Genomic DNA, 144,179 nt, shown 5'->3' with positions numbered 1-144,179 from the left:
TGGGTCCCGACGAGCGGTCCATCCTGGGTCTTGACTCTGGACAGCCAGTACTTCATCCATGGTCATCGGACCGGACCCCCTCCACAAGGGAGGGCGGGAAATAGGAGAAAAAAGAAAAGAAGCGGCAGATCAACTGGTCTAAAAAGGAGGTCTATTTAAAGGCTAGAGCATACAAATGAGTTTTAAGGTGAGACTTAAATGCTTCTACTGAGGTAGCATCTCGACCTGTTACCGGTAGGGCATTCCAGTTGAGTTCTTGCTATATGTTTTGCTTTGAAAAATGTTACTGTGAGGAAGTTGCAAACAGCACCTTCAACGCATCGCAACATACAAGCTCTGGAATTGTGTCTAATAGCACGTCACAGTCTTCATATGAAAGGTCTTGAGCATTAAAATGCTTAATGAAATGGATCATAGCAGAATTCTCATGTTGGCGGGTGTGCAACAGAAGACAACTCAAATATTTGGCTCAACACACCCATGTTTTTAGTTGTGTTATGCACTGTGTAGTTACATGTATATGGCTGTGGAGAGACGGAGCCGACAGCGGGATAGGACAGACGGCGGCCAGGAGGCGGGGGCATGCGGCGGAGAGGAGAGGCGGCGCCCACTCGGAGCGACGCGGCAGCCAGCCGAGTCAGGTGCGTAAGCGACACACCTGCTCTCAATCTTTACATCTTCTGCTGCAGTATAAAAGGGGAGAAGGAGGAACTTGCTAGAAATTGGCGCGACCGACTGGCAAGACGACATGTTTATTGAAAGAATAAACCAGAGTCAAACTTGTTACGATGCGTCCTGTATCGAGTGTCACTGCAACCCACACGAGGACGGCTGGAGACCCGTCACAATGGCATATAGTTTTTCTGTGTTTCACTGTTTGAAACATGTGTCCACTGTTGTTTTACCTCTGTGACCTGGCATAATCTCAGCATCAAGGGTTGGAATTGGGGGATTAAATCACCAAAAATTGATTCCAGAGCGCGGCCGCCGCTGCTGCTCAAAGCTCCCCTCACCTTCCAGGGGGTGAACAAGGGGATTGGACAGATGCAGAGGACACATTTCAGCACACCTAGTGTGTATGTGAGACAATCATTGGTACTTTAACTTTTTAACTTTTCTTGACCAATCAGTAGTCTCAGTTGCTATGGCTCGAATCTGCCTCAAATTTAATTTCCGTCTTTGCTTCTAGGTATTGCTCTCTGGTCCTCTAACCCAATTAATGCAATGCTTATTGCATGTAGAAAGGCCTCTTCCTGTTAGCTGGCACATGCCTCTTCTTCAGAAGGGAATGCAAGAGCACAGATAAAATTTCATTAGCTGCATAATTATTTCCTTTGAAATGGATCATAACAGAGTTATCATCTTGGCAGGTGTGCAACAGAGGACAACTCAAATATTTGTCTCAAGACACCCATGTTTTTATTTAAGTTATGCACTGTGTAACATTTATATAGCATATAGTGTTTCTGTTTGAAACATGTGTCCACTGTTTTTTTTTTTACCACTGTGACCTGGCATAATGTGCAAGCTATTTCATGCATGCATGCTGTTTTTAAGCCCATCCAGTATGAAATACGTGGTATGACTAATGGCTATTTGCCACTTGCATGGACGACAGCAAATGTGCTGTAAAGAGTGCAAACATCCTCTTTCCAAATGGCTTACGAAGTGGAGGGATTTGGAACAAAGTCTCTGGCAACAGCTCTGAATTCTCACTCACTCAAGCCTGAGAAATAACACGGTGCAGCGTGATTACGCCTCTCGCATTGTCACAAAGTGCCATAAAAACAAGAAGCAGAGGACACATGGAGCTTCAGGCAAAAATATGCACGCTGCGATATTGTTTCCTTCACTGATCAAAGATGTTTAGTTCGGGTCGGGTATATTATTGTTTACAATGCTAAACATGTCTTGGAGTGGGCTTGTGACACTATCCAAATTTTAGTCAGCTCCTTTGGTGACAAACCCATTTAGGATCACGGAAAGAAATGTAAATGTGCATTTCAAAAGACAAGAGAGTGAGTGGATCTTCATACAAAGTCATACAAAATTTCAATTTTTTTTTTTAGGGTCCACAATGTACTATGAACTGCTCACAGGACTATGAACAAAACAAAACATTATCAGAAGATGTTTTTACATTGTAGATTGTCACTGAACACATCAAAACAATGAATGAATACGTGGAGTGATGTACTGTGGAATAACTGAAAACATGTTTCATATTCTAGTTTCTTCAAAATAGCCACCCTTTGCTCTGATTACTGCTTTGCACACTCTTGGCAAATTTCTCGATGAGCTTCAAGCACACCTGTGAAGTGAAAACTCATGACCGTCTTGGGACAAAATGCATTCTACTCTTTTACCACCACATAGTGGAATTTTTACCAACAGACTTTAAAATTCAAAGCTGCCCACTAAATTTCAAAACTGCCATAAAATCATGGCTCAGCTCAACCTCTACCTGATCTGAACCAAAATTGATCCCCAGCAAATTTTCGAAGCATCAAACAGGTTCATATGTGATTATATTGTATATGTATTTTCTCATTCTGTTTTGCACAGTCTTGGAGTCAACATGTGCATAGTCACGTACATAGTGTATATATATTGACTCCATTAATTCCTGTTTTTGCGCACACTGGTTTGTTTTTAGTTTCTCATTAGTTTCACCTGCCTCATTTGTTTGAACTCACGCACTTGTTGTTAATCATGTCACTATTTGAGCCTGTAGTTGCCAGGTAGTCGACCTGGCGACATTACTCTAATGACAACATTAATCTCTTGCAATGCACATGTTGGATCTCTTCTGTTCATTCGGTCCATGCCATAGTTTTCGTCACCTTAAGTGTTTTTGTTTCATGTTCATAGTTCTGCCTTTGTATTAGTTTTGTTCCCTGAATTAAGTTTTGTGCCTCCACTGTGAAATCCTTTTGTTTGTAGCTTTTGAGTTAAAATTAAAATCATGTTTTTATCTTTAAGCTGTCAGGCTTGGACTTGGTCTTGGGTTGTTTTCCCAAGGTGCGAAGCGAATGGAGTGGAAAAGGCGTGAAGGTAGGTACATATTTAATTTATTTACTCATAAACTAAAAACAGGAACAAACAAAAAGCGCTCACAATTTAGGTACAAAACTTGGGCTATGAAACAAAAGACTTGCACAAAGGCTATAAAATATAAACATAAAACAAAACACTTGTGCTACGGCATGAGTGACAAAAACTTATGTGGACAAAATGAACAGCATAGCAAGGCATGAAGCAGATGATCGAGGTCATGAAGGAGGTGATGTTGCCAGACTGACTACCTGGTAACTGTGGCTTAAATAATGAACATGATAAGTAAAAACAGGTGTGGGACAAGACAAGTGAACTGATTGGTCGTCATGGTAACAAAACAGGGAGTGAAAAAAAAGGAACTTAGAGTCCGCAGGTCAAAAGCACCTGGTATTCCTAGGCAGTCTCCCATCCAAGTACTAACCAGACCAGACACTGCTAAGCTTTGAGAACAGATGAGATTGGGGATGCTCATGGTAGTATGGCCATTCAAAACTCATGATCAGACATGACAGGTGAAAACTAAATCAGTTGGCATGGTAACAAGACAAACAAGGAAATGCAAAACAGAACTACATGTCCAAAAACTAAACATAGCATGACCAAAACAAAACATGAACCATAGGCGTGACACAAGCCATGTCTGGTCTAGTCTGTTTGCATTCCAGGAAAAGAACCCTCGACGCAAACTGCGAAAGCCACGCAAGTTGCACCAAAATCCACGTTCTTACAATTTATAACATTTTTTACGTATGTTTTTAATGTACATGTTGCCGTTTACATATCTTTTATAATTGAATGTATCAAATGTGATGAATATTTAATGGACCACAAGGGAAACAAGCCTTTTGGCTTTTTGTGCCATCCATTTGCCTTTTTAAAGCATTACATGGATTCAATTCTTTAAGATGCCAATAAACTTCTCAATCAATCAATCAATCAAAAACCATTTCAGGTGACTACCTCTTGAAGCTCATCGAGAGAATGCCAAGAGTGTGCGAAAAAGTAATCAGAGCAAAGAGTGTCTATTTTGAAGAAACTAGAATACAAAACACGTTTTCAGTTATTTCACCTTTCACATGTGTTCATTCATAGTTTTGATGCCTTCAGTGACGATCTAAAATGTAAACAGTCATGGAAGTAAAGAAAACCCATTGAATGAGAAGGTGTGTCCAAATTATATATATATATATTTTTATATATTTCTTCAATCGATTCATACATTTTCTACCGCTCATTCCCTTTGGGACCGCGGGGGGTGCTGATGCCTATCCCAGCTACAATCGAGCGGAAGGCGGTGTACACCCTGGACAAGTCGCCACCTCATCACAGGGCCAACACAGATAGACAGACAACATTCACACTCACATTCACACAGTAGGGCCGAATTTAGTGTTGCCAATCAACCTATCCCCAGGTGCATGTCTTTGGAGGTGGGAGGAAGCCGGAGTACCCGGAGGGAACCCACGCAGTCACAGGGAGGACATGCAAACTCCACACAGAAAGATCCCGAGGCCGGGATTGAACCCAGGACTACTGAGGACATTCGTATTGTGAGGCAGATGCACTAACCCCTCCTCCACCATGCTGCTCATTTATCTTCAAGTTATCACCAATATTTTTTACCATCCAAAAATAAACTTCCCAATTCACCTGTCACACCTCCACATTCTGCGAGTAAAGGCCTACTGAAACCCACTACAACCGACCACGCAGTCTGATAGTTTATACATCAATGATGAAATATTAACATTGCAACACATGCCAATACGGCCTTTTTAGTTTACTAAATTACAATTTTAAATTTCCCGCGGAGTTTCTTGTTGAAAACGTCGCGGAATGATGAAGCGTGCGCGTGACATCCCGGGTTGCAGGGGACATAGTAGCGCAGCACCATTTGCGGCTAAAAGTCGTCTCTTTTCATCGCATAATTACACAGTATGTTGGACATCTGTGTTGCTGAATATTTTGCTATTTGTTCAATTAATAATGGAGAAGTCAAAGTAGAAAGATGGAGGTGGTTAGCTTTAGCCTTTAGCCACACAAACACACGGTGTTTCCTTGTTTAAAATTCCCGGAGGTGAAGCTTTACTATGGATCAGAGCGGTCAAGCGAACATGGGTCCCGACCACTTGTCAACCGGCAGGTTACGGTGAGAAAATTGTGGTAAAAAGTCGCCTCTTACCGGAGATCAGCTGAGCTTGCGCCGTCCATGCAGCTGCCGTCGACTTCCCTCAGACACTGGCGTCAAGACACCCGAGGACACACACCTCCGACTACGAGTGCTATTTAATCTCAGTAAAACACAAGCAAATACAATAGGCAGATAAGGGAGTTCCCAGAATTATCCTAGTAAATGTGTCTAAAAACATCTGAATCTGTCCCAATGCAATCGCCTTTTTTTTTTAACTTTATTTATTTATATATATATTTTTTTTTATAGTCCTTCGCTATCAATATCATCATCCACAAATCTTTCATCCTCGCTCAAATTAATGGAGAAATTGTCGTTTTCTCGGTCCGAATAGCTCTTGGTGCTGGAGGCTCCCATTGTAATCAATGTGAGGACGTGATGAGCCCTCACCTATGTGACGTCATCGACTGCGACTTCCGGTACAGGTAAGGCTTTTTTTTAGCGACCAAAAGTCGCGAACTTTATCGTGGATGTTCTCTACTAAATCCTTTCAGCAAAAATCTGGCAATATCGCAAAATGATCAAGTATGACACACAGAATGGACCTGCTATCCCCGTTTAAATAAGAAAATCTAATTTCAGTAGGCCTTTAATTCAGAGCTGCATAAAAAAAGGCAGTTTTTAGCATGTCACTACATGTTGCACATCTGTGTTATTCGGTACCTCCCAAGATTAGATGAAAATAGCACTTCCTAATCCTACCTTTTTTTTTGTTTTGTTTTCTCATAGCCACCTGCATTCCTCCCTTTCTGCCCAACACCACATACGACGTCAGCAAATATTGTAAGATATGCACTGTAATAGTAACCGTACAAGCAGGTACCGTGGTGTAAAAAGGTAGTGGTCATTTCACATAATTTACGGTAGATCAGGCCGACAGGAATCAGTTGAGAAAAGCTCCCTAGGAACACTATGTCAAACTGAGGAGCATTGAGAGAGAAAAAGTGGTTGAGATGTCAGAGCATATCAAAGTACAGTATATAGCACACAATTGTATGTTATTAATTATTTGAATGACTGGCGAACATGTGGAAAAGTGTGAGATTTTTAGGGTAACTATTGGAAATGTGTTTCTGTCACTAAGTCGATATCAGTTAAAGAGGAAGGAAGGTTGCTTGGCTGCTTGTTGTTCATGCCTAATTAAATTAGTAAACAAACTAGTGTGTTTGCTTTTAACTGCAAATTGTCTCTCCGGCATTGACATTCGAGCATAAATCTCTAATGAAAGAAAGTAGTGCTTGAAAGGTAACTCACAATTATTATACTTCAAATGTTTATAGAACATAATGATACAATGCCTTTTTACTGTCACTATACACAGGTAGAATGAGATTAAAAGCAACTCCAGTATCAGTGAATCAATCCACAAGATATTCAAAACGTAGGAAGAAAAGAAAAAGAAAAATAGTGCAAATGGAGGTAAGGTGCCCAGTCCGGTCCTGAGAACGATTTATGGTCAATGTGTTGTTTACAGCAGTGGTCCCCATTGGTACCGGGCTGCAGAAGATTTTTTTATTCATTTTTATTCAAAAAAAAAAAAAACAATTTAATTTTTATTAAATCAACATAACAAACACAATATACACTTACAATTAGTGCACCAACCACAAAAACCTCCCTTTTTCATGACAAAAACGGGGAAAAACATAAAAAAAGTCCACCCCCCCGGGCTGGAGGAAAAATGATTAGGCGTTGACCGGTCCGCGGATACAAAAAGGTTGGGGAGCTCTGGTTTACAGGAAATAAATATTATACTATATACATATGAAGAGTTCATATGCAAAAGCAGATAAATCCATTTTGACCGATTCTGTATATTAACGATTTTCTGCCTGCTGGTGTTGCCGCTACATGTACAAGCATACAATGGTTTATTTAATATCAACATAAGCAAGTCATGAAAGCCTAAACTTTTAAGAAATGCTGATGTAATGAATGGCTTTCAAGTAAGAGTGTTTGATGTGGTTTTACGTCAAAAGCAGATATATCCAAATTATGATATGTCGCAAAAACAGATATCTCCAAAATCGTTTTCTTTGCGGTCGTTATTTCGCATAATATTCAAGATAAAGATAGAGAGAAAAACAGAACATTAAATTTATCGAAAGCCACATTTCAAGGTAACAACTGTTCACATTTATTTACTTCATTATTTAACAGTTTCGATCCCTTGGTGCGTATAAATCTAGCTGTCCCTGCGAACATTGTTTTTTCGTACTTGCTAACCGGACATGCTTTTTTGGAACTGTGACCTCACATATTTACCTTGTGCTTTTCAGCACAAAATGAAAAAACAAAAAAACAGTGTTGCAATGAAGACAATGTTTTATTAATAAAACAACTACAAATGCTCAACCTGGTTTGCCTATCAAAAACACTCCTGTGCAGATAACAGCTCACTCATCATCGCTATCGCCATTAGCTCCATGCTCGACAACATCGTTTAACGCAGCGGTGTAAAACTCAAGGACACGCGTGCTAGCGCCAACATCAAATAACTTCAACACGTCAGTTTTTTTCGCTGTCTTAACAGTGTTGACAGGAGAAGCTTCCAAATGATTCATGCGTGGATAACAACACTGAGTGAGTCCGTGCGCGCCGCCATTTTGTTTGTCACGTGATCCCGTACTGCAGCGCTGGTTGGGCAAACGGATATATCGGCTTTTGTGGTAGATGATCCATGGCGCTTATCGGCTCTTGCAATAAATCGCTGATCTAAATGACGTTAAAAGCGGCATTTGTCCGCATTTGCAAACAAATTGATTTTGGTATACCACAATAGAAGTGGCGGACTATATATTACCGAGGCTGGGCTAAACTTTATCAAAATGGCGTTTATCAGTTTTTGCGTATGAACTCTTCATATATACAGAAGCATTCAGATTGTGGGTGGAAAGAAAAAATAGCACATCTTTTGAACTCCATTTCTTCATGTATGTTAAACAGAAGGAAACTTGTTAAGTGATGTGCAATACCACAGATTATCTAGGTTGGTATCGGTGATACCGATCAGATACCGACACATTTTGAAAATATACATAATGTTTAAAAAGTAGTCTATTTTGAATGTTGCTGCTCTTGGGGAATTTTCTTTAAGCGGTATGGAATAACAGGGAATTTTTTGTTATTTTTTGCAAATATTATCTCATTTGGAATTTGATGCCTGCACCATGTTTAAAAACAGCTGGCACAAGTGGCAAAAAAGATTGAGAAAGTTGAAGAGCGCTCATCAAACATTTATTTGGAACATCCCACCGGTGAAAAGGCTAATTGGGAACAGGTGGGTGCCATGATTGGGTATAAAAGCAGCTTCCATAAAATGCTCAGTCATTCACAAACAAGGATGGGGTGAAGGTCACCACTTTGTCAACAAATGTGTGAGCAAATTGTCCAACAGTTTAAGAACATTTCTCAACCAGCTATTGCAAGGAACTTGGGGATTTCCCCATCTACGGTCAATAATATCATCAAAAGGTTCAGAGAATCCACCCATCCATCCATTCATTTACTACCGCTTTTTCCCTTTTGGGGTCGCTGGGGCCTATCTCAGCTACAATCGGGCGGAAGGCGGGGTTCACCCTGGACAAGTCACCGTCTCATCGTATTACGGATCTTCGATCCCTCAGGCATCAAAAATAGACATCACTGTGTAAAGGATATCACCACAAGGGCTCAGGAACACTTCAGAAAACCACTTTCAATAACTACTTTTGTTCGCTACATCTGTAAGTGCGAGTTAAAACTCTACTATGCAAAGCCAGAGCCATTTATCAACAACACCCAGAAACGCCACCGGCTTAACTGGGCCCGAGCTCATCTAAAATGGACTGATGCAAATTGCACAATCTGAAATATAAAATACAATAAACCCTGGACTGTTGAACAACTTAAGCTGTACATCAAGCAAGAATGGGAGAGAATTCCACCTGAAAAGCTTCAAAATTTGGTCTCCTCAGTTCCCAAACATTTACTGAGTGTTGTTAAAAGGAAAGGCCATGTGGGGGAGAATAGCTCGGTTGGTAGAGTGGCCGTGCCAGCAATTTGAGGGTTTTAGGTTCGATCCCCGCTTCCGCCATCCTTGTCACTGCCGTTGTGTCCTTGGGCAAGACACTTAACCCACCAGCTCCCAGTGCCAACCACACTGGTTTAAATGTAGCTTAAACATTGTTTCACTATGTAAAAAGCACTTTGAGTCACTAGAGAAAAGCGCTATATAAATATAATTCACTTCACATGTAACGCAGTGGGAAAAATGTCCCTCTGACAATTTTTTTGCAATGTGTTGCTGCCATTAAATTCTAAGTTAATGATTATTTGCAAAATTAAATCAGGTTTCTCAGTTCGAACATTAAATATCTTGTCTTTGCAGTCCAATCAATTGACTATAAATTGAGAAGGATTTGCTAATCATTGTATTCTGTTTTTATTTACAAATTACACAATGTGCCAAATTCACTGGTTTAGAGTTGTGTATATTGTTAACATGTAGCAAATAACATTACAAAAACGGTGCTCAATCCTGTGTCTGTGGCTTTATCTTGATATCATTCTTGCCATGTACTTGGTAGCGATATTTTCAGTCATTGAGAAATCATTTTAATTCCAGCTGTGTACGACATGCAGCAGTTGCATTCACCACTAATGATGCTGGATTACTCGGTCGACAGGCGGCTTAGTTGGATTGCTCTGAATAAGGTGATCATCTCGTACAAGCAGGTGCATCTTCAAGTCCACAGTTTGCTAATAGAGCTTAGAGGATCATCAGTGAGGAACAGTATGCATTGCATCCACTAAAGTCTTGCCATGCCATGCATAAATCAGTAGAGTACAGTAGAAAGGTCAAACAAAACTTAATGGAGGAGATATTTGGGTTGAATGAAAATATTAAATGTTGGCCCCCTTTTGTTTGGCAGAATGGGTCATTTTCCTCCTGTGTTGACAATAGTTTCCCAAAGTGTGTTTCACAATTTCGGTTTCATCACTGCTGCTCCCTTGAAGGATGGACACTAGAACAGTGGTTCTTAACCTGGGTTCAATCGAACCCTAGGGCATACTTGACAACCCCCCCGGATTTTCCCGGAGACTCCCGAAATTCAGTGCCTCTCCGGAAAACCTCCCAGGAAAAATTTTCTCCCGAAAATCTCCCGAAGTTCAGACGGAGCTGGAGGCCACGCCCACTCCAGCTCCATGAGAACCTGACTCAATGTTGTGACCCTCTTAAACAGGACAATACTGCCATCTACTGTACATAGAATAGAATGTACCCCAAAAGGGAATAAGCGGTAGAAAATGGATGGATATATTCTACATTTAAGTGCAGTCAAGGAACATGCATTAGGGAGTCTGTTTTGAATCCCACAGTAAAGAGACGTAACTTCATCACGTCGCCTGGTTATTGACTCCAACCCAATATATTACACCGTCGACGAGCAAAATTAAGAAATACGCTTGCAAGTTCCAGATCGATTGGAAACAAGAATTTCAGTTTATCCAGGAGAGTTCCAAGGGAAAGGGGTATGTTGCCTGTAAATTTTGTAGAACAGACTTCTCCATTGAATACGGTGAACCGATTTCAGCCATGAACGGTCAGTCAGCGAAGCACTAAGCGTCCGCAGCGCAGCATCGTTCACAACCCAGTATTATGGCCACCCTCGCAAAATGGAGACACGATGGTGTATCTTATGCTGAGACAAAGATGGCTATGCCGATAGCTGCAAGTAACATCCCATTTTCATTTGCGGCTGTCTACAACAAATCCGTGAAGGATGTTCCTGAATTCGGAGATCGCTCGCCAATACGCAAATGGCAGAACAAAGGTTACTCAAATAGTGAAAGGTAAGTGTTGTTGTTTTTTTTAGTACCCAGTAAGCACAGTACAGTTTGTAGAACAACTGTGTCCTTGGGCAAGACACTTCACCCTTGCTCCTGATGGGTCGTGGTGAGCGCCTTGAATGGCAGCTCCCGCCATCAGTGTGTGAATGTGTGTGTGAATGGGTGAATGTGGAAATACTGTCAAAGCGCTTTGGGCTCCTTAAAAAGGGGTAGAAAAGCGCTATACAAGTACATCCCATTTTTACAATTGATTACCATTTATTTGATAGGTGCCGTCGCAAATTAAACTATTTATTTTATTTATATATATAATAAAATAAATATATATAGCTAGAATTCACTTAAAGTCAAGTATTTCATACATATATATAGATGTATATATATTTAAATATATATACATCTATATATATATATGAAATACTCGAATCATACGCCACCCCTCTTAACCACGCCTCCGCCCCACCCCCGACCGCGCCCCCCCACCTCCCGAAATCGGAGGTCTCAAGGTTGGCAACTATGCCCTCGGGCAGTGGTTCTCAAATGGGGGTACTTGAAGGTATGCCAAGGGGTACGTGAGAATTTTTTTAAAATATTGTAAAAACAGCAACAATTCAAAAATCCTTTATAAATATATTTATTGAATAATTCTTCAACAAAATATGAATGTATGTTCATAAACCGAAAAGAAATGCAACAATGCAATATTCAGTGTTGACAGCTAGATTTTTTTGTGGACATGTTCCATAAATATTGATGTTAAAGATTTATTTTTTTGTGAAGAAATATTTAGAATTAAGTTCATGTATCCAGATGGATCTCTATTACAATCCCCAAAGACGGCTCTTTAAGTTGATTATTACTTCTATGTGTAGAAATATTTATTTATAATTGAATCACTTGTTTATTTTTCAACAAGTTTTTAGTTATTTTTATATCATTATTTCCAAATAGTTCAAGAAAGACCACTACCAATGAGCAATATTTTTGCACTGTTATACAATTTAATTAATCAGAAACTGATGCTATAGTGCTGTATTTTACTTCTTTATCTCTTTTTTTCAACCAAAAATGCTTTGCTCTGATTAGGGGGCACTTGAATTAAAACATTTTTCACAGGGGGTACATCACTGAAAAAAGGTTGAGAACCACTGCCCTAGGGGTTCGGTGAGTCGGCCTCAGGGGTTCGGCAGAGCCTCCGCCGCAGCGATCAAGACACACCAGACTCATGAATTGATTAACGTGGACCCCGACTTAATTAAACAAGTTGAAAAACTTATTCGGTGTTATCATTTAATGGTCAATTTTACGGAATATGTAGTGTACTGTGCAATCTACTAATAAAAGCCTCATTCAATCAATCGTGTAAATAAAAACTTCTCCCTATCGGCATATCTGTACTGCAAAGTTTAAATTTGAATGACAATAAAAAGGAAGTCTAAGTATTGTGGATTCCCCAAACAATGTTCCCTCTAATTTTCCATCTGATTTGCAAGTGTGTAATTTGTTGTGACTTCATGCACTGTGTTAGTTTTGTTCTTTGAACAAGGTGATGTTCATGCACGGTTCATTTTGTGCAGTAGTAAAAAAAACATAACTTTGTCTTGAATTTAAAAAAACAACAATTGTATTTTTCACTAAAGAAGGGTTCGGTGAACGTGCATATGAAACTGGTGGGGTTCGGTACCTCCAACAAGGTTAAGGACCACTGCACTAGAATAAGACTGCAGAAGTGTCTTTTTTCATTGTGTACGTGCAGTGATTTAAAGTGCCTGCACCTGAAATCCAAGAGTCTGTAGCTTAAAGGGGAACCTTATCACAATTTCAAAAGGGTTAAAAACAATAAAAAATCAATGTGCGGACCAAACGATCAGGACTTTCGCATCTTGTGACACTGGAGCAACTTAAACCCGTCGATTGGCAAGTGTTTTTTTCGCACTAAATGTGGGTGGAAGGAAACGTAATATAGTTGCAAATGCATCCGCAGGTTATCCATACATCTCTGTGCCATGTCTGCTTTAGCACCGCCGGTAAATAGCATGTTAGCATCGATTAGCGTAGCATGTTAGCATCGATTAGCTGGCAGTCACGCCGCAACGAAATATGTCTGATTAGCACATAAGTCAACATCAACAAAACTCCCCTTTGTGATTTCGTTGACTTTGTCGTTGCAAATGCATCTGCAGGTTATCCATACATCTCTGTGCCATGTCTGTCATCGCCGGTAAAATGTGGAGACACTTTGGCACATTCAGACACTTTCGCATCTTCGGGCCAGGTGTGCAACTTGAATCCCTCCCTGTTAGTGTTGTTACACCCTCCGACAACACACCGACGAGGCATGATGTCTCCGAGGTTAAAAAAAATAGTCGAAAAAACGGAAAATAACAGAGATGAAACCCGGTGTTTGTAATATGTTGAAAATGAAAATGGCGGCTGTATTACCTCAGAGACGTCACGTTCTGACGTCATCACCACATGAGCGATAAACAGAAAGGCGTTTAATTCGCCAAAATTCACCCATTTAGAGGTCGGAAATCGGTTAAAAAAATATATGGTCTTTTTTCTGCACCATCAAGGTATATATTGACGCCTACATAGGTCTGGTGATAATGTTCCCCTTAAATGTATCGCAGCCCTCTTATGTCCTTGCATCAGCTTTTTTTCCCCCTATCGCCTCCTGTATTTGTGAAAAAGCTTCTTCCTGGCACCATCAAAAGATGGGAAAACATTTTGAATCCTGCCTGTCAAAATTCAAATGGATCCTTGCGGAGAAGTGTCATTCATTACTTCTCAATCAATAGTTGGCTCGTCTGTCCTTCTATTGATTATCAACCATAAGGGAGGCAAAGAAGGGCAACAGCGTGGCTCTTTGTCTCCATGCTGCAAGACGACTGTTGGGAAAGTAACTCCTGACAATTAAAATCTCAATACATCTGATAGAGTTTACTTGATTTGAAACTCAGCTGTTATGTAAAACGATTCACTAAAAGTGAAGAAATGGTCCATTTGATCAGATGCTAGACATTCTCTTGTCATTTTTGGTGACTCTTTAAAGAAGTGATTTATCCACTTCATACAATACAAGTGTATTATGTTCTTCTAGCAGAGTTAGTGGGGGCAGGCGGACTGTGCGATGCCAGGTGTGACGCATCTGAACCTGGGGAACAAGCTTTATCAGTATCATGCAGTTTAATGAACCAAAACTTCGAAAAGCTGTGCACTACAAAACGAGCTCATTGTAGTCATTAAAGGGGAACATTATCACAATTTCAGAAGGGTTAAAACCAATAAAAATCAGTTCCCAGTGGCTTATTTTATTTTTCGAAGTTTTAAAAAAAAAATTACCCATCATGGAATATCCCAACAAAAAGGCTTTAAAGTGCCTGATTTTCGCTATCTTTAAATCCATCGTCCATTTTCCGGTGACGTCATTTACTGATGCCAACATGGCGGATAGCACAGCAAGATATAGCGACATTAGCTCGGATTCAGATTCGGATATCAGCGGTTTAAGCGATTCAACAGATTACGCATGTATTGAAACGGATGGTTGGCGTATGGAGGCAGATAGCGAAAACGAAATTGAAGAAGAAACTGAAGTTATTGAGCGAATAGCTATTGAAACTATTCGGCGATCGCCTTCTAACCAACGATTGATTGTCGCAGGGTGTCCATACATCTCTGTGCCATGTCTGTCGTAGCATCGCCAGTAAAATGTGCAGGAGCAACTTAAATCCGTTGATTGGTAAGTGTTTGTTTGGCATTAAATGTGGGTGTAGGGAAAGGCTGGATGCAAATATAGCTACAAATGTACATACAGCTAGCCTAAATAGCATATTAGCATCGATTAGCTCGCAGTCATGCCGCAACCAAATATGTCTGATTAGCACATAAGTTAATAACATCAACAAAACTCACCTTTGTGCTTTTGTTGACTTTATCATTGGAAATGCATCTTCTTTGAGTGTCGCAGTATATCCATACATCTCTGTGCCATGTCTGTCGTAGCATCGCCAGTAAAATGTGCAGGAGCAACTTAAATCCGTTGATTGGTAAGTGTTTGTTTGGCATTAAATGTGGGTGTAGGGAAAGGCTGGATGCAAATATAGCTACAAATGTACATACAGCTAGCCTAAATAGCATATTAGCATCGATTAGCTCGCAGTCATGCCGCAACCAAATATGTCTGATTAGCACATAAGTTAATAACATCAACAAAACTCACCTTTGTGCTTTTGTTGACTTTATCATTGGAAATGCATCTTCTTTGAGTGTCGCAGTATATCCATACATCTCTGTGCCATGTCTGTCGTAGAATCGCCGGTAAAATGTGCAGACCAAACGATTAGCATACCGTGCTAATCGATGCACGCTCCACGTAAATCAACTTGAATCCGTCCCTGATCGTGTTGTTACACCCTCCGACAACACACCGACGAGGCATGATGTCTCCAAGGTACGGAAAACAGTCGAAAAACGGAAAATAACAGAGCTGATTTGACTCGACGTTTGAAATGTGTTTGGGAAAATGGCGGATTGACTACTTAGGTCATCGCTCCGAGAGCGAACAATAGAAAGGCGTTTAAATCGCCAAAATTCACCCATTTAGAGTTCGGAAATCGGTTAAAAAAATATATGGTCTTTTTTCTGCAACATCAAGGTATATATTGACGCTTACATAGATCTGGTGATAATGTTCCCCTTAAATCCTGACTTCCTAATCTTGATGAAAAAAAAAAAATCTGCACAATGTTATTCAGTTAATGTTGCCGATCAATTTGAAGGTATTAACATTTACTGAGTTTGTTTAATTTTATTTTTTAGTAATAAACGGTTCCAGCTGGTAAACTTTTTTCGAATTTAAATAAGGATTTATTTTTAAATATTTTCTGTAACAAAAAAAATGTTCATAAAGTTATTCTTTGTTGTAAGTTGTGCTTTATTTCTTTCGTTTTTTGTTCTCTTTAATGTTAATAAGGATACAATGTTATGCAGAGGTATACTTATAACACATTTATGAACAAATTGTACTATTTGTAGTTTTGACAGAGAGTGTTTTCTATGGAGTATCTATGGAGTTGATATCAGTAGAAAAACTGCATTTAGTTCAGATAATAATGAGTCATATTTTGGAATAGTGGATCCATTATTTAAATTTGTTTTACCTATTAAATTACCCTAAAATATGAATTATTTTATCTTTGTGGAAAATATTGGACACAATGTGTTGTCAAGCTTGTGAGATGTGATGTAAGTGTTAGCCACCGTGACACTATTGTTCATTTTCTAAATGTTTTTATCTTATTTTTTATGAATGGCTGTGATGATAATATAAATGAGAGATTTCTAATCGCTGCTATACTGGAATTCTTATTAATACTGATACTGTTGTTGATATTCATTTTTGTTTGACTACTTTTGGATTGTTTTGTGTCATGTCTGTGTGTCTTCTCAAATGGCCTGTTGATTGCTTTTTCTGAAAGTTGCTGGGCCGGGTTTGGTTTTGGAATTGGATTTGTATTATTACGGTATTATTGTGTACTATTTTATTGGATTGATTAACAAATACCCCGCTTTGAAGCATTCATGGCTTTTCATTAGTTTTTGTCATTTTTATTATTGCTGGGTTGAATATGACGTCACGTCTGCTTGGCCTCGTCGTGGCATAATGCATTTGGACGGCAAACAGGCTTGAGCATAGCAATTAATCAAGTGGAAGACGCGTTACTAAGTGAAGAGTTTGAGCTGAAAATGCTGCTTTTGCTGTGCTCTTCCAAGCGTTCAAATTGAGAGATACGAAAGAGCTTTTATCGAGTCTCGAAATAAGTGGTTCATAAAGGGAATAAAGTCAGGGAAATTACGAAAACTCGTCGAGGCAAATGGCTCTCAAATATGTCACGTTCATCTTCCGAAGTACAGTCGGACCATGCTCGCGTCTGCGGTTTGTTCAAACATTTGATCTGTTTGAGAAACTTTCCGCCATCTGACTTGTCCTCTGTGGATCCGGGGGCACGCGACCTGGCGACCCTCCACCGTGTTCTCCCTCCGTCCTCCCTTCATGTTTGGACTTTTTTGTGTGAGGGTGTGTTAGTATTATTACCTTACAATGGCATTCTTTTTGTATTGTTTTAGTCCTCAGTAAACATCACCGTAGAGTTATTGAGTCTGTTTTAGCTGTTCGGAAAACTAGGTTCTGCAGCTAGTGGGTCCATGACAGTGATATCTGTTGCGTTTGATCATTTGTTTTACTGCCTTGTGACAGACACCGTTCAAAAACAATTAAGTTCCAAGTATTTAAGTGTAAATAACTACTTTCACAAAGTATATATATCTGTGGCTTATAGTTTGGTGTGGCTAATATATGGAAAAATATGTTTTTCTTCAAAACTGTAGTCATACTTGGCAACCTTGAGATCTCAGAATTAGGGAGATATTCAAAGGGCCAGTTGGGGAAGTCTGGGGCGTGCATATATATATATATATATATATATATATATATATATATATATATATATATATATATATATATATATATATATATATATATATATACACATATATATATATATATATATATATATATATATGTATATATATATATATATATAATAAATACTTTGGCCTCAAAATTTCCAAGAATGCCTGGGCATCCTCCGACTCAGTCATTCTGTGTATGGCCACGGCCGCAGATATAGGAGCCGCCGATGTACTGTAGGTGTCACTGCTCCGACTCGATCCACCAGCAATTGCAGGATCTGGCTTTGCTGGGCCACCTGAAGTCGGACCGCCTCCATTTGGTGTTGGCTGGTCGCTGCCACCTCCGCTAAAACCTGCCCCTGTCGGACATGGTCATCTTCGGTAATCAGTCCGTTGGGTGTCAGATGTGGAAGTGCCTTTAGGTGGGTTCTTCTGATTACCAGTAATCGTACCAAGAGTCCGGCAGTCAGGGTTCAACCAACTCTTTATCATGTCCACACACCACGATGTCACTCGGCTTTGCAGCCTTTCTTCTCATCTGTTGCTCGTCTCTCCTATCCACTGTTCGGCTCTCCAGCGTCTGTGTGTCTTTCTCCACCAACCAACCCCTTCCCCTGACCCCAGCCGCTACTGATAAGGACAACAGGTGATTAGATGATCAGTCCCAGCTAGGCAATTTAATCACCTGTCAGCTGTGTTTCGAAGCCAGTCCTGGCACACCCCGCTCCTGCAGCAAGTGCGCCGACCACGCCCCCCTCCACAGGCGGATTTTGATGAAACTTTCAGGAAATGTTCAAAATGGGTTAAAGTACAAGTGATACAATTTTGAGTCTGATCCAGACCATATCTACTATGTTAACTTATTATGTTATGAGACTGAACTTCTCTGTGATTGTGTAAGCTAGCGTTCCCGCCTGCGCTCACAGAGACAAAGAGAGCGGATGACAGACAAGAGGTTTCATTCATTTTTGCTTAAGCACAACCCCTCCTGCAGTCAGTTTGGAAGCGACAGACAAACAAAACTAACACGCACAGACTTGCCAAATTCAAGTATTCTTGTTTGTCTGTCTGTTTGTTAGTTAGTAAAAGTCCCTCAAAAAGTTATGGCCGTATTTTGATGAAACTTTTAAACCAAATGTCCAAAATAGGATGAGGAAGAAGTAATTCCACTTTGGTAGTACTCTGGATCACAGTCACCATGTTTTACCCTGTAGTGCAGCCATATTGGGCTATAGTCGTCTCTGTGCGTTGCTCACCTATTATGCGTGGCTTAGCATTACAGACAGTTGCTAACTTTGCTCAATGCTATATTTGGTGTTTATTTCATGATGGCTTGGCAAAGATCTGAACTCTCAGAGTTTATTATTTATAGCGTTATTTTGTTTTGGTGAAAAATAGAGCTGATATTTTACCTATCTGGTAATATACACTATTTTACATATTGGAAGTAACTTGGCCAAAACTGAAATTAAGTATGTAAAATATGTATTAATTTCAAGTTTAGAAATGACCACTTAACATTAATTGAGAAATTAAAACCATCATTGAGGCGGAGTTCAGGGTTATAGGTTAAAGACAGCTTAATGGCAAATGCCAACCAAAAGGTCGCTTAACTTGTTGCATTTTAACCTCACAGATGATTGCTCATCACTGTGAATTAAGTCTTCTTGACAAAGAAGGGAGCAACGTGGACGAGGGCAGAGCCTGGGGACAAAAACTTTCTGCTCATTCTGTCAACTCCCATAGCCTGTTGCAGAATGAATATGCTAACAAGCTGTCATAACATTGGCGAGGCATCATCAAGAAATTTGGATCACATAGGCATGATCCAGAATTGTCAGTGTTGTGTTGGAGGTGTGACCAGCCTGTATATTGTTATGGCTGCTAAGTAACCTTTCAGACAAACTCTTGACATTCCTCTTTCTATATTTGTGAATATGTGAATCCAATAATTTCATTGCCCTTAAAGAGGAACTGCGCTTTCTTTGGAATTTTGCCACAATCCTTATGAGAGACCAGAAAACAAAGGGTTTTTATTTTTTTTGCATTTCGACTTAAAATAATTGGCTCGTTCTAGGTGGCTAGCAATGCAGAAAATGGGATCAATCTATTCTGCCTCTAAATCACTCGAAAAATGCATCTAAAAACCGTCAACAATACCTAATCTAGGTTCCGTAACCTTTGTAACAACCAAGCTGTAGAAACATTGTTATTGTAAGAGTGAAATCTGAGGAACTGTTTTGCTAACGTAGTAACCCATTGCCATGCTACGGCATCAACCGTAAAGTAGCTATTACAAGAGGTGATCTAATGAATTTTGAGTTTTTAATGCACAACACAATGCGATAGGACATCAATCTGTACTGACCTAAAACATGAACAATATCAGGGCATTCAATCGATCGCAACTGGACTGTTTGCCTCTCATCTGAGTAGGCTTCATCAGTTTGTGTTCAAAGACTTAGATTGGTCGGATCAATCAATCAATGTTTATTTGTATAGCCCCAAATCACAAATGTGTCAAAGGACTGCACAAATCATTACGACTACAACATCCTCGGAAGAACCCACAAAAGGGCAAGGAAAACTCACACCCAGTGGGCAGGGAGAATTCACATCCAGTGGGACGCCAGTGACAATGCTGACTATGAGAAACCTTGGAGAGGACCTCAGATGTGGGCAACCCCCCCCCTCTAAGGGACCGAAAGCAATAGATGTCGAGCGGGTCCAACATGATACTGTGAAAGTTCAATCCATAGTGGCTCCAACACAGCCGCGAGAGTTCAGTTCAAGCGGATCCAAGACAGCAGCGAGAGTCCCGTCCACAGGAGACCACCTCAAGCTAGAGTATACAGATGAGTTTTAAGGTGAGACTTAAATGCTTCTACTGAGGTAGCATCTCGAACTGTTACCGGGAGGGCATTCCAGAGTACTGGAGCCCGAACGGAAAACGCTCTATAGCCCGCAGACTTTTTTTGAGCTCTAGGAATCACTAATAAGCCGGAGTCTTTTGAACGCAGATTTCTTGCCGGGACATATGGTACAATACAATCGGCAAGATAGGCTGGCGTTAGACCGTGTAGTATTTTATACGTAATTAGTAAAACCTTAAAGTCACATCTTAAGTGCACAGGAAGCCAGTGCAGGTGAGCCAGTACAGGCGTAATATGATCAAACTTTCTTGTTCTTGTCAAAAGTCTAGCAGCCGCATTTTGTACCAACTGTAATCTTTTAATGCTAGACATGGGGAGGCCCGAAAATAATACGTTACAATAATCGAGACGAGACGTAACAAACGCATGGATAATGATATCGGCGTCTTTAGTGGACAAAATGGAGCGAATTTTAGCGATATTACGGAGATGAAAGAAGGCCGTTTTAGTAACGCTTTTAATGTGTGACTCAAAGGAGAGAGTTGGGTCGAAAATAATACCCAGATTTTTTACCGAGTCACCTTGTTTTATTATTTGGTTGTCAAATGTTAAAGTTGTATTATTAAATAGAGGTCGGTGTCTATCAGGACCGATAATCAGCATTTCCGTTTTTTGGGCGTTAAGTTGCAAAAAGTTAGCGGACATCCATTGTTTAATTTCATTAAGACACGCTTCCAACTGACTACAGTCCGGCGTGTTGGTCAGCTTTAGGGGCATGTAGAGTTGGGTGTCATCAGCATAGCAGTGAAAGCTAATACTGTATTTGCGTATGACGTCACCCAGCGGCAGCATGTAGATGCTGAAGAGTACAGGGCCAAGGACCGAACCCTGGGGAACTCCACACGTTACCTTAACATAGTCCGAGGTCACACTGTTATGGGAGACGCACTGCATCCTATCAGTAAGATAAGAGTTAAACCAAGACAGGGCTGAGTCCGACATAACAATTCGTGTTTTGATACGCTCTAATAAAATATTATGATCGACAGTATCGAAAGCAGCGCTAAGATCGAGGAGCAGCAACATAGATGACGCATCAGAGTCCATCGTTAGCAATAGATCATTAGTCAATTTTGCGAGGGCTGTCTCAGTCGAGTGATTTGCCCTGAAACCGGATTGAAAGGTTTCACATAGATTGTTAAACGCTAAGTGTTCATTTAGCTGCTCTGCAACAATTTTTTCGAGGATTTTCGAAATAAAGGGAAGGTGAGACACCGGTCGGTAGTTTACCATGAGGTCAGGATCGAGGTTAGGTATTTTAAGGAGAGGATGAATAACCGCTTTTTTGAATGCTAGGGGAACCGTGCCCGAGGAAAGTGATACGTTTATAATATTTAGCACTGATGGACCTAATAATAAAAAAAGCTCCTTGATAAGTTTCCCAGGAAGTGGGTCAAGTAAACATGTTGTTTGTTTTATTCCATTTACACGTTGTAACAATTCTTCTGATGTTATTTCATCAAAACGAGAGAAACTATTTTGGATATTTGCAGTATCCGCCGTATATACAGTCATATCTGTGTTACTATAGCCCAGTTGTAGCTGGGACGCATTGTCTTTAATCTCCTTTCTAATAAGTTCAATTTTCTTATTAAAGAACTTCATAAAGTCATCTGCCGAATGGGTGGAGCTACTGGAAGGAGTCCCTTGTTGGGTTAGCGATGCTACTGTACTAAACAAAAATTTTGGATCGTTTTTATTAATGCGGATGAGATTTGAGTAATAATTAGTTTTAGCTAAGGTAAGCATGCGTTTATAAGTTATTAAACTATCACTCCATGCTTGATGGTGCACCTCAAGTTTAGTCGTGCGCCATTTGCGTTCCAGCTTTCTACATAATAATTTCTGAGCTCTAGTTTCTTCAGTAAACCATGGCGTACGCCTTTTTGGAGCCTTTTTTAACTTCAGCGGTGCTATACTATCAATGGTTTCGCGCAGGGCGTTGTTAAAGTTGTTAGTGAGGTTATCAATAGAGCCCACATACTTTGGGAACGGTGCCATTACCGAGGGCAGTAGGTCAGCAAGAGTCGTCGTTGTGGCAGCATTAATGTTGCGGCTGCTAAAGCAGTTATTATTATTATTAGCTTGCCGAACATGAGTCTGAACTTCGAATTTTATAAGGTAATGATCGGACATTACTTTAGTATACGGGAGTATCATAACTTTGGAAACGGTGATACCTCTGACAAGCACTAGGTCTATTGTATTACCGCTGCGATGCGTCGGTTCATTTATTATTTGTGTAAGACCACAGCTATCAATTATAGTCTGGAGCGCCACGCACGGTGGGTCCAATGGGGTATTCATATGGATATTAAAGTCCCCCATTATAATTATATTATCGGCGTGCGTCATTAGATCAGCAACAAATTCTGAGAATTCACTAATAAAGTCCGAATAGGGCCCTGGGGGGCGGTAGATAACGGCCAGGCACAGAGGCAGAGGTGTGGCAGACTTCATAGAAAGCACCTCAAACGATTTATATTTATTATTTAAGTTTGGACTAAAGTTAAAGTTTTCGTTGTATATTAGTGCGACTCCCCCCTCCCCTTTTAAGGGGACGGGCAATACGCGCATTCGTATAGTTAGGAGGGGATGCCTCATTTATCGCAAAAAAGTCGTCTGGTTTAAGCCAGGTTTCGCTAAGACCGATGACGTTAAGGTTGTTGTCTCTAATGACCTCATTAACTAATAACGTTTTGGGAGACAAAGATCTGATGTTTAGAAAGCCCATATTATAGGTAGTGGGCTGTTTTAAGGAGTTTTTGATAAAATTATCCGTAGTAGCAATATTAATAATGTTGCGTTTATTATGCACAGTGTACTTAAAATAATTACGACCATATCTAGGAATTGATACGACGGGAATTTTCAGATTGTCTACTTGGCGCTGCGATAAACTGAACGCATCATAATTTGCCACCTCAGTAGAACTTATGTCTAACTCTGACGTAGTCATAGTCATAGCAGAAAAAACATTTTGTGAGTTGTGTATTATTCTACGAAAATTGCTATGTGTACAGGGATCATCCAGCCTGGCGCTGGCTAGTTCTAACTTAACTGACTCCATACCCAGGCTAGCAGGCTCTGTAATTGCCTCTGACCGGGCTTGCTCTAGTGCAGTTAGTCAAATGTGGCTCAATACGAAATCTATGTTCCGAGACAAGAGGATAGCGCCTTCCTGGTTAGGGTGAAGACCGTCTCTCCTCAGCAAGCCAGGTTTGCCCCAGAAAGAGGGCCAATTATCAATAAACGTAAATCCCTGTTGTCTACAGAAGCTATCCAGCCACTTGTTAAGAGAGACTAATCTGCTATATCTCTCATCATTGCCTCTCCCAGGCAGGGGGCCAGAGACAATTACTCGATGCCTGGACATCTTTCTGGCGAGATTACAAGCCCTGGCTATGTTTCTCTTTGTAATCTCTGATTGTCTCATCCTAACGTCATTGGAGCCAACGTGTATTACTATATTCGCATAACTAGTGGTGCGGTTAGCCTGTCGTACGTGTTTACTAGACCTGTTGCGAGTTAGCTCCCTAAGATTAGCTTCAATGTCAGGTGCTCTGCCCCCGGGAATACACTTAATTGTGGCTGGTTTGCTAAGCTTTATGTTTCGGGTGATGGAGTCCCCTATGACTAAAGTGTGGTGCCCGGTAGACTGGGGTGTAGGACTAGCTAAAGGGCTAAATCTATTATGCGTCTCAACCGGTACACCGTAGCTTGTAGGCCGCTTAGGGCTGCTACAAGCTGGGCTAGTTAGCTCGCTACAGCTAACGCTAGCAGATGTGTCCGCAACATCTAAAGTTACGAAATTACACTGCTCTAACTGGCGGACACGGCTCTCTAGCAAAGCCAACCTATCCATGAGTAAAGTGCACGAAGCGCAGGAAGCCATACTCACAGAAACTTTCCGTCGCCGAGTGGAGTGCCAGCTGTCTTCGGGAAGTGGTGGTCACGGTGGCGGGGGAGTAGCTTCCTTCAGACCGGCGCTGCCTTTCTCCGCTAGCCTCGTTAGCTTAGCAGCTAGCTAGCTGAGGGCAGAGTGGTGAGACAGAGATCGGGTGATTTGCAAGTTAAATTGAACTATTAAATATGTTCGAGAAGTTGTAAATAAAGCTGCAAAACAGTTAAAATCACACAGATAGAACGATACTTAGCTTTTTTGCAACAAGAGCAGTCAGCGAGCAGTCATTCACGTTGACCCGGAACCGAAAGTTCTTGAAGGTCATTGATCTAGTCAAGAGGCTGGTGCCAAAACTCCAAATGTTTATACTCAAAAACCAGGAGGGTGTTCAAGGGCAAGGATGGTTTTGCCCTATTGTAGTGAGAAAAACAACTGTTTTGATGCGAACGAGCAATCCTACTGTCAATGTCTACGATAGTCGTTAAAGTATGAATTTTCCTCATGATCATTGAGGTATTGTGTGGCAGAATGATCACAGTGGATCGACGACTACCAGTTCAAAATCGTCGGATTCCCCCACGTAAGTATTCCATTTAGTTGTAAACAAATGGCATTCTTGTCACCTTCTGTGATCAGAATGTTTGTAACTCCTATTATTTGTTGGAGGCTTAATTTCAGAGTCTTTTTGGAAAGGACAGTGTTGTATGTGGGTGACTGGTGGTGTCACAGACCACCTCCTCTGATCAGTGATAGTTTTTCAACCTTAACATAAATGGCTTCCCTCACTCCTCTTTCGTACCATCCATCCTCCCTGTTCAGAATCTGTACATTTTTGTTCTCAAAGGAGTCGAAGAGTTTGCCCACCTAGGGTGTGCCATGCATCGGCTTAGTGGCTGTTTTGTTTCACTACGATAGGACGAAACCATCCTTGCCCAGGCTCACCCTCCTGGTTTTTGGACTATAAACATTCGGGATTTTGAAACATTCGGGATTTTGGGGACGAACTGATGACGCCTACTCTGATGAGAGGTGAAAAGTATTTCAAGACAAACCAAGCTGTCCAGTTGCGATAGATTGAAAGCCCTGAATTATAATGAATTGACTTACGTGGAACCCGAATTAAACAAGTTGAAAAACGTATTTGGGTGTTACTATTTAGTGGTCAATCGTACGGAATATGTACTGAACTGTGCAATCTACTAATAAAAGTTTCAATCAATCAGTCAATCAACCCTGAGATGAACAATCATATTTGTCATGATCTGTGGCCCGGATCATGTTTTTGTTCAGTTCTGTTATTTTTGGACTGCCTTAGTTCATGTTTTGTGTACCTCTGGGTTTTTTTTGGTTTCTATGGGGATTAATTTAGTTTACCTGCCTTTGGTTAGTGGTCGGGACGCTCACCTGCAGTCATCCACTAATCAGAGAGCTATTTACTCACTTCTCTCACCACACTCGTCCTGGCTTCTTTGTTTGTTTCATGCTCTCGTCACTAAGTTTTGCTTGTCTACTAGCCTATGCTAAGTTTAGCTTCAAGTGTTTCTTTTGACTTGTTTTTTGTTCTTGGTGGTGCTTTGATTTTTTTTGGGAGAAAAAATCATGTTCCTACCTGCAAGTCCTGTCCTGAGTCATTTGTTTGCATCCCAGGGGAACATACCACGCAGTAAGCTGCAACCCCGTCGTAACAATTTTACAGTATCTATAAAGTATTAGCCCACATTTCATGTTTTGTTTGTACACAGTCTGCTCGACAGCGTATGTCCTGTAGCTGTATGGTGATTTTGCTGCATGTATCATGATCAATATTATCGTGGCTCACTAGATGTGCAGTTTTCTCGCTTGGTCAGGCTATTTATTTCGTCAGAACTTGGCTCAAAATTCCGCATATGCAGCGTGGCAAAGACACGCCGACCTCACTCTCTCGGCTTCCGTCTGCTTCAACAATTCACCCTATGTTCGTGCTCGCTTCTGTAAGCAGCAGTTCATCCTACACATATTCAGCTTTAAAAAGTCAAGGTTGTCGAATTACCAGGTCTGCAATGATTAGAACACACACCCTTTTGTTTCTGGATGTAGGAACACCCATTTGTTGCCGGAAGTCGGAATTTGTTTTGCTAGGGCAGGGGTCGGGAACCTTTAACACTGAATACAACTAAATGCGTGCATTTTTAAGTAAGACCAACATTTTTAGAATATAATAAGTCTCTTATTATTTTTAATAACATTCTTATTCTAAAGGTGTGATAGAAAACGGATGGTTGGATTAAAATGCGTGAAAATGTTTTATAATTTGAACGTTATTTTTAACACTGTGATTACCAGCTGAATTATTAATTACTTATCGTGTTAAGAAATGTCAGCTAAGATTTGTCTGAGAGCCAGATGCAGTCATTAAAAGAGCCACATCTGGCTCTACAGCCATAGGTTCCCTACCCCTGTGCTAGGGAAACGGAAATAAATGGTCCAAGAAAAGAAAGTTCCAGTATTGCTTTCAAAGAGCAAAATTCAGTAAATATTGCACAATTTACAATGAAATGTGTATTTTCCTACATTATATATATACCGTATTTCCTTGAATTACCGCAGGGGATATAGTATGCGCCTGCCTTGAATTACTGCCTGTTCAATCTCGCTTCCCAAATTAATTAGCGCATGCTTAGTATTACCGCCTGGTCAAACTTGTGATGTCACGAGTGACACTTCCCCTATCATCATTTTCGAAATGGAAGCGGCTGATTTCAATTCGGGTAATATGAAATTGCATAAAGGGAAGAAGATTAAGAGCTATTCAGTAGGATTTAAGGTCCAAGCTTACATCACACTCAAATTTTGACTGTATACCTGTGGTAAGTGCCGAAGTGAGAAGAGGTTTTAAAATAATTAGCGCATGCTTACTTTTACCGCATGCCTTTGGGAAGCGCAGGAGTGAGAAGAGGTTTTAAATTAATTAGCGCCCCGGCGGCAATTCAAGGAAATACGGTAGTTGCAGTGTGTATATAAAACATTGATGTGGTTAGAATGTCCGCCCTGAGATCGGCAGGTCGTTAGTTCAAACCCCGGCTGAGTCATACCAAAGACTAGAAATACGGGACCCATTACCTCCCTTCTTGGCACTCAGCATCAAAGGTTGAAATTAGGGGTTGAATCACCAAAATGATTCCCGAGCGCCGCCACCACTGCAGCTCACTGCTCCCCTCACCTCCCGGGGGGTGAAACAAGGGGATGGGTCAAATGCAGAGGGTACTTTCTCCACACATAGTGTGTGTGTGTGACTATCAGTGGTACTTTAACTTTTTGATGGAGGGTTTTGAAGTTTTTTAGAGGGCTTTGAAGGCTACAATGGTGAGTACCATTAGCAGCCTCTTGCAAGCCTTTTTTTATTCAAAAAAAAGAAGACGTGTGATCTTGTCTCTCAAAAGGATTGTGAACAATTTGCAAAATTCTAAAAAAAAAAAAAAAGGGCAGTTCCTCTTTAAAAGCAAGACAGGTAAATGGTCTGATTATTGCCGGGTTTCAATCAGGTACCACACATCTGCTTGACTGGGGAAGCATGAAGAGAGGGACTTTAGGGGCTAGATGCAGCAGTAATTCAGGCAGTACATGGAACCTAATGAAGGAATGAATTCTATCTTCAGCTTCTACTCCCCTATTAATGGCATATTTGGTTGTTCCATAGAGCTGCACTGCCCTCTAGAAGGTCTAGAAGGTACTGTTGAGTATATTTGCTTCTCACACCCTCTGTTGTAATGTCACATTTAAGAACTAATGCAAGGAAAAATCTCAGTGTGCTCCGAGTGGTGATCATTACTTATCTGTCTGAAGCAATGCAATATTTTTTCATTCTTACAGCACAGTATAGGATACAGCTCTTGGATGTCTGTGTGATTGTGCAAGTGTAGTTGTCTGGAAAAGACAAAATGGAAAATGTCATTTCAGATCAACAGGAATGTTAAGATCAGTACGTTCAACTACTGTCCCAGGGGCCAAATCCGGCCTGGGGACGACAAATTCTATTAAAAACAGAAATAAGACAAAGACACAACAACAACAAAAACAGTCACCTTATATACGCGGATTTTACAGACACACAAGTGAATGCAAGGCATTCACTTGCCTTGCATAGTGAATGCAAGGCCATTCAACAGCCATACAGGTCACACTGAGGGTGGTGGTATAAACACCTTTAACACTGTTACTAATATGCGCCACACTGTCAACCCAATTTAAACAAGAATGACAAACACATTTTGGGAGAACATCCACACCGTAACACAACATTAACACAACAGAACAAATACCCATAACCCCTTGCAACACTAACTCTTCCGGGATGCTACAATATACACCCCCCCACCCGAATTTGGAGATTTCAAAGTTGGCAAGTATGCCGTAACCTAGCAAGTTTAAAGAAATATTAAAACATGTAAAAGTCAGATAGAGGGTTCATTTCCAGCTTATGTTTATTATAACAAACAATCAACATTTGTTATCGTCCTGTTTATTTGGTGGAAAGTTGTACATTAAGTTGAGATATATATTTGTATATGTGGTATTACTGTAGCAAATTCTGTGGGGATAGCTTGCCCTGTAGCTTACCTACATTTAATCGAAAGTAACTTGTAGCTTAGCTAACTACATTTTCCAAGTAGCTTGCCTATTATGTATTATATATTAGTGTACATCTTTACCTTTTTTGCTAACCTATTGCAAATACAGTAATTTTTAGAGAACTTACTGTCACCAAGTTTTGAGCAAATCAATGACTTGCGGTTGAATTGACCCTGGATCTTCTGGCCATTTGTGGCTTTGGCCCTTGCTATGCCAACAATCAGATTTTTCTTTTCCACTCTGTGTGCTAATGTCTCCGCTGCCCTGAACTTAGTGTTCCTAGCTTTCAGAAGAGCTCTCACCTCAGCCGTGACAGCCAGGGCTTCGGGTAGAAGGTTAGCGTCCTGGTGGAAATGACGTCATCAACACATTTAGAGATGAAGCTGCATATGTGACGGGTAGAAGATGAAGTGGAGCCATTTAAATGAGACCGCACACAAAATAGCGCTTTGTTCTTTAAAACATAATCTATGTAAAATTTTTACCAAAGAACCACTTTTACATGTTCTGTAGATCACATGGAATTGTATTAAATGGAGAAAAAAAGCATAATATGGCCCCGTTAAAGCATCACAATTAGCTCAGAGACAATTCTTATTTCAAAAACACTCCAAAGTTGGGAAACACCTAAATGGGAACTGCACTTTAGAAATGTTGCCTATAGTTCACAATCATAATGACGACAAATGCTTTTCGTGTCATACTCAGTAGTTCCAGGTCCTATATGGCTGTCAAAGTGTCCCAACATGTCGGATTATATCCACAGCCACCTTCTGTCCAGGTGAGAGGCATCATTTATGACATACTTGCCAACCCTCCTGATTTTCCCGGGAGAGTCCCGAATTTCAGTGCCCCTCCCGAAAATCTCCCGGGGCAACCATCCTCCCGAATTACTCCTGATTTCCACCCGCACAACAATATTGGGGGCGGGCCTTTAGCGTCCTCTGCAACCTGTCTCGTCCACTTTTCGTCCACACAAACAGCGTGCCGGTCCAGTCACATACTGTAATATATGCAGCTTTTACACACACACAAGTGAATGCGAGGCATACTTTGGTCAACAGCCATACAGGTGGCCGTATAAACAACTTTAACACTGTTACAAATATGCGGCCCACTGTGAACCCACACCAAACAAGAATGACACATTTCGGGAGAACCGCTGCACCGTAACACAACATAAACACAACAGAACAAATACCCAGAACCCCTTGCAGCACTAACTTCTCCGGGACGCTAAATATACACCCCTGCTACCACCAACCCCCAATCTCCCAAATCCAGAGGTTTCAAGGTTGGCAAGTATGATTTATGATGTTCAATAAGCTTACAGGAAGCAGGGAAACGAGGAAAAAGCTGATCAGTTGATGATGTAATCATCGGCACACAGGAAGTGATCCCGACGCCTATAAATAGTTTTTTCTGCGTTAGCGCTTACAATAACAATATCACTAATACTTGGTTAATATTCAAGCCATGAAATGGAAATTGTGTAATGTTGGCACTTTTTGAATGGTTATTTATAGGATTTTATGGGCGTAATACTGGAGCTCACATTGACTCCACTGTAAGCAGACTTTTATTTACGTTTATTTAATATTTGCAATGTAATAAAAAAAAAATATCCGCCATGTTTTACATAATGTTTGTGAACGTGCAGTTTCCCTTTAAGTTAATATATAACTGCCGTATTTCCTTGAATTGCCGCCGGGGCGCTAATTAACTCAAAACCTCTTCTCACTCCTGCGCTTACCAAAGGCATGCGGTAAAAGTAAGCATGCGCTAATTATTTTAAAACCTCTTCTCACTCCGGCACTTACCACAGGTATACAGTCAAAATTTGAGTGTGATGTAAGCCTGGACCTTAAATCCTACTGAATAACTCTTAATCTTCGTCCCTTTATGCGATTTCAAATTACCGGTATTGAAATCAGCCTCCTCCATTTTGAAAATGATGACAGGGGAAGTGTCACTACTGACGTCACAAGTTTGACCAGGCGGTAATACTAAGCGTGCGCCAATTATTTTGCGAAGCGAGTTTGACCCGGCAGTAATTCAAGGCAGTCGCATACTATATGCCCTGCGGCAATTCAAGGAAATACGGTATGTTTATTATTTATTGCTGGCTGCTACCAAGCTCTCAGTAATCTTTTTTTTTTAATGCCAAGCATGTGTTTAAATTTTAATGACAACTTAAATAAACACCTTCAACCTAATCAGATTCCAACAGATATGTTTAAGTTCAAACGTCCTTGATGCTCACTTGAAAGTTTCTCTTGCATGGTGAAATATAGAGCGCTTCCGACACTAGATCACTACGATCGTATGCAGTTGTACACTCTGGAGGGGTGAAGCAGAAGTTGCATATTTTCCTTGCATTTCGTAGTTTTATATAAGCATAAAATAAATAAAATGACAGAACATTGACTTTACAACTCAAACTGCCTCTCGTGTATCACTTGCTTTTGAAATTGCCGTGTCTGCCAAATGCAGTCCAGACGCCAACAAAACCACCCTTTTCTGAAACCATTTTAAAATGAAATGACTGACATGACAGCTCTTATGCTATGTTATGATTGTAAAGTCCCGTCGCTGGTGTGTACAGTTACTCACAACATTACTGAAATATATGGTGTTTGAACACCCAAATTGGATCTGATCATTTGCAAATGAGAGTGTGGAAGTCTGTGTTTGAGATCCGAGGAACAAATCTGATTTGCCTGTAGTCTAAACAAAGCCTCGGTGCAACGTGCAGAATAATCAAATTAAGTAGCTGTACAAGAGGAATGAGAAAAGAGAGAATCAGCTGCTGCCGTCGACATGTTTGTAAGGACTGATGAGGAAACATTATTGAGAATGAAATTAATCTATTAAGATATTGAGTATAAATATTGACTCTGAGATTACTTTGAAACAACACAGGGTTTGTATCAACTTCTATGAACCAGATTCATTAGAAGTACGAACAAATAGATTTTACTAGTGTATTAACATACAATTTAATATGATTTTCTTGTAACTGAAGGGCCTCTCTAATGCTGACAACATTTGGCACTTATTTCATTGATCATGACATAAAAATAGACAGTAATAAATTCAAGCTTGTTTTGTAGTGAGTTTTGTACCCCCTGTGGACATTGTTTTCAATTCAAGTACCCCCTAATCAGAGCAAAACATTTTTGGTTGAAAAAAAGAGATAAAGAAGTAAAACACAGCAATATGTCATCAGTTTCTGATTTATTAAATTGTATAACAGTGCAAAATATTGCTAATTTCTAGTGGTCTTTCTTTTTCTATTTGGAAAAAAAGATATAAAATTAACTAAAAACGTGTTGAAAAATAAACAAGTGATTCAATTCTAAATAAAGATTTCTACACATGGAAGTAATCATCAACTTAAAGCGTCCTCTTTGGGGATTGTAATAGAGATCCATCTGGATTCATCAACTTTATTCTAAACATTCTGTGAAGATTTGGCGGCATGGTGATGCTGTAAGGTAAGATACAAGATTTATTTGACAAAAGAAGCTAGGAACAAAAATACTGCAGCTAAGCAGAAAAGGCAAACAAAGGGAGCTAGCGTGAGAGCTAGAGAAAACGAATAGAAACAACTAAAACTTGGCACAAAGGCACACAAAGGGAAAACAAAACCATTAGCATGAGAGCTAGAAGAGAACAGAGGCGTAGCGTATAAGCTAGCGAGAATAAACATACCAAATAGTCTTCAACTGTTGCGTGTGAGCAAATTAGAGTCCGACAAAGAGTGAACAGAAAGGTTGGCTTATAAAGGATGGTGATTAGTGGAACAGCTGTGTGTCTAGAAACCACAGCGGGTGAAAATAATATGTTGCTATGGAAACAGACAAAAAACAGGGAACTAAGGAGTCGCACTACAAAATGTGATACAGAAAAGAATCAAAACTACAACATAGAACGAACCGAGCAGCTGATCGCAACACATTCTTTCTCAAAAAAATAAATCTTTAACATCAATATTTATGGAACATGTCCACAAAAAAATCTAGCTGTCAACACTGAAGGGAACATTTATAATTCATCTAAAATACTGTAATTCATCTAAAATACTGTAATTTGTGTTAAAAAAAGGGGCAGATAAATATAAGAATATAATTCTTCCATCTGCTCCTTTCTGATCATGAAAATGTATAAGAAAGAAAAACAAAAAAAAACAATGACAGTGTCAATTGTACGTGGCTTGTAAATATGCATTTTCATGAAAGGAATAAAAATAAATGATGATGAAAAAATGATGATGATGATGAATATTGCATTGTTGCATTTCATGTCACAGTTTAGGAACTTACATTCATATTTTTTTGTCACAGTTTAGGAACTTACATTCATATTTTTTTGAAGTATTTTTCAATAAATATATTTACAAAGGATTTTTGAATTGTTGCTATTTTTAGAATATTTTTCTTAAAAATCTCACGTACTCCTTGGCAGACCTTCAAGTACCCCCTGGGGAACGCGTACCCCCAATTGAGAACCACTGCACTAGTGTATTAACATGAAATTGAATATGGTTTTCTTGTAATTGAAGGGCCTCTCTAATGCTGACAACATTGGCACTTATTTCATTGATCATGACATAAAAATAGACTTTCTCGTGAGTTTTGGATCACCCATCTTTATCTCCAAAATGCGGGCGGGCCTATATCAGCCTGCTGACGTCACCCACAGAAGTTTGGAGGGTATATCATCTTGTGTAGTATGTTTTGGTAGCATCTTCATGATGAATTACGATAGTTTCACTCAGAATTTAAATGATTTATAAAATATGTCTACCACATGCATAGCTGCAGGTTGTAGCAACACAACTAAAGACGGGGTCAGCCTGCATACATTTCCAAATGATGGGAATATTAGGAAAGTATGGATGTCCCCGGTCAAATTGACAAAATGGGTTAACTCAAGCTAGAGGATTGTAATATGCAGCAAACATTTTAATGCAAGTTAGTTTGGATGGAAGTAATTTAAAACATTCAAGCCGAATGCGATCCTGAAAATCAGGAACACCCTCGAGTGGACAAAGTCTGAGTCAGGACAAGCGTAAAAACAGAAAGAAAAGCGCGCTAAAAACAAGCGAATTAGAAGGTAAGCCGCAAGGACTTTGCATCCTTTTCCACTGATGTTTTTACCAGGATGCTTGAGGAAGTTCTCCAACACAGATCTGAATCAGAAATGTCTTCCAAAGAAGCCAAATTTGTCCAAAGCAGTGTACAATTCCATCCATCCATCTTTTTCCGCTTATCCGAGGTCGGGTCGCGGGGGTAGCACCCTAAGCAGGGAAGCCCAGACTTCCCTCTCCCCAGCCACTTCGTCTAGCTCTTCCCGGGGGATCCCGAGGCGTTCCCAGGCCAGTTGGGAGACATAGTCTTCCCGACGTGTCCTGGGTCTTTCCCGTGGCCTCCTACCGGTTGGACGTGCCCTAAACACCTCCCTCGGGAGGTGTTCGGGTGGCATCCTGACCAGATGCCCGAACCACCACATCTGGCTCCTCTCGACGTGGAGGAGCAGCGGCTTTACTTTGAGTTCCTCCCGGATGACAGAGCTGCTCACCCTATCTCTAAGGGAGCGCCCCGTCACATGGCGGAGGAAACTCATTTCGGCCACTTGTAACTTGTACCCGTGATCTTATCCTTTCGGTCATGACCCAAAGCTCATGACCATAGGTGAGGATGGGAACGTAAATCGACCGGTAAATTGAGAGCTTTGCCTTCCGGCTCAGCTCCTTCTTCACCACAACGGATCGGTACAACGTTCGCATTACTGAAGACGTCGCACCGATCCGCCTGTCGATTTCACGATCCACTCTTCCCCCAGTCGTGAACAAGACTCCTAGGTACTTGAACTCCTCCACTTGGGGCAGGGTCTCCTCCCCAACCCGGAGATGGCACTCCACCCTTTTCCGGGAGAGAACCATGGACTCGGATTCGGAGGTGCTGATTCTCATTCTGGCCGCTTCACACTCGGCTGCGAACCGGTCTAGTGAGAGTTGAAGATCCCGGCCAGATCAAGCCATCAGGACCACATCATCTGCAAAAAGCAGAGACCTAATCCCGCGGCCAACAAACCGGAACCCCTCAACGCCTTGACTGCGCCTAGAAATTCTGTCCATAAAAGTTATGAACAGAATCGGTGACAAAGGGCAGCCTTGGCGGAGTCCAACCATCACTGGAAACGTGTCCGACTTACTGCCGGCAATGCGGACCAAGCTCTGGCACTGATCGTACCGGGAGTGGACTGCCACAATAAGACAAGTCCACATGTAGACTGGTTGGGCAAACTCCCATGCTGAGAGTATCGAGCTGGTCCACAGTTCCACGACCAGGACGAAAACCACACTGTTCCTCCTGAATCCGGGGTTCGACTATCCGGCGTAGCCTCCTCTCCAGTACACCTGAATTAACCTTACCGGGAAGGCTGAGGACTGTGATCCCACGGTAGTTGGAACACACCCTCCATATTTCCAGATTGTGTTTATATTAATTTTTTTGCTCATAATGTTAACCATATCACTTTTGAAGTCCAAGGCGACAAAAACATGCAATTAGGTAATCGAAATAATATTTATACATGTCTTTATCCGTAATGTCATTGCGGAGAAATGTGCTGTAGTTCTGTAGATGACGTCAAACCAAAAGGGGGCGACATATCTAGTTTTATGATGGAAATGGGGGTTTCCAAGTACACTTGGTTATTAACCAATTACTCAAAAACTAATTGATATTAAGGTAAATGACATCCAGGTTCCTTTTCAGGAGCAATAAGTAAACAGCACTCTGAGGACAAAAATGTACAGACCCTGGACAGGGAGGACAGACAGTACGAAAAAGAAGTGTGGGTAGCCATCTATGTCAAGGTTGGAAAACCATCCCTGAACAGAGGAGGTGGTGTGCGACACCACTTATCTCCCACATACAACACGTTCCTTTCAACCATTTAACCGCATTTCAGCCTCCAGCAAATAACAGGATTTAGAAAACATTCTGGCCACAGATGCTTCTTTGTGCCATTTGTTTACAACTGAATGGAATGCTAACATGGGTGATTCCGACTATTCTGGAATGGGAGTGGTCAATCTACAGTGATCGCTCTTCCACACAATATTTCAATGCTAAAGAGGAGAAATTACACTTCAAGTACTGTCAGTGGCATTGACAGTAGGAATGCTCGTTTGCATCTCAACAGTTGTTCGTCTCACTATGATAGGGCGAAACCATTCTTGCCCAGGTGTTGGAGTAGACGTGGGCAAATTCAGGCCCATATATTTTTTTAACCAATTTCCGAACTCTAAATGGGTGAATTGTGGCGAATGAAACGTCTTTCTGTTTATCGCTCTGGAGGCGATGACGTCAGAATGACATCGCCGAGGTAATACAGCCGCCATTTTCATTTTCAACACATTGTAAACATTGGGTCCCAGCTCTGTTATTTTCCGTTTTTTTGACTATTTTTTGGAACCTTGGAGACATCATGCCTCGTCGGTGTGTTGTCGGAGGGTGTAACAACACTAACAGGGAGGGATTCAAGTTGCACCACTGGCCCGAAGATGCGAAAGTGTCTGCCGCCAGACCCCCATTGAATGTGCCAGAGTGTCTCCACATTTTACCGGCGATGACAGACATGGCACAGAGATGTATGGATAACCTGCAGATGCATTTGCAACGATAAAGTCAACGAAATCACAAAGGTGAGTTTTGTTGATGTTGACTTATGTGCTAATCAGACATATTGGGTTGCGGCGTGACAGCCAGCTAATCGATGCTAACATGCTACGCTAATCGACGCTAACATGCTATTTACCGGCGGTGCTAAAGCAGACATGGCACAGAGATGTATGGATAACCCGCAGATGCATTTGCAACGATAAAGTCACAGAAATCACAAAGCTGAGTTTTGTTGATGTTGACTGCCAGCTAATCGATGCTAACATGCTACGCTAATCAATGCTAACATGCTATTTACCGGCAGTGCTAAAGCAGACATGGCACAGAGATGTATGGATAACCTGCAGATGCATTTTCAACTATATTACGTTTCCTTCCACCCACATTTAATTCGAAAAAAATACTTACCAATCGACGGATTTAAGTTGCTCCAGTGTCACAAGATGCGAAAGTCCTGATCGTTTGGTCCGCACATTTTACCGGCGATGCTAACGCAGCTATTTGGCCATGCTATGGCTATGAATAGCGTCAATAGCTATTCGCTCAATAGCTTCAGTTTCTTCTTCAATACTTTCATACTCCAACCATCCATTTCAATACATGCGTAATCTGCTGAATCGCTTAAGCCGCTGAAATCCAAGTCTGAATCCGAGCTAATGTCGCTATATCTTGTTGTGCTATTCGCCATTGTTTGTTTACATTGGCAGCACTGTATGACGTCACAGGGAAATGGATAGTCGCATCGCAAATAGTGAAAATCAAGCACTTTAAAGCTTTTTTTAGGGATATTCGGAGACCGGTAAAATTTTGAAAAAAACTTCAAAAAATACAACATGCCACTGGGAACTGATTTATATTGTTTTTAACCATTTTGAAATTGTGATAATATTCCCCTTTAAGCTTTTCAATCTGGCCCGCCGGACATTCCCCAATTTTTTTTTTACATATTTAAGATGGAAACTGTAGCTGCCATTATGATGTCCAGTGATGTTTTCTAATGACCCTAAGTCTTCAATGATAAAAAGGATTTCAATGGTTGGAATCTGCGCTTATGGATGATATACGGGTTACCATGGTAATCTAATTAGATACTATGGTAATCTACGTCACAGCAGCTAAGACGAGGCACCAAGCTGTGTGGGCGGAAAGCGTTTCCACAGACGCGGAAGGAGCTTTTCACAACAAAGTTCTAAAGCTTAGTAATATATCAGATGTATCAGATTGTAGGTGGGTTTATTTTGTACCCTTCATTCATATTTCACTGTTTGTTGAATTTTTGTTGCGTTTCACTTGATTGTAAAATATGTCAATCGAAAGGGGGTGTGACACTCATATTTGTCAATTTTCAGTGTGTTTTGTCAATATTCAGTGTTTTATCGTTCATAGAAAAATGGAAAATTCCATTCAGTTTTTTAAGGCTGTCAGTCATAACGTTTTTAGCATTCAATCAGACATTATTGTGAAGTTTTGTATTAGTGTCCCTAAAAATAGATATACCGGCCCCCAGACACATTTTTTTCTCTAAATGTGGCCCCCGAGTTAAAATAATTGCCCAGGCCTCCAGCCGCGAGACTATGTCTGACCAATCTAAGTCTATGAGCACGAACTGATAAAGCCTGCTTGGATGAGAGGGGAAACGTATTCTAAGATAAACCAAACAGTCCAGTTGCGATCGATTCAATGCCTTGAGATTACAATGTCCTGGATGAAAAAGAACACATTAGGTTATATGAAACTGATTTTTTTTTTTTTCAAACCACCCTAAGTCATCCAGCATTTATGTTATTACTGCAACTATAGCTGAGTCATGCTCAATGAAGTATTTAATAGAGTGCCTTTTTTTTCTTAGCGCAGGTGTGAAACAACCTTCTGGATATAAACATTAACATTCAAGCTGTGAGCCTTGTTAAGAGTATGATCACATGGAATAAAACTAAAGACACTGGAGTCAACTCTGTTCTAAAGTGCCAGTAGTTGATCCATTTAGTGAGTATCTGTTTTAATAGGAATGCTAATGAGCGTACGAGCAATGCTGGAGTATTGATTTTGTGATTCCAAAAGTGCGAAAGCAATCAGATCGTGTCCTTTCGCCTGTCAGTCACAAAGTGGGCCAAAATGAGATTTTTTTAAGATCAAATTTTTTCAGCTGACTGTTCACACAACAAGTAATGTGTTTTTGTTTTTTTAATCAGACTCTAGTGTAAACGTGCACGGGCCCCAATGTGGCCTCGACGTTGACCAGGAGGAATTCGCTACTACTAAAAAATAAAGTAAAAGTCGCAACACCTTGAAAATGTGTGTAATATAATGTATCAAAGAATGTATCTAGTGTAATGTATTTGGGACGGTCTTAATCTTATTATGGCTGTTAAGTAAGAGAGTAGGGCAGACATGGACATTAACGTTGATCTACGGAAGCTTTATTTTCCAATGTGCTAATGTAAGAAAATGTGCCACAGCGTCAATTCCGGTCTTTCATCAATCGCTATTTTTTTTGGAATCAAAATATATATTCATAAAACCCCGTTTCCATATGAATTGGGAAATTGTGTTATATGTAAATATAAACGGAATGCAATGATTTGCAAATCCTTTTCAACCCATATTCAGTTGAATGCACGACAAAGACAAGATATTTGATGTTGAAACTCATAAACTTAATTTTTTTTTGCAAATAATGATTAACTTAGAATTTCATGGCTGCAACTTGTGCCAAAGTAGTTGGGAAAGGGCATGTTCACCACTGTGTTACATCACCTTTACTTTTAACAACACTCAATAAACGTTTGGGAACTGAGGAAACTAATTGTTGAAGCTTTGAAAGTGGAATTATTTCCCATTTTTGTTTTATGTAGAGCTTTAGTCGTTCAACAGTCCGGGGGTCTCTGTTGTCGTATTTTACGCTTCACAATGCACCACACATTTTCGATAGGAGACAGGTCTGGACAGCAGGCGGTCCGGAAAGTACCCGCACTCTTTTTTTACGAAGGCACGCTGTTGTAACACGTGCTGAATGTGGCTTGGTATTGTCTTGCTGAAATAAGCAGGGGCGTCCATGAAAAAGACGGCGCTTAGATGGCAGCATATGTTGTTCCAAAACCTGTATGTATCTTTCAGCATTAATGGTGCCTTCACAGATGTGTAAGTTACCCATGCCTTGGGCACTAATGCACCCTCATACCATCCCAGATGCTGACTTTTGAACTTTGCGTCGATAACAGTCGGGGTGGTTCGCTTCCCCTTTGGTCCGGATGACACGATGTCTAATATTTCCAAAAATAATTTGAAATTTGGACTCCTTAGACCACAGAACACTTTTCCACTTTGCATCAGTCCATCTTAGATGATCTCGGGCCCAGAGAAGCCGGCGGTGTTTCTGGAAGTTGTTGATAAATGGCTTTCGCTTTGCATGGTAGAGCTTTAACTTGCACTTACAGATGTAGCGACATTTATTGACAGTGGTTTTTTGAAGTGTTTCTGAGCCCCCTGGTGATATCCTTTAGAGATTGATGTCGGTTTTTGATACACTGCCGTCTGAGTGATCGAAGGTCACAGTCATTTAATTTTGCTTACCGGCCATGTAGCTTACATGGAGTGATTTCTCCAGATTCTCTGAACCTTTTGATGATATTATGGACTGTAGATGTTGAAATCCCTAAATTTTTTGCAATTGCACTTTGAGAAACGTTGTTCTTAAACTGTTTGACTATTTGCTCACGCTGTTGTGGACAAAGGGGTGTACCTCGTCCCATCCTTTCTTGTGAAAGACTGAGCATTTTTTGGGAAACTGTTTTTATACCCAATCATGGCACCCACTTGTTCCCAATTAGCCATTTAGACCTGTGGGATGTTAGAAAATAAGTGTTTAATGAGCATTCCTCAACTTTATCAGTATTTATTGCCACCTTTCCCAACTTCTTTGTCACATGTTGCTGACATCAAATTCTGAAGTTAATGATTATTTGCAAAAAGAAAAAAGTTTATCAGTTTGAACATCAAATATGTTGTCTTTGTAGAATAGTCAACTGAATACGGGTTGAAAAGGATTTGCAAATCATTGTATTCCGTTTTTATTTACATCTAACACAATTTCCCAACTCATATGGAAACGGGGTTTGCATATTACATATAGCCTATTATTTGCACACTATTGACACGTGATGCACCGGAAACACAGTCGTCTTGAATAAGAACCGAAACCGGGTGTTGTGATGAAATATGCATTTCCGCTAGTGACTGCGTCTTTCAAATGATGTAGCTTGCCCAAAACTGACGAAAAAATCTGATTCAGGTAATATAAGGGTCGAATTGTGTTTAGACTGAAGTGACATTTTAAAAGATCAGATTCCAATCGGATTCACGTCTACCTCCTGATTTAGCCGGAACCCAATGCCAAAAGATAAGATAAGAAGAATTTTGGTGCGTTTAGACTGGCTAAAAAAAAAATCAGATCTGTGTCACATGGGGGGGAAAAAAAATCAAATTTGGTGTGCTGTGTAAACGGAGCCACATAGTACCTTTTCTTATACAGCAGGGGTCTCAAACTCAATTTACCTGGAGGCCACTGGATGCAGAAACTGGGTGAGGCTGGGCCGCTGGAAAAGATTTCTTAAAAAAATGTAATATGCACTTTTTAATTACTTCACCTTCTTTGAATGGCTTTCCCGCCCTAGCAACATACTGTCCAACTCTCGCGGTCTTTCCGGGAAACACCCGAATATCAGTGCCCCTACCGATAATTTCCCGGGGCAATCATTCTCCCGGTTTTCACCCGAACAACAACAATTAGGGCATGCTGAGATGGCACTGCCTTTAGCGTCCTCTATAACCTGCCGTCTCGTCTGCCTCTCCAGCGTGCCGGCCCAGTCACATTTTCGACATCTTCGACACTGGGGGGCGTTGTATATTGTAGCCCGGAAGAGTTAAAGCTACATGGGATTCTGGGTATTTGTTCTGTTGTAGTTATTTTGTGTTACAGTGCGGATGTTCTCCCAAAATGTGTTTTTCATTCTTGTTTGCTGCGGGTTCACAGTGTGGCGCATATTTGTAACAGTGTGGAAGTTGTTTATACGGCCACCCTTAGTGTGACCTGTGTGGCTGTTGATCAACTATGTCTTGCAGTCGCTTATTGTGTCTACTGCAGCCATTTACAACATGTGGCTAGGCTGGAACGCAGTTTGTACAGGTTGTAGCGGGCTTTCAAGGCAGTGCCTCCACGGTACCACCATAATAATGTTGTATGGGTAAAATTCGGGAGAATAATTACCCCTGGTGGGGCACTGAAAATTGGGAGTCTCCTGGGAAAATCTAAGGTATACAAATATAACGTTGTAAAGCGCCATTCGTATTAACCTCGTGGGCCGCACCAACATTAACTTTTCATACTAAGGTGCGGGCCGCAAAATAACGTCTCGCGGGCCAATTGGCGTGTTTGAGACTGCTATACAGTATACCTGCCCCTCTCTTGTAGAATGTCACTGGGAGTGAGCTTTTAACACTGATGAATTCTGCCATTTGACACCATAATGGGAACAATTCTATCCTAACTTCTATCGTAAGCACTGGAAGGAAGACAAAGTTGGTTGGTGGATACACTTGTTTTGAATGCTCATTTGTCTATGTTGGCCAGTGGGGTATTGTAGGTAGGAAGTTCAACAAACTCAGAGTGCAAACCTGAATCTTGGGTTGAATTACCCTAAGATGGGAAGGTCTTGGGTGCTGGGTCCCAAAACAGCTGATCTGAATTAGTTAAATCAATCCTGATCATTTTCACTCAAATTTAAGATCAAAATAATACAAAACATTTGTAACTACAACAAGGAAATCCAGGACTACAAGACTGACAAACAGTTTCTACCCACAGGCCATCAGGCTTGTGAATGCTAACTTGTGAATGCTAGCCCCCCCCCATTTTTACTTTGTCCTTTTGAACAAAAGACAGGTACCTTGACCACCCCCGAACTGTTAACCATCACTGTAGACACTTTTCACCTTTGATCACTAAAGACACTTTAACTGCTGCTGTGACCCAAAGTTACTTTCTTATTTATACTGTTGACTTTCAATCAGAATGTGCAATAATGTTATGTTACTTATTGTGCCTTGTATATACATTTTTATTTTTTATTTTTAGCTAGGTACCGTGTGACTTGTTGAAGGGTGGACTAGCAAAGTAAGATTTTCATTGTACGGCAAACTGTCTGTTTAACTGTGCATATGACAATAAACAATCTTGAATATTGAACTAGTAACAGAATAAGAAGTCTTTCTTTACCCAGCTTCTGCCTCTCTGTTGGACTCAGTACTGCATGTGACTTTTAAGTCCCCTGCTTCCTTCAGAGGTCAACTTCAGATTCTGTGCTTTTTAGAAAACATCCATTTCCTAACTTCGCCCTTGATAAACATACAAAGCTGCTGACATAGATGAAACCGTCCAGAATCCAACTATTTGACAAATCCCGGAAAATGCTTGCTTTTAATTCTTACTATCCATGCCAATTTGATGCGTGAATGTGGAGTGAATGAATGATGGGTTGTCAAGTTCTCCTTGAAGCGCTTTGGACGTCTAGAAAAATTTTACGTAATTCTAATCCATTATTATGACTATGAATTTCCAAAGGATTGTCAATAAACATCCATCCATCCATTTTCTACCGCTTATTCCCTTTTGGGGTTGCAGGGGGCGCTGGCGTTTATCTCAGCTACAATCGGGCCGAAGGCGGGGTACACCCTGGACAAGTCGCCACCTCATCGCAGGGCCAACACATATAAACAGACAGCATTCACACTCACATTCAAACACTAGGGCCAATTTAGTGTTCCTCCCACTTCCAAAGACATGCACCTGGGGATAGGTTGTCAATAAACAGTGACATCATTTTTTTTTAGGAGACAAATTATTGCATGGTCAGTAGGTAGGGTTTTATAGGCTCTCAACTCTTATTTGGTCAGTGGTTGGTACTGTCATTTGCTCTGGGTTCTTATCCCCAAACATAGCCTGCTCCCAACTGGGTTAGCTCTAGTGCATTAATTACCGTGGTGACATATCCTGCTCAGAAACCAACACCTTTGTAGTACTGCATATCCGGAGTTAATCCTCAAGAGGATCCTGGATAATCCTGCTTCGTAGTAAAGTTGACCCCTCAGCAGTTTTCTTATCAAGTGCAGACCTTGACATTGTTATGATAGGTGATGATAAAAAACTAATTATGCACAAGCAGTGAATAAACATTCACAGGCAATTTACACGGGCATAATCTGAAGATAGTTGGGAAGAATATCTACCTTCATTAAAGGCCTACTGAAACCCACTACTACCGACCACGCAGTCTGATAGTTTATATATCAATGATGAAATATTAACATTGCAACACATGCCAGTACGGCCGGTTTAGTTGACTAAATTGCAATTTGAAATTTCCCGCGGAGTTTCTTGTTGAAAACGTCGCGGAATGATGACGCGTGCGCGTGACGTCACAGACTGTCAGGAAATATTAGCTCAGCACCAGTTACGGCTAAAAGTTGTCTCTTTTCATCGCATAATTACACAGTAATTTGGACATCTGTGTTGCTGAATCTTTTGCAATTTGTTCAATTAATAATGGAGACTATAATGAACAATGCTGTTGGTGGAAAGCGGTGGATTGCAGCTGTCTTTAGCACCGAGACACAGCCGGTGTTTCTTTGTTTTTAACACAGAGCGGTCAAGCGAACATGTTTCTCTACGTCAACCTGCATGTTTTTGGATGGGAAAATTGTGATATATATCTTACCGGAGACATCATTGGATTATTCATCGTCCTGCAGTAGCTGTTTAAAAGGCAGCTGTGAGCTGGGCTCCTCGGCTTCTCTCTGAGACACTGCGTGTTCACCACAGCCATCCGACCTCGAGCTATGTCTTTACAATCTCACTAAAACACTATTAAAACAATAAGCAGATAAGGGATCTTCCAGAATTATCCTAGTAAATGTGTCTAATTACATCTTAAAGGCTTACACTGCCGCCGCCCGGAGCCGTCGCTTTTTATTTTATTTTATTTTATTTTTTCTAGTCCTTCGCTATCAATATCATCATCCACAAATATTTCATCCTCGCTCAAATTAATGGGGAAATTGTCGTTTTCTCGGTCCGAATAGCTCTTGCTGCTGAAGGCTCCCATTAAAATTAATCTGAAGACGTGAGGAGCCCTCACCCTTGTGACGTCATCGTCTGCGACTTCCGGTAAAGGCGAGGCTTTTTTATCAGCACCAAAAGTTGCGAACTTTATCGTGGATGTTCTCTACTAAATCCTTTCAGCAGAAATATGGCAATATCGCGAAATGATCAAGTATGACAGATAGAATGGACCTGCTATCCCCGTTTAAATAAGAAAATCTCATTTTATTAGGCCTTTAAAGGCTCTTTACTTGAACACATTTAAAATCAAAACATAATCACCAGGAATAGACTTAAAATGTTTATAATACACTTTTGCTCGAATCTGGAAAGACTAGCGTTAAAAATTTAAATATATTACAACATATTCAGTTGTTTTTGCAGGTCATTGACAAAAATGGATAGCTTTTTATGATCCAGAATGTAAAGGGGTTTATTGTGGACAATCAGAATGATCAATTTGACTGAAAACCAACGCCCTGCACAGCCTCTGTGAGCTACAATGGTGAAATGGGCGCTCTGGAAACTGTAGCTATGTTTTATACAAAGAGGTTCTCTTGTGGGAATGTCACAGGGGATAGGTGAGCGCTCGGAAAAAAAAAACAATCCATGTGTTTGTGGAAGTAGAGGGGATGAATGAGCATTCAGGACTGGGAAGAAAAGTCAAATACAATAGGTTAATTGAGGCCACGTCTACTGTTTCATACATGTAGGGGTCTTGTCAAACCCCTGCAGATGTTTGTATTACTTTACACACTGCACTTTAATGTTTTGTGAAGATATGCACTGCATAATTAAATCAGATTTTCACCTTACTGCTGAGGTTTGCTTTTTTGGCGTCTGCTAAACTTTATTGTTATTTGTTCATCTAATATTGCACGTTATCTGTATTTCTAAAAAGACACAGTGATTGTGAGTGACAAAAACAAAGCAAAAATTGCAAAATATGTCATTGAATGTATTGCTGCTGTTGTGAGGGCAAGAGGCAGGAGAATGAAGAACATAACCAAAAAACTATCAACCTTATTTAGCCAAATCTATATTTTGAGAAACACCCTCATTATACTGCAGTGCAGTTCAAATTCACCGCAAACTGCACAATAATAAACATGTTTATGATTTAATAATTCCTCAAAAAGTCCTCATCAAACCTATTTATCATCTCACTGGCGGGAGATAATATTGTATAGCAAAGGTGTAACTGTACTTATGTATGTATTCGTGTTTTGATTTTTTCGGTGTGAAGTTTTCAGTTTGGTACACACCATACCAAATTCCTTTGCAGTACACAATCATTAGTAAAAGACATGCAATGTTTCTAACTCATGGAGGGATGTGCGATATGGCTTAAAATCTCTATTGCAATCTATATTGTAGCCCACTGTGATAACGATATGTATCACAAAAATATTATTAGTGTTGGGGTGTCGCATGGCTGCAGTTGTGTGACCTCAAGTATGCAAAAATCCAGGAGAGCAGAAAGCCGGTAAGATGATTTTAATTTCATCAAAGTAAAAGATATAAACAGAAAGCAGTCTTGCATGGAGATGTTCCCAACATGGTTTTAACTTCGAGCACTGAGGAGTGCTCGAGTGAAACATAAATAGACCTGTTGATTGACCGCAGCTGAGGACCGCTGCCAATCAACGGCGAGTGTGACAAAAACAGTGCTCAGCGGAGTAAACAGGAAGTATGACAAAATAAGAGCACTGAACAGGAAACAAAGTACAAAACACGAAAAACTATCAGAAAGTAAGTGACAGATCGTTACAGGACCTCCCCCTCAAGGAACAGATACCAGATGTTCCCTGGAAAAGAAAAATGGAAAAAAATGTCCACAAAGTAAGGGAGGATGGAAGGAGGACTTGGTGGAAGGTCGCCAAACCTCGTGTCCCCGCAGCCAGCGAGGGAAAGTCAGGTGGCGACGGCGCGTAGAGCGCCGCTGGAACTGGCGGGGCGGGCGGCCACGGAACAGCCACATCATTGGCCGAAAAAGAGACGAGTGCATCCCGCGAGGAGGACGCCCAGGGCACGGCCACATCCGCGGCCGACGTGGAGGCGGGCGCGCTGAAGCAGGCCCGGAGACAGCAGACAAAGCGGCGGGGGCTGCAGCCAAAACAGATACCTCTGCAGGAGGCGGCTGAGGAGCCGATGTTGGTGCCGGCGTGAAAGCGGCAGACGTCATCAACGGCGTGGAAGCGGCAGACGTCATCAACGGCGTGGAAGCGGCAGACGTCATCAACGGCGTGGAAGCGGCAGACGTCATCAACGGCGTGGAAGCGGCAGACGTCATCGGCGGCGTGGAAGCGGCAGACGTCATCGGCGGCGTGGAAGCGGCAGACGTCATCGGCGGCGTGGAAGCGGCAGACGTCATCGGCGGCGTGGAAGCGGCAGACGTCATCGGCGGCGTGGAAGCGGCAGACGTCATCGGCGGCGTGGAAGCGGCAGACGTCATCGGCGGCGTGGAAGCGGCAGACGTCATCGGCGGCGTGGAAGCGGCAGACGTCATCGGCGGCGTGAAAGCGGCAGACGTCATCGGCGGCGTGAAAGCGGCAGACGTCATCGGCGGCGTGAAAGCGGCAGACGTCATCGGCGGCGTGAAAGCGGCAGACGTCATCGGCGGCGTGAAAGCGGCAGATGACGCCGGGCGAGGAGCAGCAAATGCTGGCCGAGGAATAGCGGATGCCGGCGGTGACGAAGCCCGGCGTGGTGGTGCTCTTGGCGGCGTTGGGGCTCGGCGTGGAGCCGGCGTTGGGGCTCGGCGTGGAGCCGGCGTTGGGGCTCGGCGTGGAGCCGGCGTTGGGGCTCGGCGTGGAGCCGGCGTTGGGGCTCGGCGTGGAGCCGGCGTTGGGGCTCGGCGTGGAGCCGGCGTTGGGGCTAGGCGAAAGCCCGCCAGGGACGTAGATGTCTCCGTGGAAGGAGACGCTGGCGGGGATGACAGCGGTGTGTGCCCGGCTGCACCGCAGTGTATAGTGGGCCCCCCTCCACTAGGTGGCTGCCAGACACCGTTCACACATGCGGGAAAACGTGCCTGCTCGTCGGAGTCCCCCGGTGCGAAAACCAGGGACGGGCGGGAGGGGACCAGGAGGAGGGACGAAGACACGTCCCGTGCCAAGTCCCAGCAGGAGGACAAAAGCGACCTCACTGTGGGCTCCACTGGAGCTCTCGGCGAACCAAAAAAGAGAGCGGGAGCTGGCAAAAAGAGCAGCCGGGGAGCAGCCGCTGGAAGCTGCGTAGGAGCAGGGAGAAGCAGCTCAGCAGACGACGGGAAGGATGGCGGCGGCGGACGTGCCGGTCGGAGAGCCGCAGTCGGCGACGGAGCCGCAGGAGCCGCGAGACGTGAAGGAGGAGGCGGGCGCGCCGGTCGGTGAGCCGTAGCCGGCAGCGTTGCCGAGAGGAAGGATGGCGGCGGAGGACGCGCCGGTCGGAGAGCCGTAGCCGGTAGCGTTGCCGCGGGAGCCGCGAGGCATGCAGGAAGTGGCGGACGTGCTGGTCGGAGAGCCGTAGCCAGCCGTTGAGCCGAGAGGAAAGATGGCGGCGGGGGACGCGCCGGTCGGAGAGCCGAAGCCGGTGGCGTTGCCGCGGGGAGAGGGTCCGCGTCTGTAGGCTGGGACCGCACAAACCTGGCCTTCAAGTCCTCCAGGAATTGTGCGGTCCAGAACGTCGGCTGAGGATTGCCGACAGGGATTCTCGCGAGGTCACAATTTTCTGGCTCGAAGTTACTGTTGGGGTGTCGCATGGCTGCAGTTGTGTGACCTCAAGTATGCAAAAATCCAGGAGAGCAGAAAGCCGGTAAGATGATTTTAATTTCATCAAAGTAAAAGATATAAACAGAAAGCAGTCTTGCATGGAGATGTTCCCAACATGGTTTTAACTTCGAGCACTGAGGAGTGCTCGAGTGAAACATAAATAGACCTGTTGATTGACCGCAGCTGAGGACCGCTGCCAATCAACGGCGAGTGTGACAAAAACAGTGCTCAGCGGAGTAAACAGGAAGTATGACAAAATAAGAGCACTGAACAGGAAACAAAGTACAAAACACGAAAAACTATCAGAAAGTAAGTGACAGATCGTTACAATTAGGTATGTTAATGATTATACAACTACAAACCCCGTTTCCATATGAGTTGGGAAATTGTGTCAGATGTAAATATAAACGGAATACAATGATTTGCAAATCCTTTTCAACCCATATTCAATTGAATGCACTACAAAGACAAGATATTTGATGTTCAAACTCATAAACTTTGTTTTTTTTTGCAAATATTAATTAATTTAGAATTTCATGGCTGCAACACGTGCCAAAGTAGTTGGGAAAGGGCATGTTCACCACTGTGTTACATCACCTTTTCTTTTAACACTCAAACGTTTGGGAACTGAGGAAAATAATTGTTGAAGATTTGAAAGTGGAATTCTTTCCCATTCTTGTTTTATGTAGAGCTTCAGTCGTTCAACAGTCCGGGGTCTCCGCTGTCGTATTTTACGCTTCATAATGCACCACACATTTTTGATGGGAGACAGGTCTGGACTGCAGAAGGGCCAGGAATGAACCCGCACTCTTTTTTTACGAAACCACGCTGTTGTAACACTTGTCTTAATGAAATAAGCATGGGCGTCCATGATAACATTGCTTGGATGACAACATATGTTGCTCCAAAACCTGTATGGACCTTTCAGCAATAATGTTGCCTTCACAGCTGTGTAAGTTACCCATGCCTTGGGCACTAAAACACCCCCATACCGTCACAGATGCTGGCTTTTGAACTTTGCGCCTATAACAATCCGGATGGTTATTTTCCTCCTTGTTGTAGAGTACACCACGTCCTCTGTTTCCAAATATAATTTGAAATGTGGACTCGTCAGTCCACAAAACACCTTTCCACTTTGCATCAGTCCATCTTAGGTGAGGTCGGGCCCAGCCAAGCCGGCGGCGTTTCAGTATATTGTTGATAAATGGGTTTGGCTTTGCATAGTAGAGCTTTAACTTGCACTTACAGATGTAGCGAACAACTATAGTTACTGACAGTGGTTTTATGAAGTGTTCCTGAGCCCATGTGGTGATATCCTTTACACACTGATGTCGGTTTTTGATGCAGTACCGCCTGAGGAATCAAAAGCCCGTAATGTAATCGCTTACGTGCAGTGATTTCTCCAGATTCTCTGAACTTTTTGATGCTTTTACGGACCGTAGATGGTAAAATCCCTAAATTCCTTGCAATAGCTCGTTGAGAAATGTTGTTCTAAAACTGTTCGACAATTTGCTTACAAAGTGGTGACCCTCACCCCATCCTTTTTTTTTAATTACTTAGCATTTCATGGAAGCTGCTTTTATACCCAATCATGGCACCCAACTGTTCCCAATTAGCCTGCACACCTGTTGGATGTTCCTTATAAGTGTTTGATGAGCATTCCTCAACTTTATTAGCAGTTATTGCCACCTTTCCCAACTTCTTTGTCACATATTGCTGGCATCAAATTCTAAAGTTAATGATCATTTGCCAACAAAAAAAAACTTTATCAGTTTGAACATCAGATATGTTGTCTTTGTAGCATATTCAACTGAATATGGGTTGAAAATGATTTGCAAATCATTGTATTCCGTTTATATTTACATCTAACACAATTTCCCAACTCATATGGAAACGGGGTTTGTATATTTGGGATCTGCATAAACTCTGAAAAATTGCGCGCGTCCGCTTTTGTAGTCCGTTTCGACACCGTAGTCGGTAAGCTTCTTCTTTTTCCTCTATTTTCTTGTTATGGTACATTCATCCTCCGATGTTGCCATTTCTAATATAAAGTAGTGTAAAATTCTTACTTATATCTGTCAGTAAACTAGCCATGAACCGCTAAAACATACCGGTGTGGTGAGTTTATATTATTGACCCAAGAAACTTTAGTTATTAGAGAGTCAGAGGTTTAGCTCCATCTTTTGACACTTCTTCCACTACCGTCCTTGCACGCTACACCGTAAATAAGACCGCCCACAAATCGGCGCATCCGGAAGCGACTGTCAGAAAGCGGCTTAAATATGATCTGTAAAACATAATCTATGCAACATTTTGGCCAAAGAACCCCCAGTACATGTTATGTAGACCACAAAGAAGCATTTTCAATTTAGAAAAAAAAAAATCATAACATGATTCCTTTAATGCGCCCTATAATCCAGTGCGCTTTATATATGAAAAATTATCGAACATGAACCATTCATCAGCAGTGCGCCTTATAATCCGGTGCGCTCAATGGTCCGGAAAATACGGTAGATTGGTAACACAGTATTGTGTTAGCTAACAAAGGCACCCACCCAAAGACAGACATACTCTGACTTTGTACCTGACCTCGCTTACTCAAAAGTAAGCTAATTGTATATTATATTATATAGTTTGATATGATTTATAGTTTTTTGTGCATGTCTGGCTCACACATAAATGACAAAAAAGACTGTTATGAATGTACACTAATTAAAATGAAGGATTTTGTTTTTAAGCCGGAGCCTTTCACTGTTGTTCACAAAGAGAATTCTATGGCCACATAACCAGAGCGGGGTTTGAATACGGGCTTATGCAGAAATATTTACTGACCTATTTTAATTGCCCTTTGAGTCATATTTCTGTTTCTACTCAGACACTCTCCAGTTTGTTCATTTCACACGCATAGTATGACCACGGCCAATTGTCTGAGCTAAGAATTAAGTATGTATTGCATTAAACACAGGCAATAAGCCCAAAACTAAGTCCTTCAGATGTCCCACGAATTGATTAAAGGCCTAATGAAATGAGATTTTCTTATTTAAACGGGGATAGCAGGTCCATTGTATCCGTCATACTTGATCATTTCGCGATATTGCCATATTTTTGCTGAAAAGATTTAGTAGAGAACATCCACAAAGAAGTTCGCAACTTTTGGTCACTAACAGAAAAGCCCTGCCTTTACCGGAAGTCGCAGACGATGACGTCACCCGTTGATGACGTCACCCGTTGATGGCTCCTCACCTCCTCACATCCTCAGATTGTTTATAATGGGAGCCTTCAACAAAAAGAGCTATTCGGACCGAGAAAACGACAATTTCCCCATGAATTTGAGAGAGGATGAAAGATTTGTGTTTGAAGATATTGATAGCGACGGACTAGAAAAAAAAAAAAAAAATTCTGGGAAATCCCTTATCTTTCTATTGTGTTGCTAGTGTTTTAGTGAGTTTAACAGTACCTGATTGTCGGAGGTGTGTGTTCACGGGTGTCTTGACACCGGTGTCTCAGGGAAGTCGACGGCAGCTTTATGGACGGCGCAAGCTCAGCTGATCTCCGGTAAGAAGCGCCTTTTTACCACAATTTTCTCACCAAAACCTGCTGGTTGACATTCGGTCGGGATCCATGTTCGCTTGACCAATATGATCTATAGTAAAATTCCCGGAGGTGAATTTTAAACAAGGAATCACCGTGTGTTTGTGTGGCTAAAGGCTAAAGCTTCCCAACTCCATCTTTCTACTTTGACTTCTCCAATATTAATTGAACAAATTGCAAAAGATTCAGCAACACAGATCTCCAAAATACTGTGTAATTATGCGGTTAAAGCAGACGACTTTTAGCTGTGTGTGTGCTCATATTTCCTAATAGTCCGTGACGACACGCGTACGCGTCATCATTACGCAACGTTTTCAAGAAGAAACTCCCGGGATATTTTAAAATTGCAATTTAGTAAACTAAAAAGGCCGTTTTGGCATGTGTTGCAATGTTAATATTTCATCATTGATATATAAACTATCAGACTGCGTGGTGGGTAGTAGTGGGTTTCAGTAGGCCTTTAACGTGGACCCCGACTTAAACAAGTTGAGATTATTATTCGGGTGTTACCATTTAGTGGTCAATTGTACAGAATATGTACTGTACTGTGCAATCTACTAATACAAGTTTCAATCAATCAATCAATCAAAACCCTCTCTTGTGTTCCCTGAAAAAGCAAATGACATTATTTTCACTTTTTGTTCTTTTTTTAAAGAAGTATCCCATTGTCACAAATGAAACAAACTTTCCCACAGGATGACGTCGTAATATTTGGCGGAACGGCAGTTTCCCGTAATCACTGTACGTTCTCCAACTCAAATGGCATCGTGTGCACAGCGCCATCTGGGAGACGGCAAAGTAACAACTGATGGAAAGACAAAATGAGACCAGGCCCTCGCTTCCAAAATGCGGCAAACCCAGAGAGTGAAAATCATCTTATCAGGATGATAAGAGACAAATAAAAGGGAGGCTGTCGAGAAATTATGGCCTTGGTATTCAGCCTGTGTCTTGTCAGTGAAAAAACAAAAAGCAACTCAAGTGGAGGCTCAGAGGAAGAGACAGAATGAGAAAGAGGGAGCTCGGGATTAGTTTAGCCTGCTCTTCTACATGCCGTTTTGCGACAAAAACAAATGAAAAAAAATGGTGATTTTAGATCAGCTTTGCAGGAGTCGAGGACAATTCAGACCTCGGTGTGCAGAGGCATGCTTGTCAGGTCCAGAAAGAGGAGACTTCATAGAGGAGTTGTGATTGTTTATAGACTGCAGCTATACATGCCAAAAAGTAATCCCTCCCCCCAAAAAAATTTAAAGGAAAAGCAAAAAGGGGGATAATACGCAGAAGTAGGCGTGAAGAGGAAGACAGAGCAGACAAAGAGGGAACATAAATCAAACAAAAGGCAAGACAGATTGGCAGTAGAACAAACATTTATCCGGGGAGATAGCATATTTGACAACTTAAGTGGTTGCTCAAAATCGAGCCAAAACATGCAGCAGAACTCATGGACGTAATGCAGTGATTTCCAACCACTGTGCCGCGGCACACTACTGTGCCGTAAGTTACGATCTGGTGTGCGGTGGGAGACGATCTAACTTCACCGATTTGGGGTAAAAAACGTTTTTTTTTTGCAAACCAGTAATTGTAGTCTGCAAATGATGTGTTGTTGTTGATTGTTGTTGTCCAGAATAACCGTGTAATAATCTCCCATATCAGTAGGTGGCAGCCAGTAGCTAATTGCTTTGTAGATGTTGGAAACAGCAGGAGGCTGTGTGAAGGTAAAAAAGGTATCCATCCATCCATCCATCATCTTCCGCTTATCCGAGGTCGGGTCGCGGGGGCAGCAGCCTAAGCAGGGAAGCCCAGACTTCCCTCTCTCCAGCCACTTCATCTAGCTCTTCCCGGGGGATCCCGAGGCGTTCTCAGGCCAGCCGGGAGACATAGTCTTCCCAACGTATCCTGGGTCCTCCCCGTGGCCTCCTACCAGCTGGACGTGTCCTAAACACCTCCCTAGGGAGGCGTTCGGGTGGCATCCTGACCAGATGCCCGAACCACCTCATCTGGCTCCTCTCGATGTGGAGGAGCAGCGGCTTTACGTTGAGCTCCTCCCGGATGGCAGACCTTCTCACCCTATCTCTAAGGGAGAGACCCGCCACCCGGCGGAGGAAACTCATTTCGGCCGCTTGTACCCGTGATCTTATCCTTTCAGTCATGACCCAAAGCTCATGACCATAGGTGAGGATGGGAACGTAGATCGACCGGTAAATTGAGAGCTTTGCCTTCTGGCTCAGCTCCTTCTTCACCACAACGGATCGGTACAACGTCCGCATTACTGAAGACGCCGCACCGATCCGCCTGTCGATCTCACGAAAAAAAGTTAAAAAAGGTATTTACTGCTTAAACAAAAAAATAAAAGGTTAGTGCCCCTAAGAAAAGGCATTGAAGCTTAGGGAAGGCTAAAACTGAACAACAAACTAAACAAAACCAGAATGCTGGACGACAGCAAAGACTTACTGCGGCCACAAAGTACATCCGTACATGACAATCAACAAGGTCCCCACAAAGAAGGATAATCCATCCATTTTTCTACCGGTTATTCTCTTTGGGGTCACGGGGGGCGCTGGAGCCTATCTCAACTACAATCGAGCGGAAGGCGGTGTACAACCTGGACAAGTTGCCACCTCATCACAGACTGAAATATTCTTGATTGCTAAAATAAAGTAGATGCGGGAAATATCGCTCGAAGGAAGACATGAAACCGCTGCAGGAAAATGCCCAAAAGATAGGAGCGCAAGACAAGAAGTCAATCAATCAATCAATCAATGTTTACTTATATAGCCCTAAATCACTAGTGTCTCAAAGGGCTGCACAAACCACTACGACATCCTCGGTAGGCCCACATAAGGGCAAGGAGAACTCACACCCAGTGGGACGTCGGTGACAATGATGACTATGAGAACCTTAGAGAGGAGGAAAGCAATGGATGTCGAGCGGGTCTAACATGATATTGTGAAAGTTCAATCCACAATGGATCCAACACAGTCGCGAGAGTCCAGTCCAAAACGGATCCAACACAGCAGCGAGAGTCCCGTTCACAGCGGAGCCAGCAGGAAACCATCCCAAGCGGAGGCGGATCAGCAGCGCAGAGATGTCCCCAGCCGATACACAGGCAAGCAGTACATGGCCACCGGATCAAACCGGACCCCCTCCACAAGGGAGAGTGGGACATAGAAGAAAAAGAAAAGAAACGGCGGATCAACTGGTCTAAAAAGGGAGTCTATTTAAAGGCTAGAGTATACAAATGAGTTTTAAGGTGAGACTTAAATGCTTCTACTGAGGTGGCATCGCGAACTGTTACCGGGAGGGAAGTAAAAGACTACACACAGGAAAACCGCGAAAAATATAAAATAAGTCAGGGTGTGATGTGACAGGTGGTGACAGTGCACCTACTTTGAGACAAGAGCTATATGGTGATACACACTTGCTTATGCTTTAAAGTCACATCAGACAATTGCGACGACGACTTTTTACTGTCAACTGAGTTTTGTTTTTTAGTGATTTCTGTTGGTGGTGTGCCTCTGCATTTTTCCAAAGCAAAAAATGTGCCTTGGCTCAAAAAAGGTTGAAAATCACTGACGTAATGGAACAGAGGGGGGTGGGGGTGAATATGTCCCCTGCACTTTTTCCAAAAGGCACTTTTTGTCCCTTGGTCTTTTTAATGTCAAATATAATGTAACATTATTGAATGGAGACAAGTCAAACACTTCTAACACACAAAAACGTCGTTCATACTGAAGCATGTCGTTTTAGACCGCCTACAAGCTCAGTGATTGGCGTTTTGGTTCTGCCTTCTAGACAACTTGACAATGATTGACACCAGTATACCATTTCCTTAAGTTTTTGAAAAGTTCTAACCAACGTAACGAAAAAATGTGCTTGAAAGTCCGGATGAATGGTGCTGTTGGGACTTTGATGGGGAGTACAACCTCACTGCAAGCTGACAGCAGGAACTCTTAAAGGCCTACTGAAATGAGATTTTCTTATTTAAACGCGGATAGCAGGTCCATTCTATGTGTCATACTTGATCATTTTGCGATATTTCCATATTTTTGCTAAAAGGATTTAGTAGAGAACATCCACGATAAAGTTCGCAACTTTTGGTCGCTAACAGAAAAGCCCTGCTTCTACCGGAAGTCGCAGACGATGACGTCACCCGTTCGGGCTCCTCACATACTCACATCGGACCGAGAAAACGACAATTTCCCCATTAAATTGAGCGAGGATGAAAGATTCGTGTTTGAGGATATTAATAGCGACGGACTAGAAAAAAAAAAAAGTTAAAAAAAGTTTTTTAAAAAAAACAACGCGATTGCATTGGGACGGATCCAGACGTTTTTAGACACATTTACTAGGATAATTCTGGGAAATCCCTTATCTTTCTATTGTGTTGCTAGTGTTTTAATGAGTTTAACAGTACCTGATAGTCGGAGGTGTGTTCACGGGTGTCTTGACGCCAATGTCTCAGGGGAGTCGATGGCAGCTATATGGACGGCACAAGCTCAGCTGATCTCCGGTAAGAAGCGACTTTTTACCACAATTTTCTCACCGAAACCTGCTGGTTGACATTCGGTCGGGATCTATGTTGGCTTGACCGCGCTCTGATCCATAGTAAAGGAATCACCGTGTGTTTGTGTGGCGAAAGGCTAAAGCTTCCCAACTCCATCTTTCTACTTTGACTTCTCCAATATTAATTGAACAAATTGCAAAAGATTCAGCAAAACAGATATCCAAAAAAACTGTGTAATTATGCCGTTAAAGCAGACGACTTTGTGCAGCGCTCATATTTCGTGTCCACGTTTTCAAGAAGAAACTCCCGGGAAATTTAAAATTGCAATTTAGTAAACTAAAAAGGGCGTATTGGCATGTGTTGCAATGTTAATATTTCATCATTGATATATAAACTATCAGACTGCGTGGTCGGTAGTAGTGGGTTTCATTAGGTCTTTAAGTGACACTAGCTGCGTTTCTATTACCCTTAGAAATTATTCCCGAGCGCAGCCACAGCTGCTGCTCATTGCTCCCCTCACCTCCCAGGGGGTGGAACAAGGGGATGTGTATGACTATCAGTGGTTCTTTAACTTTACTTTAACTTGAGAAATGTGCAAAACTTAAATACCGCAAATAAAAATACTGGTAGGCGAAACATATTTCGAAAAGCCTATCAAATGTCGCAAAAATATTTTTGCGCTCTCATGAGGTGTTTTTTTAGACGTTTCGATATTGAAGTTTCTGCGGTCCCTTCTGAGGCTTCTCATTCTGCCCATTGGGTTGAGTTTTTCCCTGCCCTGATGTGGGATCTGAGCCGAGGATGTTGTTGTGGCTTGTGCAGCCCTTTGAGACACTTGTGATTTAGGGCTATATGAATAAACTTTGATTCATATAAAGACGTTGGCTTTAAGCCAGAGTCGTTTTCACTGAGGGCCACATCGCAGTTATGTTTGACCCCAGAAGGCCACTTTTAACAGTGAATACTATTATTACTCAATCATTTTATTAGTAGTTCTTTTTTCAACTAAAATGTATAAATAAATATGGTATCTTGCAATAATTTTACCTCAAAATGTAGTGTATATTACTGTAAATGGGAAAAACAGTACTGCTGTTTTTAATGGTAAAAAAAGGCAGCTCAGTTGCCGGAACTTTACTGTAAAATTTACATTAGTGTTTTTTACTTACAGTAAAAAACACTGCAATTTTACAGTAACATTTTGGCACCTGAGCTGCCAGTTTGTTTGGTTTTTACCGCAAATCAGCAACTGTAGATTTTATGGTGTATTACTGTAAATGCCAAAACAGCACACCAGATACATTACAGTGAAAATAAGTACTCTTTTTTTACATTTAGAGAAAACTGCAGTAAAAACCACAATACATGTCACAACTTTACCATTGAATCTATTGCTATGTTTACATTGCACAATGTGATGGATAACTTGCTTTGAAATCTGTAGCAGCTCGCATGGCTGCGGTTGTCGTGATCCCAAGATGCAGGAACCAGGAAAGTGAAGATCAGGTAAGATGATTTTAATTCACTCAAAACAGAGAAGGAAGCAGTTGTGCATGTAAAATTCCAAACATAAAGCAGTCTTTGAGCACTGAGGAGCGCGTAGGTCTGCAGGTGAGTAGAAAACAGCGCTCAGTGGGACAAGCAGGAAATGAAAACAAAATAAGAGCACAAAGGAAAACAAGGAAGCACAAACAGAAATGAAAGTGACACATCGTCACATAAATCATTATTATTTGTATTTATTTCTATTTTAAAATGGTCTGAATGTTTGTTTTGCATACACAAAGTTAACATAATCTGCAGTTACATGGAGTACATTTTTTTTTCTCCCAAAATAGAAAGAAATAATACATTTAGTAAGACAAGTGACAGTAATTTGATACATATTATTTCCAGGCTTTCGAGGGCCAAATAAAATAAAGTGGCAGGCAACATCTGGCCGCCGGGGCTTTGAATTTGAATTTGACACCACTTTGTCTTCTATTGACATCCCGAAAACTGCGGTGGCTGAAATATCTTCCTCAATGTGGAGTCTCGCGGGATAAGCTTTTACCAGAACTCTGGCTCATGACGCAAAACATCCTTTAATGGAAAGACCTACATGTTTAGAAATATCGCTGTTATTTTGCGAAAAGCTGCAATGGAAACGCAGCTAGTGACAGATTGTCTGCGAAACTGCATAAGCATCAGCAGCACCGTTCACCTGATCACTACTGCATCAGTACCTCTGCTATGATGCTACATATGCTGATTGCACACACCGTTTCATATAATAATCCATTATATGTCCCGCATTTTATATGTACTCTCTGATGATAACCTGTAGAAAACATTAAATGCATTTGATCACGATTGTAATTATCAATAATGAGAGACATCCTATCCATCCTATCTTGCTCATTGTATTGTACCATATGTCCCGGCAAGAAATCTGCGTTCTAAGAACTCAGGCTTAGTAGTGATTCCCAGAGCCCCAAAAAAAGTCTGCGGGCTATAGAGCGTTTTTCTATTCGGGCTCCAGTACTCTGGAATGCCGTCTCGGTAACAGTTAGAGATACTACCTCAGTAGAAGCATTTAAGTCTCATCTTAAGACTCATTTGTATATGCTAACCTTTAAATATACCTCCCTTTTAGACCAGTTGATATGCCGTCTCTTTTCTGCTCTGCCCCCCTTTCCTCAATCAATCAATCAATCAATGTTTATTTATATAGCACTAAATCACAAATGTCTCAAAGGACCGTACAAACCACTACGACTACGACATCCTCGGAAGAACCCACATAAAGGCAAGGAAAACTCACACCCAGTGGGGCGCCAGTGACAATGATGACTATGAGAATCTTGGAGAGGACCTCAAATTTGGGCAGTTCAATTAATCAGTTCAAAGCGGATCCAAGACAGCAGCGAGAGTCCCGTCCACAGGAAACCATCCCAAGCGGACTCGGATCAGCATCGTAGAGATGCCCACAACCGATACACGGGCGAGTGGTCCATCCTGGGTCCCGACGAGCGGTCCATCCTGGGTCCCGACTCTGGACAGCCAGTACTTCATCCATGATCATCGGACCGGACCCCCTCCACAAGGGATTGGGGGACAGAGGAGAGAAAAGAAAAGAAGCGGCAGATCAACTGGTCCAAAAAGGAGATCTATTTAAAGGCTAGAGTATACAAATTAGTTTTAAGGTGAGACTTAAATGCTTCTACTGAGGTAGCATCTCGAACTGTTACCGAGAGGGCATTCCAGAGTACTGGAGCCCGAACGGAAAACGCTCTATAGCCCACATACTTTTTTTGGGCTTTAGGAATCACTAATTCCTCCGTGGAGAAGTTATTAGGTAACCACATATGTTGTGCTAGCTGTTCAAAGTCGGGACTCGTGGTGGACCGCTCATCTGTGCATCAGTTGGAGACATCTCTGTGCTGCTGACTTGTCTCCATTCAAGATGATCTACTGCTGGCCCCACTATGATCTGGACTCACACTATTAACTAAATCCACTGGACGTCCATTGCACGGGCCATCCAGCGCGGGATCTCCACATCTGCTGTCCTCTCCAAGGTTTCTCATTGTATCTCATTGGGTTGAGTTATTTCTTGCCCTGCTGTGGAATTCGAGCAGAGGATGTCGTTGTGGCTTGTGCAGCCCTTTGGGACTCTTGTGATCAAGGGCTATATAAATCAACTTTGATTCATTGATTGAGACAACACGAGCAGCACGGTGGAACAGGGGTTAGTACGTGTCTCTCAGAATAAGAAGGCCCTAGGTATGGTCCCCGGGCTCGGGGTCTTTCTGTGTGGAGTTTGCATGTTCTCCCCGTGACTGCGTCGGTTCCCTTTCGGGTACTCCGGCTTCCTCCCACTTCCAAAGACATGCACCTGGGGATAGGTTGATTGGCAACACTAAATTGGCCCTAGTGTGTGAATGTGATTGTGAATGGCCTTGCTTGAGATGGTGACTTGTCCAGGGTGTACCTGGATTTCCCCCCAAATGTAGCTGAGATATGCTCCAGCACCCCCTGTGACCCCGAGAGAGACAAGCAGTAGAAAATGGATGGATGGACAGACAATGCTCCTTTTAGTCGACAAGGCTTGTAAAAATGATATGTATATAGAACGATACACAAGCTGTTATGAAGTTGTAGAAATGTGCATCACGTATCAATTATCTTTTTGATTCCAACTTTTACAGAATTTTCTTCTTATCGACTCATGGCAGAAGTGATTTGTAATTAATGGTGGTGTAGCAACTAATCTGTATCACTGAATCTTGACGAGACCGATCAATAGCGATGCCTGTGGTGTATTCTGTGGGCTCGCTCTCGCTCACTGCAGCACAGCCCGTCATTACATTTAGAGAAATAAAAAGAGGCCCTTTTTTTAAAAATGTGCACGGATTAGAAACCACTATCAAAATGTACAGTGAAAAATTGATAGCTTCATTGTGTGTGCATTGAAGCTATCAACTAATATTTGACAAATACCAAGGTCAAATATTGGTTGCCCATCAGAAGCTCTGAAAGGCTGAAATCATAGGTATCCCAACACCATATGAAAAATATTAACTAACCTTGAGCAACACATTGAAGTTCCAGAACAACAAAAGCTTTCATTGAGGTAGAACTATCCATCCATTCATCTTCAACCGCTTATCCAGAATTGGGTCGCGGGGACAACAGCTCCAGCAGAGACCCCAAGACTTCCCTTTCCAGAGCAACATTAGCAACTTCCTCCTGGGGGATCCGGAAGCATTCCCAGGCCAGAGAGGAGATGTAATCCCCCCATCTAGTCCCTCATCTGCCGCGGGGTTTCCTCCCAGTGGGACGTGAAATGAGTACGTGCCTAGGGAGACACTTGTGAGGCATCCCCACGAGATGCCCGAACCACCTAAGCTGGTTCCTTTCCAAGCGAAAGAGCAGCGGCTCTACTCCGAGTCTCTCTTGGGTGACTGAACTTCTCACCCTATCTCTAAGGGAGATGCCAGCCACCCCTCTGGCGAAACTCATTTCGGCCGCTTGTATCCACGATCTTACTCTTTCGGTCATGATCCACATTTCATGACCATAGGTGAGAGTAGGAATGTAGATACTTTGGTACACCGAGAGCTTTGCCTTCTGGCTCAGCTCTCGTTTCGTCACAACAATGGGGCAGAGAGACTGCAATACTTCCCCAGCTGCTCCGATTCTCCGGCTAATTTCCTTCTCCATCTTTCCGTCACTCGTGAACAAGATCCCGAGATACTTAAACTCCTCCACCTGGGACAGAGTCTCGTTCTCTACCTGGACTGTACAAACCATCGGTTTTCTGCTGAGAACCATGGCCTCAGATTTGGAGATGCTGATCCTCATTCCAGCCGCTGAACACTTGGCTGCAAACCGATCCAGTGACAGCTGTAGGTCACAAACTGAAGGTGCCATCAGGACCACATCATCTGCAAAAAGCAGTGACACAGCCTTTAACCCCCGAGACGTGTACCCTCTCCGCGATGGTCACGACTCTGCCCAGAAATCCTGTCCATGAAAACAGGATAGATGACAGAGCGCAGCCCTGGTGGACACCAACCCCCTACTGGAAATGGATACGACTTACATCTGAGCACCCAGACACAACTCTCGCTTTGGTTGTACAGAGATTGGATGGCCCTCAGCAGGGTTCCCCTTACCCTGTACCCACTCAGCACCTCCCACAAGATATCCCGGGGGACCCGGTCATACGCCTTCTCCAAATCCACAAAGCACATGTAGACTGGATAGGCATACTCCCTGGCCTTCACCAGGATTCCCACAAGAGTAAAGAGCTGGTCAGTTGTTCCACGACCAGGACAGAATCCATATTGCTCCTCATGAATCTATCGGCTGGACCCTCTTTTCCAGTACCTTGGCGTAAACTTTCCCAGGGAGGCTGAGTAGTGTGATGATAAAACTATCACATCTTATATTTTCTTTGACAATCAGCATGATTTTGTAACAGTCTGCTTTTTTAAAAATGAATATGCTGAACTATGATCCCAAAAATCAGGAGCACCCTCGAAGGGGAAAATACATAGACTCCGGCTTATTAGTGATTCCTAGAGCTCAAAAAAAGTCTGCGGGCTATAGAGCGTTTTCCGTTCGGGCTCCAGTACTCTGGAATGCCCTCCCGGTAACAGTTCGAGATGCTACCTCAGTAGAAACATTTAAGTCTCATCTTAAAACTCATCTGTATACTCTAGCCTTTAAATAGACCTCCTTTTTAGACCAGTTGATCTGCCGCTTCTTTTCTTTCTCCTATGTCCCCCCCTCCCTTGTGGAGGGGGTCCGGTCCGATGACCATGGATGAAGTACTGACTGTCCAGAGTCGAGACCCAGGATGGACCGCTCGTCGGGACCCAGGATGGACCGCTCGCCTGTATCGGTTGGGGACATCTCTACGCTGCTGATCCGCTTGAGATGGTTTCCTGTGGACGGGACTCTCACTGCTGTCTTGGAGCCACTATGGATTGAACTTTCACAGTATCATGTTAGACCCGCTCGACATCCATTGCTTTCGGTCCCCTAGAGGGGGGGGGTTGCCCACATCTGAGGTCCTCTCCAAGGTTTCTCATAGTCAGCATTGTCCCTGGCGTCCCACTGAATGTGAATTCTCCCTGCCCACTGGGTGTGAGTTTTCCTTGTCCTTTTGTGGGTTCTTCCGAGGATGTTGTAGTCGTAATGATTTGTGCAGTCCTTTGAGACATTTGTGATTTGGGGCTATATAAATAAACATTGATTGATTGATAGTCAGAAGATGCGGGAAAATGGGCATAGATGAGCAGACCAAATGCTTAAAAATTACAGAAAGATAAGGTATCCTTTTCTACTGACAATTTTCTTCAGATGGTGGAGACAATACTGAAAGAGTATTAGGACACACAGTATATGGTGTCTATGGAAGAGCAGGGAGACCCAGAAACAACAATTATTTTATATTCCTTTTTTTACTCATATTTGGAACCAGTTTATGGTCCACATAAGTAATTATGATTAGTGATAAATAGATGTATATTCCTTTATCCACAGTGTCTATGAAGGGAAATTTGCTGTAGTTCTGTAGATGTCACACCAAGAGGGGGTCGTATATTAGGAAAACAAATTGGATGGAAAGGGGGTGTTCCAAGCACAGTGAGTTATCTTCCATCCATCCATTTTCTACTGCTTGTCCCTTTTGGGGATGCAGGGGGTGCTGCAGCCTATCTCAGCTACAATCAGGCAGAAGGCAGGTACACCCTGGACAAGTCGCCACCTCATTGCAGGGCCAACACAGATAGACGAACAACATTCACACTCACATTCACACACTAGGGCCAATTTAGTGTTGCCAATCAACCTATACCCAGGTGCATTTCTTTGGAGTTGGGAGGAAGCCGCAGTACCTGTAGGGAACCCACGCAGTCACGGGGAAAACATGCAAACTCCACACAGAAAGATCCCGAGCCCGGGATTGAACTCAGGATTACTGAGGACCTTCGTATTGTGAGGCACATGCACTAACCCCTGGTGCACCGTGCTGCCCATGAGTTATATTTTTACTCGAAAACTAACTTTTAAGAGAAATGACTGCCAGATTAGATTTCAGGAGCAAAAAATTAATAAAGAAATCTTTTTAGGGAAATTTCGGTCATCATGTCACCATGATCCCTTTAAGCAGCTATGTGATGTCATATATTTCAAATTGCTGCTGAGGGTTTTGTAACTTTTGTAAGATACTCTGTTTTCAAACTCCAGTTAACCTCTGTGTTCAGCCTGTGCCTACTGGGTTGTACTGTTCTACGATTTAGAAATACGTACTTTAAGTTTCTGGAATTCTTTGAAATGAGCGTAGACAGGAGTTTTTCTGCCCTGTGATTAACTGGTCTTAAGTCTAAGACATTAGAACAAAGGTGATGCGTGATGATGACAGAATATAAAATAATTAGGCTAAGACACAGAGGATGGTTGTTAGCATCAGATGATGCCGATAGAAAATATTCAGTATAAAAAGGAAAATATGTCAGATGTATAAACCAAGCCTTTACTCTCAAACACTGAAGTCTGTGACCCATTTTGTCTTAATTATCACTGGATTTATTATTTATCTGACTGAGAAAACAATGTGACGTTAAAAATGACAATATACTGCACTATAAACCAGACAACTTTATCAGAGGACATTGTTAGTCCCTGGGAAGCAATAAATTATTTGCAAAGAGAAATTGTTTCTTGCCAAAATTTTACAGCAAAGAGTGCTGATTAAAAAACAATTGTTGTCAGGAATAAACATACAGTAAAAGTTATTGTTGTTGGGGTAGTTTTTAGACAGTTTTTTGCAATTTCCAATCATGAAAAGCTAGTGAGAGAGGGAGCCAGCTTTTCGTCAAGCTTTTTATGCCAACCCTGTCGTCTGGGCTGGCATAAAAACGTTGAAGTGCTTTTCCAAGGGTGGAGTCGGCTCTCTTGGTTGCTTTGTTGGGTCTGCTCCTGTCTCTGGTCATGGTCCCCCCTCCCCAGCAGACGATTGCGTGGAACACCACAGAGGCCACCACAGTGTATGTTTCGGTGTTGTTGTTGTTGTTGTTTAACTTTAGTGGATGTGTGTAGAAGTGGCTGGTTGCTAAACCTCTGCTCTTTTAATGTCCTTTGTGTTCTTTGATGTTTCCCTCTTACAGGCATGTTAATATGTGCTATGGCTATGAGGTTTATTTTTCCTTGGGCCCAGGCTCAGACTAAATTATTTTATTTTCTCTGCCTCCTGGTCCCCAGCAATTACCTGTTCCTCAACTTTTTTGTATGGGCCTTTGGAAGTTGGCGATCCTGTTATGTCTCCCTGTAATGTTTGTTTACTCTTGAATGGGATTGCTCTAAAAATCTTAATTTCCCCTCGGGGATTATGAAAGTATTTCTGATTCGGATTTGCACTTCAACATGCATAGCGTTCCCTATGCTTCCAGTGCAGTTCCCTGCTGCACTATGTCTTTATTTTTGTCATTGAATGCAACATTAATAAATAACATTTTACCTGCCTTTCGCCTGACGTCTCTGCATCCTGGTGTTTGGACCAACAACGATCAACGATAAAATGTAGCCTCCCATGGCCTTGATGCTATGTTTTCATATAAACTCAGTCCGATGGTTCACAAACATGTCCGTATTTAAAGTAATGCCTTCTTATTGTGCCATTCAATCAATTCTCTCAGGGTCATACCCTTGGGTTGTTCACAATAAGATAGCCCTGCCATCGAGTTTACGCTCCAGTAGCCACAGAGGAAGAATGTAACACTGAACGCATTTTTCTTGAAAGGTCAGGCCGTCTCCATCGGCCCTTCACGTAACAGCGCTTGATATTCATCTTCAATTTCCTTTTATTTTGGAGGGCACCCATTTGTTTGGCAGTGTGGAAGTTTACCTTACTTGACAGAATCAATCAGAGCCATGTCACTGGCAAGCCATGCAAGCATAACCAGGGCTAATAACAACTGTCATCAGATAAGACAAAAACAAACAGTCTGCTCGTTGCACTTCAATCTCTGGCATGAAACGACATGAACAGGTGCACAGTTATGACAAACAAAATCGGAGACAAGGAACGGGTAATAGAACATGCTGGAGTCAGCTCCAGGAGGAATGGCACTGAATTTCCTGGTGTCAGCTATGTCACCATGAAATAGTACACACACAAACATGGTTGCGAACAATCCTGAGAGGGGTTCAATAGAAATTTCTCCACAGGAGAAAACGTCCCATAATTCTTGCTCGACTAAGCATCTGGAATGTTGGAGAAAAGATGGAAAATGTGGTATGATATTTGTGTGCCGTAACCTTTCCTTTGGAAGTTTCTCTGACGTATTTTGAGGTAGTAAACACGAATCAAAGTTGGCAAGCAGAAAGGCTTTCTTGTTAAACATTTACATATATGCATATTAGTGCTGTCCCGATACTAATATTGTCATACCGGTACCTAAATTATTTTGATACTTTTCTAAATGAAAGGGACCACAAAAATTGCATTATTGGCTTTATTTGAACAAAAATTCTTAAGGTAAATTAAACATATGTTTCTTATTGCAAGTTTTTCCTTAAATAAAATAGTGAACATACAAGACAACTTGTCTTTTAGTAGTAAGTAAACAAACAAAGGTTCCTAATTTAGTCTGCTGACATTGTGTCATTTTCCATTTTATTATTTTGTCAACATTATTAAGGACAAGTGGTAGAAAATTTATACAAATATGCGCCGCACTATGAACCCACACCAAACAACAATGACAAACACATTTCGGTTGAACATCTGCACCGTAACACAACTTATCAATCAATCAATCAATCAATGTTTACTTATATAGCCCTAAATCACTAATGTCTCAAAGGGCTGCACAAACCACAACACAAACCACTATGACATCCTCGGTAGGCCCACATAAGGGCAAGGAAAACTCACACCCAGTGGGACGTCGGTGACAATGATGACTATGAAACCCTTGGAGAGGACGAAAGCAATGGATGTCGAGCGGGTCTAACATGATACTGTGAAAGTTCAATCCATAGTGGAGCCAACATAGCCGCGAGAGTCCAGTCCAAAGCGGATCCAACACAGTAGCGAGAGTCCCGTCCACAGCGGAGCCAGCAGGAAACCATCCCAAGCGGAGGCGGATCAGCAGCGCAGAGATGTCCCAAGCCGATACACAGGCAAGCGGTCCATCCTGGGTCCCGACTCTGGACGAGCAGTCCATCCTGGGTCCCGACTTTGGACAGCCAGTACGTCATCCATGGCCATCGGACCGGACCCCCTCCACAAGGGAGAGTGGAACATAAGAGAAAAAGAAAAGAAACTGCAGATACACTGGTCTAAAAAGGGAGTCTATTTAAAGGCTAGAGTATACATATGAGTTTTAAGGTGAGACTTAAATGCTTCTACTTAGGTAGCATCTCAAACTGTTACCGGGAGGGCATTCCAGAGGTACTTGAGCCCGAATGGAAAACGCTCTATAGACCGCAGACTTTTTTTGGGTTCTGGGAATCAATAATAAGCCGGAGTCCTTTGAACGCAGATATCTCGCCGGGACATATGGTACAATACAATCGGCAAGATAGGCTGGAGCTAGACCGTGTAGTATTTTATACGTAAGTAGTAAAACCTTAAAGTCACATCTTAAGTGCACATGAAGCCAGTGCAGGTGAGCCAGAATAGGAGTAATGTGATCAAACTTTCTTGTTCTTCTCAAAAGTCTAGCAGCCGCATTTTGTACCAACTGTAATCTTTTAATGCTAAACATGGGGGGACCCAAAAATAATACGTTACAGTAATCGAGAAGAGACGTAACAAACGCATGGATAATGATCTCAGCGTCGCTAGTGGACAGAATGGAGCAAATTTTAAATAAACACAGAATGGAGCGAATTTTACATAAACACAACAGAAAAAATACCCAGAACCGCTGGCAGGAGTAACTCTTCCGGAACAGTACAATATACACCCCTGCTACCACCAAACCCCGCCCACCTCAACCCCACTCACCCATCTCCCGAATTCAGAGGTCTCAAGGTTGGCTAGTATGCTGTAATACTACTTCAACACACTCCCTAAAATGTGTTGGCAGAGACATTCTTGTGATTTGAATCATTCCGTGCTGCAGAAGGGATGATCATATTAAAATATTTAATCAGACTACTAATGATGATGGATTAACATCACATTAGCGTGTTAATATTCTTCATTACAATCGCTAATTATTTATTTCCGATGATTGCAATTACATTGAAGTTAGCTCGAACCGTCAGCATTTACAATATGGCTGGCATCGACCTTATTTGTCAGCTGTCACTCGAATTAGTCCTCTGGTTTTGGTCCCGTGTTAGGCCTGACACCTATTTTTCATTTAGATCTTGGGCTTTAGTTTAGGTATTGTCAGACTCTACCTGCATCGTTTTGTTGAACAGTCAGAGGTTGGGTAATTTGGAAGATCTCGCAAGCATTTAATGAAACAGATAAATGTTACAGCGTTGGTCTTACTCCTGCAAAAGCGTTGTTGATTGCGTACGTAAGTATGATGAGCGGGTGCCCCGATAAGTTCAATGGATCAAAGAGTCCATGCCTAACAAGTGTTTTGAGGGTGGGGGCCAGTCCAACAGGATGAGTACCGTATTTTTCAGACTATAAGTCGGAGTTTTTTTCATACTCATTACCGAAAATATCAAATAATATTATTTAGCTCATTCACGTAAGAGACTAGACGTATAAGATTTCATCGGATTTAGCAAATAGGAGTGACAGATTGTTTGGTAAACGTATAGCATGTTCTATATGTTATAGTTATTTGAATGACTCTTACCATAATATGTTACGTTAACATACCAGGCACCTTCTCAGTTGGTTATTTATGCGTCATATAACGTACACTTATTCAGTCTTTTGTTTACTATTCTTTGTTTACTTTAAATTGCCTTTCAAATGTCTATTCTTCGTGTTGGGTTTTATCAAATACATTTCCCCCAAAAATGCGACTTATACTCCAGTGCTACTTATATATGTTTTTTTTTCTTCTTTATTATACATTTTTGGCTGGTGCGAATTATACTCCGAAGCGACTTATACTCCGAAAAATACGGCACATTAAATGAAATGTATGTTATAAATTAAAATAATAATATCTGGGGCTAGTTGCTCCTTTTCAAGAATTTGATGTCTGGACCATTATTTAGCTATTGAAAACAGCTTGAGGTTACTTGGAGTTTCACATTAGGACAGTCTTTTTTTTACCAAAGGGCCAAACCCTTAAGCTGTAGTCTGTATGGGCCACAGTGGTACTCAGTTGTAATACACATTTCCAACACTTGTAGGAGTAATGACAATCTCAAACAGAAGAAGTCTGGAAGTAAAGTCACAGAGAAGTTTTTTAAGTTAAAAAAGTACGAAATGTTGTGAAGCTGTATTTATTTGCACGATAAAATTATCATTTATTATTAATTTAGTTTCAATATATTTTAGCCCTGCATAATTGTATGTACATTTATGTAGCATCATTTTTTATGTGTCCCTTCTTTTCAAGTATATTAAAACAGGATTAATTTTTGTAATCAGCCTGACGTATAATGATATCCATAATAATCTGTTATCAATACATACTTTCATATCATTTCACAATGTTAATCTTGTTAAACTGTAAGTAGGTTAGATACAATTATTGAATAAAAATAACATAAAAAGTAAGTAATTCAGTGTTAAAGGCCTACTGACACCCACTACTACCCACCACGCAGTCCGATAGTTTAAATATCAATGATGAAATATTAACATAAGCAACACATGCCAATACGGCCTTTTTAGTTTACTAAATTGCAATTTTAAATTTCCCGGGAGTTTTTTCTTGAAAATGTCGTGTAATGATGATGTGTATGCTTGACGTCACAGACTGTTAGGGAATATGAGCGCTGCACACACATACACAGCTAAAAGTCGTCTGCTTTAACCGCATAATTACACTGTATTTTGGAGATCTGTGTTGCTGAATCTTTTGCAATTTGTTCAATTAATATTGGAGAAGTCAAAGTAGAAAGATGGAGTTGGGAAGCTTTAGCCTTTAGCCACACAAACACACGGTGATTCCTTGTTTAAAATTCACAAAGGTGAAACTTTACTATGGATCACAGCGAACATGGATCCCAACTGAATGTCAACCAGCAGGTTGAGAAAATTGTTGTAAAAAGTAACTTCTTACCGGAGATCAGCTGAGCATGTGCCGCCCATACAGCTGCCGTCGACTTCCCTGAGACACTGCGCGTCAACACCCGGCCGTGGACACACACTTCCGACTATCAGGTACTGTTAAACTCACTAAAACACTAGCAAGACAATAGAAAGATAAGGGATTTCCCAGAATTATCCTTGTAAATGTCTCTAAAACATCTAAATCCGTCCCAATGCAATCGCGTTTATTTATTTTTTGAACTTGTTTTTTTTGTTTGTTTGTTTTTTTCTAGTCCGTCGCTATCAATATCCTCAAACACAAAGCTTTCATCCTCGCTCAAATTAATGGGGAAATTGTCGTTTTCTTGGTCCGAATAGCTGTTTTTGTTGGAGGCTCCCATTAGAAACAATGTGAATATATGAGGAGCCATCAACATGTGACGTCATCGTCTGCGACTTCCGGTCGAGGCAGGGCTTTTGTGTTAGCAAGCAAAAGTTGCGAACTTTATCGTGGATGTTCTCTACTAAATCCTTTCAAGAAAAATATGGCAATATCACGAAATGATCAAGTATGACACATAGAATGGACCTGCTATCCCCGTTTAAATAAGAAAATCTCATTTCAGTAGGCCTTTAATATGCTCCTCACGTTCTCTCTGTAGTAAAAAAGTTGGGCCCCGAGATCAAAAAGTTTAAGAACCTGTGCATTAGGAGACATTAATATTTTCAAGGGATTAAACATACCAAAATACATACCGATGTTTCCAAAACAATAGATAGTAATAGCAGTCAGACAGCGTGCAGGCTGCATATAGTGTGTGAGCTTTTCAAATTAATTTCAAGACAAATGTGTGAATTTTGATGTATAGTTGCTATAATATTCCAACAGTGCAATCCATAGTTTCTTTCCTTGACATGTTTCGACTCTCATCTGCAGTCGTGGTTAGAAGAACACCCAAAAAGAAACAGAACCTATATGATTTTTCATGATGAATTCCATGCAAGTCACAGGGACGGTGGCAGGATGTATTCTGTTTGTGTTTACTCATAGCCAAGTTTTAAAAGGATCAAATCAATGTACATTATTAGATTTTTGGAAGGATTATAGGGTAAAATGATCGTGCAAATTTGTTAATTATCAAATATCTGGCAATGCTGATTGAACCAGTAATTGAAGTAATTCCTACATATTGGTCGTGTAGCCACAAATGTGTGATGATCCGTTGCCTGGATCATAGTTTAAGTACGTGTTGATTCACTTGTTTAGGTTCGGTTTCAGCACCCCTGTTTTGTGTCTTAGTTGCCATGGCGGCAGATTGTTTTCACCTGCTTCTGATAAGTGTTCGGGAAGCTCACCTGCTCCTGGGCACTAATCGGAGAGCTATTTATTCCATCCCCCTCACCTCAATCGGTCTGGTGTTTTTGTTTGTTCACATGCAACAAGTTATGTTTTCGTTCCAGCTCCTTGTCCGTGTTTTGACCAGTACCTTTTTTGACTAAGCCATTCTTCTTTTCTGTGCCTTAGCATATTTTTGTCTGCTTTTAAGAATAAATCATTCTTCTTACCTGCAAGCTGCTTGATGACGTTCCTCTGGATTTTGGACAGGACATACACGTGTGTGTATGTCCTGGTTGCTCATCACAATAATGCATGACCAAAGCAACAATTATATGGCCAATAGTTGAACAAAAATATTTTCATTGAGTAATCATTCCCTTAAAGAGGAGTGCCTGCAAATGCAAATCCCTGTCAATTAAAACCATCAATTAGTTTGATTGCACAAATCCAAATAAATGCCCAGGCATTGGAGAAACATTACAGTGCAGGCCAGAGGTCACCAACCTTTTTGAAACCAAGAGCTACTTCTTGGGTACTGATTCATGCAAAGGGCTACCAGTTTGATACACACTTCAATACATCGCCAGAAATAGCCGATTTGCTCAATTAACCTTTAACTCTATGTTATTATTATTAATTAATGATAGTTATCTTTGTGGAAACACTGATCATCTTAATGATTTCTCACAATAAATATATATAGAAATACATAAATATATATAAAAAAAAAGGGTATTTCTGTCTTTCATTCCGTCGTACATTTTTTTTCCTTATATGGAAGGTTTTTTCTAGAGAATAAAAGATTAGAAAAACACTAAATTGATCGGTTTAAAAGAGAAAGAACACAAAAAAAATTTAAATTAAATTTTGAAACATAGTTTATCTTCAATTTCGACTATTTAAAATTCAAAATTCAACCAAAAAAAATTAAGAGAAAAACTACCTAATTCGAATCTTTTTAAAAAAAAAATGAAAAAAATAATTAATTGAACATCATTAGTCATTTTTCCTGATTAAGATTAATTTTAGAATTTTGATTACATGTTGTTAATAGGTTAAAATCTAATCTGCACTTTGTCAGAATATATAACAAATCGGACCAAGCTATATTTCTAACAAAGACAAATCTCGGTTTAGCTCGGTTGGTAGAGTGGCCGTGCCAGCAACTTGAGGGTTGCAGGTTCGATTCCCGCTTCCGCCATCCTAGTCACTGCCGTTGTGTCCTTGGGCAAGACACTTTACCCACCTGCTCCCAGTGCCACCCACACTGGTTTAAATGTAACTTAGATATTGGGTTTCACTGTGTAAAGTGCTTTGAGTCACTAGAGAAAAGCGCTATATAAATATAATTCACTTCACAAAAAATTCACTTCACATCATTATTTATTCTACATTTTCCAGAACAAAAATTTGAAAAGAAATTCAAAATACTTTGAAATAAGATTTGAATTTGATTCTACAGATTTTCTAGATTTGCCGGAATATTTTTTTTAAATTTTAATCATAATAAGTTTGAAGAAATATTTCACAAATATTCTTCGTCCAAAAAACAGAAGCTAAAATGAAGAATAAAATTAAAATGTTTTTATTATTCTTTACAATAAAAAAAAATAAATGTACTTGAACATTGATTTAAATTGTCAGGAAAGAAGAGGAAGGAATTTAAAAGTTAAAAAGGTATATGTGTTTAAAAATCCTAAAATAATTTTTAAGGTTGTATTTTTTCTCTAAAATTGTCTTTCTGAAAGTTATAAGGAGCAAAGTAAAAAAAGAAATGAATTTCTTTAAATAAGTGAAGACCAAGTCTTTAAAATATTTTCTTGGATTTTCAAATTCTATTTGAGTTTTGTCTCTCTTAGAATTGAAAATATCAAACAAAGCGAGACCAGCTAGCTAGTAAATAAATACAATTTAAAAAATAGAGGCAGCTCACTGGTAAGTGCTGCTATTGGAGCTATTTTCAGAACAGGCCAGCGGATGACTCATCTGGTCCTTACGGGCGACCTGGTGCCCGCGGGCACCACCTTGGTGACCCCTGGTGTTGGCAATGTAAACACTCCAGCAAAAGCATTAAAGTTTACTTTAGGACTAAATCAGGGAGGTGCTGATAAATAATTAAAGGGGCTGTTTGCAACATTTACACAGATGCCTAGAGGGCGCTATCTTTCTAATTTTACACAGTATATCCCGCTCTCGCAGCTTTTCGTACCACATGACGTAATTATGTACATACGTAACGCATGTACCCGCATTAGCTTTAGGTGTTGTTAGCCAAAAAAATAGCAATTTAAAAATTAAAGTCCCAACCAGGGGCGTCAGTAGACCTAATACTGTACTGGGGCACACCTGGGGCACAAATAATTCATGTGAGCGTGCAAAGCGCGCAAGCAAAAACATTTTTAGCACTTATTCATCATAAAAAATACATAAATAGTGCTTTAAACTATGAAATCATATCAGATTATGTTGTATGGATCTTTGATTAACCACCTGAAATTAACTAATGCATTTGACCTACTTGTGCACTTTTTTACTCCAGACTTCTAAACTGCTACTGGTAAAAGCAAAAAGGAAGAGCAATGAATCTTTTTGAAATATATATTGCAGTAATCATCTGCAAATTTAACATCTACAAAAGAAAAACAAAAAATAAAGCACCCCTACATCTCTGGGTTCTTTTATATTATTTAATTTCCATTTATGGCAATGTGGCTAATCCAATTTCAGATACACAAAACTATAAAATATACACAAAACAATAAAGCCACAGTAGTAGAATAAATGAACAACTGTTGTGTGTCTGTTTAGGGAATCATTTTCTGAGAAGTAAACTGTGACGTCTCCTTTTCATTTTTGCAAAGTGGTCAATCACTCTGGACAGACATGGAAATATTACAGTAACTGTTATACAGTTGACCAGTGGTTCCCAACTGCTGGCTCCTGACATAAAAGTGGATTGTGTGTCATTTTCAGTGAGTCGCAGTCACATGTGTGCATGTTTTATTTTAAAAAAGTCTAAATGGGGCAACAAACCCTAATATTTTCACCCATCTTTCTGAAAACAAATACAGAAATGTTACTATTTTTTCTGGAAACAAAACCAGATGCTTTAGCTGTAGCCATTTTTCTGGTGAAAAAACAAGATTATTTTAGTCAAAGTCGCACCGATTAACAAGACAAGTCTACTGTGCTATTTTTCTGTGAAATAAACTTGAATGATTTAAAAATTTGGCTCACGACTTGATGATATGGAAAAATGTTTTTCTTCCTGAAGATAAACCATTTGAGAAGCACTCAACTCACACATGCTGACTCCAAATCGTCATTGATGCAGAACCAGCAGACAATAACCAACATTATGTTTCATGTTCATTGGAAATTCCCCCAACAGCTCTTATAGCAAATGAATATGTTTGTCTGATACAAGGAATAACGTTAGCTAACTTAGCATCAACTTAAGACAATGATGTTGCCTAGCTAGCTAGGACTTCACTTACATCTCTCATTCCTCGCTGCTTCTCTGCTGCGGGGCGAATAACATTCTTAAATCCATCTAGGAGTTACAGTTTGAGTCAAATCAAAATCAAAATATTGTAATTAGCAAATTGTTGTTGGCTAACGTTACCTACCTCACGCAGTGATTCTCATCCCCCCCCCCCTCTCTCTCTCTCTCTCAACCGAAGTCTCGATCCATCCATCCATCCATCCATTTTCTGCCGCTTATTCCCGTTCGGGGTCGCGGGGGGCTCTGGCACCTATCTCAGCTACAATTGGGCGGAAGGCGGGGTACACCCTGGACAAGTCGCCACCTCATCGCAGGGCCAACACAGATAGACAACATTCACACTCACATTCACACACTAGGGCCAATTTTAGTGTTGCCAATCAACCTATCCCCAGGTGCATGTCTTTGGAAGTGGGAGGAAGCCGGAGTACCCGGAGGGAACCCACGCATTCACGGGGAGAACATGCAAACTCCACACAGAAAGATCCCGAGCCTGGATTTGAACCCAGGACTGCAGGACCTTCGTATTGTGAGGCAGACGCACTAACCCCCTCTGCCACCGTGAAGCCCAAGTCTCGATCCACACGTGAATAAATTACCATATTAAGTAGCCATGCGCTCACTGTTTCGTGGAGTGAATACAGTAGCAATCAATTACCATACTAAGTAGTATGTGCGCTGTTGTCTATGTTATGTAGACTTAAAACTCTGAAGCGTTTTTTTTTTTATTGGTGAAATTTTTACTGGGGCACTGCAGATCAACAGTGGGGCACGTGCCCCACTGAAATATGTCTGGCGACGCCCCTGGTCCCAACAATCGTCACACACACACTGGGTGTGGTGAAATGTGTCTTCTGTATTTGGCACATCCCCATGTTGGGAGGTGAGGAGAGCAGTGAGCAGCAGCGTGATCTGCTATAACTTAGATATATATTGCGCTTTTCTAAACACTCAACGCTCACAGAGAAGTGGGACTCAACATTCATTCACACCTGGTGGTGGTAAGCTACATCGGTAGCCACAGCTGCCCTGGGGTAGACTGATGGAAGCGTGGCTGCCAGTTTGCGCCTACGGCCCTTCCGACCACCACCAATCATTCATTCACCAGTGTGAGCGGCACCGGGGGCAAAGGGTGAAGCCGCCCCTATCTGCGCTCGGGAATCATTTGAGGATTTACCCCCGGTTCCAACTAGTGTTGTCCCGATAACCAAAAATAATTTGATCCATCCATCCATTTTCTACCGCTTATTCCCTTTTAGGGTCACGGGGGGCGCTGGCGCCTATCTCAGCTACAATCGGGCGGAAGGCGGGGTAGACCCTGGACAAGTCGCCACCTCATCGCAGGGACAACACAGATAGACAGACAACATTCACACTCACATTCACACACTAGGGCCAATTTAGTGTTGCCAATCAACCTATCCCCAGGTGCATGTCTTTGGAAGTGGGAGGAAGCCGGAGTACCCGGAGGGAACCCACGCATTCACGGGGAGAACATGCAAACTCCACACAGAAAGATCCAGAGCCTGGATTTGAACCCAGGACTGCAGGACCTTCGTATTGTGAGGCAGACACACTAACCCATCTTCCACCGTGAAGCCCAAATAATTTGATGCTTGTCTTTATTTTTCTGAATAAAGGGGACCACAAAAAAATTGCAAATTGTGGTTCTATTTTAACAAAAAAATCTGAGGGTACTTTAAACATATATTTCTTGTTGCTATTTAGTCCTTAAATAAAATAGAGAACATACTAGACAACTTGTCTTATAGTAGTAAGTAAGCAAACAAAGGCCCCTAATTAGTCTGCTGACGTATGCTGTAACGTATTGTGTTGTTCTATTATTTTGTCAACATGATTAAGGACTTCACGGTGGCAGAGGGGTTAGTGCGTCTGCCTCACAATACGAAGGTCCTGCAGTCCTGGGTTCAAATCCAGGCTCGGGATCTTTCTGTGTGGAGTTTGCATGTTCTCCCCGTGAATGCGTGGGTTCCCTCCGGGTACTCCGGCTTCCTCCCACTTCCAAAGACATGCACCTGGGGATAGGTTGATTGGCAACACTAAATTGGCCCTAGTGTGTGAATGTGAGTGTGAATGTTGTCTGTCTATCTGTGTTGGCCCTGCGATGAGGTGGTGACTTGTCCAGGGTGTACCCCGCCTTCCGCCCGATTGTAGCTGAGATAAGAGCCAGCGCCCCCCGCGACCCCGAAAGGGAATAAGCGGTAGAAAATAGATGGATGGATGGATATTTGAGTTTTGTCTCTCTTATAATTAAAAATGTCGAGCAAAACGAGACCAGCTTGCGAGTAAATAAATACAATTTAAAAAATAGAGGCAGCTCACTGGTAAGTGCTGCTTTTTGAGCTATTTTTAGAACAGGCCAGCGGGCAACTCATCTGGTCCTTACGGGCTACCTGGTGCACCGCGTTGGTGACCCCTGACTTAGCCTAACAATAATAATGATTTAATAATTTGATGAATAATTACGCGATGTGAAGGCTTCACGGTGGAAGAGGGGTTAGTGCGTCTGCCTCACAATACAAAGTTCCTGCAGTCCTGGGTTCGGGATCTTTCTGTGTGGAGTTTGCATGTTCTCCCCGTGAATGCGTGGGTTCCCTCCGGGTAATCCGGCTTCCTCCCACTCCCAAAGACATGCACCTGGGGATAGGTTGATTGGCAACACTAAATTGGCCCTAGTGTGTGAATGTGAGTGTGAATGTTGTCTGTCTATCTGTGTTGGCCCTGCGATGAGGTGGCGACTTGTCCAGGGTGTACCCCGCCTTCCGCCCGATTGTAGCTGAGATAGGCGCCAGCGCCCCCCGCCACCCCAAAAGGGAATAAGCGGTAGAAAATGGATGGATGATTAAGGACAAGTGCGGTGGTTGCTGCTAGCGGGGTGTTTAATACATAAACTTTGTAATTGTGAAAAAATCCACAATTGTCCAAAAAAATGTGATCTGTTGAGCCACGAATGGTAACATGTTTTTTTTTTTTCTTTGCAAAAAATGTTACTGCGAGGACGTTGCAAACAGTCCCCCTTTAACGGGGCTGCACTGATGATGTCTGAGAACCCTGGCAGATATAGATAAAAATGTTCAACAAGTTGGCGATGAACTCTTGAACATGTGAGAGTGCACGTGGAGGGGAAGTGAGGGGAGCCGCACCGTGCGCCAAACTGATTGTGCACTCCTGCGCCGTCAGATCAAACTGCCTTTTTAGTCTCGAAAGACACCTGCAGCAGCAGTGTCTCCAGTGATAAAGATGCCACTCTCGCTGCTTTCCCTCCTGACTTTAATTACAAATATTTATAAGCAGCTTAACTGCACGGACAGGGGTTTTCTTTACCAATCACGGGTGTGGGGGTGTCGGGGTTTCAGCGCAGCTGTTGGATACGATAAGATTATTCACACTATTTTTTTCAGATTTTTCATTTCCTGTTAATTATTCATACTCAACACATAACTGCTTTCAACTCCAAATTCGTAAGAACATCCATCCATCCATTTCCTACCGCTTATTCCCTTTGGGGTCGCTGGTGCCTATCTCAGCTACAATTGGGCTGAAGGCGTTGTACACCCTGGACAAGTCGCCACTGCATCGCAGATTCGTAAGAACAAGAATTTTATTTAAAAAAAAAACAACATATATTTGGAATACTTTTGAATGTGTCTCCTGATAAGAGATTTTTGAGTTAAGTGTTTTTCAAACTGCATGCAAAAAAAAAAAATCACATGGACATTTGATTTTTGGACAGGAGTATCCAACATCCAGTCAAGGACATAATTAGCCCACTGTTGTAGTTTTTTGCCCCTTGGCAAAATGTGCAAAATTATTTGGCCAACTGCCTTGACTCACTCATGAACTTTGAAGTGCCATCCCATTTCTAACCCAATAGAATAGAATAGAAGGTACTTTATTGATCCGTGGGGGAAACTCAGCACCACAGTTCGCTCACAATAAACAATAATAATAATAAATAATATATGACATATATTATATATAATATATGAATAATATAAATATATTCTACATTTAAGTGCAGTCAAGGAACATATGCATTATACAGTCTGATGGCTGTCGGTATGAAGGACCTCCTGTGTCGTTCCGTGTTACATTTTGGGAGTCTGAGCCTTCCACTGAACGTGGTCATTCTCTCCGCAAAGTCCGAGTGTAGTGGGTGGGAGGTGTTGTCCATAATGGCTAGGAGTTTTGCTGGACTTCTCCTCTCTGACACCACCGCCAGAGAGTCCAGCTCCACTCCCACCTTGTTACTGGCCTTCTCTACCAACTTGTCCAGTCTGTTTGCGTGCCTCACTCTCAGCCCGCTCCCCCAGCAAGCCACGGCATACAAGAAAGCGCTCGCCACCACCGACTCGTAGAACATCTTTAACATCTTTGTACAGACGTTGAAGGATCTTAGCCTCCTGAGGAAGTAGAGGCGGCTCTGTCCCTTCTTGTAGAGGACCTCAGCGTGTTTTGACCAATTCAGCTTGTTGTCGATGTGTACTCCGAGGTATTTATAATCCTCAACCATGTCCACATCGACCCCCCCTGATGAAAACAGGGGTCGCCGGAATACTCCTCCTCCTTCCCAGGTCCACAACCAGCTCCTTGGTCTTCGTCACATTGATACGATGTCGGTCCACATTTTGCAGCTATTACAGCTTCAACTCTTCCGCGAAGGCCATCCACAAGGTTGCGGAGTGTGTTTATAGAAATTATCCACCACTCTTCCAAAAGCGCATTGGTGAGGTCACACACTGATGTTGTTGAGGAGGCCTGGCTCTCAGTCTCCATCCTAATTCCTCCAAAAGGTGTTCTATCGGGTTCAGGTCAGGACTCTGCGCAGGCCAGTTAAGTTCATCCACACCAGACTCTGTCATCCATGTTTTTGTGGACCTTGCTTTGTGCACTGGTGCACAGTCAATTAGTCTTGCCCTGTTCTTATTGTATTGTGTTGTTTATTTATATGCCTTGGTTTTCTTGTATTTTATATTGTTGTAAAGCAACCTTGAGTTTCCCGAAAGGTGCTATTAAATTAAAGGTCTACTGAAACCCACCACTACCCACCACGCAGTCTGATAGTTTATATATCAATGATGAAATATTAACATTGCAACACATGCCAATACGGCCTTTTTAGTTTACTAAATTGCAATTTTAAATTTCCCGGGAGTTTCGTCTCGAAAACGTTGTGTAATGATGACGTGTACGCAAGACGTCACAGGTTTTTAGGAAGTATGAGCACTACGCACACAGTTAAATGTCGTCTGTTTTAACGACATAATTACACAGTATTTTGGAGATCTGTGTTGCTGAATCTTTTGCAATTTGTTCAATTAATATTGGAGAAGTCACAGTAGCAAGATGGAGTTGGGAAGCTTTAGCCTTTAGCCACACAAACACACGGTGATTCCTTGTTTAAAATTCCTGGAGGTGAAAATTTACTATGGATCAGAGCGCAGTCAAGAGAACATGAAACACGACGGAATGTCAACCAGCAGGTTTTGGTGAGAAAATTGTGGTTTAAAAGTCTCTTCTTACCGGAGAAAAGCTGAGCTTGTGTCGTCCATAGCTGCCGTCGACTCCCCTGAGACACTGCGCGTCAAGACACCCGTGGACGTACACTTCCGACTATCAGGTACTATTTAACTCACTAAAACACTAGCAACACAATAGAAAGATAAGGGATTTCCCAGAATTATCCTACTAAAGGTGTCTAAAAACATCGGAATCCGTCCCAATGCAAACGCGTTTTTTTTTTTTTTTTCTAGTCCGTTGCTATCAATATCCTCAAACACGAATCTTTCATCCTCGCTCAAATTCATGGTGAAATTGTCGTTTTCTCGGTCCGAATAGCACTTTTTGTTGGAGGATCCCATTAAAAACAATGTGAAAATGTGAGGAGCCATCAACATGTGACGTCATCCTCTGCGACTTCCGGTAGAGGCAGGGCTTTTGTCTTGGCACCGAAAGTTGCGAACTTTATCGCGGATGTTCTCTACTAAATCCTTTCAGCAAAAATATGGCAATATCGCGAAATGATCAAGCATGACACATAGAATGGACCTGCTATCCCCGTTTAAATAAGAAAATCTAATTTCAGTAGGCCTTTAAATGTATTACTATTATTATAGCTAAATGTATCGAAGATTGAAGATTGTTCGGATCCACATCAGTCTACACTCACCATTTACTACGTGTTGCGTGCAAGTAGTACAGTATGTAACTTCTCAGCGTGAAAGCACTAAACCACTGAAAATGATGAATGTAAATATAGAAGTGCGGCAAGAATAAATCCAGTGGAATAACAGGGAGATGTTTATTTTTTTGGAACGTAAAGCAAGGTTTATCCACACAGCAGCCATCATTGTCCTCCCACTTGTCCATTTGAGTGCCATTCATTAAATGTCATCAGCCCACTCAAATCTAGCTGAGAAGGATAGAGCCTTCAAATAGACAATTGCCAGCTCCAGCAGTCATTACTGATCAACCGTTAATTTGTCATTATGATCAATCCACTCTGGAATAAGAAATTGTTGGAATATTGATTTGGCCCTCAGATACAACAATGTCTCAGACAGTCGAATTATTTGTAGAAATTTGATATTGATGAATGTAAGATCTATGGATTCATCCATCTGGCTAATTTGATTGAAAAGAATATAACATTCCAGGTGTTTCTCTTCCAAACACTGCGATCCTGTAAGTGGTTGTAATACATATTACAAACCCCGTTTCCATATGAGTTGGGATATTGTGTTAGAGGTAAATATAAACAGAATACAATGATTAGCAAATCCTTTTCAACCCATATTCAGTTGAATATGCTACAAAGACAACATATTTGATGTTCAAACTGATAAACATTTTTTTTTTGCAAATAATTATTGACTTTAGAAATAGATGCCAGCAACACGTGACAAAGAAGTTGGAAAAGGTGGCAATAAGTACCGATAAAGTTGAGGAATGCTCATCAAACACTTATATGGAACATCCCACAGGTGTGCAGGCTAATTGGGAACAGTTGGGTGCCATGTTTGGGTATAAAAGCAGCTTACATGAAATGCTGAGTAATTCACAAACAAGGATGGGTGAGGGTCACCACTTTGTAAGCAAATTGTCGAACAGTTTTAGAACAACATTTCTCAACGAGCTATTGCAAGGAATTTAGGGATTTTACCATCTACGGTCCGTAAAATCATCAAAAAGTTCAGAGAATCTGGAGAAATCACTGCACGTAAGCGATGATATGCCAGACTTTTGATCCCTCAGGCGGTACTGCATCAAAAACCGAAATCAGTGTGTAAAGGATATCACCACATGGGCTCAGGAACTCTTCATAAAACCACTGTCAGTAACTACAGTTGGCCAGTACATCTGTAAGTGCAAGTTAAAACTTTACTATGCAAAGCCAAACCCATTTATCAACAATATCCTGAAACGCCGCCGGCTTGTCTGGGCCCTAGCTCACCTAAGATGGACTGATGCAAAGTGGAAAGGTGTTCTGTGGTCTGACCAGTCCACATTTCAAATTATATTTGGAAACAGAAGACGTGGTGTCTTACGGAACAAAGAGGAAAAAACCATTTGGATTGTTATAGGCGCAAAGTTCAAAAGCCAGCATCTGTGATGGAATGGGGGTGTATTAGTGCCCAAGGCATGGGTAACTTACACATCTGTGAAGGCACCATTAATGCTGAAAGGTCCATACAGGTTTTGGAGCAACATATGTTGTCATCCAAGCAGTGTTATCATGGACGCCCCTGCTTATTTCAGCAAGACAATTGTTACAACAGCGTGGCTTCGTAAAAAAAAGAGTGCGGGTACTTTCCTGGCCCACCTAAAGTCCAGACCTGTCTCCCATTGAAAATGTGTGGCGCATTATGAAGTGTAAAATACGACTGGGAAATTGTCGTTTTCTTGGTCCGAATAGCTCTTGCTGCTGGAGGCTCCCATTAAAAACAAAGTGAGGATGTGACGAGCCCTCACCCTTTGTGACGTCATCGTCTGCGACTTCCGGTAAAGACAAGGCTTTTTTATCAGCACCAAAAGTTGCGAACTTTATCGTGGATGTTCTCTACTAAATCCTTTCAGCAAAAATATGGCAATATCACGAAATGATCAAGTATGACACATAGAATGGACCTGCTATCACCGTTTGAATAAGAAAATCTCATTTCAGTAGGCCTTTAAACTTGGTCGATGTAGTTGAATAACCTTAGTGTCATTTTAGAGTGGTGTTTTGGGTGCTCTGAAAACAGAATCCATTTCTAAAATGTATTCTTATATTTACTTTGCCCGATGTAACATTGTTATAGAGATAGGGTCCAGCGACCCCGAAAGGGACAAGCGGTAGAAAATGGATGGATGGACCATAGGTAAACAATAATTTCAATTCGTACTGGGCCACCCCTTCCAAAAAGTCATGCATCACATCCACTGAAAAGTTATCAGCTGTGTGAAAATATGTCATGGAACCAAATGAGTATGAATTCTTCACATTTAAAACTTAGGGAAGAGTTGGATTATGAGTAGGGATGACGTTTGTTAAGAAATTATCGATTTCGATGCCATTATCGAATCGATTTTCTTATCGAATCCAGATAGGTTGTTGTATATGGGAAAAAAAAAAATACTTTGTTTAACAAAAACTCACTTTTATTTTTTAGGAAAAATAAATAAATATTGACTATTTTTACCCCCTAAAAATCAATTACATTAAATTTTGACGGTTAGTGAGACCATCTCAGAAATATACATGCAAGAAAAATCCTGCATTTATTTGTATTGTACAGTTAAAGTCAAAGTACCAATAATTGTCACACACACTACATGTGGCAAAATTATTCTCTGCATTTGACCCATCACCCTTGATCACCCCCTGGGAGGTGAGGGGAGCAGTGAGCAGCAGCGGCGGCCGCGCCCGGGAATTACTTTTGGTGGTTCAACCCCCAATTCCAACCCTTGATTCTGAGTGCCAAGCAGGGAGGTAATGGGTCCCATGTTTATAGTCTTTGGCATGACTCTGCATTACAGCACTTTACATTTGAAACACATTTCCGAGTTATGGTGTTGTTTACTTTTTGCACCATTACATGTCGGCAAAATGCAATTATTAACCTACTTGTATTCGCCTGTGTTCACCAAGTGGAAGGGGAGGAGATTTTTCACCATCATTCTCATTAGCTTGCGATTAATGTTGTTACTCTCCTCCTCCATCATCTGGCTGCGCTCTGTGTTATACCTTGCTAAGATAAATGGGTTAACGCTCTGTGCTACAAGGCAAACACTGCCCTGGTCACTCTCGCTGTCATGAATGTCATCATCTGAAATAGGATAACGTTAAAATTATCTTAATTCACATCTTGCAAGTACTAGTTTATTAAACAGACCTGCAAACTCTGTATTGGTGTAGGCTACAAGGTACAGTTAACGTTATCAGACACATACAAAAAGTCTAATGTTAACGTTGCCGTTAGCCACTGTCCATGTTTAAGTAACGATAGTCTAGCTAACATTGCAGTCCAGGTTGACTAAAGGCTACAAGTGAAAATATATGGAAATTAACCTGCAACACTTAACGGTAGTTACTAGAGATGCGCGGATAGGCAATTATATAATCCGCAACCGCATCACTAAAGTCGTCATGCACCCGCAATCCACCCGAACCAACATTTCATCAAAGCCACACCCACCCGCCACCCGTCCATCGTTATATATCTAATATAGACGATGCAAAGCATTAGTGAGGTTAGAAAGTGTAACTCCCTCCACATAGCACAGACACAATGGCTATCTTGAACTGATTTATTTGAAGGCTTACTTTCCCTTCAAATTCACCGTGAAAACTGTAATAAATAAAGCAGGTTACAAACGTAAAAATAATAACATGTGGATCAAACATTTTACCAAGTAAAATACCAACAAATGACAAATACCTCGTTGGCCATACCCGGAAGTAGCTTCCTTACATCCGTCGACAGACCAAACGAGACACTTCAAAATAAAAGTATGCCCACATACTGTTTCAAAGAGTGCTGCTCGTCTTTCGTATGTGGGTAACAACATTTAACTATTTACAAATGGTTGATTTCTATAGTCTAGTAAGGTAAAGTGTTGTACCTGACAAGTTTCGGCTACCTTGCTTCTGCAGCCTTCATCAGAGGTGTCACGTGATGTTAGCGTGACGTTGTCTGTGACGTGATATATGGATTGTACCATCAAGAGTTGTCAGGTACAACACTTTACCTACTAGCCTGTATAAATCAACCATTTAAAAATACACGTCAGTAAGCTAAATGAACCTCTTCAACATAACATTTAACTATGTATAATGTAGCGGCTGGCTACGGGCTGTTAGCCAATGACTTTGGCTTGGGGGGGGAACTTCCGGGAGAGATAGGGAAGTGACGTTATCGACAGGAAGTGAGAGTTTGAGTTGTCCCGGGAAAAGCGTTAGAGACATGAGAGCGGTTGTGTGGTTGTATTACATCTTGTGGAATGAAGACAAGACAAACAAAGAAGTTTTATGAGCCTACATTCCTGGGATTATTACAATATGTATTTCCGAATTGGTTCAACCGCCACCCGCCCAAATCTATTTAAAATCAATTTTTTCGTCATGTCACCCGCCCGACCCGCGGTTTATCCGCGGACTCTGCGGTTGCGACCGCAAACCGCGCATCTCTAGTAGTTACTCACCGCCACTATCACTGGGACTGCAGGTTGAAGCAGAGGAAGAGGGGCGTGCTTCGTCATCTCTGTCGCTGCTTTTCCACCTGTCGAAGACACGACATGTTTTTCTAACCTTCAGGTTATGTACCGCCTGAACATGTTTCAACATGTTTGTTGTACTGCTCCCCTTACAGGAAAGCAAAGTCTGGCAATAATTGCAGATAGCTGTTTCCTCGTCGTATTTCCTAGTAAAGTGAAGCCATGCCTTGGAGCGTTTTTTTCCGGTCCATTGTTGTTGCTGAATCTGTGTCTGCCACCGAATACCTGAGCTACGTCATTTCCTGTGACATGGTATTCGTTCTCGGGGATTCGAATAAAGAACCAAATCTTTTTCTTTACTATAGTGGCTTCAATAATGGGAAACGTTTCTCAAAAAACGATTCGAATCCATGGAATCTGTAATTTTCTTATTCTGCAATCGAGAGAACAGGTTTTCGAACATCATCCCTAATTATGAGACAATTCTCGAAGTGTGGGTGTCTTTGCTGCGCAACACTATTTTGGTAGAATCTTGAGAAAATTCTGTATAGGGGTCATCTTTTTTGGCTAAACAAAACCTTCAACAGTACCTTGCATTGAAGGACTTTACTAGACTGAACAAGCTATGTATGTAAGCCTAAATTATCACTTATATGACATACCAAAGACATAAAACGCTTTAAAGAGTTAATCAAAGGGCTTCCACAGGACCTGTTGCCATAATGAAGTAGGTCTGGATTCTGATTCTCGTTGCTCCCTGAGAAAGACGGTAGGGCTGACAGCTGACATTGATGATGTTCAGATGCTGCTGTACACTGGTTCCAGCCTACAAGAGAAAATTGATCAGCAGTATTTAGTCACCAATCTCTGACAATAGAGCAACTCACAACACTGAAAAGTACAGTGGGTATAGAAAGTATTCAGACCTCTTTATTTTTTTATTTTTTGTATTCTTTGTTTTATTACAGCCATTTGCTAAAATCTAAATAACTTGATTTTATTTCTCATTGACGTACTCTAGCTCTAGCTCCATCCTATCTTGCCGATTTTATTGTACCATATGTCCCGGCAGGAAATCTGCATTCAAAGGACTCCGGCTTATTAGTGATTCCTAAAGCTCCAAAAAAAGTCTGCGGGCTATAGAGCATTTTCCGTTCGGGCTCCAGTACTCTGGAATGCCCTCCCGGTAACAGTTCGAGATGCTATCTCAGTTGAAGCATTTAAGTGTCACCTTAAAACTCATTTGTATACTCTAGCCTTTAAATATACCTCCTTTTTAGACCAGTTGATCTTCCGCTTCTTTTCTCTTCCTCCTCTGTCCACCCCTCCCTTGTGGAGGGGGTACAGTCCCATGGCCATGGATGAAGTACTGGCTGTCCAGAGTCGGGACCCAGGATGGACCGCTCGCCTGTGTATCGGTTGGGGACATCTCTATGCTGCTGATCCGACTCCGCTTGGGATGGTTTCCTGTGGACGGGACTCTCGCTGCTGTCTTGGATCTGCTTTGAACTGAACTCTCGCGGGTGTGTTGGATCAATTATGGATTGAACTTTCACAGTATCATGTTAGACCCGCTCGACATCCATTGCTTTCGGTCCCCTGTGGTCCTCTCCGAGGTTCTCATAGTCATCATTGTCACTGACGTCCCACTGTGTGTGAGTTGTCCTTGCCCACTGGGTGTGAGTTTTCCTTGCCCTTATGTGGGTTCTTCCGAGGATGTCGTAGTGGTTGTGCAGCCCTTTGAGACACTTGTGATTTAGGGTTATATAAATAAACATTGATTGATTGATTGAAATGGTGATGAAAAGTACAGTGGGTATAAAAAGTATTCAGACCTCTTTATTTTTTTTTTTTAATTCTTTGTTTTATTACAGCCATTTGCTAAAATCAAAATAACTCCATTTTATTTCTCATTGACGTACTCTTAGCACCCAAACTTGACAGAAAAAAACAGAAATTGGGACATATTTGCAGATTTTTTCAAAATAAAAAAAAGTGTGTGTAAGGGTGGGTTGATAAAAAAATAAAGTGATATACGGGGTGTGCCAAGCTAAAGGAATTCATAAACGGAATAAAATGAAAGAAGAGGGTGTACCAATAATGAGGATAAATGATTAGTACAAAGTTTATTTTAATATTTATAATACTGTCAAAAGTCCAGAAAATACTAAAAGCTAATTCACACGTCCGAAATTGAGCTCCGTTTTGCCCACCAGGTGACCGTGGAGCGATGGAGGCAGTGCATCAGGGGATCAGCGCAACGCCTAAGGCTTTAGATGCACGAAGCACCAACAACATGCAGGGAGCGATACTCACTGGCAAGGCAGAGACTGATTGCCCTGCCACTGCTTGTTGTCCACGCTATGGTGCTGGTGTCCTTGATGTCATCCTGCTCTGCTTGTGCGCCGCGGTCCTCCTCACGTGCCGTCTTGCCCGTGCCTGTCTCCCCCTCGGTTGCCGCGGTCCTCCTCACACGCCGTCTTGCCCGTTTGTTCTCTTTCTAGTTGCAATAATTTAAATAGCCGTCTGGCCCTTTAAATCGTGGGAGCCAAGTTCAATAAAGTAAGCGAAGTTCAATAAGGTAAGCGAAACAAAGATCTAATTTGCGACTTTTTCCACCTTAAAGGCCTACTGAAATAGAGATGTTCTTATTTAAACGGGGATAGCAGGTCCATTCTGTGTGTCATACTTGATCATTTCGCGATATTGCCATATTTTTGCTGAAAGGGTTTAGTAGAGAACATCGACGATAAAGTTCGGAACTTTTGGTCGCTAATAAAAAAGCCTTGCCTTTACCGGAAGTCGCAGACGATGACGTCACCCGTGTGAGGGCTCCTCACATCCTCACATTGTTCATAATGGAGCCTCCAACAAAAAGAGCTATTCGGACCGAGAAAACGATAATATCCCCATTAATATCAGTGAGGATAAAAGATTTGTGGATATTGATATTGATAGCGAAGGACTTGCATTGTGAGCGATTCAGATGTTTTTAGACACATTTACTAGGATAATTCTGGGAAATCCCTTATCTTTCTATTGTGTTGCTAGTGTTTTAGTGAGATTATATAGTACCTGATAGTCGGAGGAGTGTGTCCACGGGTGTCTTGACGCCAGTCTCTGAGGGAATTAGTCACGGCAGCAGCAGCACGACAGCACTTTTTACCACAATTTTCTCACCGAAACCTGCCGGTTGACAAGTGGTCGGGAACCATGTTCGCTTGACCGCTCTGATCCATAGTAAAGCTTCACCTCCGGGAATTTTAATCAAGGAAACACCCTGTGTTTGTGTGGCTAAAGGCTAAAGCTTCCCACCTCCATCTTTCTACTTTGACTTCTCCATTATTAATTAAACAAATTGCAAAAGATTCAGCAACACAGATGTCCAAAATACTGTGTAATTGCGCGATGAAAAGAGACGACTTTTAGCCGCTAGTGGTGCTGCGCTAATATGTCCTTTCCAACTCGAGACGTTACGCACGCGTCATCATTCCGCGACGTTTTCAACAAGAAACTCCGCGGGAAATTTAAAATTGTAATTTAGTAAACTAAACCGGCCGTATTGGCATGTGTTGCAATGTTAATATTTCATCACTGATATATAAACTATCAGACTGCGTGGTCGGTAGTAGTGGGTTTCAGTAGGCCTTTAAAATAAAGGTGTGAGGTTCTCGTCTCCATCAAGCCCCAAGAGGACATTAAACTTGACTAGAAAGAGGACGTTATAATTGTAATTAAGTTTCTGTATGTGAACCTGTGAGGGGGCATGGAGTAGTCCAACATTTTATCCTGGAGTATTCAAAGTTCCTTTCACTGGAACTAAGGGGCCAAACCCAACTCCTGAAAAACAACCCCACACCATAATTCCTCCTCCACCAAATTTCACCTTCTGCACAATGCAGTCCGAAATGTACCAAACCCAGAATTGTCCACCAGATTGCCGGATGGAAAAGCGTAAATCATGACTCCAGAGAACGTGTCTCCACTGCTTTAGAGTCCAGTGGTGACATTTACACCACTGCATCCGACGCTTTGTATTGGACTTGGTGATGTATTACTTAGATGCAGCTGTTCCGCCATGGAAACCCATTGCATGGAGCTCTCTGCGTACTGTACGTGGGTTAATTGGAAGGTCACATGAAGTTTGGAGCTCCGTAGCAACTGACACTGCAGAAAGGCGGCGACTTCTTTGCACTATGCGCTTCAGCATCCGCTGACCGCTGTCTGTCAGTTTATGTGGCCTACCACTTTGTGGCTGACTTGCTGTTGTTCCCAAAGTCTTCCATTTTCTGATAATAAAGCCAAATGTTGACTTCGGATTATTTAGGAGCGAGGAAATTTCACGACAGGATTTGTTGCACAGGTGGCATCCTTAGACAGTTCCACGCTGGAAATCACTGAGTTCCTGAGAGCGGCCCATTCTTTCACAAATGTTTGTAGAAACAGTCTCCATGCCTAAGTGCTTGATTTTATACACCTGTGCCTGGGCCAAGTGATTAGAACACCTGATTCTGATGCTGACAGCACACACCCTGCCTTCCACGTGTTCACTTGCTACCATCAGGCAGGCGCTACAGGTGCATCAGAGCCAGAACAAACAGGCTCAGAGACAGCTTCTTTCCCAAAGCTGTCACCATGTTGAACTCTAACTTATAATAATAATAATAATTCACCCCTATACAATATCATACCCTAATACTCTACTGTGCAATACTACTCTTCGAGTGCAATACGTCTTGTTATTTATTACTTCGGTACTCTGTCGGGCATTTATTACTTCGGTACTCTGTCGGGCATGTCCGACCGGTAGGAGGCCACGTTTGGAAGATTATGTCTCCCGGCTGTCCTGGGAACTCCTCAGGATTCCCTTAGAAAAGCTGTAGGAAGTGGCTGGGCGGAGGAAAGTCCGCGACCCGACCTCGAATAAGCGGAAGAAGATGGATGGATGGATGGATGGATCTATTTGTGGAGTCATATGTTTTTGTTCTGTATATTTGTTCTGTATATTGTACAGTATTTTGTATTTCTATAGTGTTTTGTATATTGTACAGGATTTCTTATTGTTTTTATTGGATAGTAGTATGATTATTTCAATTGTTAGTTTTTTCCTTTATTACCTCTTGTGTTATTTATTTCACCCCATATTTGTTCCTAATACCGCACTTTAAGTTGGAGTCTTTAATCTCGTTGTATGCAAATATAATGGCAATGAAGTCTATTCTATTCTATTTATTCTATTCTATTTGGTGGCCAAATACTTTTGGCAATATAGTGTATGTCAGCTTTCACTTTTATATATATTTACTGCAAAGTCAGTAACTCAACACTTGCAATATTTCTAGCTTTCTTATCAGTTTACTTACGTATGTCAGAAAGAAGTATGTTTGATGAGCCATGGACATATGTGTCATGATGAAGCACACAAATACTGAACAGTGACAGAAAAGCAGATGAGTGGTGACCTGACGGTTTATTCGTATGCCAGTGCTCAGAACTCTAGATTAGAGTGCAAGGGGGCTTTATTTTCTTTTCAGAATAGAGGTGGGCAGTAATTACATTTGGTCTCATTAGTCGTCCCCCCCTTGACTCTGTGTGGTCATCAAGATAATGTATGTGGCCCTTCCTGTTTGAGCGAAAATGGATTTGTGTTGCATTAGCTGATGAAGCAAGTAAATTACATTATGTCCTCAATGTGATCTTAATGTCAGTGATCCCAGGATGGAGCAGCATTGTGGGTAGTCATTGACTTGTTATTACACCCTTCTGCCACTATGACTATTCCCAATAATTCAGAGCAATGAGGCAATGATTGGCTCTTTAAAAGTCAGTAAATAACTAACCAAAGCATGCATTTGTGGTGCAAACGGAAACTATTTATTTCACAGTAGAACGAAATATATTATGTACTGTATTATATATACAAGTTGTATTACACCTTACCAGGTATTGAGTTTTTGTCTCTGAGTATTTATCATACAGTGGTCCACAATACATACAGTAAGGCAAAAAAGTATTTAGTCAGCCACCATTTGTGCAAGTTCTCCCACTTAAAATGATGACAGAGGTCTGTAATTTTCATCATAGGTACACTTCAACTGTGAGAGACAGAATGTGAAAAAAATAAAATCCAGGATTTCACATTGTAGGAATTTTTAATAATTTATTTGTAAATTATGGTGGAAAATAAGTAATTGGTCAACCATTCAAAGCTCTCACTGATGGAAGGAGGTTTTGGCTCAAAATCTCACGATACATGGCCCCATTCATTCTTTCCTTAACGCAGATCAATCGTCCTGTCCCCCTTAGCAGAAAAACAGCCCCAAAGCATGATGTTTCCACCCCCATGCTTCACAGTAGGTTTGGTGTTCTTGGGATGCAACTCAGTATTCTTCTTCCTCCAAACACGACGAGTTGAGTTTATACCAAAATGGATACATGGATGATACAGCAGAGGATTGGGAGAATGTCATGTGGTCAGATGAAACCAAAATAGAACTTTTTGGTATAAACTCAACTTGTCATGGGCGCTACTGGGGGCTATGTGTGGGCTTTTCCGCCCGATGTGATGGCCGTGGTTAGAGATGTATACTTTCTCACTTGAACTTTATTGTAAAGTTGATGAGAAAGCTACATATTATTTTTCGAGTTCAATAGTGTTTCTGACCTTCTTGTGACAGTTCAAACACCTGCTGCCACACACTCTGCTGTGCGCTCCACTGAACGCGCCTCTGGACGCGCCCACGGGCGTTCTTCTCCTGCCTTGGCCGCGCCTCCGCGCAGCTGCATTAACTCTGCAATCGACACACCTGACGGTGATGAAGACTCCACTGCCTCCTTAAGCCAGCGCGTCCTCCGTTCCAGTGCCAGAACGTAGCTACTTGTACCTGTACAGTAAGCCCTACACGTCTCAAGCTTTTGTGCTTCCTCGTTTTCTATGTTACCCCTTCTCTGTGCTCATTGTGTCATGTGTTGTTCCCTCATCCTTCAGCTCCGCTCGGGCTCCTGGTTTCGAGCTGTGCGTCTTGGCTCCCTGAATTCCCTCTGGAATTGTTGCTGCGTCCCCGGATCTCGACCTCTCGCCTGTCCACAGACCCTGATGCCCTGTTCCAGCCCTTCACCTCTCGCTTGCCCACGGATCTCCGAGAACACTTGCCAACCCTCCCTGATTTTCCGGGAGACTTCCGAAATTCAGCGCCTCCCCCGAAAACCTCCCGGGACAAATTTTCTCGCGAAAATCTTCCGAAATTCAGGTAGAGCTGGAGGCCACGCCCCCTCCAGCTCCATGAGAACCTGACTCAGCAATGTTGTGACCCTCTTAAACAGGACAATACTGCCATTTACTGTACATAGAATAGAATAGAATAGAATGTAGATATATTATACATTTAAGTGCAGTCAAGGAACATGCATTAGCGAGTCTGTTCTGAAGCCCACAGTAAAGAAACGTAACTTCATCACGTCGCCTGGTCATTGACCCCCCACCTCCCGAATTCGGAGATCTCAAGGTTGGCAAGTATGCCTCCGAGCCTGCTTTGCCCTCTCTGGACTTCCGCATCTCTCACAACACGCACCTTCAACACATCCCGGTAACACTCACCAGGTAATCGCATCACATAGTCGCACACCTCGTATTTGGTTTAATTACGCGCGACACACACTTCTGCTAATAAACACGCTGCAAACTAAGCAACGTCCCTGTCTCAATGCCGTCTCCTTCCTCACTGTACCGTTACACTTCTTCGACGAGTTTCTTTGGCCCCATGGTGGCTTACCCACAGCTGTACTGAATAAAGAATTGTGCACCGATTGAGTGACATATACTGGCAAATTATTTTTTGCATAAATGTTGGTCATAAACATCATAAGCCTCAGTAGAAGCATTGAAGTCCCATCTTAAAACTCATTTGTATACTCTAGCCTTTAAATAGACCCCCCTTTTAGACTAGTTGATCTGCCGTTTCTTTTCTTTTCTGCTCTGTTGCCCTCTCCCTCGTGGAGGGCGGGGGTCACAAGTTCGGTGGCCACGGATGGCTGTTCAGAGTCGGAACCCGGGGTGGACCACTCGCCTGTGCATCGTTTGGGGACATCTCTGCGCTGATGACCTGTCTCCGCTCGGGATGGTCTCCTGCTGGCCCCACTATGGACTGGACTCTCTCTATTATGTTAGTTCCAGTATGGACTGTACTTTCACAATATTATGCTGGATCAACTCGACGTGTATTGCACCGGTTGCCCAAGGGGGGCGGGGGGAGACCACCAACATCTCTCCCAGGTTTCTCATTGTCATCCCACTGGGTTGAGTTTTTCCTGTCCCTGATTTGGGATCTGAACCGAGGATGTTGTTGTGGCTTGTGCAGCCCTTTGAGAAACTCATCCATCCTTTTTTCTACCGCTTGTCCCTTTTGGAGTTGCGGGGGGTGACTGGCGCCTGTCTTAGCTGCATCCGGGCGGAAGGCGGGGTACACCCTGGACAAGTCTCCACCTCATCGCTGGGCGACACTTGTGATTTAGGGCTATATAAATTAACATTGATTGATTGATGATCAACAGAATCATACAAAAATGGGGCATACGAAAACCGGGGTACATGTCGAAGTAATCGTCTTTTGTCACCAAGGGGGGAAAATAGTATAATGTAGGATTTTCAAACCCCACAGTCATAGTTACAGATCCCAGAAAGTTATTATAGCATTTTAGTTTCATGACAGATGGAGATCAAAGCACCGCTTTATGGCCATCTTACAAATCCAGCATTGCTGCACAAACCCAATTTGTTATAAATTGTTTCTCGATTCTTTTAAGAGGCATTTTTGATTTAAAAAGGCTGTCCTCAGAATTAAACTGTATCAGACACATTTTTAATTTCCCAGCCTTGCTTGCAAAAGGCAGCTAAGATACTGATGTGGAAAATAAGATCAATGTTTGCTCGTTCCCTTTTGAAAGACGACTATGTGACTCTAAATTCAGTTTTTGTAATTGTACAATACAGCTTCCATAAAAAGAGTTATTGCTGTTGTCTTTGGCTAGATTGTTCATTTTCTGTTGAATTGTTGATCGATTTGTATTTGTTGATGATCCCAAGTGTACTTGGCTGTTTGTCTGTGTTTGCTCCCTTGTGTCTGCTTATTAGTCTTGTCTGGTCTTATCGGGCCAGCCTTCTTCCTCATTCAGCACCTTACCGATCACTTTCAGGCCTCCCTTGTGTCTCCAATCTTACTCGCCAATTTTCTCTCTGATCAATGCTCCTTTTGTCCTCTTTTTTTATTTGTACACCTATCCCCAGTTCTCCTGTGTATTCACAATCAAACGGGCCCTACCTGCCGAGTAATACCAAATGACAAAAAAAAAGGAAATGCAATAAAAATACCTTGGACTTAAAATGATTCATTAATTTGTGCAATATTAAAACACATCATGTTTTCTTTACACAGTTAACATTGTGTATGCAAACAGTACAACTGCATACTGCATCAAGTTGTGTTTTCTCAAATGGCCACCAAAAATGTATTTTTAATTCTAGAATGACTGTTAAACTTTGATTTTAAAATCATCTCTGATTTTTTTACATTATTTTGGCACACTTTTATCATTGCATCATATCTGCCATTCCATCCATCAATGTACATGCTCTACTATTGAGAAACCCCATAGTAATCACAACATTATGTTTTTTTTGTTTTGTTTTTAGAAATCTTTAAACTACCCTTTTGATTTAATTCAGTGAACACTGTTAATTAGAAAGCAGGCCGATGCAGATTATTATAAGTTGTCACTTAGTTTTATACATTCAAAGATACGCTGTATGTTAATTACAATCCCCCTAAAACCAGTGAAGTCGGCACGTTGTGTAAATCGTCAATTAAAAACAGAATACAATGATTTGCAAATCCTTTTCAACCTATATTCCATTGAATTGACAGCAAAGACAAGATACTTAACGTTCGAACTGATAAACTGTTATATTTTACAAATAATAGCTCATTTGGAATTTGATGCCTGCAACATGTTTCAAAAAAGCTGGCACAAATGGCAAAAACGCCTGAGAAAATTGTGGAATGCTCATCAAACACTTATTTGGAACATCCCACAGGTGAACAGGCTAATTGGTAACCGGGAGGTGCATGATTCGGTATGAAAGCAGCTTCCATGAAATGCTCAGTCATTCACAAACAAGAAAGAGGCTAGGTTCACCACTTTTTGAACGAATGCGTGAGCAAATTGTCGAACAGTTTCAGAACATTTCTTAACAAGCTATTGCTAGGAATTTAGGGATTTCACCATCAATGGTCCGTAATATAATCAAAACGTTCAGAGAATGTGGAGAAAGCACATTTTCGGAATGTGCTTGTTGTATTTTTAAACAAAGAAAACAATCTGAAATTTTTAAGTTATCGTGCCGTGATTTTACCAGTCCGTCCCACTTGGGAGTAGATTTTTCTCCATGTGGCCCCCGATCTAGAATTAGTTTGACACCCCTGTTTTAGATGTTTGTGTATGGTAGTGCTTGTTATGTTATTACAATAATATACACTTACAGTGGGGCAAAAAAGTATTTAGTCTGCCACCGATTGTGCAAGTTCACCCACTTAAAATGAAGACAGAGGGCTGTAATTTTCATCATAGGTACACTTCAACTGTGAGAGACAGAATGTGAAAAAATAATCCAGAAATTCATATTATAGGATTTTTCAATAATTTATTTGTAAATTATGGTGGAAAATAAGTATTTGGTCAACCATTCAAAGCTCTCACTGATGGAAGGAGGTTTTGGCTCAAAAGCTCACGATACATGGCCCCATTCATTCTTTCCTTAACACGGATCAATCGTCCTGTTCCCTTAGCAGAAAAACAGCCCCAAAGCATGATGCTACCAAAATGGATACATGGATGATACAGCAGAGGATTGGGAGAATGTCATGTGGTCAGATGAAACCAAAATAGAACTTTTTGGTATAAACTCAATACGTCGTGTTTGGAGGAAGAAGAATACTGAGTTGCATCCCAAGAACACCATACCTACTGTGAAGCATGGGGGTGGAAACATCATGCTTTGGGGCTGTTTTTCTGCTAAGGGGACAGGACGATTGATCCGTGTTATGGAAAGAATGAATGGGGCCATGTATCGTGAGATTTTGAGCCAAAATCTCCTTCCATCAGTGAGAGCTTTGAATGGTTGACCAAATACTTATTTTCGACCATAATTTACAAATAAATTCTTCAAAATTCCTACAATATGAAATCTTGGATTTTTTTTCACATTCTGCCTCACATAGTTGAAGTGTACCTATGATGAAAATTACAGACCTGTGTCATCATTTTAAGTGGGAGAACTTGCACAATCGGTGGCTGACTAAATACCTTTTTGCCCCACTGTAAATGGTATGGATATGGAAGGAGATTCAATACACTTTTATGTCATTATTGGAATCTGTTTGGTTGGATCTTTTTCTATCTAAACTTCCATGGTCTACCGCTCGTCCCTTTTGGGGTTGTGGGGGGTGCTGGAGCCTATCCCAGTTGGATTTGGCCAGAAGGTGGCATACACCCTGGATAGAAGGCGATGTACACCCTAGACAAGTCGCCACCTCATCGCTGAGCCAACACAGATAGACGACAACATTTACATTCACATTCACACACTAATGTTGCTTTAATTGTGTTCTGACTCAAGTGTTTCACAAGGTTATTTTGCAACCAAATAACAACCACACATCCATCCATCCATCCATCCATTTCCTACCGCTTATCGCTATCTCTCTTGTAAATAAAAGGTTTAGCTTGGTACTGTTAAACACAAATTCATCATTTTGACCGCAGATGAAGGTATGCAAGTGATAAAATAATGATCTCCTTGGAGCTACTGAACTACAAGATATGATTGATAACTCTGGTGAAGCTATATCTTCTCTTTACTCGCCCGCTGGGGAGACTTTGTCTTCCCATTATAATTAGCATCAAGGCTCCCTCTGTCTGGAAGCCAGCAAGCAAGGGCACTCAGGGATGATTGAGTCAATATGTCTTCTCTGCACTTTTAATACACAAGTGCAGGCTGACTGACAAGCCATTTCAGCATGTCTTCATTCCCAGAATTCACATCCCTCCCTCATAGTACACTCTCATATAAAAGCCTTCATCACATGTTCAATGACAGAAAAAAAGGTGAAGGTAAAACATGCGGTACTTGTAGATATTTGTCATTTCAATATCGTATGGGTCACAGACATGTACAGAAATACATATAATAGATATATAGATGTGAGTGTTTTTATCCATCCATCCATTTTCCCACCGCTTGTCCTTTTCAGAAGGCGGGGTAAACCCTGGACAAGTCGCCACCTCATCGCAGGGCTAACACAGAAAGACAAACAACATTCACACTCACATTCACATACTGGGGACAATTTAGTGTTGCCAATCAACCTAACCCCGGGTGCATGTCTTTGGAAGTGGGAGGAAGCCGGCGTACCCGGAGGGAACGCACACAGTCACGGGGAGAACATGCAAACTCCACACAGAAAGATCCCGAGCCCGGGATTGAACTCAGGACCTTTGTATTGTGAGGCACATGCACTATCCCCTCTGCCGCCGTGCTGCCTGTTTTTTTATATAAATAAATATATATGTGTATATATAGTTGTACAATAAATAAATATACATGTGTCTATGTATAGTTATACAGTACATATGAGTGTATATATATATAAATATATATATATATATATATATTTATATATATATCTATATATATATATATGTGTATACATATGTGTATATGTATTTACATATATATATATATATATATATATATATATATATATATATATATATATATATATATATATATATATATGTGTGTGGGAAAAATCACAATACTACTTCATCTCTACAGAACTGTTTCATGAGGGGTTCCCTCAATCATCATTTATATATATATATATATATATATATATATATATATATACCGTATTTCCTTGAATTGCCGCAGGGCATATAGTATGCGCCTGCCTTGAATTACTGCCAGGTCAAACTCGCGTCGCAAAATAATTAGCGCATGCTTAGTATTACCGCCTGGTCGAACTCGTGACATCACGAGTGACACTTCCCCTGTCATCATTTTCAAAATGGAGGAGGCTGATTTCAATGCCGGTAATTTGAAATCGCATAAAGGGAAGAAGATTAAGAGCTACTCAGTAGGATTTAAGGTCCAATCTTGCATCACACTCAAATTTTTACTGCATGCCTTTGGTAAGTGCCGGAGTGAAAAGAGGTTTTAAAATAATTAGCGGATGCTTACTTTTACCGCATGCCTTTGGTAGGCGCAGGAGTGAAAATATGTTTTAAATTAATTAGCGCCCCGGCTGCAATTGAAGGAAATACGGTTCATATATATGTGTATATATATGTGTGTGTGTGTATATATATATATATATATATATATATATATATATATATATGTATTTATGTATGTAGATATATATATACATATATACATCTGTATGTATATATATATATACATATATATATATATATATATATATATATATATATAAATATATGTATGTATGTATGTATATATATATATTGGGCTTATTATATAATGATTGTATAATCAATCACCCGCTGAACCTGTTATTAATCACGATTGAGCACAGGCTTACTTGGTTGCATAAATATAATTTGCTGAAGAAAATACTCCAATAGTTGGGTACAAATGCAATCTTGCAGTCAGAATGTCGTATAGGAACTTTTCTTTAATGTTTTACTGAACTGCAAGTCTTTTATTTGCTCTAATCTATATAATAAGTACAGTAAAAATTTTGTGCATGTTCTGAAAGTCTTTGTTGTTTTCAACCATCTTGCAAACAAAATAAAGTTACCAATGGATAATGAGGTAAACACACTTATATACAACATAACATTGTGCACCATTTACTTATCTTTAGTTTAAACGGTTGTTATAACAAGCAAGCTTGTTTACCTCTTTCAGATGACAAGGCTGATCTATTTTTTGGTATAGCCCGACCCCAGCTTGTTGTGATCACTTACAGATGTTCAACGTTCTCCAGAAAGCAAAATAAATTCACATTCAGTAGTTGCAAGTTGTTTGTGTAGTACAGTTGGTTTACCTATGCTGTAATCGTACCTCTTCAAGGTATTGTACGACTGATTACCTGTGGTGATATGAAGGAAATCTTCTTAAAGGACTTGTTAAATGCCCTGCATGCCGTGGCTCTGTTTAGCAAAGGCATATGTTTAACTTAGCTGTGCTACTTTTGGATCTTTTTTTCATGAAATACATTCATAAAGAATTCTGTCCTTGGATGCCAACAAATACTACGCTGCCCAATGACCATCTACTAACAAGCCAAACCCTTCAACATCGCAGTTGTTCTATGCTCCAACAACAGACCATAATGATGATAAAATTGTAAGATTCTGCCAACTGCAAAGCGTCATTGAAAGGGTGTAGGGTTAGGGCTGGGGTTAGAAGGGTTAGAAGAATGTAGTTGTTATTATACAAGGAAGGCAAAAGTAGGGAAAAATGCTATGAAAAGTTGTAAAGACCACATTGGCCCTTCGTTCAATTAGAAAAATTAATGAACGGGGAGGACGCTTGTTAGAATCTCATAACCATGAGACTAAACACCCTATAAAACCACAAGTCATCTTGGATATAGACCTGGTATGCTCTCAAAGGAAAACATTTCCAACTAAACAAAGGTTGAAAACTGGAGTGAACACATTTTCACAAATCAATAAACCACAGAATATTACAATGAAATTTGATCTTGACAAACACAAAGATCCAACCATTGCAGAATAATTAAAATCAGAGATCAGATCAAATTTAGCTTCATTTCTTCTTTAACATCAGGATGCTGAAATAACCTTTGGAAAATTCAATGTAGGCATGACAGAAACAGCAGAAAAGGTTTCTGGCCAAAAACTTTACAAATCAAAACCATGGGTCACAAATGACATACTGGCTCTGTGCGTTGATACAAAAAAAAAAAAAAAAAAAAAAGCAAAAAGACCAGAAAACACTACAGAAGGCAGAAAATATAGAGAAATCTACAAGGAAATTCATAAAGAGCAAATGAAAGCAGCAAAACAACAATGGATTGATAAACAGAAAACATCAAATAAAACAACTCCTAAAAGGCGTTTCAAATTATAAAAGAGAAAAAAAAATGCAAGTCACCACAATCCAGGACAAACAAGTTAACGTTCTTTCAGAAGACAGAGAAATGTTAAATAGTTGGACTGAGTATTGCGCGAATCTGTACAACTATCAGGGTAAAGAAAATACAAGTGTGTTAAAAGCATCTGAGTCAGCAATTGAATATGATTAAAGAATCTAGAGAAGAAATTGAAGCTGCAATTCAATTACTGAAAAACGGAAAGTCAGCAGGAATTGATAACATCACTGCTGAACTAAGAAGCCACTATTGATATACTGTCGACCATCTGTAATAAGATCTGGAAGACAGGTGGATGGCCAACACCCAATCCTTATTCATTGTCCTTCTCAAGGAAGGATATCTCCAACTTTGCCAGAATTATAGTCCAGACCAGCCGTGCCAGCAAAGTCTTACAGAAAAACATTTAAGAAAAGACATTGCATTTCAATTCTGGGGGGCAAACTTTTTCAACCTACAATTTATTGGCTTCGGCTGAAAAATGGCTCTGTGACCATTCCTACAGTGCGGAGAAATTATTTTCCTCCTCCTTAAAAGGGGAAATTCATCCCAAAATAAAAATTAAAAAAGCCTCAAACAAGATAATGTTGTGCTTTGTCCATTTATTCAACTAAAGGGTATCTCCAAGAAGACCAGCGGCAAGGGTTGTGGTACCACACAGCTGCACTTATAATGGAAACCGAAACACTGATGTCAAATTGAAGACTAAAGTAAACGTTCATACTGGGAGAAGTAGCTAGTGCAGCTAGAGAGCACAAGGAGCAGAACTAAGCAGTGTTACCCTTCTGCCAACAATTAACCAAAGTCTGTGTGCTACCAAACGGCTGTAGCTACCTCTCTGAGCATGAATATTTATTTCATTGTTACTGTTGACGTCAGTACTTACGGTTCCAGTAGAAGTGAATGGCGCTGCTTCCTGCTCTCTCCCATTTGCATCATGACTTCTGTTTTTGGTGAAAAAAATATGAATAAATTACGTTTTGCTGATGCCAACGTTGGCTCATGGTGAGTTATGGTTTTGGCAGGCGTAAGTTATGAACAACGACCGCAAGTGCATTTTATTGATGGCATTTTAAATGCCCAGAGATACCGTGACAAGATCCTGAGGCTAGTGTTGTGCGGATCAATACTCAAATATCAATACCGTCAATAACAGATCATTATGCTGTAATATAAATATAATATTTATACTTTTGATACATTAGTTATTTGAGATTAATTGTGTCATTAACATGAACACAGTGTGAAGTAACGGAATCAAATAAAATGTGATTGGTGGGGATTATTTTTTTTTTCTTCTGCCTCGGTAAGTATGTAATGTGCAAGCGCAGCGGCAAGCTGTGCTCAGTCATTCAGTCCGTCATGTGATCATTTAGGACAATTACCGGCAATCAAAATGAGTCATTAAGTATAATAAAACAGCAAGTGTATGTATAATTTTAAGTGTTGGCTATTTAGTCTGAGGGGTCGTTAGGGACATTATTCAGAATGTCTTCTTACATACACTACTGAAATGCTTTCACATAAACAACTGACATGTTTTTCCCTCACACACACTACTGAAACACTCTCATGCAAACCACTGAAACGCTCTTATACACACCACTAAAATGCTCTCACATAAACAACTGAAATGTTTTTCTCTCACACACACTACTGAAACACTCTCATACACACTGTATGTAAGAGGTAATTCTGAATAATGTACCTAACGGCCCTTTATAATTTAGAGACACTACATAGAGATTTGAATAAAATAAGATAACACATTCAGTGCACAGTAATGAATCACTTGGTTTGCCCTACATCCTATCCATCTTCTACTGCTTGTCCCTCTCAAGTCACGGTGGGGCTGACCCTATCCCAGCTACACGCAGGTGGAAGGCAGGCCTGTGATTTTATATCGTTTGAAAAAGATTCCCCAAGAGCTGCAACACCTGAAATACACTACTTAAATGTGTGTGTCTGTAATTGCATTTTATCAGACACATTATGCATATTAGTACTTATTAGAACATAATCGTTTTCATTACCAAGTAGAAATTTGTCTGGGTGTATCGTTGCAAAAACAACAAACATAAGCAATAAGACCAAACGTGTAGGAACTTAAATTAAATTAAATGTAAGAAGTAATTGATGATATAGAAAATAGAATTTAAAAATTTTCAAAAATAAGCATAAGTAACTAACAAAAAACTACACAAAATATAAAAAAGGTGCAAGGGAGTACAAGTAAGAAAAAATGTAAAGTCCAGTGAGCCTTAATGTTACGCATAAAAGAAACACTTTCAGCCTTCACATTGCTGTGATATTTTGTGACTGTGGGGATGATGAGAGTTGTGTTATGTGGGGGTAGGAGTTGAGGCAGGGACATTGTTTATTAGTCTGAAAAAAGAGAGGAAGAAACTGTTTTTGTGTTGCGAGGTTTTGGTCCTGATGGACCGCAGCCTCTCATCAGAGGGGAGGTCTCAGACAATCCATGTGTAGGGTGAGAGGGTTCTGGCCGCAATCTTGGTCCTAGAGCTGTAAAGGTCAAATCAAATCGAATCAACTTTATTTATATAGCACTTTTCATGCACAGGCAAGTGACAAAAACAAAGTGCTGCACAAAACAAAACAGGTCACGGAGCGAGGGTAGATTGCAGCAATTACCTTCTGCAGAACGAATGATTAGTTGCAGCCTATGCTTGTCTTTTCCTGTGGCTGCCGCAGGAAGTACATCCTCTGCTGTCCTTTCTTGAAGAGGGAGGTGTTGTCAGCTCTCACTTGAGGTACAGGTGGTCCCCAGGAAGCGGAAAGACTCCACGGTAGTGTTGGATTCTCTTTGATTGAAAAGTCAGAGAGGCTGGGTTTTTCTGAAAGATTTAACATTTATTCAAGCAGATCACATATGAAAATTAAAGCATTGGTCTCATTTAACAATCAGCTAACTGCGGCCAAGAGAAATAAGCCTCGATCAATAATTTTTAGTTCTGTTTGTAGTTCATGCCAGGAAAACCAATTCAGGGCCTGATCAGGTTCTAACAAAGATGTGGAAAGACTGTCCAAAGGAGGGGGTGGCAATCCTGAGGCAAAGACATTAACAGTCCTTGAGAAGATGGCCATCAAGATATGTCAGAGTGGTGCCACTGGTTTATAGGAGGAAATTGTGAATACCAAAATTGGTTTGGGTACAGATTTAGAACATAGCCAGCATTGTACAGTGATGAGACACAAGAAATGATGTCCTTCTCACACAGGCAGACCTTTAGGTGCCCCCAACTGGGAACATAAAGAAGAGGATCTTGGATATTTTTATATAGATTAATGTAAGTAGTCTTGTATTGTTTGATACTGTATGTGTCTTAAAAAGTGAATATTGTCAATAAAAGAAGGTAAAGACATAGTTGCCATTGTTTACACCACACACACAAACACACACTTACACAATTCACCAACATTATCTTGTTCTCGTTCCACACTTTTAACACAAATTACAATGTTAACCCTCACAAGCACATAACCGTACAGTATATAAGAGTAATGAGTTATATTCTGGTAACCGCAGGATTAGGTCTCTGCTTTTTGCAGATGATGTGGTCCTGATGGCTTCATCTGACCGGGATCTTCAGCTCTCGCTGGATCGGTTCGCAGCCGAGTGTGAAGCGACCGGAATGAGAATCAGCACCTCCAAGTCCGAGTCCATTGTTCTCGCCTGGAAAAGGGTGGAATGCCATCTCCGGGTTGGGGAGGAGACCCTGCCCCAAGTGGAGGAGTTCAAGTACCTAGGAGTCTTGTTCACGAGTGAGGGAAGAGTGGATCGTGAGATCGACAGGCGGATCGGTGCGGCGTCTTCAGTAATGCGGACGTTGTACCGATCCGTTGTGGTGAAGAAGGAGCTGAGCCGGAAGGCAAAGCTCTCAATTTACCGGTCGATCTACGTTCCCATCCTCACCTATGGTCATGAGCTTTGGGTCATGACCGAAAGGATAAGATAACGGGTACAAGCGGCCGAAATGAGTTTCCTCCGCCGTGTGGCGGGGCTCTCCCTTAGAGATAGGGTGAGAAAATCTGCCATCCGGGAGGAACTCAAAGTAAAGCCGCTGCTCCTCCACATCGAGAGGAGCCAGATGAGGTGGTTCGGGCATCTGGTCAGGATGCCACCCGAACGCCTCCCTAGGGAGGTGTTTAGGGCACGTCCAACCGGTAGGAGGCCACGGGGAAGACCCAGGACACGTTGGGAAGACTATGTCTCCCGGCTGGCCTGGGAACGCCTCGGGATCCCCCGGGAAGAGCTAGACGAAGTGGCTGGGGAGAGGGAAGTCTGCGTTTCCCTGCTTAGGCTGTTGCCCCCGCGACCCGACCTCGGATAAGCGGAAGATGATGGATGGATGGATGGAGTTATATTTTCAAAGTGAAACCCATTAAGTTACATTCAAACCAGTGTAGGTGGCACTGGGAGCAGGCGGGTAAAGTATCTTGCCCAAGGACACAACGGCAGCGACTAGGATGGTGGAAGCGGTGGATACCATCAAGTTGCTGGCACTGCCGCTCTACCAACCGAGCCACGGCCTCCAAATAAGCACTAGTTCTTCTGGTGGCCCATGCTTGAAGTTTGACATCTTTGTATTTAAAATAGTAATATGCGTTGTGGAGTGGAGACGTTGGATTCCAGGCTGTTCTATTGATTTTTAAAAGGACAGTATCAATCAATGTTTACTTATATAGCCCTAAATCACTAGTGTCTCAAAGGGCTGCACAAACCACAACACAAACCACTACGACATCCTCGGTAAGCCCACATAAGGGCAAGAAAAACTCACACCCAGTGGGACGTCGGTAGAACTCATTCAAGTTGTTGGCCAGACATAGGCATACCCCTGGTCTAGACACTAGCCTTGCCCAACTACAACTACTAGAGGGCAGAGACAAAATCCCGGTTGGATTTTCAAAGAAGACTCCTACAATACTGGAATAGGACAATATGTTAGACTTGCGTGGCATATTGTTGCCGGATTCGGTCCTCTGTGGATGCGTCAGCAAAAACACAGCAAAAGGTAAGAACTAAGGAATTTATTAACTCAAATCAGGCTAGAACAAAAACATTGGTGTAAATAGAAAAGGCAAATAAAAGCGCTAGCATGGAAAGCTAGGTCAAACTAACCGAAACACAAACACTTGGCACGAAGGGACACAAAAGGAAACACAAAACAACTAGCGTGAAAGCTAGGAATAAAATAAAGCTTAGGGTGAGAGCTAGCGAAATCGAGAGCGAGAGACAAGTCATAAGCAGTTGTATGAGAACAAACTAAGATCCGACAATTAGTGAACAGAAAAGGCTGGCTTATAAAGGGTGGTGATCAGTAAAGACAGGTGTGCTGGGACTGAGAGTAGCAGCTGAACTAATGAGTAACCATGGTAAGACTAAAACAGGAAATAACAGGGTCGAACGGAGAATGAAAACAAAGATGGAAAAATAAACAATAATATTTGAAGATTCCGAGAAACGGATCTTAACACAATCTTGACTTTGAGGAGGAGACACTGTCAGGTCGTGGAACTACTCACCATACCAATGGCGTACCTGTCTGCATTTACACATCTGGGAAGCAGTTTTGAATCAGACCAGTCAACATTTGATGTGCTGAGGAAATATCTGTGCCACCTGTATGGCCAATCATGTGCCGAAAATGTCAATGCTGCAAGGTACAAAGCATCTTCAGCTTTGCCAGAACGCTCAATGTCCCCTACAAGTGACGCCCTGCAGCAACACTGCAAAAAGGCAAACTACCCGGTTGCAATAATGAGAATATCTCAAAGGTGTAATGTCTGCTACTTCACTCAATGTAAATGGATGGCACATTGAGGATGGATGGTTAATAGTTACATGGATGACTACAAATCCTGCCCCTGATAGTGTGTTAAAGGTAGTCCACTGCAGCTGCAAGCAGAACAAATGTGAGACAGGAAGATGTTCCTGTATGTCTGCAAGACTTTCCTGTACTGATTTGTGTCGCTGCCAAAATTGAGCCAATATTTCCATGGAAACAGAGGATACAAGCACTTGGGAAGATGGCTCTGATGATAGTGATAACTAAGAGATGAACAATGTCTCCTTCGTTCAGAATAAGCAAAGTCACACCTAATCAGTTAGTTCTGAAATAAAAATTTGAGTTTTTGCCACATTTGAGAAATATCCCTCAGAGCAGGGGTAGGGAACCTATGGCTCTAGAGCCAGATCCGGCTCTTTTGATGACTGCATCTGGCTCTCACATTAATCTTAGCTGACATTGCTTAACACGATAAGTAATGAATAATTCCGCTGGTAATCACAGTGTTAAAAATAACCTTCAAATTATACAACATTCTCATGCATTTTAATCCAACCATTTATTTTCTTTCACCCCTGTTCAAGAAGTCGCATTATTGTTAAGAAGTGTTATATATTTATTATTGGTTAGCTTTAATAACAATGCTATTAAAAAGAATAAGAGACTTATTATACCGTATTTTTTGGACTATAAGTCACAGTTTTTTTCCTAGTTTTGCTAGGGGTGCGACTTATACTCAGGAGTGACTTATGTGTGAAATTATTAACACATTACCGTAAAATATCAAATAATATTATTTAGCTCATTCACGTAAGAGACTACACGTATAAGATTTCATGGGATTTTTCGATAAGGAGTGACAGATTGTTTGGTAAACTTATAGCATGTTCTATATGTAATAGTTATTTGAATGACTCTTACCATAATATGTTATGTTAACATAGCAGGAGCCTTCTCAGTTGGTTATTTATGCGTCATATAACGTACATTTATTCAGCCTGTTGTTCACTATTCTTTACTTATTTTAAATTGCCTTTCAAATGTCTATTCTTGGTGTTGGGTTTTATCAAATAAATGTCCCCAAAAAATGCGACTTATACGCCAATGCGACTTATATATGTTTTTTTCCTTCTTTATTATGGATTTTTGGCTGGTGCGATTTGTACTCCGGAGCGACTTATACTCCGAAAAATACGGTACTCTAAAAATGGTGGTCTTAAAAATGCACACATTTAGTTGCATTCAGTGTTAAAAAATATTATATGGCTCTCACGGAAATATAATTTGGAAATATTTGGCTTTCATGGCTCTCTCACCCAAAAAGGTTCCCGACCCCTGCCTCAGAGTATTATACTATTTTTTTTTAGTTACTTCAGTTAAATACTTTACAAATAGAATGTGAGGTTACAGTGCACTTGTCCTTAAAAAAATATACAATAATCATAGTTCGAGTTTGTGCCAAATTTGAGGAAAATCTATCAAATAATTCTTGAAATATGGCTTTAGCAATGTGCTAAGTTAAGACAAAATAACAAAAAAAAATATATAAAAAAATACCCAGGCCCTGCTGTGACATCAACACATTGTTTTGTTCGTGTAAATATTGTTTTATACTATATTGTGTAAAGATTCTAAACTGTAATGCAGTTTTTCTTGTATTTCTATTTTTCAGCGTTATTCGATATTTTGATTGTTGTCAGCTATTTTTGGCCAAAGTGTTGTTTATCTGATTTGTTTTTTTACTTCCTCGTATGACACAGTGTCTATTGAAATGTTTAATGTATAAAACATTAATGTTAAGCAAAATGTAACATGTTTATGTTCAATTGTACTGTGAAGTGAAGGGAATTGTATTTATATAGCGCTTTTTCTCTAGTGACTCAAAGCGCTTTACATAGTGAAACCCAATATCTAATGTTTACATTTAAACCAGTGTGGGTGGCACTGGGAGCAGGTGGGTAAAGTGTCTTGCCCAAGGACACAACGGCAGTGACTAGGATGGCGGAAGCGGGGATCAAACCGGCAACCCTCAAGTTGCTGGCACGGCTGCTCTACCAACCGAGCTATACCGCCCCAAGGTAGAAATTGGTAGAAAATGGATGGATATACAGGTTGCCATTCAATTACTTTGAAGCGTTTTTTCCTTTGTTTTGTATGTTTAATGGTTTAAATTCAAATTAAAGTATACCAATGCTAAAATACTTGTCTCGAATGTTAGGTTCATGTATTAATGTCAATTTGTTGGAGAGATTATGTTTCCAGAATGAATGTAAATACATTTACAATAAACAACAGCTGCATAAGATTTTCGTTTTTTTGTAATTCCTATTTTTATACATTTATTGCTCTAAAAAAAACTGCCAGGATATTTTGCGGAGAACTTTTAACCTAATATCCACAATGGCATTGTCTATGCAAAAATGCAAAAAAAGAGTAGTGCCCGGATGTGGGAACGAAAATCACTTTCTAGCCACTTTTTCCTGGTTCACCTTATGGCCTGGAAGGCAAGGTACACCCTGGACAAGTCGCCACCTCATCACAGGGCAACCTATGCATCAATTCCAACCAAAACATTGTTTACACACAAACCTTTAGCTCTACCTGCACGAGAAAATATTTAAAATTCTGCAGCCAGCACACTCTTGAAGTCGTCGGGGAGTGAGGTTTACTCACGTACACATGGTCGAGCCACACCGGCTGTCCTCCGTTCCAAAAACAATCGAACTAAATGACATGAGCTACATGTACAAACCCTGTTTCCATATGAGTTGGGAAATTGTGTTAGATGTAAATGTAAACGGAATACAATGATTTGCAAATTATTTTCAACCCATATTCTGTTGAATATGCTACAAAGACAACATATTTGATGTTCAAACTGATAAAACTTTCTTTTTTTAAATAATCATTAACTTTAGAATTTGATGCCAGCAACACATGACAAAGAAGTTGGGAAAGGTGGCAATAAATACTGATAAAGTTGAGGAATGCTCATGAAACACATATGGAACATCCCACAGGTGTGCAGGCTAATTGGTAACAGTTGGGTGCCATGATTGGGTATAAAAGCAGCTTCCATGAAATGCTAAGTAATTCATTTCCCACTGGGGTGAGTTTTTCCTTGCCCTTATGTGGGCCCTACCGAGGATGTCGTTGTGGTTTGTGCAGCCCTTTGAGGCACTTGTGATTTAGGGCTATATAAATAAACATTGATTGATTGTTTGATTGATTGATAAACAAGGATGGGGTGAGGGTCACCACTTTGTAAGCAAATTGTCGAACAGTTTTAAAACAACATTTCTCAACAAGCTATTGCAAAGAATTTTTAGGGGTTTTACCATCTATGGTCTGTAAAATCATCAAAAAGTTCAGAGAATCTGGAGAAATCACTGCACATATGCGATGATATTACGGACTTTTGATCCCTCAGGCGGTACTGCATAAAAAACCGACATCAGTGTGTAAAGGATATCACCACATAGGCTCAGAAAAACTTCATAAAACCACTGTCAGTAACTACAGTTGGTCGCTACATCTGTAAGTGCAAGTTAAAACTCTACTATGCAAAGCCAAACCCATTTATCAACAACACCAACGAACGCAGCCGGCTTCGCTGGGCTGGAGCTCATCTAAGATGGACTGATGCAAAATGGAAAGGTGTTCTATGGTCTGACTAGTCCACATTTCAAATTATATTTGGAAACAGAGGACGTGGTGCCCTCTAGAACAAAGAGGAAAATAACCATTCGGATTGTTATAGGCGCAAAGTTCAAAAGCCAGCATCTGTGATGGTATGGGGGTGTATTAGTGCCCAAGGCATGGGTAACTTAAACATCTGTGAAGGCACCATTAATGCTGAATGGTGAATACAGGTTTTGGAGCAACATATGTTGTCATCCAAGCAACGTTATCATGGACGCCCCTGCTTATTTCAGCAAGACAATGCCAAGCCACGTGTTATAACAGCGTTGGTCGTAGTAAAAGAGTGCGGGTACTTTCCTGGCCTGCAGTCCAGACCTGTCTCCCATCGAAAATGTGTGGCGCATTATGAAGCGTAAAATACGACAGCTCGCCCCATCCTTGTTTGTGATTTACTTGGCATTTCATGGAAGCAATCATGGCACCCACCTGTTCCCAATTAGGCTGCACACCTGTGGGATGTTCCAAATAAATGACTATTTTGATAGTTGACTAATCTGATTAAGAAGCACCTATTCAGTGGCTCTAATTTAGCCGTCGACTTTTGTTTTTTAGGCATTTGTAATTAACAAAGTCAATAAAGATGAGCACTTATTTCAGAAATATTTAATCACACTTTTAAAGTGCTGCTAATTAGGCCGCAACAAAACAAAAATTACTTTGAAAGGCATTTTGCTAAAAAAACAAGTATCATATTTAGAGATTGGAAGCATAACCCAATCAATCAACCAATTAAAGTTGATTTATATAGCCCTAAATCACGAGTGTCTCAAAGGGCTGCACAAGCCACAACGACATCCTCGGCTCAGATCCCACATCAGGGCAAGGAAGAACTCAACCCAACTCCAACGAGAAACCTTGGAGGGGACCGCATAATAGAGTGAGAGTCCAGTCTATAGTGGATCTTACATAATAATGTGAGAGTCCACATACTGGGCCCAGCAGGGGGTGATCTTGAGTGGAGACAAGTCAGAAGCGCAGAAACGTCCCCAACTGATGCACAGGTGAGTGGTCCACCCCGGGTCCCGACGTCGAACACCTAGCATATCATCTGTGGTCACCTAATCGGTGCTGTCACGACGTCAGCACGAAGCACCAATATGCAGGTTAAAAATAACGGGGGGGGAAATTTTTTAGAGGCGGTATAGTATTGAATATGATGTATTAGTATCGCGGAACTATTCTAATACCGGTTGTGGAGAGACGGAGCCGACGAGCCGACAGCAGCTTAGGACAAACAGCGGTCCTGCCCAAAATGGCGGCCAGGAGGCGGAGTATGCAGCGGAGCGGAGAGGCGGGGCACGCTTGGAGCGACGCTGCGGCAATCCGAGTCAGGTGCATAGATCACACACCTGCTCTCAATCCCTGCATCTTCTCCTGCAGCGTAAAAGGGGAGAAGGAGGAGCGATCGTGGCAGAAGTAGGAGAACCAGGAGAAAGACCTAGAGAGTGATAACGACCAAGAGCGAGCCGAAGACAACAGCGAGGACGCAGCCGATCAAGGAGCGAGCAGGAAGGAGCGGAGCAGCTGAAAAGCGATCCGACGATAAGACAAGCTGTTATTGAAAAATAAAGCGAGTCAAACCTGCTCAGCGATGTCCTTCCTCAATGATCCATCCAACCCACACGATGGCAGCTGTACTTTGTATGTATTTAAATGGAACAAAATACATTTGACCATGTTTTTGTTATGAATAAAAAAGTATTCTGTCAATATGACTATTTTGTTCATTTATGTACTTTGAGTTGTCTGCCTGTGTTGGCCCTGCGATGAGTTGGCGACTTGTCCAGGGTGTACGATGCCTTCCGCCCGATTGTAGCTGAGATTGGCACCAGCGCCCCCTGTAACCCCAAAAGGGAATAAGCGGTAGAAAATCGATGAATGGATGGCGTTCAGATTAAGAGAAAATAACTAAAACATATATCAAACAAAAACATGTTGCATAATGGAACATAAACAATACTGCATATTATTGTAATTCTGCCCGAGTGCATCCGGGATAGGCTCCAGCACCCCCGCATACCTGGGAGGCACAAGCGGTAGGAAATGGATGGATGGAGGGTTTCACCTTTTTAAAAACAGCTGAGGCAGTTTGAAATGTTAGAATGGTTAGCATGAAGCCTGATTTATTGTGCTACACTGGTTACCAGCGTATTCCAAAGGGTGGCCGTACACCTGCTTTGTCTCCGCAAATAATCATACAGGAGAGTAAACTTATAAATCAAAAGGGAAAGGCATAATGAGAAGTCCAACCTTTTCATTGACATTTTAAAGGTTAACAAGCAACCGATAAAGCCTGGGACTAACCTGCTCTCATTAAGCAAACAAAAGTATGCATTTTGGATAGAGTCGACCTGCTTGCATTCGGTGAATCGCAGCATTCTATCCATCAGAAGTTTTTAGAGTGCCACTTGATCAGTGTTTTTTAGGGCTGTGGAGTGATTATTTTTTAAATCAGATTAATCACAGATTAAATGTGAACACAAATGCAATTTTGTTTTTAGAATGTAATCCATTTATATGCAAGCCATTAATTTGCTTGAAACTTGGTGACAGTAAGTATAGTAGGAAGTAAGAGCACATTTTGCAATAATATAGCAAATACAAGTACAGATAGTAAACACACCCATTAAGATACAGTTAAAATACCAATGATTGTCACACACACACTAGGTGCGACCAAATTATTCTCTGCATTTGACCCATCACCCTTGATCACCACCTGGGAGGTGAGGGGAGCAGTGAGCAGCAGCAGTGGCCGCACCCAGGAATGAGCAAATTTACATAGTGCAGTATTTGCATCTACAAAACCCGAAACCAGTGAAGTTGGCACATTGTGAAAATTGGAAATAAAAAGAGAATACAGTGATTTGCAAATCCTTTTCCACTTATATTCAATTGAATGGACTGCAAAGACAATATATTTAATGTTCAAACTGAGAAACTTTGTTTTCTTTTGCAAAAATTAGCTCATTTTGAAATCTGACTCCCGCAACATGTTTCCAAAAAGCAAATTGTCGATCAGTTCAAGAACATTTCTCAACAAACTATTGCAAGGAATTTAGGATTTTCACCATCTACGGTCCATAAAATCATCAAAAGGTTCAAAGAATCTGGAGAAATGACTCCAGATAAGCAGCATGTCCGGGATCTTCGATCCATCAGGCGGTACTGCATCAAAAAGCGACGTCAGTGTGTAAAGGACATCACCACATGGGCTCTGGAAGACTTCAGAAAAACCACTGTCAGTAACTACAGTTTGTCGCTACATGTGTAAGTGCAACTTACAACTATGCAAAGCCATTTATCAACAACACCCAAAAACGCTGCCGGCTTCGCTGGGCCCGTGCCTATCTAAGATGGACTGATGCAAAGTGGAACGGTGTTCTGTGGTCTGACGAGTTCACATTTCAAATTGTTTTCAGAAACTGTGGACATCATGTCTTCCGGACCAAAGAGGAAAAGAACCATCCGCATTGTTCTAGGTGCAAAGTTCAGAAGCAAGCATTTGTGATGATATGCGAGTGTATTAGTGCCCAAGGCATGGGTAACTTACAAATCTGTGAAGGCACCATTAATGTTTAAAGGTACATACAGGTTTCGGAGCAACGCATAATGCCATCCAAGCAACGTTATTTTCATGGATGCCCCTGCTTATTTCAGCAAGACAATGCCAAGCCACATTCAGCGTGTTACAACAGCTTGGCTTCGTAGTAAAATAATGCCCACCCCCTGCTCCACACACACGGCAAACCACAGCTCTCTAATAAAACACATTCAGATTTTCTCAGTTTTCTAGCTGATACTACATAAAAAATAACGTAGTAACGGTAACTGGGTTAGTGAATGTACAAAAATAACGCGTTAGTCTACTAGTTACTGCCCATAATAACGGTGTTACAGTAATGCGTTACCTTGTAACGCGTTAGTCCCAACAATGGCCATTACTGCCACAAGTGGTGAAAACGTGTATTACAACTGAGTACCGCCGTGACCCATACAGACCATGCTTGCAAGTAATTTGAAGGTACTTGCATATAATGTGAAGTTACTTGCATGTAATGTCCCACTTTTCCAGTTGCAAGAAACTTATTATGATGAAGTGAATTATATTTATATAGCGCTTTTTCTCTAGTGACTCAAAGCGCTTTACATAGTGAAACCCAATATCTAATTTTTGCACTTAAACCAGTGTGGGTGGCACTGGGAGCAGGTGGGTAAAGTGTCTTGCCCAAGGACACAACGGCAGTGACTAGGATGGCGGAAGCGGCGATCAAACCTGCAACCCTCAAGTTGCTGACACGGCCGCCCTACCAACCGAGCTATACCGCCCCGAGTGATTAAGCTTTTCCTCCCATTCGTAATAGAATGCATCTTCATATCTTACAGTAATATCACCCACTTCTCACATTCCACTGCTAAGCCTGTCCAGAAAGTGAAATCAATTTTCTAACCAATCCTGTTTTCCCTGAAGCTCTTGACCTTGTTGTTTTTCTAATACATAGTCAGACTTTTGCATATGAATGAGACATTCATGATGCAGATTACTTTCTTGATTACAGAACTGCTGTCTTCCTCTAGCAATGTGAATAGCAGGTAGATGTAATCGGGCCCCATGGCAAAGGGGTCCTTATTTAGTTTGGGAGTGAAGATAGCAGTAGGGAAATGAAAAACCCAGTCTCATTTCCTGTCAGCTACAAGCCTCTATGAGCTATCAAAGCACAAAATGTTTCTCTAGTGATACAAATCGCTCTGCTTCTGGACTCCAACCATAAACCAAAGACAAAATAGCTTTTTTTCCTTACTTACTGTGTGGAGCCCCATGAAAGCCTATGATGATGGCGGAAAGCTATGCAAGGAACCATGCATGGCACAATTTCCTTTTGTCAGCCCACTCAAAAGACTCGAAATTCTTTTTCACAACGGTCCCACTGGTAGTCATGGTTGCAGGCATAATTAGTCATCAACAATTTCAATCCCATTTATTCTTGCATTGAATAGAATTTACAACCAGGCTGGCAGTCAGACTTCATAAATAATGCAGGTTTGAAATACCCAGGCGACATAAAAATGAAACCTGTTGTTGACCTCAAAACAAAGAATCTTGAATCTCCAGTAGCATCGGTTTCATGCTGAAGACCCTTAGTCTTTATCTTGCAGAATAAAAAGTGTTGATTGATGCAAGCCAGCATGCCCCGACTTTTGTAAATAACTATAACAATAGGAATGTAAATCTTCTTTTTTTAATTTTTTAAACAATCTTTAAAGGGGAACGCTATCACCAGACCTATGTAAACGTCAATATATACCTTGATGTTGCAGAAAAAAGACCATAGGTTTTTTTAACCGATTTACGAACTCTAAAAGGGTGAATTTGGCGATTTAAACCCCTTTCAATTGTTCGCTGTCGGAGCGATGACCTTTCACCCGTGACGTTACAATGGGAAGCAATCCACCATTTTCTCAAACACATTACACACACAAGTCAAATCAGCTCTGTTATTTTCCGTTTTTTCGACTGTTTTCCGTACCTTGGAGACATCATGCCTCGTCGGTGTGTTGTCGGAGGGTGTAACAACACGATCAGGGACGGATTCAAGTTGATTTACCTGGAGTGTGCATCAATTAGCACGAAATGCTAATCGATGCTAACATGGCAGAAATGGCAAGAATGTATCCTGCGACACTCAAAGCAGATGCATTTCCAACGATAAAGTCAACGAAATCACAAAGGTGAGTTTTGTTGATGTTATTGACTTGTGTGCTGATCAGACATATTTGGTCACGGCATGACTGCCAGCTAATCGATGCTAACATGCTATTTCGGCTAGCTGTATATACATTTGTAGCTATATTTGCATCCGGCCTTTCACTCCACCCACATTTAATGCCAAACAACACTTACCAATCGACGGAAATAAGTTGCTTTAGTGGTCAAAAGATGCAATCGTTGTTTAGAAGGCGATCACCACATAGCTTTGATAGCTATTCGTTCAATAGCTTCAGTTTCTTCTTCAATTTTGTTATCGCTATGTGCCTCCACACTCCAACCATCCGTTTCAATACATGCGTAATCTGTTGAATTGCTTAAACCGCTGAAATCCGAGTCTAAATCCGAGCTAATGTCGCTATATCTTGCTGTGCTATCCGCCATGTTTGTTTGTATTGGCATCACTATGTGACGTCACAGGAAAATGGACGGGTGGATTTACAGGTAGCGAAAATCAGGCACTTTAAAGCCTTTTTGCAGGATATTCCATGATGGGTAAAATTTTGAAAAAAACTTCGAAAAATGAAATAAGCCACTGGGAACTGATTTTTATTGGTTTTAACCCTTCTGAAATTGTGATAATGTTCCCCTTTAATAGCTTAGTGGTAAGTTTGTTCCAGGTGGTCCACAACAAGTTTTTGATTAATCAGTGATCATGTCCTTATCCCTTTTCCTGAGGTGTGTCTTAGTGAAGAGCTGTGACGCTTTCTGCACCGTAGGAAAAATAAAAACTGTAAGGATCAGTGAAGTCATAGTTATAGTATGTCAGTGGCGGGCTGTGCGTTTACCACCGAGGCCTTCAGTTATGTCCGACTTCAATGTTTAACTTTAAAAATACCAGCATTGACAGTTATCTCTGACTTCAATGATTACCCCATCGTTGATGTCACCACATGACCATTGCTGGCGAAATACTAGACGAAAACACATTTCCACACTACTTCTTATTTTTATTGTTATATATTTATACTTATTGTTACTTTTTAATTGTTATTCTTATTGTTATATTTTCTATTTAATTTCAATTTATAGCTCCATTGTTTACTTTTTAAATACTCTTAAATTATATCTCTATTCTGTACAGTGCTGCTGGAATTTAAATTTTCCTGAGGGACCTCTCCTGAAGGAATCAACAAAGTACTATCCTCTTTGACGCAGTGTAAGCCAGTGGTACCCCTCGTTGTCGGCTTATTCGAGTGGAAATGGCGAGCATTTCTTCGCCAGAACAACTGAGCTAGTTTCCGGGGTTGGCCGACATTTTCTCACAAGATGTAGTTTCTCTTTAAATATCCTTCTTGAAAATGACCTTGCAAATATATATCTGCCACCTAATCTTGAGGGAACTCTCCTGAAGGAATCAATAAAGTACTATCTATCTAGCTATCTATCTATCTATCTATCTATCTATCTATCTACAAACCCCTTTTCCATACGAGTTGGGAAATTGAGTTAGATGTAAACATAAACGGAATACAATGATTTGTAAATTATTTTCAACCCATATTCAGTTGAATATTCTACAAAGACAACATAGTTGATTTTCAAACTGATAAACATTTTTTTTTTTTTTTTTTTTTTCAAATAATCATTTACTTAAAATTTGATGCCAGCAACACGTGACAAAGAAGTTGGGAAAGGTGGCCATAAATAATGATAAAGTTGAGGAATGCTCATCAAACACTTATATGAAACATCCCACAAGGTGTGCAGGCTAATTGGAAACAGTTGGGTGCCATGATTGGGTATAAAAACCGCTTCCGTGAAATGCTAAGTACTTCAAAAACAAGGATGGGGTAAGGGTCACCACTTTGTAAGCAAATTGTCGAACAGTTTTTGAACATTTTTCAACGAGAATTTAGGGATTTTACCATCTACGGTCCGTTGAATCATCAAAAAGTTCAGAGAATTTGGGATCCAACGCCTCTTTCGTGGTGCATATTAGTAAAAGTGTTAAAAGAGAGCGGGGGAGCCTCCGGCGTTGGTGCCTGTGAGCGGACGAGGACCCGGTTGTGACGAGCGCCAGGAGCTACAGGACAGGCCCAGACGGCGAAACCCGATAGCGGCCAGCGGCAGCGGCGCTGTGAGCGGGCGAGGACCCCGGCTGTGACGAGTGCTAGGACCTACCGGAGAAGCCCGGACGGTGAAGCCCCGCTGGCGGCCAGCGGCAGCGGTACCACCACCTTACGCTTGCCAGACGACATCTGCCCGGACTAGGCAGCAGCCGTGGTCAACATGGGGCCGAAGAAAGTGCTCTCTACGGATGAAAGTGAGGAGATAAGAAGATCTCTCGAATTTTTGACAACAGAAGTTTCAGCCATCAAACAATATCAGCAGACAATCATGCAAATGGTGGAGGAGGTAAAAACTCTACGAGTTGAGAATGAAGCAAAAAACTTACAGATAGAACAATTAACAGACAGAGTGGACGAACTAGAACAATACACTCGAATGAATGATGTTGTTCTGACCGCGTTTAATGTTAGGCCCCGTTCGTATGCTCGGGCGGTGGCCGCCGACGATGGAGAGGAGCATGGAAATTTGGACATGTCCACCGAAAGTCAGGTAGCAACATTTTTGGAGTCCAAGGGTATAACAGTGGATATTGCAAATGTAGAAGCTTGCCACCCACTCCATAGGAAGAAGGACGGAAAAGCATCAGCAATAATAATGAGGTTCGTCAATAGGAAACACAAAATTGCATTATTAAAACAAGGGAAGAAGTTAAGGGGAACAGATGTGTACATAAATGAACATTCAACAAAGAACAACGCAGACATAGCCAGAAAAGCACGTAGTTTAAGGAAACAAGGCAAAATACAACAAACATGGACTGCAAACTGCAAGTTATTTATTAAACTCAATGTTGAAGCAAGAGTAATACTCATAAGGAAAATAGCAGAGCTCAATAAATATCAATAACGATAAATAAATTGATCACAATCATGACACAAACAAACAATAATCAATCAGAAAGAGAATTCATAACCTTTTCCGGCATTGGTCATAACGAGACAGAATTGGACAGTGCTGTAGATCCAGACACTCATTTTTTTTCTCAGGTGGACAATAATTGTTTATATTATACAGAAGTGCAATTCAACACCAACATTATTTCCAGAAACAAACTGTCAATTATCCCTATTAACTGCAGAAGCTTGTACGCAAATTTTAACAATATGAAATCATTTTTGGAACAATTTGTAGAACCTTTCAAAATTATTGCTGTATCAGAAACATGGATGGACACAAAAAAAGGAATGGACTTTGAATTAGAAGGATATGAACTCAATTATATTAATAGATCAAATAAGAATGGAGGTGGAGTTGCTGTGTATGTGATGAAGGACTTCCATTACAGGGTGGTAAAAAACATGTCACTCGCTATTGACAATGTGTATAACCATTGAGGTATGTCATGAAAGAAGGAGAAATATATTGATCAGTTGTATATATAGAACACCCAATTCAAGTATTGAAGGATTTGAAGACTGGATTAAGGGAACTTTTAGTGCAATCAGCCAAAAAGTACTTTTTCTATGTGGAGATTTCAATATAGATCTCTTGAACCCCAACAAGCAAAAGTCCATTAACGATTTTATAGACACAATGTACAGTATGAGTTTGTATCCCCAAATCACAAGGCCATCCAGAATTGCAAGTCACAGTGCTACACTCATTGATAATATTTTCACTAATGTCTTTGATAATAATACAATAAGTGGACTGTTAACAACCGACATCAGTGACCATCTGCCAGTTTTTACTGTTTATGATGGGAATTACAAGAAGAAAAACATCGACAAAAAGACATTTCAAAGACTATGCACAGAGGAAAGAATAAATTCCTTCAAAGAGGATTTGGGGAGACAAACTTGGGACAATGTATACAATGAAGATGATGTGGATGATGCATATGGGAAATTTTTCAACACCTTTGTAACACTATGATAAACATTGTCCTTGGAAAGAACTCAGTAAGAAGCAAAAGAAAAACAACCAACCATGGATGACAAAATGATTGAGAAATGCATGTCACAAAAAAAATACTTTATATCGAATATTTCTAACACAGAGATCCATCGAGGCAGAAAATAAGTACAAGAAATATAAAAACAAGCTAATTGGTGTATTACGGGCATCCAAGAAGGAATACTACAGTCAATTATTAAACAGAAATAGAAACAATATGTGAGCGACATGGGGCATCCTAAATAGCATCATTAAAAATGGTGCTAAGAAAGATTACCCCCAGTACTTTCTAGATGGGAATACAAAAAATGACAATATGACTCAAATAGTTGAAGGTTTTAATGAGTACTTAATTACTGTCGGAAAAAATCTGGAAAAAAGAATTCCAAAAGCAGATGATGGGTCAGTTGAGGACTTGAGTGAGCTCATAGATAGAAATCCCAATTGCATGTTTTTAAAGAAGGTGACAAAAGAAGAAGTAATCAAAATTGTAAATAATTGTAAATCTAAGACCTCAACTGACTGTCATGGAATAGATATGGTAACAATAAAAAATGTTATACAAGACATTTCAGAACCTCTTACATATATTAGTAATGTATCATTTTTAACCGGCAAATTCCCTGACAAAATGAAAATTGCAGAAGTTGCACTAAGTCATAAGAAGGGAGACACACACCAGTTCACTAACTACAGACCAGTTTCATTACTTCCACAATCCTCCAAAATCATAGAAAAACTATTCAATAGTAGATTAGATACATTCATCAATAAAAGTGGGACGCTCGCGGAGAACCAATTTGGATTTAGAACAAATATCTCAACTTCAATAGCATTAATCAAAATAACAGAGGAAATTACCAATGCAATGGACGGTAAGGAATGTGCAGCCGCAGTATTCATGGATTTAACAAAAGCATTTGACACAATTAATCATGATATTTTAATTAAAAAACTAAAACGTTATGGCATCAGAGGTTTGGTCTTGAGCTGGATAAGAAGTTATTTAACCAACAGGAAGCAATATGTGAAGATGGGTGAAAATAGTTCAACACGATTGGATATATCTTGTGGTGTACCCCAGGGATCAATACTGGGACCAAGATTGTTCAATCTTTATACAAACGATATTTGCAAAGTTACAAAATACTTGAAGTTAGTTTTATTTGCAGACGACACAACTGCTTTCTGTTCAGGAGAGAACACACAGAAGATAATACAAATAATAACGGAAGAAATGAATAAATAAAAAAAATGGTTTGATAAAAACAGGCTATCCTTGAATCTCAGTAAAACTAAAATAATGCTATTTGGTAACAGTAGAAAAGAGCATCAGACACGAATACAAATAGATGGAATAGATATCGAAAGGGTAAAAGAAACCAGATTTTTGGGAGTATTAATAGATGATGAAATGAACTGGAAATCTCATATACAAAACATACAACATAAGGTGGCAAAAAATATTTAAATAATGAATAAAGCAAAATACGTCCTGGGCCAAAAATCACTTTATATTCTCTACTGCTCGCTAGTGTTACCATATCCGAGTTATTGTGCATAAATATGGGGAAACAACTACAAATGTGCGCTACATTCGTTAACTGGGTTACAAAAAAGATCGATTAGAATAATACACAATGTTGGATATAGAGAACATACAAACCCTTTTAATTATTGAGTCAAAAATATTAAAGCTATATGACTTGATAAAATTGCAAACAGCTAAATTGATGTACAAAGTAAATTATAACCTGCTACCAAAGAATGTACAACAATTCTTCTCAACTAAAGAGGAGAAATATAACCTTAGAGGAAAATCTAACTTAAAACATTTGTATGCCCGTACAACACTTAAAACGTTTAGCATATCAGTATGTGGAATTAAATTATGGAATGGATTAAGTAAAGAAGTTAAACATTGTACTGATATGATCCAGTTTAAGAGGATGTTTAAATTAATAGTGCTTACAAAGTACAAAGAAGAAGTATTATGAGAAACACTTTCAAACTTATTGAAAATAAGCTATTCTTCATCTTAGTATGTTAATAATGACTGAAATAATTAAGTACATGTTAGAAAACTGCTGTGTTAATCACTCATAGATGTCATTTTGCTATTTTGCTGTAAAGAAGGTCAGTGAATGAATGTATATATTGTGGGCGCTCTGAAGTGGAAAAGGGGTAGGATTAAATAAGCTTTGCTTCTTCCTACTCCTTTTCGGACATGATGTATTGTGTATTGCAAAATTATGAAATTAACTGATGTATAATGTTGTATGTATGTCATGTTCGAAATAAACTAAGAAAAGAAAAGAAAAGAAAAATCTGAAGAAATCACTGCACATAAGCAATGAAATGATGGATTTTTGATCCCTCAGGCGGTACTGCATCAAAAACCGACATCAGGTTGTTAAGGATATCACCACATGGGCTCAGGAACACTTCATAAAACCACTGTCAGTAACTACAGTTGGTCGCTATATCTGAAAGTGCAAGTTAAAACTCTACTAGGCAAAGCCAAACCCATTTATCAACAATATCCTGAAACGCCGTCGGCTTCGCTGGGCCCGAGCTCACCGAAGATGGACTGATGCAAAGTGGAAAGGTGTTCTGTGGTCTGACGAGTCCACATTTCAAATTATATTTGGAAACAGAGGACGTGGTGTCCTCCAGAACAGAGAGGAAAATAACCATTCGGATTGTTATAGGCGCTAAGTTCAAAAGCCAGCATCTGTGAAGGTGTGTGGGTGTATTAGTATTCGAGGTATGGGTAACTTACACATCTGTGAAGGCACCATTAATGCTGAAAGGTCCATATTGGTTTTGGAGCAATATATTTTGTCAACTGAGCAACGTTATTTCAGCAAGACAATGCCAAGCGTGGCTTCATAATAAAAGAGTGCGGGTACTTTACTGGCCATTCTGCAGTCCAGACCTGTCTCCCATCGAAAATGTGTGGTACATTATGAAGCGTAAAATACGACAGCGAAGACCCCGGACTGTTGAACGACTGAAGCTCTACATAAAACAAGAATGAGAAAGAATTCCACTTTCAAAGCTTCAACAATTAGTTTCCTCAGTTCCCCAACGTTTATTGAGTGTTGTTAAAAGAAAAGGTGATGTAACACAGTGGTGAACATGCCCTTTCCCAACTACTTCGGCACTTGTTGCAGCCATGAAATTCTAAGTTGATTAGTATTTGCAAAAAAAATATAAAGTTTATGAGTTTGAACATCAATATGTTGTCTTTGTAGTGCATTCAATTGAATATGGGTTGAAAAGGATTTGCAAATCATTGTATTCTGTTTATATTTACATCCAACACAATTTCCCAACTCATATGGAAACGGGGTGTGTACTAAGTTTCCAAATTAGTGTTACATTTTGTTTGATTTCAATCCTCTCCTTAGTATTCCATTCATGTTTTCCATCCATCCATCTTATTCCGCTTATCCGAGGTCGGGTCGCGGGGGCAGCAGCTTAAGCAGGGAAGCCAAGACTTTCCTCTCCCCAGCCATTTTGTCCAGCTCTTACCGGGGGATGCCGGGGCATTCCCAGGCCAGCCGGGACACATTATCTTCCAAACGTGTCCTGGGTCTTCCCTGTGGTCTCCCACCTGTTGGATATGCTCTAAACATCCCCCCATGGGAGGCGTTCCAGTGGCACCCTGACCAGATGCCTGAACCACCTCATCTTGCTCCTCTCGATGTGGTGGAGCAGCGGCTTTACTTTGAGCTCCCCCCGGATGACAGAGCTTCACACCCTATCTCTAAGGGAGAGCCCCGCCACCCGGCGGAGGAAACTCATTTCGGCCGCTTGTACCCGTGATCTTATCCTTTCGGTCATAACCCAAAGCTAATGACCATAAGTGAGGATGGGAACGTAGATCGACCAGTAAATGGAGAGCTTTGCCTTCCGGCTCAGCTCCTTCTTTACCACAACGGATCGATACACCGTCCGCATTACTGAAGACGACACACCTGTCGATATCATGATCCACTCTTCCCTCACTCGTGAACAAGACTCCTAGGTACTTGAACTCCTCCACTTGGGGCAGGGTCTCCTCCCCAACCCGGAGATGGCACTCCACCCTTTTCCGGGCGAGAACCATGGACTCGGACTTGGAGGTGCTGACTCTCATCCCGGTCGCTTCACACTCGGCTGCGAACCGACCAGTGAGAGTTGAAGATCCTGGCCAGATGAATCCATCAGGACCACTTCATCTGCAAAAAGCAGATAATTAATCATGCGGCCACCAAATCGTATCCCCTCATGTTTTCTCCGGGTTTTAATTAAATATTTTGTTTTGCAATTAGTCTGTGTGTGAAAATGAAAATATGAAGATCAGATGGTTCAAGTGATGTATGATTCCATACCAGGGGCCGGGAATCTTTTTGGCTGAGAGAGCCAAGAAGCCAAATATTTTAAAATGTATTTCCCTGAGAGCCATATAATATTTTTTTTAACACTGAACACAACTAAACACTTGCATTTTTAAGTAAGACCAACATTTCCAGAGTATAATAAGTCTCTTATTCTTTGTAATAACATTGTTATTCTGGAGCTAACTGTGGAGGGGGCATGGCCTGCGGGCCTGCAGCAAAGCAGGATGTTGCCAACACCGGCCTCGAAATCAGCGACAGGTGCGTAAATGGCCCACCTGGGCCTTGTTATCTAATCACCTGTCGCTCTGTTATAAGCAGCAGCCAGGTGGAGAGACAGGGTTGGGGCTGGAGCCAGAGGGCGAATGAGGACGAAAGAGAAAAAGACAATTGCTGGAAAGCAACTGAGAGACTAATTGAAAAAATATATATATTTTAACCCTAAAACAGGCTCTCATGTCGGTGCTTGGTGGTCTGAAGAACCCCCAGGAGGGCAAGCCCAACACTAACCAATAATAAATAAATTACTTCTTACCATTAACGCAACTTCTTGAACATAAAAATGCATGAGAATGTTTTTAATTTTGAATGTTATTTTTAACACTATGATTACAAGTGGAATCATTCATTACTGATCGTGTTAAGCAATGTCAACTCAGATTTATCTGAGAGCCAGATGCAGTCATCAAAAGAGCCACATCTGGCTCTAGAGCCATAGGTTCCCTACCCCTGTTCCATACGATATATTTTTCTTACATAAAAATCGCTCAATTTTTAAATGTACCAATCAAATGGAGCATAGAAACCTGGGATGAGGCTGCCACAAGTGTTTCCTTTCCTTTGTAAACAAGCAAGCGTTCTCACTGAAGACACAGGTTTTTTTTTATCTCAGCATGTCGCCAATATAATGTGTTGTTTGCAGAAACATTTACACCATGACTTTATACCGTCTTTGTAATATGTTTGAGTGTGACATCATTAATCCTGCTAATTAGAAAATAAAAGACGGAGAGGCGTGATTCCTCTGCCTCACTGTGAAGATGGGGAGGGTTAGTGAGCTGGCAGGTGCTTGTCGCCGACATCTTTCTACAATGAGGTACGGCTTAGTGTGGGCGGCAACGTAATTCATAACAATATCACAAACCAGCTGAAAGACTTAAAAAACAAAAAGGAATACTTTTTCAAAGTAAAAACTGCTTTCGTGCAGAAAGATAGGTGCATGGACTTTGAATACCGTATTTTACGGATCATTGGACGCACCGGATTATAAGACGCACTGCCGATGAATGGTCTATTTTTTATCTTTTTCATGTATAAGGCGCACCCGATTATAGGGCGCATTAAAGGAATCATATTGTTTATTTATTTTTCTTAATGTAAAACACTTCCTTGTGGTCTACATAACATGTAATGGTGGTTCTTTGGTCAAAATGTTGCATAGATTTTGTTTTACAGATTATCTTCAAGCTGCTTTCTGACCGTCGCTTCAGGATGCGCCGTTTTGTGGGCGGTCCTATTTATGTGGCTCATTTTCGGCAGCGTATTCTCCTCATCATCTTTGTTGTAGCGGTGTAGTGTGCAAGGACGGGAGTGGAAGAAGTATCAAAAGATGGAGCTAACTGTTTTAATGACATTCAAACTTTACTTAAATCAATAACAGAGCAGCATCTACTCATCAGCTGGAAATGTGTCCTGTAAAAAAAACGTCCGACCGGAACTCTCTGATAACTATAGTTCCTCGGGTGAATAATGTAAACTGCCATTATTGTTTTAGCACATTAATGGCAGATACAAGTAATAACTTTACGATAGAGGAAAAGAAGAAGCTTATTGACTACGGTGTATCACGGACTACAAAGGCGGACCCATGCAATTTTTCAGGATTTATGCAGATCCCAAATACAGAACAGCAGGAACCAGAAGGTAAGAAAAGTTACTTTTGCATACTATTACAAAACAAAACACCAGATAATAAGTCTTACTTTATTCACTCACCATAATAATACTCGTATGTTGAAGCACAGTACAAACCATCAAGCGGTGCGACTTCATAGCTTACCAAAGTCGTACTAAAACATTTTAATAGGTTTTTGAGTGTTCTATGAATGTTTTATATTTTCAATGGAACATATAAAATGTTGGTGGTGTTCACTTGAGTCACATTGCAGTCTACACGTCTCGCTTGTGTGTGACTGCCATCTACTGGTCACATTTATCATTACACCATGTACCAAATAAAATGGCTTTGACGTCGGTAAGCAAAACAAGAATTTTTTCGTTATAATAAGCGCACCGGGTTATATGGCGCACTGTTGAGTTTTGAGGGAAAAGGATATTAAGTGCACCTTATAGTCCGGAAAATACAGAAAAAATAAAGTTAAGACCACAAAAGATGTTCAGATGTATATGGAAATATGTTTTAAAAAGATTAAGGTGTATTCGAAAGCATTTGAAGTGAATTATCGTCTTTTTCTTCTTCTCATTCTCGTAACAAACCACCAGCATTTATAATTACAGCGCAACAGGGAAAATCGGCCAAAGAGAAGTTGATATTGGGTGATGCCGAATACACACATACGTCTACACACACGTACATAAAAAAAACAGTGATAAGGCCACAACAAAAATAATTAAATGATATGGTTCTAAATGTGACCATCTGTCACTTCATTTCTCTTTGTTTTTCCTTGTTTGATGTTTATTTCCTGTTAGCGCTTGTATTTTTGTTCCATTTCCTGCATGTTTCCCTGACCACTCGTTTTCCTCACGCGCCGATTTACATTTTTGCTGGTGGGTGCTCGGTGTGTGTGTATTACTGTTGTCCCGATACCAAAATTTTGGTACCGGTACCAAAAGTATTTCGGTAATTTTTGGTACTTTTCTAAATTAAGGGGACCACAAAAAAATGTCATTATTGGATTTATTTTTAACAAAAAAATCTTACATACATTAAACATATGTTTCTTATTGCAATTCTGTCCTTAAATAAAATAGTGAACATACAAGACAACTTGACTTTTAGTAGTAAGTAAACAAGCAAAGGCTTCTAATTTAGCTGCTGACGTGTGCAGTAACATATTGTGTCATTTTCAATTCTATTATTTTGTCAAAATTAAAGTTAAAGTACCAATGATTGTCACACGCACACTAGGTGTGGCGAAATTATTCTCTGCATTTGACCCATCACCCTTGATCCCCCCCTGGGAGGTGAGGAGAGCAGTGAGCAGCAGCGGTGGCCGCGCCCGGGAATAATTTTTGGTGTTTTAACCCCCAATTCCAACCCTTGATGCTGAGTGCGAAGCAGGGAGATGATGCGTCCCATTTTCATAATCTAAGGCAGGGGTGCCCATTACGTCGATCGCGAGCTACCTGTCAATCTTGGAGGATCTGTTAGTCGATCGCCAGCCAGTTATTTAAAAAAATAGACCTAAAAATTAGCGATCATTAATCTTCGCCAAGACGTCACTTTCGTCACTTGATTGACATTCGCGGCACCCGAGGGTGTTGTGAGATGACACTGGCTGCTGCGAGCTCATTATTCAGAAAAAGTGATAGACAGGAAGACAAGAAACACTTTTTATTTCAACACATTCGCGGTGTACCTGCTGTGAAAACTCTAAAGACCGACTGCACAGTTCCTATCTTCACAATAGAAGCGCTGCTTCCTCTTGCCTGCGCTAACAAAATAAGAGTCTCAGAAAGCTGGCGCGCACAAGCTAGCAAGCTACGGAGCTAATGGATTTCTTGTAAAATGTATAAAAACGAGTATGGAAGCTGGACGAATAAGATGCCAAAAACCAACCACTTTCATGTGGTATTGGACAGAAAGGAGGACTTTTGTTCTCCTCCATTTGAAAATGCCGATGTTATCTGCACTTCTGTCGGATTACAATCAATGCAAGTCATCCGAATCAGGTAATACTCCAACTTATATTCTTGTTTTTATGAAAGAAAGGACTCTATATGTGTTGAAGGCCTACTGAAACCGACCACGCAGTCTGATAGTTTATATATCAATGATGAAATATCAACATTGCAACACATGCCAATACGGCCTTTTTAGTTTACTAAATTGCAATTTTAAATTTCCCGGGAGTTTCTTCTTGAAAACGTCGCGTAATGATGACGTGTATGCGTGACGTCACGGACTGTTAGGAAATATGAGCGCTGCACACACACACAGCTAAAAGTCGTCTGCTTTAACCGCATAATTACACAGTATTTTGGACATCTGTGTTGCTGAATCTTTTGCAATTTGTTCAATTATTATTGGAGAAGTAAAAGTAGAAAGATGGAGTTGGGAAGCTTTAGCCTTTAGCCACACAAACACACCGTGATTCCTTGTTTAAAAGTCCCGGAGGTGAAGCTTTACTATGGGTCAGAGCGGTCAAGCGAACATGGATCCCGACCAAATGTCAACCAGCAGTTTTCGGTGAGAAAATTGTGGTTAAAAAGTCGCCACTTACCGGCGATCAGCTGAGCTTGTGCCGTCCGTACAGCTGCAGTCGACTTCCATCAGACACTGGCGTCAAGACACCTGTGGATACACCCTTCCGACTATCAGGTACTATTAAACTCACTAAAACACTAGCAACACAATAGAAAGATAAGGGATTTCCCAGAATTATCCTAGTAAATGTGTCTAAAAACATCTGAATCCGTCCCAATGCAATCGCGTTGTTGTTTTTTTAAGTTGATTTTTTTTTCATTTTTTTTTTTCAAGTCCGTCGCTATCAATATCCTCAAACAAGAATCTTTCATCCTCGCTCAAATTAATGGGGAAATTGCCGTTTTCTCGGTCTGAATAGCTTTTTTTGTTGGAGGCTACCATTAAAAACAATGTAAGGATGTGAGGGCCCATCAACGGGTGATGTCGTCTGCGACTTCCAGTAAAGGCAGAGCTTTTCTGTTAGCGACCAAAAGTTGCGAACTTTATCGTCGATGTTCTCTACTAAATCCTTTCAGCAAAAATATGGCAATATCGCGAAATAATCAAGTATGACACATAGAATGGACCTGCTATCCCCGTTTAAATAGTAGGCCTTTAACTGTATATGCCCGTTCACTTACAGTGCACGGATGCCCGCATTGTCGATTCCAGCGGTTAGAGTGTCCGCAAAAGACCATAAAAATGGGACCCATTATCTCCCTGCTTGACACTCCAAATCAAGGGTTGGAATTGGGGGTTAAAACACCAAAAATTATCCATCCCCTTGTGTGTGTGTGACAATCATAGGTACTCTAACCTATGTCTGTGAAGTTGACATGAATACAAGCTGTTCTCCACTCTTGATATAATAAGTACAGGCAACCTTCTCATCAGGCTGTTCAGTTAGGAACTAACGTTGTACCGAAACTATTGCGGAATGTAAATTACCTTTGCACCTCTGCAGGGTCTCAACTGGACGTCTAATAATGCTTCGGAGGAAATGCGAGGGAGGCGATTACAAAAAGCCAGAACTTGTGTTGAGGGTTTGACTCAATTTAGTGTTGGATATGGCTGCTATATTACCTCAGTGAATTACTGCTCTCACTCGTTTCCTCTAACATTCAATCTGGGTTTCTATAAATGTGTTATCTCGCCGTGGCACAACAGCACAGAGCAGAGTTATTAGATACTGTAGGGATGTAACAACATGGACAAATTAGATTACATTTGCCAAGTAGATGCAAATGCCATTCAAATTAAGAGGAGCAATAGTGTTGATTTTTTTTTCAGTGCCTTTTTGTTCATAGTTTTCAATTTGAGCTGAAATAGTTGGACAACTGTGCCTATCACAGTCACTGTGCCGACAAAGCTTTAGACCAGCATAACACTGGGACTTATTTCAGTGCAGGGTCCAAAAAAATGCAAATACAAACGTTTGTATGAAAATGCAAAATTGTCACCAGCAGTGTAAATTAGGTCTGCTTTACGTCATCTGTAGGAGAGTCATGTACACACAAGAAATAATATACGAAAAGCTGACCAATCGGAGCCTTTGCTGTCTGCAACGTGAGGTTGGATTTGTATTTTTTTTCTGGTGCAAGTCAAGATAGGCAGGAGGGTTTGGAGGGGGAGGAGAGAGCTCGGGCCGCATTGCCGGCAATAAATCGGACCCGTTCCAATGAGAGTTGGACTCCGCCAAGGCTGCCCTTTGTCACCGTTTCTGTTCATAACTTTTATGGACAGAAATTTCTAGGCGCAGTCAGGGCGTTGAGGTGATCCGGTTTGCTGGCTGCAGCCTTAGGTCTCTGCTTGTTGCAGATGATGTGGTCCTGATGGCTTCATCTGGCCAGGATCTTCAGCTCTCACTGGATCGGTTCGCAGCCGAGTGTGAAGCGACTGGGATGGTAATCAGCACCTCCAAGTCCAAGTCCATGGTTCTCGCCCGGAAAAGGGTGGAGTGCCATCTCCGGGTTGGGGAGGAGACCCTGTCCCAAGTGGAGGAGTTCAAGTACCTTGGAGTCCTGTTCACAAGTGAGGGAAGAGTGGATTGTGAGATCGACAGGCAGATCGGTACGGCGTCTTCAGTAATGCGGACGCTGTATCGATCCGTTGTGGTGAAGGAGCTGAGCCGGAAGGCAAAGCTCTCAATTTACTGGTCGATCTACGTTCCCATCCTCACCTATGGTCATGAGCTTTGGGTTATGACCAAAAGGACAAGATCACGGGTACAAGCGGCCGTAATTAGTTTCTTCCGCCGGGTGGCAGGGCTCTCCCTTACAGATAGGGTGAGAAGTAATGTTTACCTTTTTGTAACAACCTTTCTATTGACTGGCGATCCGTCAATGGTCTGAAATATAATCTCAGCTGGGAGCGTTTGAAACACAAGATTCAATCGGTGAAGACTATGGACCACGAATGAAACGGTAAATGGTAATAATAACCGTGGTAGAACACAAGATGTATAGTATTACCATTTTATATTAAATGATCAAAAAACCATGATTGGTAACTGCACTTTGATGAACTCAAGAACTGAGTGGCGCCAGATCGCTAGCTTACATACTAACATTAACAAAATACAGTCTTTCCGCATTAAAAACATTCCCCAATCTAAACTTATATAACCACATTGCTCCCTGAGCAAATAAGATATTCAATTGTGCATATTGAAACTATAAAATGTGTTTTTTTTAGAACAAAGTGATCGTTCTATACAGAGGTATTTTAATGGTGCGTTCAAGGACTACCGAACAGAGTAGGATGCTACACAATGCCCGCCTGAAATAAGAAAGATTTATAGAATTTTTGCTACACATTTTTCATTTCAATAAATCTTAAAGTGCTACAGTATAAACCAATATTTGAAATAATAAAAGCTGAGACAATAAAACAGATACACTAAAACACCGTCAGTGAAGCACAATAAAGATAAAATATGCAGACTCATGGGGTTTTTAACAGTGTGTCTATTTTAGTTATTTAAAACAATAACTTGGTCAAATGTCATTGTGTGTATAAGTACTTTTTAAAAACATTCAACAATACAGCAATAATAACCGTGGTAATTTTGGTCACAATAACTGACATTTTCATAACGTTACATCCCTACTGTAGACAGATAATGTAGATCAGTGTTTTTCAACCACTGTGCCGCGAGATATTGTTTGGTGTGCCGTGGGACATTATGTAATTTCACCTAATTGGGTTAAAAATATTTTATGCAAACCAGTAATTATTATCCGCAAATAACGTGCCGTTGTTGAGTGTCTGTACTGTCTTGAGCTCGGCATATCAGTAGGTGGCAGCGGGTAGCTAATTGCTTTGTAAAAGTCGGGAACACAATGTGTCGTGATCACAATATGCGGGAGGCAGTGTGGAGGTAAAAAGGTATCAAGTGCTAAAACCAAAAATAAACAAAAGGCGAGTGCCGCTAAGAAAAGGCATTGTGTCAGGACTTGGTAAAAAGGATAGGAATCAGATGCAGAGTAGGGAACTTTGACAGGCTTTTATTTTGGTAGCTTCCTTTCACCTCCAAAGTCAAAGAATACAATATCAATATTAACAAAAAAACTAATCGGGGAAAAAGGGTCCAAAAAAAAAGGAACAACCGAAAATCACTCCGAACGGAGGAAAACACAAAAACAAAGACGAACTATAATTGGCGTCGTATATGCTATAAAATGTATTAACAAAAAACGCTCCAACAGGAAGAAGAAACAACAGCTAGGAAAAATTCCACACTATCTAATCTAATAAAGTATTAACAAAAATAGTCACTCAAAAATTCAAGGAAAGAATGAAAAATAACTGATAACTCACCACTTCGGCTGAATAAACTAAATAACAAGAAAGGCTCTGCATGCTGTGGGGCTGTCTTGGTTGACAAGACTTTGCAGCATCGCGTGGACATCGGGGGCGGTACTTCTGGATTGGCAGACCGGGGTGGTGGTTCCTCTCTTTAAGAAGGGGGACCGGAGGGTGTGTTCCAACTATCGTGGGATCACACTCCTCAGCCTTCCCGGTAAGGTTTATTCAGGTGTACTGGAGAGGAGGCTACGCCGGATAGTCGAACCTCGGATTCAGGAGGAACAGTGTGGTTTTCGTCCTGGTCGTGGAACTGTGGACCAGCTCTATACTCTCAGCAGGGTTTTTGAGGGTGCATGGGAGTTTGCCCAACCAGTCTACATGTGCTTTGTGGACTTGGAGAAGGCATTCGACCGTGTCCCTCGGGAAGTCCTGTGGGGAGTGCTCAGAGAGTATGGGGTATCGGACTGTCTTATTGCGGCGGTCCGCTCCCTGTACGATCAGTGCCAGAGCTTGGTCCGCATTGCCGGCAGTAAGTCGAACACATTTCCAGTGAGGGTTGGACTCCGCCAAGGCTGTCCTTTGTCACCAATTATGTTGATAACTTTTATGGACAGAATTTCTAGGCGCAGTCAAGGCGCTGAGGGGTTCCGGTTTGGTAACCGCAGGATTAGGTCTCTGCTTTTTGCAGATGATGTGGTCCTGATGGCTTCATCTGACCGGGATCTTCAGCTCTCGCTGGATCGGTTCGCAGCCGAGTGTGAAGCGACCGGAATGAGAATCAGCACCTCCAAGTCCGAGTCCATGGTTCTCGCCCGGAAAAGGGTGGAATGCCATCTCCGGGTTGGGGAGGAGACCCTGCCCCAAGTGGAGGAGTTCAAGTATCTAGGAGTCTTGTTCACGAGTGGGGGAAGAGTGGATTGTGAGATCGACAGGCGGATCGGTGCGGCGTCTTCAGTAATGCGGACGTTGTACCGATCCGTTGTGGTGAAGAAGGAGCTGAGCCGGAAGGCAAAGCTCTCAATTTACCGGTCGATCTACGTTCCCATCCTCACCTATGGTCATGAGCTTTGGGTCATGACCGAAAGGATAAGATCACGGGTACAAGCGGCCGAAATGAGTTTCCTCCGCCGTGTGGCGGGGCTCTCCCTTAGAGATAGGGGGAGAAGCTCTGCCATCCGGGAGGAGCTCAAAGTAAAGCCGCTGCTCCTTCACATCGAGAGGAGCCAGATGAGGTGGTTCGGGCATCTGGTCAGGATGCCACCCGAACACCTCCCTAAGGAGGTGTTTAGGGCACGTCCAACCGGTAGGAGGCCACGGGGAAGACCCAGGACACGTTGGGAAGACTATGTCTCCCGGCTGGCCTGGGAACGCCTCGGGATCCCCCGGGAAGAGCTAGACGAAGTGGCTGGGGAGAGGGAAGTCTGGGTTTCCCTGCTTAGGCTGTTGCCCCCGCGACCCGACCTCGGATAAGCGGAAGATGATGGATGGAACAAGAAAATCACTCTGCTGAGGAGGAAGAAAGGAAAACTCAAAATAGTCACGAAAGGATTCAGAATCAAGGAACATAAGCACGAAACGACGCATGATAAGGCAAGGCATGGACACAAGATAAGGCAAGGCATGGACACTTCTCTGTGAGCGCTTTGAGTGTTTAGAAAAGCGCGATATAAATCTAAGTTATTATTATCAAGGCAAGGCATGGACATGGACTTAGACGCTAGAGAGCATGAATAAACGAAACAATCTGGCACAGAACAAAGGGAGGAGAGGGCTTATAAAACACATGAGGGTTATAGGTATCAGGTGGAAACAATCAGGGAACAGGGATGACGTCAGACTGATGACACAAAAGCAAGGGCTAGTGACCTGAAACGTGAAGAGAGTTACTTTTCAAACTAAAACATGCAAATCATAAGATAGAAAAAAACAGGACAAGACATCCTTCACCGCGGTGTGACACATTGAAGCTTAAGGATGACTATGCAAAACGAAACTAAAACTGAACTGGTTGGAAAGTAAACAAAAAGAGAATGCTGGACGACAGAAAAGACTTACAGCGTGTGCAGCAGGCAGTGTCCACAAAGTACATCCGTACATGACAATCAACACCAAAATAGGAGCACAAGACAAAAACTAAAACCCTACACACAAGTAAAACACCAAACAACTCTAAATAAGTCATACCATGATGTGACAGGTCGTGACAGTTCACCTACTTTGAGACAAGAGTTATAGTGATGCATGCTTGCTTATGGTTTGAAGTCATATCCAACAATTGCGAGAACGACTTTTTACTGTCAATATTGGCTGCTCAGTTTCATTTTTTAAATGTTTTCTGATCTCCAAAGTCAAGGAATGTGCCTTGGCTCAGAAAAGGTTAAAAAACACAGCTGTAGATAGTTATATAGAATGTAGCTCCATAGATGAATGGACAAGCAGATAATTACAATAGGGAGTATTTCCGCCTCTTGGATCCAGCGTACAAATTGTTAAAAATAAGCACCCATGTATGCATAAGGTCAAAAAGATGAATGCTTCACACTGCAGCAAGTATAATCATTTTTGTATTTAAATGACTGAACTGCCTCAAGGTCTCGCTCATTAAACCACACATACTGTAAACATGCACTCAAACACAATCCTACCTACTAACGTGACAATGGAAAATAAACATTTGGTTTGCAGCATACAGTAGGTGCAAGTATTTGCCCGACTAACTCCCACTGATCCGCCACTGTGGTCCACAGGGTGATGGTCTGGGGCCTGAGGCAAGTGCTGTGGTGCCAGCCTGGGTATGTGCAAGGTGACTTTCTCCCCTTTAAAGGGAGCGGGGGCAACTCAAACACAAATAGTGTCTAAAGTGCTGATCTGGACTTTTCTCTGAGTAATTCTGCTTATCTTTCTGTATTCAGGCTGCCTTGTAATCATGCATTATCACCTTTGTGTCGTTACATTTCAGCATAAAGCACATCCAACTGCCGTAACAATAAAATGTGCTGTGGGGATGAAATTATACAAAACCTGTTCATATGCAGATTAACAACGGCAAGGAGTGGTATCACTGCAGTCCATTTATCTCCAGCTCTCACTAACATGGCAGGACTAGAAAGGTCTTTTATGACTAATGCAAATCTCAACACAAGCAACGCCTCTCTCCCATCTCCTGAGCTTTGAAATGTGCTTACTACCGAGGCTATTTTGGACCAATTGCTTGGTTGTCTTCCTCTATTTATCTAACAACGATAAGCAAAGCTGAAGTTCTACCTTAACCCACTCCCATGTAACATATTTAGAGCTTTCGGCTTTCTGCCTCATTCCTCACTGCCCGGGTGTGTGTTCAGCCAGTGTGTGTGTGTGTGTGTGTGTGTGTGTGTGTATGGCCTGAGCAATGTGTCTTCTTGTGCACATAAATGGTGTTTCAGAATGTGGTGGTCTGTGTTCATCAGCCAGTGTAAGCCATTAGTGCAGCTGAAGTACCGACTGAGACTGTGCGAAGTAACAGCGACACCCGCAGGGGAAGAAAACCACATTGCCACAGTCCTTCCTAATCAGCCCCTGGATGCATTATTTGGCAGAGGAAAAAAACCCCTCAAAGATCAATGACACATGTTTGTTTTTTTTTACCGCTTACTGAAGTACACTATATTGCCAAAAGCATTTGACCACCCATCCAAATTGTCAGAATCAGGTATCCTAATCACTTGCCCCGTTCACAGGTGTATAAAATCCAGCAATTAGGCATGGAGACTGTTTCTACAAACATTTGTGAAAGAATGGTGCTCAGTGATTTCCAGCATGGAACTGTCATGGGATGCCACCCGTGCAACAAATCCAGTCGTAAAGATTCCTCGCTTCTAAATATTCCAAAGTCAACTGTCTTAATTATAAGACAATAGAATAGTTTGGGAACAACAGCAACTCAGCCACAAAGTGGTAGGCCACGTAAACCAACAGAGAGGGGTGCTGAAGCACATAGCGCCGACTTTCTGCAAAGTCAGTTGCTACAGAGCTCCAAACTTCATGTGACCTTACAGTTAGCCCACATACAGTTTGGAGAGAGCTTTATGGAATGGGTTTCCATGGCCGTACATCACCAAGTCCAGTGGTGTAAAGCAAGTCGCCACTGGACTCGAGAGCAGTGGAGACCCCTTCTGTGGAGTGATGAATCAAGCTTGTCCATCTGGCAATCTGATGGACAAGTCTGGGTTTGGAGGTTGCCAGGAGAACGGTACTTTTTGGGCTGCATTGTGCGGAGTGTGAAATTTGGTGAAGGAGGAATTATGGTGAGGGTTGTTTTTCAGGAGTTCGGCTTGGCCCTTTGGATCCAGTGAAAGGAACTTTGAATGCTCCAGGATACCAAAACATTTTGGACCGTTCCATGCTCCCAACTTTGTGGGAACAGTTTGGTGCGGGCTCCTTTCTCTTCCAACATGATTGTGCACCAGTGCACAAAGCAAGGTCCATAAAGACATGGATGACAGAGTCTGGTGTGGATGAACTTGACTGGCCTGAAATGTATGATCTGAACCCAACAGAACTCATTTGGGATTAATTAGAACGGAGACTGAGAGTCAGGCCTTCTTGACCAACATCAGTGCGTGACCTCACCAATGTGCTTTTGGAAGAATGGTTGGAAATTTCTATAAACACAATCCGCAACCTTGTGGAAAGTCTTCCCAAAAGAGTTAAAGCTGTAATAGCTGCAAAAGGCGGACCAACATCATATTGAACCCTCTGGGTTAGGAATGAGATGGCACTTCAAATTCATATGTGAGACAAGGCAGGTGGCCAAATACTTTTGGCAATATAGTGTAAGTCAGGGGAAAACATCTAGTACAAAATGTGTCTCACAGCAAACTATCCTCTGCAGAACAAACTGCCGTCATTTCATGTCTGTTGTTCTGTCGCGCATCCTTTACCTGTGGGTCATTACACAAAAATACAAATAAAATGTCACTACTGTTTGGAAGGTTAAGGGACTGCAATGTATGAGGAAAGATTTTACTTTAATCTCACTTGCAATCTAACATCAGAATTCTACAATATTAGACAAAAGTGAAGCTTCTAAATTATTTAAATGATAAACAGAATTAAATCTGTAATGTGTGTTAGACCATGTCTACATTAAGCCGGATAACTCATTAAACAAATACTTATTCAGCCTAAACCTCGTTTCGGCCACACAAAACTATCGTTTAATGTTCCCCTCCTTGGGACAATTTTTTACACAGGTAAGTGTGCTGTCTATTTCTTGAATCTCCGGCTCTCAGCTTTCTATGGACTCATTGATCATTTACAAACTGAGTGGGGAGAGGAAGTGACACCAGAAAGACTGCACCACAGCCGGCTTCATAACAGATGCTTGTGGAACTCACACATGAATACCTTAAAAGAAGGAAACATGCAATTGCAGCTATTTCGGATACGACACATCTCAGACGGCAACATAGCAAGGTTGGGCAACTGTTTTGGATAAGGCCTGGAAGAACGGCAACCTGGTGGGATATGTTTGTCAACAAGTGTGTTGTACCACCGGAACCGCAAGAGAACTTTTGAATGTCCAGGTCAGCTGTGATTTTACTTACCAAAAAAATGTGTTCATTTGTCTAAGGGGAGACAAAAAGAATGCAGGCTCCCGAGGACAAGGGAAAACGGAGAATCCATTTGGACTGGTAAAGCAGACTATCAGTTATTGTCCGCGATGTATGTCGAGCGATTACTCAACATCTAGTTTGGTACTCCATAACTATTGTGAAGCCATGAAGTGGTTGTGGCCGTCAAGTACGACCACCAATTTGAGCCTACTAGCACAGTGTTCTGGCCAGATATCGAAATCCCTAGATTGATTGTTGTAAAATGTTATCACATTGTTTACTTTCACACGTTCAATAAATATATGATTCATGTATGATGGCACAGGTGTGGTTCACTACAATAGTCTAACAGCTGCTGATGGCGAAGCAAGCAAGTTTGGCTGTTAAGTGAAATGTGGCAATAGTCGACGTTGAAACACAGGGTAAGGATACACTTCCAGGTAGGAGGTGACTATGACGTGCGCATTTTTTTTTGCTAGGTTGCGTTGTGACGGAGGGGGGCAGGTGGTCCTAAACAGTGGCATTGTTTGTGTGTGGACAAGGATAAGGTTAGGTGGAATTTACTCTGCATAACCTTAATGTAGAAGGGGCCTGATTAACGGATACAGGAATTGTTAGAGCAAACATGCACATGGGTTCACCCGTTTGCTTTGAACTTTGTTTGACGCAAGTCTGTCTGCACAAATATGCAGCTGCGTCTTTGACCTTCAAGCCTGCCTAGCTGCTATATGTTGTTTTGGAGACATTGATGTGCGTTACATCTAATCACTGGTACAAGGCTTTAAGAATGATGACTCTGTTTAACCCCTAGTTCAAGCTTTCCTCCAATGGTACAAAGATCAAATTCTTAGAAAGAAGGAACAAGCCTCTGATATTAATATTTTAAAATCATATTAATAATTTTCATTAGCAACATTTCCTTTTGACAAAAAAATCCCCTCATCGATAGCATTGGACTTGCCCCCACCCTTGTGAGCACTCGTTTGACCATGGACTCTTTGACCAGTGAACTTGTCTTCCCTTTTCCGATGAAAACAATGAGATTTTTTTATCGTGGCTCACTTTTGACAGAAGCCTGCTTGCTTGTGGTGCTTACGTACGTAATCAACAATGCTTTTGTGGGGGTTAGACCGACGCTGTAACATTTACCTGTGACCTGTTTTAATAAAGATTGCACGTCAGTCCACCCCAAGGCAGCTGTGGCTACTGATGTAGCTTACCACCACCAGGTGTGAATGAATGATGGGTTCCCACTTCTCTGTGAGCGTTTTGAGTATTTAATAATAGAAAAGCGCGATATAAATCTAATCCATTATTATTATTATTATTAACAATCAGCATACTTGCCAACCTTGAGACCTCCGATTTTGGGAGGTGGGGCGTGGGGGGTTGGGGGTGTGCCCGGAGGTGGGGCAGAGGCGTGGTTGGGGCGTGGTTAAGAGGGGAGGAGTATATTTAAATATACAATTCACCAACTCGTGTATTTCATATATATATATATATATATATATAAATATATATATATATATATATATGTATGTATGAAATACTTGACTTTCAGTGAATCGGTGAATTCTAGCTATATATATTTATTTTATTATATTTATAAATAAAATAAATATTTGAATTTTACACGGCACCTATCAAATACACAGTAATAAAAACACAGTTGTTCTACTAATTGTACTGTGCTTGCTGGTTACTAAACTGTACTGTGCTTGTTGGTTACTAAAAAAACATACAACACTTACCTTTCATTATTTGAGTAACTTTTGTTCTGCCATTTGCGTACTGGCAAGAGTCACTCGCCGTCAGGTGCGCAAGACCACGTAAATCATTGGGCAATCAAAAAGCAACCCCATAACGCTATAGCCAACATTCACCAGGAGCTGGCAACAGACAACATAGAATCACTCTATTACAGACAGCGTCGCCATGGCTGTAACTTCCTCGTTCTTCTGCTTCGTTTCCTTGTGTGTGCAGTTTTTTTTATTAAAATCCATAGATGTTGTAACGTGATTGGGCAGGCAAACTGTTTATATAGTGGGAAAGCGGACGTGAAAACAGGCTGTCCCCACTCAGGTCCGCATGGAGCTGGAGGGGGCGTGGCCTCCAGCTCCGCTGATTTTCGGGAGAACATTTCTTCCGGGAGGTTTTCGGGAGAGGCGCTGTATTTCGGGAGTCTCCCGGAAAATATGAAAGGGTTGGCAGGTATGACAATCAGTAAAATTGTTGTTGTTTTTTAAGACAGATAGATAGATAGATGGATGGAAGGATGGACGGATGGATAGATATATAGATAGATAGATAGATGGATAGATAGATAGATAGATAGATAGATAGATAGATAGATAGATAGATAGATAGATAGATAGATAGATAGATAGATAGATAGATAGATAGATAGATAGATAGATAGATAGATAGATAGATAGATAGATAGATAGATAGATAGATAATACTTTATCGATTCCTTCAGGAGAGTTCCCTGAGGAAAATTTAAATTCCAACAGCAGTGTACAGAATTGACATCGAATTTAAAAAGTAAAAAGTAAATAATAGGGGTATAAATAGAAACAAAATAGACAAATATTACAATGACAATAAAAATAAAAAGCAACAATGACAATACAATTATAAGAGTAAAATAAGAATATAGCAAGAGATACTAAGCAGTAGTGAGCATGTTATGAAAAAGTATTGCACTGTTATTGTTTTGCATCCCCTGTATTCTTAGTACCCACCCTTCCCCCACCCCAGAGAGGAGTTGTACAGTCTAATGGCGTGTGGGACAAAGGAGTTTTTTAGTCTATCAGTCCTGCACTTTGGATGAAGCAGTCTAGCTCTGGACAGGCTCCTCTGGCTACTGATAATGGTATGCAGAGAGTGACTGACATCATCCAGGATGCTCACTAGTTTTTCCACAGTCTTCTCTACGACCGTCATCAGTGAGTCCAGTTTCATTCCGATCATAGAACCAGCATGCCTGATCAGTTTCTCCAGTCTGGAGCTGCCCTTTTTAAATGTACTGACCCCCCAGCACACTACCATGTAGAACAGAACACTGGTAATCACAGACTGGTAATACATCCACAAGAGCTTTTTACAGATGTTGAGGAGCGCAGCCTCCTCAGGAAGTACAGCCTGCTCTATCCTTTCCTGTACAAGTGGTCCGAGTTAATAGTACAGTCCAGCTAATTGTCCACCCACACCCCGAGGTAATTAAATGAGTCCACGGTCTGTACCTCGACTCCCTCGATCACAATAGGTTGTGACCTTGGACTTGACCTCCCAAAGTCAATGACCAGATGGTGCTATGTAGTACTGGTGTACGGTTTTGTAACTACCACGGTATTACGGTTTCAAAATCTTCTCAATAATGCCGTGACACATGACTGTATCAAACGAAAACTTGGTGCGTAGTTTTTTTCTGTCTCTTTTCCTTTAGCGAGTCTTAAAAGATAACTAGTCCGCAATGATTTGTGTTCCACTTCACAGTAGATAGAGGAATTGTTTGTTTTAAAATTAATTCATGGCTAACTGTACCAAAGGCGCCAGCTTAGTTACCAAGAACGCGTGCATGTGTGTCCAGAAACATGTCATTTTTTGATGCATCCATACTAGGTGGTGTTGTGCCGGCAGACGGAGGGGGCAAGGGGTCTTAAACAGTGGCATTGTGTGTGTGGACAAGGGTACGGTTAGGTGGGATTGGCTAAATAAACCAAAATAACATTTTTAAATATCGTTCTAAACATACTCCAGCTCATAAACTTACAATAAAACATGCTTTAATTTCGTGAAAGTATAATTTTGCAGCCATATTTGAGGCATTCTGCTGCTCTATTCATGCAGTGTTTGGTGACAGCAGGCTCTCTAACAAGCAACCGACGGCCCATTAAACGTAAAAATATACACAGAACAACCAAAAAAATCAATTTTTACCCTCATTTTTCTTTTTATACATAATTTCAAATATCCGGACATGCACTGAATTGTTGAATATCAAGAATGTCGATTCAATAAATAAAGGGTTCAAATAGCAACAAAGTAAAGTGAGTAAAGTTCCAATGATTGTCACACACACACTAGGTGTGGTGAAATTTCTCCACTGCATTTGACCCATCACCTTGATCACCGCCCGGGAAGTGAGGGGAGCAGTGGGCAGCAGCCGTGCCGCACCCGTGAATCATTTATGGTGATTTAACCCCCAATTCCAACCCTTGATGCTGAGTGCCAAGCAGGGGGGCAATGGGTCTCATTTTTATAGTCTTTGGTTTTGAAATCACAACTTACCGATCTCAGGACGGACACTCTAACCACTAGGCCACTGGGTAGGTAACATTATGTATTAGTCAAACTGATCTTTCTTTTGTGTATCATGCAAAGTGACTAAGTGTATTATTGTAGTTATTTCACCATGTTTCTGCACAATACCTCCTATATGGTAACACTGGCGAGCAGTAGAGAATATATAGTGATATTTTGGTCCACAACATAATTTGCTTTATTCATTATTGACGTACTTCTTGCCACTTTATAGTTAAATTTTATCCTACGCCTGTTTTACAGAGATTCAAGGATAGTCTATTTTTGTGCATTTCTTCTGTTACCAGTATTAGCATTAGCTTCTATCAAGTGAATTATATTTATATAGCGCTTTTCTCTAGGGACTCAAAGCCCTTTACATAATGAAACTCATTATCCACATCAGATGTGCCTAACCTTTTTCTGACCCAATATCTATTTTTCAAATAAACCAAGCTCTACGAGCCCAGTGTCGATATCGCAAAGCCAAACACATCGTTATCAATCATCAACATGAGCAACAGCTATAATTGACCTTAGTATGAACCAAACGAACTGGCTCGGTACGGTATTTTTACACAATCTGACGTGTCAGTCTACATTTATTGAAATTTTTTCGGGCAGATCGCCTGCTCTTCTACAGCAAATCTAAAACCAGTAATACAGATTATAAGTACACAAAAACTTCAGTTCAAATGAGTAACAACATGTCAACTGATCAAAAACTACCAGTCAAATCTAAGCTACAGTACTGTACATGTGAATTTGAATGAAACATACTTGCACTTACTAATCACCTGTGGCAAGGCAGAGGTAGAAACAAAAAAAATAAACCAGATACGAAACAGGTAGATGTCTGAGTTAAAGAAATAGAAATCATTTCCTACTTTAGTGAGAAACCTGGCACTGGGACGAGGAGGCTAGATTCTCGTAGTCAGGAGTGTAGGAGCTGGTTGCAAAGCATAGGCAGACTGTAATTTCGGGAAAATCGGGTATTTCTCTAGTTTCTAAACCAACTTCTTTTTTTGTCCTGACTAAGAGGAATGTTCTGATGGTGGAACAGTTCAAATGGGTTGAAAAATGTGACAGGAGTATTTGAACGAAAAAAGGGTGGAAAATAGGGTTGGAAAAAAAACAGGAATTCCTGGAGATTTGTTGAACCTGGAAATATGGTTGTGTCAATGCCCAGTATGAGTTAAATGTGTTGAATGTAGAATGGTTTTAATCGGTTGAAAAATGTGAGAATTGTCGAAGTCTAAAAAATGGACAACTCATTTTGAATTG

The sequence above is a fragment of the Nerophis ophidion genome, linkage group LG12 (assembly GCF_033978795.1).
Source record: "Nerophis ophidion isolate RoL-2023_Sa linkage group LG12, RoL_Noph_v1.0, whole genome shotgun sequence".
In the NCBI taxonomy this organism is placed as follows: Eukaryota; Metazoa; Chordata; class Actinopteri; order Syngnathiformes; family Syngnathidae; genus Nerophis; species Nerophis ophidion.
Note: the sequence above shows the minus strand (reverse complement) of the source record.